At 34.1% G+C, this 143,818-nt stretch overlaps 9 protein-coding genes, 1 long non-coding RNA gene, 1 other non-coding gene and 1 pseudogene across 12 annotated transcripts; 6 read left to right on the forward strand and 6 right to left on the reverse strand.

Annotated features, from left to right (window-relative positions):
- Positions 1-15,072: 15,072 nt before the first annotated feature.
- LOC145556975 (small nucleolar RNA R71) lies at positions 15,073-15,179 on the forward strand. The gene has a single exon (XR_014092062.1). It is a non-coding gene; the product is annotated as a small nucleolar RNA R71 (small nucleolar RNA).
- Positions 15,180-16,810: 1,631 nt separating this feature from the next.
- On the reverse strand, positions 16,811-19,243 carry LOC145556453 (uncharacterized). Its single transcript, XM_081618105.1, has 3 exons — positions 18,927-19,243; positions 18,643-18,782; positions 16,811-18,559 (listed from the first exon to the last, which is right to left on the reverse strand). The coding sequence occupies exons 1-3, from the start codon at positions 19,048-19,050 to the stop codon at positions 18,407-18,409; spliced, it is 417 nt and encodes a 138-aa protein (XP_081474231.1). The 5' UTR covers positions 19,051-19,243; the 3' UTR covers positions 16,811-18,406.
- A 3,063-nt stretch (positions 19,244-22,306) lies between these two features.
- Positions 22,307-27,054, forward strand: LOC145642154 (uncharacterized). Its single transcript, XM_081693249.1, has 2 exons — positions 22,307-22,504; positions 26,590-27,054. Exons 1-2 carry the CDS (start codon positions 22,396-22,398, stop codon positions 26,847-26,849), a joined length of 369 nt encoding a protein of 122 aa, XP_081549375.1. The 5' UTR covers positions 22,307-22,395; the 3' UTR covers positions 26,850-27,054.
- On the reverse strand, positions 24,828-31,064 carry LOC145642155 (uncharacterized). The gene is made up of 2 exons (XR_014115649.1): positions 30,936-31,064; positions 24,828-25,868 (listed from the first exon to the last, which is right to left on the reverse strand). It is a non-coding gene; the product is annotated as an uncharacterized LOC145642155 (long non-coding RNA).
- Positions 31,065-31,745: 681 nt separating this feature from the next.
- On the reverse strand, positions 31,746-36,125 carry LOC145642156 (uncharacterized; annotated as a pseudogene). The gene is made up of 3 exons (XR_014115650.1): positions 33,226-36,125; positions 32,637-33,034; positions 31,746-32,052 (listed from the first exon to the last, which is right to left on the reverse strand). The product of XR_014115650.1 is annotated as an uncharacterized LOC145642156 (transcript).
- A 16,060-nt stretch (positions 36,126-52,185) lies between these two features.
- On the reverse strand, positions 52,186-59,099 carry LOC145642158 (uncharacterized). The gene is made up of 7 exons (XM_081693252.1): positions 58,838-59,099; positions 57,618-58,091; positions 57,426-57,509; positions 55,179-55,299; positions 54,561-54,863; positions 53,539-53,604; positions 52,186-52,502 (listed from the first exon to the last, which is right to left on the reverse strand). Exons 2-7 carry the CDS (start codon positions 57,803-57,805, stop codon positions 52,413-52,415), a joined length of 852 nt encoding a protein of 283 aa, XP_081549378.1. The 5' UTR covers positions 57,806-58,091; positions 58,838-59,099; the 3' UTR covers positions 52,186-52,412.
- A 1,857-nt stretch (positions 59,100-60,956) lies between these two features.
- LOC145556454 (GTP-binding protein At2g22870-like) lies at positions 60,957-65,185 on the forward strand. The gene is made up of 4 exons (XM_081618106.1): positions 60,957-61,645; positions 62,789-62,858; positions 63,704-63,866; positions 64,311-65,185. The coding sequence occupies exons 1-4, from the start codon at positions 61,105-61,107 to the stop codon at positions 64,527-64,529; spliced, it is 993 nt and encodes a 330-aa protein (XP_081474232.1). The 5' UTR covers positions 60,957-61,104; the 3' UTR covers positions 64,530-65,185.
- On the forward strand, positions 65,043-69,441 carry LOC145555439 (large ribosomal subunit protein eL37x-like). Its single transcript, XM_081617182.1, has 4 exons — positions 65,043-65,060; positions 67,258-67,393; positions 68,507-68,608; positions 68,701-69,441. The coding sequence occupies exons 1-4, from the start codon at positions 65,043-65,045 to the stop codon at positions 68,742-68,744; spliced, it is 300 nt and encodes a 99-aa protein (XP_081473308.1). The 3' UTR covers positions 68,745-69,441.
- An 8-nt stretch (positions 69,442-69,449) lies between these two features.
- LOC145642157 (high affinity sulfate transporter 2-like) lies at positions 69,450-72,803 on the reverse strand. Its single transcript, XM_081693251.1, has 13 exons — positions 72,510-72,803; positions 72,373-72,421; positions 72,067-72,274; positions 71,805-71,979; positions 71,632-71,697; positions 71,423-71,540; positions 71,214-71,326; positions 70,950-71,076; positions 70,482-70,768; positions 70,208-70,398; positions 70,028-70,113; positions 69,846-69,922; positions 69,450-69,728 (listed from the first exon to the last, which is right to left on the reverse strand). Exons 1-13 carry the CDS (start codon positions 72,774-72,776, stop codon positions 69,588-69,590), a joined length of 1,905 nt encoding a protein of 634 aa, XP_081549377.1. The 5' UTR covers positions 72,777-72,803; the 3' UTR covers positions 69,450-69,587.
- A 4,907-nt stretch (positions 72,804-77,710) lies between these two features.
- LOC145555440 (sulfite exporter TauE/SafE family protein 3-like) lies at positions 77,711-82,576 on the forward strand. The gene is made up of 12 exons (XM_081617183.1): positions 77,711-77,737; positions 77,847-78,006; positions 78,358-78,558; positions 78,796-78,860; positions 78,984-79,095; positions 79,179-79,249; positions 79,538-79,624; positions 79,867-79,917; positions 80,165-80,386; positions 80,904-80,997; positions 81,186-81,326; positions 82,485-82,576. The coding sequence occupies exons 1-12, from the start codon at positions 77,711-77,713 to the stop codon at positions 82,574-82,576; spliced, it is 1,323 nt and encodes a 440-aa protein (XP_081473309.1).
- Positions 82,577-98,628: 16,052 nt separating this feature from the next.
- On the reverse strand, positions 98,629-103,382 carry LOC145556455 (indole-3-pyruvate monooxygenase YUCCA6-like). The gene is made up of 4 exons (XM_081618107.1): positions 102,157-103,382; positions 100,443-100,691; positions 99,571-99,693; positions 98,629-99,365 (listed from the first exon to the last, which is right to left on the reverse strand). The coding sequence occupies exons 1-4, from the start codon at positions 102,913-102,915 to the stop codon at positions 99,159-99,161; spliced, it is 1,338 nt and encodes a 445-aa protein (XP_081474233.1). The 5' UTR covers positions 102,916-103,382; the 3' UTR covers positions 98,629-99,158.
- Positions 103,383-128,132: 24,750 nt separating this feature from the next.
- On the forward strand, positions 128,133-129,918 carry LOC145556456 (BURP domain-containing protein 3-like). The gene is made up of 2 exons (XM_081618108.1): positions 128,133-128,235; positions 128,527-129,918. The coding sequence occupies exons 1-2, from the start codon at positions 128,184-128,186 to the stop codon at positions 129,387-129,389; spliced, it is 915 nt and encodes a 304-aa protein (XP_081474234.1). The 5' UTR covers positions 128,133-128,183; the 3' UTR covers positions 129,390-129,918.
- Positions 129,919-143,818: the final 13,900 nt, after the last annotated feature.

The following is a 143,818-nucleotide window of genomic DNA, read 5'->3' on the forward strand; positions in this document are numbered from 1 at the left end:
ATTTGGACGGGTCTCTTTGGCCCATTTTGTTGTGCTAAAATTCTCTCTCGAAAAGAGTAGACAAACCTTGTCTTTCGAAGGAGATCGAAAAACCCTTATCTTTTGAAAGAGAAGGAGAAATTTTTTTTTTTTCAAAAGGAGGAAGCGTTATAATAAACCTGTAAAAAAAAAAAAACAAGGATTGAGGTTTTCAACCGGTTAAAGTCGATAGAAGTCTGTTTAGGGTAATTTCACCCTGCCACGTGGCCCAATCAGAGGGTGACACGTGTCAGCCCCAGATTGGTCAAAAAGGGACCAATCCCTGCTCGACACGTGTCCTCCCAGAAATCAAGGGAAAAGGCGGCCTTCAGGCCCAAATCTCGAGAATGCCGCAAAACGGCGCAGCCCACCAATGATTAGGGTTCAGTGACCTAATCAGGGGCACAATTCTCAATGTCCCTATAAATAGGGAGATGTCCCTCATTTTGAGGGCACGTTTTATCATTTATTACACCTGTACTCTCTTACATCAGAGAAACACCTGAGCTTGGAATCCAAGCAGATCCCCACCTAAATTTCCGTACTCTTTATTCCGTTTCAAGTTACTAACTAAACCGTCGGAGGCGGAGCTCCAACCACCCGGAGTCTCCGTTATTTTGCAGGTACAGACCGGCCAGACCAGAATTCGTGACGTAACTCTCCCGAAGGACAAAAACACCCAAAACATTTGGCGCCGTCTGTGGGGAGAGTACCTCGAAGATGGTTCAAGAGTCTGTACCACCTCCTAACCGTCTGGGTGAAGACCCAGAAGTTTTTACAGACCATGAGGAGGATGAGGATCCTCAGGTCCAAACCTCCACAGTCAAAGACGACTCTCTCAGAGTCAAGCACATCCGGTCCAGGGAAACTCTGGAGCGGGGTGCCTCCCAGGCGGGTCCGAGCAGGCCCACTGGGCAGCCGGATGGGGCAACCCAGACGGCAGCAGGATCAGCCCCTGTCACCCGAGACGAACTCATGAGGTTCATGACGAGTTTCAAGGGTGAAATCACAGAGCTGATCACCAAGAGCCGGGCTGGACCAAGTAAAGGCCAGTCGACAAAGAAGACTCCTCCAGGGAAGGGGAAGTCAGTCAGAAACCGGCAGCCCACTCCCCATCCAAAGGAGAAGGCTGCCAGGACCATTGATTGGTCAAAGATTCTCCTTCCTGGGAACAATACCAACACTCAACGGCCTCAGCAGCCGGTGAGAGGCAAAAAATCAATTACTGATGCCCGGGAGATCATCAATCGGAAGAGAAATCAATCGCTGTCTGAGTCGGTTTTAACGTCGAACTTTCCAGACAGCTTCAACAACATTTCTGCAGGGAGTGCATCCTCCTTGCATGAGAGTCAGACAGGCGGTAATACCGTCCATTCTGGCCCCCATATGATTGGAACTGTCCCGTATGTGCCTACTCAGGCTTACGGGCAGTATCCTCCTCGCTTCATGCAGCCGGCTTTCTTTGGGGGTCAGACGGCATATTCAAACGTCCAGCCTTTGGACTGGCAGCTTCGTTTGCTGCGCCTGGGTGAACAACCATCTGCGTTCACTCGGGAGATAACTGAGGCGGCTCAGCCGGCCAAGGTTAAGAATGTGTTGGTTGGTACCTATGACAGTACCTCCAACCCGGAAGATCACCTCATGGCTTACACCAACCTCATGTATCTGCAGGGGTTGGATGATGTCACTTGGTGTCGATGCTTCCCGGCTACATTGAAGGGCATTGCCCAACAATGGTTTGGTAATCTGCCAGCCGGGTCCATAGACAGCTTCAGGAAGCTTGCCTTCCTGTTTGCCTCTAACTTCTCAATGAACATCCCTGCTAAGAAAACAAGCCTTGATCTGAGCACTGTTAAGCAGGGAGAGAGAGAAGGGCTGCGCTCATATGTCAGGCGGTTCAACCTGATCAGAATTCAGATTCAGGGGCTGTCTGATGAGGTAGCTTTTACAGACTTTTTTAAGGGTCTGAGAGACGGGTCGACTTTTAAGTTTGACCTTGTCAGAAAAGGGGCTTTCACCCTACAGGCGGCCCTGAGGGAGGCGGAGAGCTACATCCAAGCTACCGACCTCTGCTCGCCCGGTAGCCAGTCGGACTCCAAAAAGTCCGACAAGCAAATTGACAACCGTCCTGCTCAGCCGGCAAAAAAGAAAGAAGAGAGCAAGAAGAGAAAAGAAGTATGGGCGGTTAGTGACTCTGACCAGCCGTCCTAGAAGAAAAAGAAAGAGTTTAAACCGTACGTCCCCAAGTACGAGTTTAACAAAGACTGCAACTCCATCCTCATGGAGGTAAAGGACCGACTGTCCATTGAGAAGCCGAATCCTATGAAAAGTTTCGTCCAGTCACGGAACAAAAATAAATACTGTCAGTTCCATGAGGAAGTTGGCCATGACACCAACGACTGCTTTAGTCTTCAGCGGGCGTTGGACCGACTGGCTGACAAAGGGCTGCTGAAGTCCTACATTTCTAAGTCCCCAGTCGGGGCAAAAAAGAAAAGCAAGGGTTAGTCCTCCAAGACTACCCCCAGCCTGCTAGTAGTTCGGATACCGACAAGGAGCCGGTCTACACTATAGCAGGCGGGCTCTCATGTGGTGGCCCTACCATCCGGGGCACCAAGAGCCATCTTCGAAAGATGGACAAAGATGATGATGAGCAGGCGGAAGCCAGCTCCTCCTTCCCAGACGTCCTGATCACTGAGAAGGATAGGGGCAGCGTCCGCCGCCCGCATGATGACCCGGTGGTCATTGAATGTAAGGTTGCCAACCAGCTGGTTGGACGGATCCTTATAGACACCGGCAGCTCATCAGACATCATCAACCTCCGGTGCCTGCAAAAGCTGAAATACAATGTCAGCAGCATGCATCAGGTCACCCACCCCTTGGTTGGTTTTGGGGGTGGGATGGTCTACCCAGCCGGGAGAATTGAATTACCCATCCGGCTGGGGGAGAAAGGCCAGGGACGACACATTGTCGTCAGATTCTTGGTCGTTGAGGAGTTGACCGCCTACAACATCATCCTTGGCAGGCCAACCCTCAACGTAGCCAAAGCGGTAATCATCTCATCTCTCATGCTCATCAAGTATGAGAAGGATGATGGCATTGTTGGTTCCCTGAATGGGGATCAGAAGACGGCTCGGGAGTGCTACCTCTCAGCCGTCAGAGACACTGTAACCCCAGGTGTCCAGGAACCAATAGACCTTGACAATGTCAAGGATGCCGATCCAGCACCCGCCCCACCAGCAGCCGGTAAGAAAAGAAAGGCACCTCTGCTGGTGGAGGTGAAGAAAGAGAAAAAATAGCAATCACTGACCGGTGAGCGGTCAGATGAGCTCCGTCCTCAACCGGCTGGCGAAAGCATTGATCTCGTTCTGGATGACAGCCGTCCAGAACGTACTATTAAGGTTGGGACGGTTGCTCATGCTACTTTGGGTGCAAGCCTGCACCTCCTGCTGAAGGAATTCAAAGACATCTTTGCCTTTGAAGTGGAAGAGATGCCAGGCGTCAGCCCGGATCTCGCTGTCCACAAACTCGCCGTGGATCCCAAAAAGAAGCCCATCCGGCAAAAGAAAAGAAACCACGGCGAGGAAAGAAGTCAGGCGGCAGCTGCCGAAGTCAAAAAGCTGCTAGACGCCAGGTTCATTCGGCCTTGGAATTTTCCCGACTGGGTGGCCAATGTGGTCCTTGTTAAGAAACCGAATGGGACCTGGCGCATGTGTGTTGATTACACAGACCTCAACAAGGCGTGTCAAAAGGACAGTTATCCGCTTCCAAAAATCGACAGTCTTGTCGACTCTACAGCCGGCCACGCCTTGATGAGCTTTATGGATGTCTATTCCGGCTTCCATCAGATACCCCTGTGGAAGAAAGATCAAGAGAAGACGGCCTTTGTCACTGATCAGGGGTTATTCTGTTATACTGTGATGCCGTTTGGCTTGAAAAATGCGCCTGCCACTTTCCAACGGATGATTAATACGGTCTTTGTTAATCAGATTGGGAGGAATGTGGAGGCGTACATTGATGACATGATAGTCAAATTCAAGCAGCAGGCGGATCACCTTCACCACACTCAGGCGACATAAGGTTATGTTAAATCCTAAGAAATGCGTCTTTGGTGTTGAGTCTGGGAAGTTTCTCGGATTCCTGATTGATCAAAGGGGGATAGAGGCTAACCCTGAGAAGATATAGGCGGTGATTGACATGAAGTCACCTCGTTCTTTCAAGGAAGTCCAGAGACTCACCGGTTGCCTGGCCGCCATGGGAAGATTCCTCAACCGGTCAGGTGACAAATGCCTCTACTTCTTCCAAGCAATCAGGAAAAAGACCAGATTTGAATGGGGGGATGATGCTGAGGCGGCGTTCCAGAGGTTGAAAGAGCATTTACACTCTCTGCCTAGGTTGGTCAGTCCTCTGCCTAGGGAGACGTTGTACATGTACCTAGCCGTCTCAGACCATGCACATCCGGTGGTGATCTACACGGACCAGCCACTCAAGCGGCCAATGTCTACCTTGGACTCATCCGGGAGAATGTTGAAATGGGCTATTGAAATGCAAAGTCTTGAAATCACTTACGAACCAAGAAAGACAGTGAAGGGTCAGGCGTTTGCCGACTTCATTGTGGAAATGACTCGTCCGGTGGCTCCGGATAATCTTGATCAGGTTTGGAAAGTGTATGTAGACGGGAGCTCTACAAAGAACGGCTGTGGTGCAGGCGTAATTTATGAGTCTCCTGAAGGAGACAGATTTGAGTATGCACTACGCTTCAAGTTTCAGGCCTCTAACAATGAGGCGGAATATGAAGCCCTGCTAGCCGGCATGCGCATGTGTAAGGCGGCAGGGGCCATGAAAATTGACGCCTACTCTGATTCTCAATTGGTTGTTAGCCAGTATGAGGGAAGTTATGAGGCTACCCATCCGGCTATGATCAAATATCTTCAGGCGGTCAAAGAGGAGGCCGGGGCACTTGAGAAATTCCGGCTGAACCAAGTGCCTAGGTCTGAAAATAACCAGGCGGATGCGTTGTCAAAACTAGCATCTTCCGCCTGCCATAATACGCCTCGGTCCGTTTTTTGGGAAGTTCTGGAAAAGAGAAGAATCAATGAAGATCCCATTGGAGTTTTGGACCGAAGCTCTACCTGGATGGATGGCATCCGGGCTTATCTCTCAGACGGCACACTTCCTGATTCGCCACAGGAAGCAGCCGTCCTGAAGAAGCGAGCTGCAAGCTTTGAGTTGAGAAATGGAGAGCTCTTCAAGGCGGGGTTTCTTAAGCCTCTGTTGAAGTGTGTCACCCCAGAAAAGGGGAAGGAAGTTCTCGAAGACTTGCACTCGGGATTCTGCGCCTCTCATATAGGCGGCAGGTCCCTAGCCGTCAGAGCCAGACGACATTATTTTTGGCCCACTCTTGAGGCAGACGCCAAGGAGTTGGTTAAGAAATGTGACAAGTGCCAAAAGTTTGGCAAACTTATTCATCGCCCGGCTACTGATCTGACGGCCATCCACAGCCCAATCCCATTTGCAAAATGGGGCATGGATATTCTAGGTCCCTACACGCCTGCTCCAGGCGGAAAGCGTTACATCTTAGTGGCTGTGGATGATTTCACCAAGTGGGTTGAGGCTGAGGCGGTAAAAAACATCAAGACCTCAGACGTAATTTCTTTCATCTAGAAGAATGTTATCACCCGGTATGGGGTACCTATGTCTATGGTGTTTGATAATGGTCCTCAGTTTGAGACGCCTCAGCTAAAAACCTGGTTGGGAGATCAGGGTATCTCAAGCTTCTTTGCATCTGTTGGCCGGCCCCAAGCAAACGGCCAAGTTGAAGCCTTCAACAAACTCATCTCAGACGGAATTAAGAAGAAAATAGAAAGAACTGGTGGCTTGTGGGCAGAAGAGTTAATCCATGTCCTATGGGCCATCCGGACAACAGAAAAAGGGGCAACCGGTGAAACCCCATTTCTCATGGTTTACGGTGCTGAAGCCGTCTTGCCCATCGAACGTTACGAGCCGACTCTTAGAGTCATGTTATATGATGAAGAGACAAACTGGGAAGCAATGCGCCTGACATTGGATTCACTCCCAGAGCGCAGGGGCAATGCCGCCTTGCGACATGAGATTTACCGTCTGAGAATGACTAGAGCCTACAACAAAAAAGTACACAAGCGTCCTTTGAAAGTTGACGACTTAGTGTTACGAAAAATGGAGGCAACCGGTAGGGCCAATGAGCTGGGAAAGCTAACACCAAATTGGGAAGGCCCCTACCGGATCTATGAAGAAGTAAGGGAGGACACCTACCGCCTGGAAACCCCAGACGGCAGGCGCCTGCCTAGAACTTGGAATGTAGATAATCTGAAAAAATACTACTTCTGAGAATGTAATTTTTTTGTAAACAAATCAATGAAATTAGACGTTTGCAAGATTAAGTTATTTTTGGATTGATTATTCATCCGGGTAATACCCAGGCGGGTCCCTTTCTACTCAACTAAGTTTGATACTTAGTAAAGGTTACATTGGACCGCCTGGGTAATACTCGGATACCTTGTTTATTTAAGTTTGATACTTTGTTTATTCAACCGCCTAAATATCCGCCTGGGTAATATTCAGACGGATCTATTTGTTTAAAAAACTAAGTTCGATACTTAGTGTAAATTCAATACTAACTAGAAACTAAGCACAAAAACGTTTAGTGGCTACACAACCGGTCTCAAACAAGACCAGAGGCTAAATTGGCCGGATGGTTGCTCATTTTATAAAATCGCCTGTCCCAACATGGACAAAGGCGTCCGTCGACACCCCTCCGGGTGCAATCGTCGCAGAGAACGGACTATTGTCGGTTCTACGTATCCACGCAGACGACAAAAATTGAATGACCAAATTGGTCAACTCATAGCCGCCTGACCAAAATAACCTTCGACGAACGGACAAGTTCCCAGATACCGGATGCCCAAAGGCATCAGTCGGTCACCGGCTGAAGTTCTCACTTAGGTTATTTATCCCAACATTGCACCTCTCCCCAATTGGGGCAAAGGAGTTGTTCAATGGCTATGAAATCTCTACTAAGACGGACATACACCGTATGTGTAGTGACCGAAATGCCTGCTGGTGAACGGCTGTGCACTTGGTTTGGGGAAATCACTACTGTGATTGATTGACTTACAAACGTATCATGCTCTTTACAGCATCAGACGTTTTCAAGTCAATCAACCAACTCCACTTGAAACCAATCACACAGCTGTCCAGGGGCAAGGACAGCCAGACTATTGACTAGATAGGCAAGTGACAGGGTAAAGTCGTATCCCCTAATCAAAAATAATTACCTAATTCTCTAACTAAAGTAGATAGGGAAGTAGGGTCGATCTCCACAGGGAAACAAATCTTTTTACTCCTAATTAAATATTATACTCTAAATTATTTAAGTAACCAATATTAAAAGTTGAATATGAAACTAAACTAAAAAGAGTAAGAAAAGGGAGAAAATAATATATAAAAGGATCTAGGGCATAGGTTCACCAATAAATAATACTCCGGGGTAAAATAGGGTAATCAATCATTGACATTGCATAAATAACATGATTAACAGGCTCTCGCAATTTATTAACCAACATAGATCTAACAGGCTCTCGCAATTTACTAGATCTAAGTCCTTATCGAAAATAGCCTTTAATATCAAATTAACATCTGCTCGATTCATCAATTTAATATTACTATACTTTTACAAGCCGCAATTGTAAAACATTAAAACAATCCAATAAGAAATCATCATGCAATACCAACAGTCAATAATAGTCAATCATCAATGCATCAATTAATCAGATTGTAAAGGGCTCTCGCTACTTATTACAATCACACAATTAAATTACCGGTATTAAATCTCATCTCTCGAATCTTGACTTAACCATTTATAAATTAACTTGCCTATTGAAACTAGACCTAAACATTAATTCTCATCTCTCGATTCCTGAATCAATATTGTCAAACTCATGCATAAAAGATAGGCCTAATCTAGTCACAGAGCATTAAATCAATCAATAGGAAATTAATCTAGCATTGATAATCAACAACAATAATTCACCCCTTCATATTATTTATTAGATCCCCATAAACCCTAGAAATTAAACTACTCACACATAATTAAATATAAACTAAGCAAAGCAATAAAATAAATCATGATCAAAGGAATAAAATAAATAACTAAGATTAAGGGAAGAGAAATCGTCACCAAAGTAAATCTGGAATTAATCAAAAAATTAAGAACAAAGGTTTTGGGAGAGAGTTTAGAGAGAGAAAACTAAGTAAAGAGAGAAAGTCTAAGAGAAAAGATTAAGAGAAGAAGAAGAAGATATCCTAAAATCGTATTACGGAGGAGTATTTATACTCCGTACAAAAATCCTAAACTAAAACAAATTAAAACGACTCTAATTGTCTCCTAAATAAACACGCGCCCGATCGGGCGAGGCACCGCCCGATCGGGCGCGCCTTTTTTCACCTCTAATAACAATCTCGCGCCCGGCCGGGCGCGTCACCGGGCGCTCCTCCCGCCCGGCCGGGCGCGCCTCCGGGCGCCAGCCTTTTTGGCCGGGCGGATCATTTGGGCCAATATTTGGACTTCGATTGGGCTCCAATTCTTCGGGCCAATCTGGGTTTCCTCTTTGGGTCTTGAATACTCGGTCCAAACGCCCCGGTATCACCTCTACCGAGCCCTTAATCACCGGTTCGATGTCTCTAACCGGCCCTGGGCTATAAAATCTGGTCATGCTTCTCCAGTGCTCGTGATTGCTCCAAAATATCTCGGGAAAATACTCCAAAAGCATAAATCCCTGCAAAAGTCAACCAAATCTACGAAAACACTAGAAAACACCAATTAGTAATAAAAGTGGCTCTAAAGAGCCAAAAACACTACTAATTATGACCAAGGGACGGGGGTAAAATACTATATAAAATGGATACATCAAACTCCCCCAAGCCAAACCTTTGCTTGTCCCTAAGCAAAGATCTCATCAATGAATCAATAAATATGCTTCACCCCAATAAGTAAAAATCAAGCACAAGCGATCCAGGGTAAATCAAATAAACACGCTTCAGAGTCAACCAATCAAATCCATCCAATTATCTTTCTTCCCTAACAATTGTCAAACAAAGCAAACCACAAGAGCATATAGAATTCAAGACTAGTGCTCACACACTCGACTCTCATTTATGTGGCGAGTAAAAGATGTACTCGATCGCTCTCCAACCACCCCTTTAATGTGAACAATGCCCACCCAACTCACACTCTCGTATGTATAAAAACAATGAACGCTCAATCCTACTAATCGACTCGAAATATGCCAAATCATAACTTGCATTGATAAGCAACACTTTCACATTCATACAATTCTATGCACAAAGGTCGGAAGGTCTTTAAAGCTTGTAATGTAAGGCTAGGGTAAAGGGTAGGATAAATTTGGAAATACGTGAGAGAAAAGCTATGCTTAAGGGAGCCATATCCTAATAAAACCCATGATCAAAATAAATAATGATCATACATCTCCTACATAACCAACTCTAACATCAACCAAATATACTCCAATCATAATAAATAAACCCAACTCTTACAATTTCACCCATAAGATATAATAATGGAGTAATAGAGTGAATAAACAAACTTTATTTTCCAAACTCGAAATTTTTCCATTGAGGGCTCAAAATTATTCTTTACAAACCTCCAACTAGAACATTTGAACATTTTTTTTCTTTTTTTTTTCCTTTTGAAGTTCGCTTATTTTTTTCACATTTTTTTTTCTTTGAACTTCTCTTTTTTTTTCTTCATAATATCATGCTTTATTTTTTCCAAGAAAATATAACTCTCAAACTCATCAAAAATAAACATGAACAATCAACAAAACTACTTCTCAAAATCCCACCCAAATTGTGCAAATAAATAGCACACTACAAACTCCCTCACCTCACTCACTAATAGCTCCCCCAAGCCAAGCTTGGGACTAGTAACCAATGGGGCAAAATAGGCTTGTAATGTGGCTAATAAACAATAAAAATTTAAGGCAACAACATGGGTAGCAAGAAGGGAACAAATGTATCTACAATATCTGGAGGCTACCTAAAAGAACAAATGCCTTCGTCCTCCACAATGTGCATAATAATGAATCATATAAATATTACTAATAGTAGCAAACCAATACTCAAATTCATTGACATACCAGGAAAAATGGAACTATCACACATTTCCTAACCAAATCAACTAGTCAAGCACTATATTCACAAGTAGTTGGACAAAATTGACGCATGTTAAGGTTTCAAGACAATCAAACATCAAATCATGATCAACTAATCCACAATGCTTATCATCAAATACCAGGAATCAAAACAATTTGTAAAGTAAGGGGCACAGGGAAACATAATTTATAATTCATTGGAACGTATTTTTTTTGTATTCTTTTTTTTTTAAATAAAGCAATAAAGCTCACCTAAAAAGCGAAAAATCTAACCTAAGAAAACACACCAAAAATAAAGGAAAAGAGAAAAAGAAAAATACCAAACCAAAATCTCCCCCAAGCCAGAATCAGACAATGTCCTCATTGGCCCGGAAACTAGCCCAACATAGCTAGTCCTCATCATCCTCGTCCATCGAGCCGAAGCCCGCACCTCCACTGCCACCTGCACCACCTGCACCAGAAGAGCTACCACCAAAATAGTCAGCGTGAAAACTCCCCCCCGCCGGTCCCCCGAAAGGAATGTCCTGCCCGTACCCGAAAAAGGAAGAATAGTCAGAGTAAATACCACGGGCAGTGGGATCCCTACCGTACCCCTGGGGTGGAGGCTGAAACCAGTCAGGGTGGATAGCGTCGTCGGGAATGTTGCCCCGACGAGCATAATCATCGTACATAGGGTAGAGAGCTCTACCCTGGTTCCTCTCTAAGTACCCTAACCTGTGGTCAATAGAGCCCACCATCCTCCTAAGGTCAGTCTGTGCATGCTCAATACGTCCTATGGCCTGACCTATACTCTGAAAATCCCAAACTGGGTCAGAGTCAACATGAGGGACGGAATGAGACATACAAGGTGGAGAGAAAGCCACCTCGGGCTGGGGCTGAGGTGGTGGTACTGGTGGTGGTGGTGCCTGTCCCCTAGCGTTGGCAACTAAAGCATCATAGGTATAAGAAAGTTGCCCTGGGGAAAAGGCGGTCAAGTCTGGACTGGGAAGAGGAAAAATGGGCAAAGGTTGCTCGTTCCCAGTCCGAATACACCAAAAGGGTGTCTGCTCACTATCCGGCCTAACCCACCCCACATCCTCAAAATACCTAGCAGTCATGTAGGTATCTGGTCCACAGTTAGTCAGCTGGTGGGGTCCGTCTACTATAAAACCGGCCTTTTTCACCGCCAATCGAGTGATAAGGCCACCTAAACGGATAGGGGACTTGGAAGTGGTGCTGGCTGTGGCATGCCGACTCAGGTGATGAACTATGAACCTGCCTATGTTCAATTTCCCGAACCCGTATACATAATGTCCTATTATAGCTAGTTCGTTGGTTTGAGCGTTATGAGGCTCGGCCCTACCCAGGAAACACAATCCCGCAAACCTTTGCCAGATTTTCGGGACAGGGTGGTGAATGGGTTTGGTACTAGCATGTTGGGGGTCGGGGGCAGGTAAACCAGTCAAAGCAAAATATAAATCACCCATTTTATAATCTTCATGCCACTGGTGAGATAGTTCAGAATTTAATTCAAAAACTTTACAAAATTCAACAAAAGTTAAACTAATATTTCTATTATTTAACCTGAAAAATAAATTTGGTCCATTTCTACTACTAACAACATGAAAAGTGGACAAAAATTCACATGTAAGTTCTCGGTATGTAGGATAATGCATGTCAACGAATTTTCTCATGCCAATATCATTCAAAAATCGTTTAACATAATCAAACAAACCATATGATTCTAAGGTAGAGCGGTGTAACCACCGAGAAGAGATTACCTCACGACCGACCAAATGCTCTAATCGTTCCTTCTGTTCCCGGCTTACGATCCGGATCGTCGGCCAATACGGGAGCTGTAAGTCTGGGTCGTACTCCTCCCTCGAGCTGGAGTTCCTACCAAAAATTGATCTTGCCCTCTTTGTAGCCATGTAGAGAAATGGGTCGAAATTTTTGGAATTAAAACTGAAAAATTTTTGTATGACAGTGAAGAGGATGAAGAGAGGATTACAAATATATAAAAAGTTTTGAATTTGGATTGGTAATGGAGGAGAAATCTTAGAGAGAAGTCAGAGAAAATTTGAGGTTTAGAGAGAGAAAGTAATGGAGGAAAGAAGAAATGAAGAAAGAAAGAAGAAAGAAAGAAGAAGAGACGCGTATATAGCTCGCGCCCGGTCGGGCGGTATCTCGCCCGATCGGGCGATCTGAGGAGTTCTGGGATGATTCTCGCGCCCGGTCGGGCGGACTTCTCGCCCGGTCGGGCGATCTGACCAAAATTTTCATCATGTTTTCGCGCCCGGTCGGGCGTCATTCGCCCGATCGGGCGATCTAACTACCTGATTTTCACCTTGCTCTCGCGCCCGATCGGGCGGACAAATTAGTCCGTAAACGTCAAAATTCGCGCCCGGTCGGGCGGCTCTCGCCCGGTCGGGCGAAAATTCTTGGTTTTAGAACTCTACTCTCGCGTCCGTTCGGGCGAGCTTCGCCCGGTCGGGCCCGAGACTAAATCAGGGGCAAATTTCCTTCTGTTCTCAAAAATTTGTCTAACTCTTTTCCTTCAAACCTGTACAAATACTAAAAAAAAACTCATTAAATTCCCTCATCTCTCCTCACATAAGAAAACGAAAAGAAAAACTGGTCTAAAAAAAAATAAAATAAAAATTAAAAATACGGGTTGCCTCCCGCAAAGCGCTGGTTTATCTAGGTCCCGCACGACCTTCTTACCAAGTACAATTCCTAAGACCCTTGGCCTAACGCTTGATCGGGTGGTTTCTCACCCGGTCTAGCGATGTTTAGGCCGCGATGCGGCTTCCTGACATGTCCTGTGGGACGCCAAGTCGCCTTATCTGGTGGATCATCCATGACTTGGATTGGGGGATCTTCAATTCTACGCACTAAAAACCCTTCTTCGATCGAATGTTGCTTCAAATTGTCATTGTGTTCAACACTTGCAACTCGATCTGGCGGAACACTTACCGTAGGCTCGATTCGCACAACTTGCTCTATCGGTTCCACTTGTTCATCCTCGAAACCAAGACCAACATTGTAGAATGCTCTTTCTATTGCATCGACTTCCTTCTGCCATTTGTCTATCTCATCTGAAAGGGATGCAACATAAGATACCGCCTCCAAAGGATCTTTTTCAAGAGCTTGGGGCTTATTAGAATAATTTACAACCACATTAACACTGAAACATTTCTCCTCAGTCATGGAGCTTTTGAGGGTATTATTCAGATTAAAAACCACTTTATCATCCCCTACAGATAGTGTTAGCTTACCACTTCTAACATCTATGACTGCTCCTGCAGTGTTAAGGAATGGTCTACCCAAAATAATTGGGGTTTGCATATCCTCAGCCATATCAAGAACAACAAAGTCTACAGGTATATAAAATTTACCTACTCTAACGGGGACGTCCTCTAAAACACCTAGGGGGTATTTGAAAGAACGGTCGGCCATTTGCAGAGTTATATTGGTAGCTTTTAATTTACCCATATTTAACTTAGAACATACAGATAATGGCATAACGCTAACACTAGCACCCAAATCACATAATGCATTATCAATCAGAAGATTACCAATATGACAAGGGATAGAAAAACTACCCGGATCTTTCAGTTTAGGTGGAGACTTATTTTGAAGTACGGCACTACACTCTGCAGTGAAAGCTACTGTCTCTACCTCACTAATAGACCTTTTTCTCGTCAAAATTTCTTTCATAAATTTTGCATATGAGGGGATTTGTGTGATCAATTCAGTAAAGGGAACTGTTACTTTCAAATCCTTAACCACCTCCAGGAACTTACCAAACTGCTTATCCAAGTTTGTCTTCAATTGACGATTGGGGAAAGGAAGTTTGATAATTGGCTTTTGAGCATTCTTCGCTTTGTCTGGAGTAGCCACCTTCTCCGGAGTTTTATCCTGCAATGTAGGATTAGATATGTTAGTATTATCCTCTAACCCTGCAGGGCTAGCAACTACATTGTTTGGTTTAATGGAATCAAGATTAGAATTATTTAATAAAATAGGTTCATCGACTCTGGGCATAGAGGGCCCTTCATAGTTTGAACCACTCCTTAGAGTAATTGCAAATGCTTGATCCGTAGGCCTAGTCGGCTGTGCCGGCAAGGCTCCCTGTTGGCGTGCTTGTAGAGTAGCGGAGAGTTGCGCAATTTGATTATCTATAATTTTGTTATGTGCTAGAATTTGATCAATTGTCGCATCTCTACTCTCCATGTGCTTTTGCATATTAACCAACATTGCTCTAATTTCCCCTAAAGAAGGATCTGTAGATGAGGGGGGTTGTTGTGGTTGATTCTTTTGGCCAGCATTGGGATGATAGTATTTCTGCTGCTGTTGCTGTGGCACCTGTGGTTCTTGTGGTGGTGGATTTTGAACATTAGTGCTCCGGTAGGAAAGGTATGGATGATTCCGATACCCAGGATTGTAAGTGTTGGAGTATGGGTTATTCTGCCTATAAGCTTGGAAGGCATTAACGTGCTCCACAGAACTCCTGCAATCCTGCTCCCAATGACCTACAATACCACAATTTTCACAGAAAGCCTCATTAGAATTATTATTAATCGCAGAAACATTAGCTACGTTAGCAGTGCTCAGATTATCTAATTTTTGACAAATAGAGGTCAATTGAGCTTGCAAAAAAGATACAGAGTCGACGCTATGTTTCCCCTTGTTAGCAAATCCTCTGGGATTCCCATATTGGGAATTGTGTATCGCCATATCTTCAATAACCTGACCTGCGTCATCAACATTAAGATTCATAAATCTACCACTAGCTGCAGAGTCTAAAATTATTCTAGAAGAATTTCCAATGCCGTTATAAAAGGCTTGGATTAACTGCCATTGTGCTAAATTGTGGTGAGGGCATTCTCTTTGTAAGTCCTTGAACCTCTCCCAAGCCTCATATAAAGACTCATCGGCTTCTTGGGCGAAATTCTGAATCGCACTCCGTAGTACTGCTGTTCTCTCTGCAGGATAATATTTGTTATAAAAATTCAAAACAAGAGTTTCCCAGTCAGTTATACCAAGCGTAGTTCTCTTTAGACCATTAAACCACAATTTAGCTTTTCCAGTTAAAGAAAAGGGAAAGAGAATCTCCCTGATTTGGTCTTGAGTGACCCCGGCTTGCCTTATGGTGTTGCAATATTGACAATAGTCGGCAATGTGAAGATTCGGGTCTTCACCCTTGGCTCCACTGAATTGCTTCCTCTCTATCATCGTTATAAATTGGGGTTTGATTTCGAATTGAACCCCATCAAGAGTCGGAGTAGGGGTGAGATGTGGAAAATCCGTAAGCTTTGGTTGTGAATAATCACTAAGTTTCTTTGGAACCGCCATCTCTGATTCTGTGTCTGATGATGCCTCTGAATTGCTAGAACCAGTTGGAGAATCTCGGTGATTATTGTTATTATCACCAGAATCCGCCAGGATTTGCTTGTAGAAGTTTTTCTGTCTATGGAAGGAATGTTCGATCTCAGGATCGAATGGGATGTAACCTGATCTGGAACACCTGGGCATAAACAAAAACTAGAAGCAAATATGAGATTTGTCTCAGAGAACTAACGCTCTCTGAGACAAAAGGGAAATAATCTAGACTACAAAAATAATCAGAAATAAAAATAAAACCGTCTCCCCGGCAACAGCGCCAAATTTTGACAGGGTAAAGTCGTATCCCCTAATCAAAAATAATTACCTAATTCTCTAACTAAAGTAGATAGGGAAGTAGGGTCGATCTCCACAGGGAAACAAATCTTTTTACTCCTAATTAAATATTATACTCTAAATTATTTAAGTAACCAATATTAAAAGTTGAATATGAAACTAAACTAAAAAGAGTAAGAAAAGGGAGAAAATAATATATAAAAGGATCTAGGGCATAGGTTCACCAATAAATAATACTCCGGGGTAAAATAGGGTAATCAATCATTGACATTGCATAAATAACATGATTAACAGGCTCTCGCAATTTATTAACCAACATAGATCTAACAGGCTCTCGCAATTTACTAGATCTAAGTCCTTATCGAAAATAGCCTTTAATATCAAATTAACATCTGCTCGATTCATCAATTTAATATTACTATACTTTTACAAGCCGCAATTGTAAAACATTAAAACAATCCAATAAGAAATCATCATGCAATACCAACAGTCAATAATAGTCAATCATCAATGCATCAATTAATCAGATTGTAAAGGGCTCTCGCTACTTATTACAATCACACAATTAAATTACCGGTATTAAATCTCATCTCTCGAATCTTGACTTAACCATTTATAAATTAACTTGCCTATTGAAACTAGACCTAAACATTAATTCTCATCTCTCGATTCCTGAATCAATATTGTCAAACTCATGCATAAAAGATAGGCCTAATCTAGTCACAGAGCATTAAATCAATCAATAGGAAATTAATCTAGCATTGATAATCAACAACAATAATTCACCCCTTCATATTATTTATTAGATCCCCATAAACCCTAGAAATTAAACTACTCACACATAATTAAATATAAACTAAGCAAAGCAATAAAATAAATCATGATCAAAGGAATAAAATAAATAACTAAGATTAAGGGAAGAGAAATCGTCACCAAAGTAAATCTGGAATTAATCAAAAAATTAAGAACAAAGGTTTTGGGAGAGAGTTTAGAGAGAGAAAACTAAGTAAAGAGAGAAAGTCTAAGAGAAAAGATTAAGAGAAGAAGAAGAAGATATCCTAAAATCGTATTACGGAGGAGTATTTATACTCCGTACAAAAATCCTAAACTAAAACAAATTAAAACGACTCTAATTGTCTCCTAAATAAACACGCGCCCGATCGGGCGAGGCACCGCCCGATCGGGCGCGCCTTTTTTCACCTCTAATAACAATCTCGCGCCCGGCCGGGCGCGTCACCGGGCGCTCCTCCCGCCCGGCCGGGCGCGCCTCCGGGCGCCAGCCTTTTTGGCCGGGCGGATCATTTGGGCCAATATTTGGACTTCGATTGGGCTCCAATTCTTCGGGCCAATCTGGGTTTCCTCTTTGGGTCTTGAATACTCGGTCCAAACGCCCCGGTATCACCTCTACCGAGCCCTTAATCACCGGTTCGATGTCTCTAACCGGCCCTGGGCTATAAAATCTGGTCATGCTTCTCCAGTGCTCGTGATTGCTCCAAAATATCTCGGGAAAATACTCCAAAAGCATAAATCCCTGCAAAAGTCAACCAAATCTACGAAAACACTAGAAAACACCAATTAGTAATAAAAGTGGCTCTAAAGAGCCAAAAACACTACTAATTATGACCAAGGGACGGGGGTAAAATACTATATAAAATGGATACATCAGCAAGAAATCGCCGCATGCTTTAAATAAGTTGGGCAAAAATTAAAATTTGCAAAAATTAAAATTCAGATGCAAAATGATCAAAATCGACTTAGTCGGTGCAATTCATAAAAGTCCACTCAACCAAACGGTTGTAGTGGATTAAATGTTATTCGGACCCTGTCCGGGAAAAAGAGAAATTGTTAATTAACCCGGCTCCTCAGCCGGTAAGTACACAGATACTCGGCACGCAGGCCGGAAAAAGCAAGTTTTGGCATACAGCCACTGAATAAAAGGAAAATAAAAAGAAAGCAAAGATTGGCATACTGCCGCTGAATGATCATTTCTGGCCTGCAGACGGAGCCTCCTGGTCCTCTCCTTTCTCCTCATTGTCTGAGGGAATTTCCTGTGCTTTGCCAGGACCAGGAAGCACAGGCGCGTATGGCTCAGTGGAGTTGACCCAGGCTTCGAAGGAGGCAGGCTCTGGCTCGCCTTGCTCCCGCAAGTACACCACGTACTCGACGTAGCTGTGCGCCAGTGCCCAGACGCTGTAATCCGTGTCTGGGTACAAGGCAGCCCAGACAATCTTCATACGGGCGTCGTTGTCAGCGTCACTCTCAGCAACCAGGCGGTTTTGTTCCGCCTCCAGGGTTGTTGCAAAGTTTTTCTGAGCCTGCGCAACATCCTTCTCTAGCCTCTCAACCTTGGACTTAAGTTTGCCAAGGTCCGCCTGGGCCTTCTTGAGCGCCTCATCAGCCTTCTTGGCGCTCTCGTCTGCCTTTTTCTGGGCCTCCTCCGCCCCCTTCTTGGCCGTCTCAGCATCTGCAGCCCGCTGGTTGGCCGCCTTCAGATCTAGCTCCAGCTTCTGGATTTTGGACGCCTATGTCATAATTATTGCTTTAGTTTCAAGTTCATTTACGATAGTTGAGTGCAAAGCAATATTATCAGCGTCTATGGCAGACTTCTTGGCCCTTTTTACCTCTTCCCGTTTGCGGGAATAAGGACGTTTGAGCCCGTCCACCCGCAGCATGGCCTGCAAATAAGTCAGGCGGAATAAGTATTACAGGCGGGATTAAACACTTGGAAAAAATAAAATTGAATTGACAAGTTTCTTACCTCATCCAGAAGGGATAGAATGCGTTCAAGATTGAACGTCTCTATCCCAGGGATTTCGTCCTTATCCCTCTTCCGGACGGCCTCCAGCATGGCCTTGGCATGCTTCTGGACGTCTGGCCAGCGGGGAGATTGAGTTTGATCTGCACCACAATCAATAGGTGATGAGTGCGAAACTAAGGCGGCACCTATTTGTATCCGACCGTCTGAGGATGACGTCTGTTGGGAGTGGGATTTCACCCGCAAAGGCCACCCCAGCTCAAGCGGGGATTCAAAAGGGTTCTTACCTTCAGAGCCGGCCAAGCGAGTAACGCTTGCAGGCGTGGAGAACCCCCCGGTTGCTGTAACGGGGTTAACGAGGTCAAGGCACAAGCTGCCGCCTATCTTCTCGTTTCGCCCCGCTATCCGCATCTGTTGATGCCCGGCTGAGGCGCCAGGAGTCTACGCGGAGGCGGCCTTCTTAATTTTGCTTAGAACGGCTGGGGTCTCCTCCCTAGCCCGTTTGAGTTGTTTCTCAAACGTCTTTCCACCAACCTCTCCCCCCTGTGAAAAATAATCGAAGTCAAAGTTAGCATCCGGGCAAAATAGTCCTTAAGATCAATTTAAGAAAAAGTCAGGCGCTTATTACCTTGGCCTTGAGTTCGGCCGCAGCTTTTTCCGCAAGATCATTGCGGATGGCTGCAGAAGACCGCCTGGGAGTTTTCTCCGATTGCAGCATTCTCAACGCTTCTTCTGCAAAAAGAAAGAAACTGGTTAACATCATAAAACAATACCGATAGAAAAATACTACAGGCAGTATAAACTCAGGTGCATACGTTTATTAAACATGTGCCCTAGCCCGCAGGCGGCTAGAAAGCACTCATCCCTGAACCAGGCGCTCTTGGGAATCCAGTTCTTAGGGACTTTTATTGTTTCCCCGGTTGACAGAGTTGCGTCTGTGAGGCCGAAAAAGTCTGCCTCAATTATTTTATCAAAGTCTTCCTCTGGGATCCGGGGAAAAGCGCACTTCCTGCCCAACAAGTCAGGCTTCTTGTTGTACAGGCGGAATTCATAATTTTCCCGTTTGGTGGGGGCTGACATCAGGTAAAACATGTGCTTCCAGCCGTCGAACTTTGAGACCTTGTCCAAGGTCATCATTTATTGCGGATGGGTGGTTAGAGTATACCACGCCCTCCAGCCGCCTGGGCTTCTGCTGAGGTAATGCATGCTGGCAAAAGCCTCCCAGCCGGGGTTGAGCCCTTGAAACTCGCAGGCAGCAACATACCCCAGAATATTGGTCCAAGAATTGGGGGTAAGTTGCCAGACTCCAAGGGCGTAGCCTCTCAAAATTGCCTTCACCGCCTGGTGAAGGGGGAAGCGAAGGCCGACTTTGAACGCCGCCTCATAACAGCCAAAATAGCTGTTGGCGTTCTGTTGATCGTCCCCCCAGGCGATGGTGCCAAGTTCAGGCGGCACCCTGATCTTATACCCGTCTCCAAGCGGGTGCATTTGCTTAAATTTCTCTAAGTTCTCCCCCATTTGGATCCGGTCCTTGGAGAAGACGTGGATGCTGAAGGGATCGTCCTTCTCACTCCACTTTTTCCTTTCTTCCTCCTCGCTATCCAGAAGAGGGGGCAAGTCGTCGCTACTGCTCCCAGAGGTAGAGGCGAAGCTGTCACTCTCCGTCTCACCCTCACTTTGGTCCAAGGGGACAGAGGCGGCCTCGTCGCCGCCTTGGTCACATTCCTCTAAGAAAGAGTCAGCGGGGGTTGAAGGGGCGCGCGGAGGGGATCTCTCCAGAGCCGTCTGATCTCTCTGACCAGACGTTTCTCCCTCAGGCGTTTGGCCGCCTGAGCCTTCGCTTTTGTAATTTGGATCGGTAGCCGTCTGCATAGTCCGAGCCATGGTGTCCTGCACAGACACATAACTGGTCGGAATCCATGGCAAAGGGTGGTCCCAACACCCCGAGCCGGCACTCCCAGTCCTAGACTCAGCCGTCCCTGGTGACCGGCTGGACTTTAACCTAGGTTGTGTCGTGTGTGTTGGTGATGCATCCATTTATTGCAAGAAATATATACAAGCGGCGAAAAAAGAAAAGAGCTGAGAGAGACAGAGACGGTACCTTTGGATTTGATATCTGAAGGAAGGCGGGTCCGGCTGGGTTGCGGAAGAACAAAGTTTCTTGCTTGCGCCTGACTCAAACGGATGACTTCTGCTCTCTCAAAGTTTTTCTCTCTAGAAAATTTTTGTAAACGTACAAAATTATGAGGGTAAACGGCTATATATAGAGGGTAAATATGTGGGCATTTCCGTAATTTACCCGGAAGGTGAATGGTTACTATGTAACGGTAAAATTATCGCCAACCGGAGAGTGACATGTGTCACAGATGCCACGTGGCGTGCCACGTCACATCTGTGAGGGGCAAATGTTTAGGGTAATTTCACCCTGCCACGTGGCCCAATCAGAGGGTGACACGTGTCAGCCCCAGATTGGTCCAAAAGGGACCAATCCCTGCTCGACACGTGTCCTCCCAGAAATCAAGGGAAAAGGCGGCCTTCAGGCCCAAATCTCGAGAATGCCGCAAAACGGCGCAGCCCACCAATGAATAGGGTTTAGTGACCTAATCAGGGGCACAATTCCCAATGTACCTATAAATAGGGAGATGTCTCTCATTTTGAGGGCACGTTTTATCATTTATTACACCTGTACTCTCTTACATCAGAGAAACACCTGAGCTTGGAATCCAAGCAGATCCCCACCTAAATTTCCGTACTCTTTATTCCGTTTCAAGTTACTAACTTGACCGTCGGAGGCGGAGCTCCAACCACCCGGAGTCTCCGTTATTTTGCAGGCACAGACCGGCCAGACCAGACTTCGTGACGTAACTCTCCCGAGGGACAAAAACACCCAAAACAAAGTCCATTCAAAAATCAACAATAGAAACTAGGGTTTTGGAGAGAGGAAGGAGAAGATAAGAAAGATTATTATCATAAGGAAATTTTGCAAAAAAACCACCTTTTAAATCTTATTTTTTTGCAAATAACCACCTTTTAAAAAAATTGTTGCAAAAAAATCATCAATTTTAAAAATTTTGTTGCAAATTACCACTTTTTTAGCCAAATTTATCAATTGTGTTACATTGAATTGGTGGTAAGTTGCAACAAAAATTTTAAAATTGATGATTTTTTGCAACATTTTTTTAAAAGGTGGTTAAATGCAAAAAACAATATTTAAAAGGTTGTTTTTTTGCAAAATTTCCTTATCACAATAGTCCACTGTAGAGTGGTTTATATTCAACAAATACAAGCTTAAGTATATTTATGGTACCAATCAATAATCATCTAAGTACGTACTTATCAAATAGCTGAGTTCATTACTTAGCTACCATACCTGGCCTATCCACAAATTAGGTGAGATCGTTTTCACTAATAACTCTTCACAAGTATTAGCGTTTACTTGTCAAACAGTAAAATTGAAATCAATGGTGGCAATATAACGTAAACATAATATCCCCGTTCTAAGTTCATGTTATAACACCTAGTTTTACATTAGCCACATATTAAACTGATAGCCACATATTATTCAATTAGCCACCACTAATTATAATACTGCTAACCTACTTTGGGACCCTCATTCTTTCATATATTGCCTATAAATACATGTGTAACATTTTGCCTTTCTATTCCAAACCTAGAGTTAGTTAAGCCTTCACAAATAATTCTACAATTAAGTTTATTACGTAGTAGATTAATTATTTCCTAGGGAAGTACTTGAAAATGGCCTATTCAAAGGCTGTGTTGCTTGCCCTTATTGCTATGACTCTAGTCATATGCTCTGAGGTCTCAGCTCATCAATTGGATAAATCTTCAACCACTGAGAAATTACGTGAGTTTCTATTGTCTTCTAATTTCTATTTTACGTGTATTAATCTAATGTATGGTTGGTGCACCCGGGTGCACTATGCGCATGGTGCACCCGGAAAAAACATTAGTTATATTTAAAAGAACATGTGCGAAAAAAAGAACATTATAGATATTTATAAAGAACGTGAGCATAATATGTTCTTTAAATTTGATTATTATGTTATTTGAGTTTGAATTATATGTTCTTTATATTATACAATATGTTATTTAATGTATGTACATTTATAATAAAAAAAAAAAAAAAAAAAATCAATCACCCGAGTAACTAGAAAAAAGAACATGTTCTTTACTGTACTATCATGTTCTTTTTGTAAAGACTTTATGTTCTTTGGCTAGAGGTGATCAAAGTTAGACCGACACGGCTTGATTTTGGACGGGTTTTGGGCAGAATTTTTTCGCCCCCAAATCGGGTCGAACCCGACCCGTAAATTTAAATTTTTGGGCGGGTTTGGATCGCATTTTATGCATTTTAGTTGATTTTTTTTACTCAACCCGAAAAGCCCGCACGGCCGGACCATTTTGGGCAGGTTTGGGCACAAAAACTTCAGCCCAAAACTTGGCCCGACTCGAGAAGTGAGCTGATTTTTTAACCTTGGCCCGGTCTACCCAATGATCACCTATATCTTTGTCAAACACGAACATGTTTTTTTTTTTGTCAAATATAATGTTCTTTTTCAAACATGTTCAACCACCCAAGTAACCATAAAAATAACATGTTCTTTTTGTAAAGACTTTATGTTCTTTGTAATGTCATGTTCTTGTCAAATACAAACATGTTCTTTTGTCAAACGCAGGTATGTTCTTTTTCAAACACTAACATGTTTTTTTTTTGCCCATGTTCTTTAAAATATGTCTAATGTTCTTTCCGGGTGCACCATGCGCATGGTGCACCCGGATGCACTATACTATTTTCAGTATTAATCAGCTTGTGACGAATTTAGTATCCAGTTAGAACAACAAAATTATCATTACTTATTTTTTATAATCTTTTAATAGTTTTGAACTAATTTTGAAATTAAAAGCACACATTGCATGCACTTAGATCTCATTATTGCATGCACTTAGATCTCATTATTGCATGCATATGCAAGCATAATCAAAGATAAAAATTAGAAATTACAACTCAATAAAATGTTGAAAAAATGAGGAAGATTATTAAAGTTAGGGTAATTAGGGTATTTCTTGACCCATGAACAACCCACATATGAGCGTTTCTTGTCTCACACTAAAAAGACTAAAGAGGAAGTACAGTGGTAATGGAATCCCACAGTGAAAGAATTAAAGAGTTACTACCACTATATAATACTAATGAGCTACTCCACTCATTGTCATATGGTTTTGAGGTGGAACCTCCCTGGTCTAATAAAGTGGTGGACTTGTATTTTCCCGTATAGGGTGCGGCCCAAATCTGTATTTGACATGGCTAAAATGTATAATAATAATAATAATAATAATAATAATAATAATAATAATAATAATAATAATAATATAAACCTCAATTAAAGTTTGTATTTTTTTTATTGGTGTTATGATTCTTATGAATCTCTAAGGATTTTTTTTATTTTATTATTAATTCAGATTGGATCGGACTGAATTAGGACGATGAGATTTTAATTTGGATTGGCCTTGATTGGATTTTGAAAACTTTGAATTTGGACTATAAAATGGGAGTCCAAATATGTTTTGGATTGGATCGGACTAAGCTTAAGTCCAATCCAAAGTTCGAAAGGACACCCCTACAAAGTATCGTTCACCTCCGGCCCTCCCCAATGCAACCCCCTTAAATGGACCTCCTCCCTTCCCATACCACTGAAACCGGCCCCCCTCCTTTCCTTCAACCAATCCTTCCCACCTTCGAAAACGATCCCAAGCTTCCGACAAATAAGGACTTGTTTGACATTGTTTTTGGTTTTAGTTTTTCTGTTTTTTTGTTTTTTTTTTAAATAAAAACCAAAAACAAGAAACAAGAAAATTGTGTTTTCACTTTTCTGTTGTCAGTTTTCGAAATTATCATGTTTTTAATAAGTTTGAATAATTTTTGATTCATTTTATGACATGTATCATATGATTTTGAAAAACGAAAAACCAAAAAACAGAAAACCACAACAATACCAAACGAGCCCTAAGGTTTTGGGGCTAGGTTGGGGTAGGGGAAGCAAGGGAGGTGTCGGAAATTGGTAATTGGAGCCGGAAATTGGGAATCGGTGTATGAAATTGGGTTGGGCATGGGAGGCCGTGGCCACCAGCAGTGGTTTATGGCTAGCTGGACATTGATTTTATTTAAATTTTTAAAACTTTCTTTTATTTAAAAAAACTTATTTATTCCATTTAATAAAAAAAACTTATTAATTTTTTTAACCAATAAACAAGTGACACATGGCAATATATATTTTAACAAAAACTTTAACCCTTTCTCTAGGTTATTGGTAAACAGGACTGAAAAAAAAAAAAAAAAAAAAAAAAAAAAAAGAAAAAAAAGTAAAAGTTGGGATTATTATAGTTTAATCGAAAGTTGGGATTATTTAAAGTAAATTGAGGAAAGTTGGGATTATTAAAGTGTATTTTTGCCTGATATAATAGATCATTGACTCTGGCTGACCGGTTTGGGATTGAAGAAAAAGAAGACCCCCAAAATTTGGATTATTCTACCAAAATTGATGAAAGTTGGAAATTTTTTTTTTTTTTTTTATTTTATTTTGCCTATAAAAATATAGCAAAAATATTTCGTGTATTCACAATTAATTAATTTTAAATTGTGCGTTACTATGCGTGCGAGATTAGACTTCTCTTATGCCCAATCAAATGAATTACTTCCTCCGTTCTTTTATTATTGCTCCACTTGTCTTCTTAGGAAGTTTCACAAATATTGCACCATTTCCTCTTTAGGAAAAAAATTATTTGTGTTCACACTATAAATACCCAACATACCCTTGCTTTTTCACACTTACTTTTTAATTTATCAATATGTCACATGGGCAATTTTGTATTTTTACCTTTCTCTCTCTTACTTTTTTCCACTACCAAAATATTTGTCACCAACCCCTATGGTGCAATAATAAAAAAGCGGTGTAAGTATAAGAGTGTGATGCATTGATTTGAAATAGATGACGAATCATGTATTAATGTAATAAAAAATTAAAAATAACTTATTAATACTAAGTAAAAATATAATATAGAGAGTTTTCCAATGCTCTTATCATTTTGTTTGTTAAAGTTAAAAGGAGTATTCACTTACCATGATTTGTGTTATATGCTTGTATAGATAAGGGAAAACCAAAAAATAAGCATGCCATATCCACATCATGTTAAATATCTTTCAATGTATCCTGTCAAAAAAAAAAAAAAAAAATCTTTCAATGTAAAATTTTAAAATATCAACTTTTTTCTTACTATTAATTTTATTAACACATTAGATAGATAATAATTTGTACGTAGGATCAATGGCGTTTTCAGTATGGATTCAATTTGCACCTTTTTTCTTTCTTTTTTACTATTATATAATCCATCAGCCCTTAGAGTTGAGGTTGTAAAATTGTCAATATTTTTTTTATTGAAGTTTTGAAATTATTGATTAAATTAAAGTTGTTAATTTATTGTTTTTAGTAGAAAAAGTTTGTAGATTTAAGCTGTGAAATTGTGATTTAAGTTATAAAGTTGTTATATTGTAATTATTAAATAAGAATTGGGTACATTATGTCCTGAATAATGTGAAATAGTACATGATAATATGAATATATTTTTACTTTTTATTGTTTAGATCGAGATGACAGGTTTAGATTATTTTTAGAAAGATTGTGTATCAAAATCATAAAATCATACGCTTAGCTGCCCAAAATGATAATCCAAAACCTCAAATCAATGTTTATTGTCACATTGTATTAGTTTGGAGATTCCGAACCCATAAAAACAAATTCCTGAAATGAAAAATCTAATGTGTTATACTTCATAGTTGATATTTTGGATTTTTAGTAACAAAAAGGTGTTCAATGGACATATGGAGTACATCTGTATAATGTATAATGTACTGTATATGATTATGGTTTGCAGATTCTGTTGAGGAGTCTAAGTATGGTCGTAGTAGAGGATATGGCGGACATGGCGGTGTTGGCTATGGAGGCGGAGGATATGGTCATGGTGGACACGGAGGTCGTTATCCACCAAAAGTAGAGGAGAACAAAGATCAAAAGAACGAAGCCGTAGATATTCTAGACGACTGTTATGGTGACTACTGCCACAGTGGTGGATATGGTGGATACTATCCCCCATCAACGACTACTAAGACTGTCGAGAAACAAATCAAAGTGTAAGTGATCGAGTTGTACCTCAAAAATAAAGTGTGTGTACATTATATATGAATGTTGGTAAAAATGCATTGTATTGTATAAGTTGATGTTAATCCAGCACGTAATGATTCTCTCAACCTTTGTAATGTGCTTAAAATTATGCAATGTAACGACTCTCTTTTAAGTTCTTACAGTTTACATGTATGAAAGAAAGTTGTGTTAGTACTTACACTACTAGCAAATAAGGAAAAATTTCGTCCGAAACATCTACACGTTTCTGACGAAATTCTACCGTAGTCGTCGACTACAGACGACTACGGCAAGAAATTAAATTTGAATTGTTGATTTATTATTAAATTAAATTTTATTATTTTTTATTTTCTTATTTTTTACACACATTATCAATTTTTAAATATTTTATCTTTAACCTATATCATCTTAAACCTTATTAACATTCGTATGAATTAAATTAAACTTCATTTTCAATCTAAAACCTTCATCTTCAACCAGACTAATTTATTAAGAATCTAAAAGTAATATTGATTAAATTATACTATTACTTAAACATTATTAGAAGTATTACAAATTGAAAAAAAAAAAAAAAAAAAAAAAAAAACATCTTAAGCCTTCATCATGATTCATCTCTATTATTAACCTCTATTGTCAACATTAACATTGAACCTCCATTTTTTACTTCATTATTTACCTTCACCCTTTACCAAAATGTCCCCTAAATTACCAAACTCTATGAAAAACGTTAACATGTAAAAGCAATGTCAAATTATCACAATTATTATGTCTGCATTTTTATTTCATAGAAAATCAAATTAGTCGATTCATTTGAATCACATCTCAAGGGAATTTCTAAAAAAAACTAATTCAAAACTCATGTATCATGTTCATGTACAATAATTGTATGGTCTAAAATTATGGAGTACTTGATAGTATTAGTTATTTTTTCTAATCATAATCACCATTAATGAAAACTTTGAAGCTCTAAATATAATAGTCTGTACAAAAAATTTAAAATAAAATAGAGTAAAAAATAAAAAGAAAAACAAAAAAGAAAAAAGAAAAAAAAAAAAAAAACTTGCAGTCAATTAGGCGTGAATAGAGGATTTTTTTTGTTATTTTTTTGGATAAAATTTGTCTTCATTTATCTTTACCTAAAATAATTGTATGGTGTAAAATTATGTTAATTAGATTTTCCTTTTCACCAAATTGGTGTATCTATTATATAAATTAATATATATATATTACTTGTACATAATAATATGTCACATATTTTTTTTTGAATATTCATATACATACAGCTTTTTTGGTTTGACTAATTTCACATACATAGAAATACTAAATACACGTATAAGGTTGGAAAAGAAAAAAAAAATCTTGTTGAGATAATTATTAGACTTAAATATAATAGGATATCAATGATTTTTTTTTTTTTTTTTTTAACACGTTATTTAGATTTTTTAGCACCACACTTAGCTTTCTTATAAAAAAAAAAGCACTACTTCAATAGTTGTTATTTTTTACTAGTTTTGTGCCCAATGCGATGCCCGGATTGTTTATGGAATTTTAAGATAAAATTATATTATAATTCAATTTAACTGATTGAAAATAGAATTCTAAATTAATTTTTTTTTTCTATGAAGTCTATCTATATTTATCCAACGCGGTACGACACTTGGCGAAAAGTTAAAATGCTATACAATGTTGTCTTGTGGCCTAATTATAAGTTTATTATTTGGTATTTTATCGAAAATAAAACTCTAAACTAACCATTTTATTCTAAAATTCTATCCTAATTTGATTGAAAAAAGAATTTTTAACTAACTTTTTTTATCTTATGAATCTATTTAAATCTATCCAAGGTGGCTCGACATTTGGCGAAAAGTTAGAATGTCAAGTGTCACTATTTCGTGACTTGGCTAAAAGTTTACCTTTATATATTAGTTATATGATTTTTGATATGAATATATGATCTTTAGTTTCAAAGCTAGTTCATCTACATCCATAGTAGAATCATAACAAAACTAATAATAGTAACAATATAATACTTCCTCCGTTCTATTAATATTGCAACAATGGACTTTTTGCAATATTCATCACTCTTGTTTGACCATATAATATGAGTTATACGTTAAACAAAATATAGTCAAGTGGGATCTTGTTGGATTCGTCTCATATAATACTTTCTCAATATCAACTTTTTATAATTTTTACACTTACACAATTATAGATATTTAGCATATAAAATATGTTTTGGGATGCGTAATTTCCTCCTTGTTGCAATATTAACAGAACGGAGGAAGTAACAAATGAAGATATATTGTATATCTTAAAATTTTCTAACGAAATACATACTTTGATTTAAAACACTTCTTTTATTCCAAATATAACTCATAAAACCTAATTATCAATCCTAATCATATTAGGATTCAAAAGAACCTTCTAGAAGATTCTAGAAGACTATAATCAATATTAATTGCATTAGAAATGATAATTCATAATAGGACATCCTTTAGATCATTGGGCCGCATATAAGAACCAAACTGGGCCCAGTTTAGTAATTTGGCCATAACTTCCTCATTATTCATCAGAATTGAGCTTATAATATACCGTAGGAAAGCTCTTTTCGAGCTCAATCTAACTACACTATTATTGGACCCTTGTTATGGACCAAACTAAACTGGATTGACTATTTTTATAAAATAGAGTAGATTTTCGAAAACAACAAGAAAGATTTTTTAGTAGAAACTAACCGCAACACTAGACTTTCTACACTTTCACTTCATTCGATTATGATTCGATGCAAAAGGTATTCATCACTGGGTTTGGTTTTGGGGAGACATAAATGGGTGTCTACACCTTTGCAAAAAATGCTCTTTCTTTCCTTAAAAAAAACTCCCTCAAGTCTCACCATTGGAGATGGTCTTATTATTTTGGAATAACTTGTATTTTTATCCCTATCCCCCTGTCCTATGTTATCCCTATCCCCCTAAACAAACAAGAGAAACCTTTTATCCATGTCTTCCTCATCCTATCCCTCCAAACAAACACCTTCTTAACTTTTTAATCAACAATTTGGTACTCCTGCAAAAGAGCCCTGGGTCGTGGCAGTGTTAAGAATTTAAACTAGAGGATAAGGCCCCGTTCATGTCATCTTATTTTTGCTGAACTGAAATTAATTTTACTGAACCTAAATTATTTTTACTAAATTGAAATTATTACTACTGAACTTAAATCAATTTTGGTGAATTGAAATTATTTTTTACTGATTCTCTATTATATTTCATCTTTAGTGTTACTCATTTTCGTTGAACTGAAATTATTTTTATTAAACATAAATGAATTTTACTGAACTGAACTGAACATAGTTTTACTGAATTAAAATTATTATTATTATTATTAAATATTTTTTATAAGGTAAACTAAACAAGGCCTAAGTAGTCAACACATAATTTGGAAAATATTGGATTTGTTTCAAAAAAAAAAAAAAATTGGAAAAAATTGGAAAAAAATAATTGCTTAACACGTACATAATTCAATTTTCATTGCATTTGAAAGTTAGATGCATTGTTTAAACTTCACCTGTCACTTTGTCAGGAAATTAATTCCAAATAAACTGATCACAATTAGAATACAAGTTTTAAAGTCAGTAAACAAATTTTTTAACAGAAACGAAGTATAAAAAAACCAAAGGTAAACCATAACCATTCTACTTGTAGTAAAGCTAGTTAAAGTATGCATATTCATAGACAATAGGAATTGCTATCTACTAACACATTCATCAGTTTAAGAAACACACTGAATTTTCTTAGATTACAAAAGGGAAAAATTTAAGCTCAACTTATATAGAATGGCAATGATCGAAACACATCAGACTAGCTTAGTCATTATTACCGGACTTTATAGCACTGTTTCAGTATTAGGGTCTGTTCTGACCATTTATTGAACATAACTAAGCTGATTTGAACCGAACTGATTAGAGTTGAATTGAACTGAACTGAACTAAACTAATAGAACCGAAATGAATTGTTTATGAGAGAAGGAAATTACGACTGAATTGAACTAAACTGAACTAAAATTAAGATGAAGAGAACATACCCTTAGTTTATATGTATTCTTGGGTTCAAGGTGTAGTTTGTCAATTTCCAGTCTATGACTTGTTTTTTGAGTAGTGGACCAAGATGGAAAACACTAGGAATTTGATCTCATCTAATACTCGTATTGAATATTCTTTGGCAAATTTGAGAGATGAGAAGCCTACTACTGATATAAAGATTGAGAGAGATGTTCTTTTAACGGATTCCTCTTGACTTGACTTAACAAAACTACAAATGACTCATCAAGTCTATGCCTTTACCTTCAGGTCACTTGTGTCAAGGTCGTTGTCTCTACTTGTTTCAAGTTCACTTGTGTGCATTTATTTTAATGGATTATTATTTATTAATGTGTGGTGATGATGCGGAATTATCATCAAGTATATGGATTGAATTTAAGGTCATTATCAATTTTGTCTTCCTTAAATGAAGTTAAACTATGTGTTTGATAGTGTGGAAAATAAAGAAGTATTATCAAGTCACAATGTTTCATCATTTTTTACATTTGTAACTATATTTTATCTTCATAAACAAAAAAATGAAAAAAAAAAAAAAAAAAAAAAAAAAACTGTATTTAATTAATCGATCTTTTTACACAATTTCATCTAAATTAATAATGGAAATAAGGAGTAGTCGTCTAGTGCATATGTTTTATTTCTTTCTCTGGATTGAATCCCTTTAAAAGTTCAATGCTTATGATCAATATTAGTTAGTTGCTGAAAAAGTGACTTGTGATTCCTAGTACTTATTTTTGCTGTTAATTAAACGTAAATACAGCAATTCCAAATTTATCACTCAACCTTCTAGATAAACATAATCATGGAACATGAATAGATTATACTATTAGGAAAAGTACAATTATAGGTTTTTTAATTTTCCTCTTTTGGACAGGTTAAAAAGTACAATAGTTACATGGATGCACGTACAGGAAATTGAAATCAACTACCTTTATTTGTGTTGATAACTTGATACACAGAAAAAACTTGATACACAGAAATCATTTCTAGTATAATCATGAGCAGGCCACCTCTAGAGCGCCAAGATGCTACCATAATCTTTGGATTGCTATGGATTTAGGAAGGCGAGGCCAATTATCTCGTGCAATGCTCAATTACTTGCGCCTGCAATCAGGTACTAACATTACCATCAATAATACTAGTTAAGTAGACAATATTTAATTAATTTTTCTCACATAGTGGACCCAACATACATTCTCTCTCCCCCAATTCTCTCCACTACTTTTGCTTTCTACAATTTTTTTATTTTCAACAAATCCTACTACCTCTATATATATTTTATTACTTTCTCCAATCTCTCATAAAACTTCGCGCATGAACGCATGGAGAAATGAAGCAAGTATTTTAAAACGAAGGGAGTACATGACATGTAAATAGCAGCTACTCCGTATAAGACAAAAGAGTGATGATTTTTTTCTTTCTTTCTAGTGGTATAAATATTGTACCAGTGTTACCTATAATGGCTATGAATAGTACTATTGAAACAACTTATACTCTAATAGTATAAATTACATGTACGGTATAATAGTATATTAAAAATACCACTGTAAGGATAATGGTACATTAAAAGTACCACTAAAACGACAAAAACTCAAAAAAAAAAAATGTGAATATACCGGTTAACCCTCCTATATACTAGTTCATTGACAAGATAAATAGATGATTTGACAAGTTTTAAATTAGTATACCTCTTTCAAATTGCGCCTACATTTGGGCTTGCATAGAATGTTTCTAGCATGTTGTAGCTCGCTTATGACTTCCCTTATCTTCATTCGATCGTTTGGCAATTGACTTGAGCAAGCAACTCCAATCTTAATGACAAACACCATGCACTCCTCTCTTTTTTGAAGCATTACTTGAGTTCGTGGTCTTGTTTCATCTAATTCGTCACTTTTATCCTCCAAAAGTGTTGAGTCAACAATTTGCAACACTTGGTCAGGTAATGCTGCCTTTGCATACATATGGAGGTTGAAGTCTTCATTAAACATATGGTCGATGGGTCTCTTTCGTGTCATTAGCTCAAGAAGTAGAATTCCATAGCTGTAGAGATCAGCCTCAAAAGATGCTTCATTTCCCAAGCCATACTCTTAAAGATGGAAATTATTAAAGTTATATATTATGATAGTACTTATTGAGACGAATCCAAAAAGATCATACATGAATATATTTTTTCATACATATTATTCACAAAAGACGACGGTCAAAGGAGGGGTGGTGAATAATGTAAAAATCAAAGCGGGTCAAATAATAAGGAACGGAGGAGGAAGTATTAATTACCTGGAGCAGCATAACCAACAGTTCCCTTAATGCCAATTGAACTGCTTTGATTTGGGTGCACGGGTGGATGAAGAACCTTTGCTAACCCAAAATCTGCTACACGTGCAACCATGTCATTGTCAAGCAATATGTTGCTCGGTTTTAGGTCGCAATGCACAATCTGGCTGCCACACTCACAATGGAGATAATTTATAGCATGGGCCACATCAATGGCTATATCCAACCTTTGGAGAAGGCTTAGATTTCCATTTTCGTGTAGCCATCTCTCAACACTTCCATTGGGCATTAACTCATAAACAAGAGCTTTGAAATCATTTCTCTGGAAATCCATACTTGAGCAAGCTGTCAGTATCCCAACCAAATTACGATGACGGATATTCCTCAATGCCTCACACTCTGTCATGAAACTCTTAGACCCACCTCTTTGTTGCAAGTTGAGTACTTTAATGGCAACCGCCTTTCCATCAAGCATCCCTTTAAACACAGAGCCAAAAGTACCCGAGCCAAGTAGATTTGTTGAAGAAAATCCATCGGTCGCTTTGAGTAGCATGTCGTAGGACACTTTCAAGAATGACTCCTTCTGTAGTGCGCCCAATGAGCTAGATTTCCTTTTCTTGCTACGACGTTTCAAGTAGAGCCATATGCATGTGGCCATGACCAATACCCCGACGCATGCACATGTTATCATAAATGTCAGCTTGAGAGCATGAGACATTCTTCTTTTCTTCCCATTTTTCTCCACACATCTTGTTAGATGTAGCTCCCAAATTCCACCACAGAGCCTACTATTGCCATCGAGAGATATTGCACTTGCATTCGCAAAAACTCCTTTAGTTGGAACACTTCCCTCAAAATCGTTGTAAGATAAGTTAAGGTACATGATGGGAAAGGTAGAAAAACATTGAGGAATGGTGCCAGAAAGATTGTTCTTGGAAAGATCCACTACTGAGAGACTTTTCAAAAAGGTGAATGTAGGAGGAATTGAACCACTAAACACATTGTCACTCATATCCAATCTTACAAGTTCAGGTAAGTAGTTAAAGACATCTGGAATTAATCCTATCAGTTTATTTCCAGACAAACCAAGTTCTACTATACTAACTTGCTTGCTGATCTCAACAGGCATGGGCCCTTCTAATTTATTATAAGATAAATGTAATTTAACAAACTTGGCAGATCCTGCAAAGAGATTCTTAGGCAAGGGTCCATTGAAATTATTATTGGATAGATACAAAGACAATAGGTTTTTGCAATTACCAAGGCTTGGAGGTATGCTGCCTTCCAAATTGTTATATGATAAGCTTAGTATGCTCAAATATGGTAAATTTGCTATTGAAATAGGAATTTCACCGGTCAATTTGTTGTTATTAAGATATAATTGCTCTAGCTTTTGAAGCTTTCCAAGATCTTGAGGGATGGTTCTAGTGAGGCCAATTGAATCCATGTATATGATCCTAAGGTTGATGAGATTACTAATATCAATAGGAAATTCTCCACTTATTAAATTTTGACTAATATCAAGCCATGTTAAAGTAGTGGTAAGATTGACTACTACTCTTGGTAGTAATCCTGTGAAGTAATTGTGTCCCAATGATAGATGATACAATTTTCTACAACTAACCAATGTAGTTATAAAAGAGATGTCACCTTCAAAACTATTGGCATGGAGGATTAGCTTTTTCAGGCTATGAAGGTGTCCAAAATCAAAATTGGACATGTTACCTTTTAAGTTGTTTCTACCAAACTCAATATTTTCAAGACGTGTGAGGTTTGACAAGTACATTGGTTATGGGCCTGAAAGATGGTTGTTGAAAAGTAGAAGAGATTTTAAGTGAGGAAGTGAAGCTGTAAGTGGTAATCTTCCATGTAGTTGGTTGAAAGCCAAATATATTACTTCAAGGGAGGAGAGGTTGAAGATGGATGGGGGAATCAAACCAGTTAAACTATTGCAGAAAAGATTAAGAAATATGAGGCGAGGCAATGCTCCTAATTCCATCGGAAGTTTCCCATGTAGTTGGTTCTTAGACAAGTCTAAATATTCAAGAGAGGAAAGGTTAGAAATGGATGAAGGAATCATACTAGAGATTTTATTAGAGGAAACCAACAACCGTATGAGGTTGGACAACGCTCCTAATTCCACCGGAAACTCCCCATGTAGTTGATTTTTAGACAAGTCCAATAACTCAAGCGAGGACAGGTTAGAAATGGATGGTGGAATTATACCTGACACTTGATTTGATGAGATGTTCAAACAAATTAGGCTACTCACCCTTGAAATGCTCGTAGGAATAGTTCCCGTAAACCCATTGTCTTGACCTTGAATCACAACCAACCTAGTAAGATTTTGTATCACTTGGAAGAGAGATCCAGAGAGTTTGTTAGAGTAAACCCAGAGGTATTTGAGGTTGGACAACGCGCCTAATCCCATCGGAAGCTCCCCCTGTAGTTGATTATTAGACAAATCTAGTGATTGCAGCTTCAACAAACGACCAACTTCAGGGGGAATATGACCATGCAAACCCGTATTGCCAAACGCTATAATTTTCAGGTTGCTCAAGTTTCCAATGAAGGGAGATATGGTTCCTCCTAAAAAATTTCCGGTTAGCGATAACGAAATCACTGTATTATGTCTGTGCTCACAAGTCACACCATCCCAAAAACAATGGTGATGAGAGTGATTCCAAGAGCTTAAAACACCATCAACACTATGATCGATAAGTTTGCTCTTGATTGCTAACAATGCTGTATAATCAGTTTCGTTACCTCCATAATTAGTGCTATCGAGGGTATAAACTGTTGTGAGTTGTTGCATTGTTAACACAACAAGAAACAAAGAAAGGGCTGGTTGTATGAAAAACAGAGGATGAAGTGGTTTCATTTTGTTTGTTTTAATTTCTTTCTTTTCAGTTTTTGTTTTTGAGGTGGTTTCTGGCTTTAATTCACCTCATTATATAGATTTTTAAATTCCCCTTCTACACGCATAACAATTGTTTTATTATTATTATTATTATTATTATTATTATTATTATTATTATGACAATAACACAGGAAATGTCCTTGTCAAAAATAATACTAGTATAAGTAAATGGCTAGATTTTTTTTTTTGAAAAGTTAAAAGTCTTACTTCATATTTATGAAATTTTTATTCAAGCAGCTATTATTTATATGGCATGATTATTTGTACCTAATAAAATGATCAAATACTCCTTTTGTTACTTAGGTGTCATTTGATTGCTATGGAAAATTACTTCCCATAGGAATTTGTATTTTATGGGAATTAAATTCCTCCATTAAAATCATGGGAATTGTATAAAGTTGTTTGGTTGGCATGAGCAAAGTTGCAAATCATGGGAAGTTTGACTTATCTAAGGGGGTTAGGTAATTAACTTCCCATGTTTTGTGGGAAGTCACAATTCCCATGAATTTGCAATTCCCTCATTAACAGTGTGTTTGGATAACATTAGAGGAAGGAAAAGAAGGGGAGGGAAAGGGGGGGGGGGGGAGAGAAGAATGATGAGTTTTCCTTCCAAATCTCTCCATTGTTGGAGGGATAATTTTCCTACAATTTAATCCCTCCATTCTCTCCCTTCCAATTTTCTTGCTTCCTCATTTGTTATCCAAATGAAAGATATCACATCGCTTCATTTCCCTCTCCTTCTTTTCCTTCCATTTCCTTCTATCCAAACACACTGTTACACTTTTTTATTGTCAACCAAACAACTCACGTATTTTCAAATTCTCATGATTTTTCACTTCCCCCATTTTTTTGTGTAACCAAACAAGCCCTAAAATTTTTCATACAACTAATAGCAATACTTGCCAAGTTACAAATAAAATGAGTAGACAGTGTGAAAATGACTATTTTTTTTCTTAAATGGTATTTATGAAATAATTTTGAAATATTGTAATGGTGAGTGAGTATTATATTAAGCGGGTATCACAAATGGGACAATACATAAGGTAAAAAGATAAGAAACATTTACAAATCTTGAAATGAAACAAAAAAAAGTACTAGTAAGAAGAGATTATTAAATGATGTTTAGTTTAAAATTCTTATCAATGTTTAGTTTATGTTGAAGCAGAAAATTAAATTAGTTACTGACTAATCTGGATATTGTTAGTAACTGGGTCAATTATATTATTGATCCCGAGTATATTTTCACACTTTACCTGTAATTACATCCCATTCAAAATTTAAGAATACCAATATATGACTCAATTGTCATATGATGATATTGTTCACTAATCGTAACACAAAAAATCTAATTAGAGGTAGCACATAGATTAATTGATGAGTAAGCAATAAAAAAAAAATAAAAGTTAGATGCAAAAACTCTATCTTTGCCATAGTTGAAGTTTCACTTTCACCAAAAGGGTTAATATGAATTATATTATGTCAATAAAATTACTCGAGTAGTGATGATTGATCAATACTCTCAGAAGTCAGAATATGTGCTGATAGACATACTCACATGTATAGCAAATACCAGTATGGATAACATCTCAACAAGGAAGGCCGGACAGCAGACGCAAAACTAAACATTCAACAAAGTGACCAGATATGTCCGGTATATAGAAGTTGTATCTACTTCATGAAATTCATAACCGAAACATAGTAGGATCCTACATTCTGTAATTCCTTGAGTCGTCCAAGGCATAGTTTGTAAATTTCCATTTTATGACGTGTTTTTTGAGTAGTGAACGAAGATGGAAAACACTAGGAATTTTGATCTCATCTAACACTCGTATTGATTATTCTTTGGCAAATTTGACAGATGAGAGGCCTACTACTGGTATAAAGATTGAGGGAGACATCCTTTTAACAGTTTCAGCTTGATTCGACTTAATAAAACTACAAATGACTCATTAAGTCTATGCCTTCTCCTTCAGGTCACTTGTGTCAAGGTCTTTGTCTCAACTTGCATGTGTCAAGATCACTTGAGTGCATTTATTTTAATGGATTATTATACAAGGCGGGCATTTGAAATTTTCTAATTTTTTAGTGTCATTAATTATACATGTAACTAACTCACTTTTATTTAGTATATAAGAGTAGAGACAATATATATCCCATCTGAATAAACATTTATTTTTAAGGGAAATTTTGCAAAAAAAAAAAATCTTTTATAAGGTTTTTTTTTTTTTTTTTTTTTTTGGAAGAAACCACCTTATAATTTTTTTACAATGACATACCTTAATCTTTTTTTTTTTTTTTTTTTTTTTTTTTTTTTTTTTTTTTTGCAATGACACACCTTTGGACGGAAAAGAGGATTTGACCTTGTTTTTCGGTGTCGACCTAACCACGTGCGAGACACGTGATCTCTTAAAGCCACTCTCCAACTACACCAACCACAAGAACGCCACCAAAACCTCCTAACCCACCCCAGCGAAACCGCCTTACCTACCCCACCACCAGCGAAACCGCTCTCTCTGGTGGCATTCTTGTGGTTGGCATAGTTGGAAAGTGGTTTTATGAAGTCACATGTCTCGCATGTGGTCGGGTCAACGCCGGGAAATAGGGTCGAATGACCCTCTTTTCCGGCCAAAGATATGGCACTGTAAAAAAATGATTAAGGTGTATTATTGAAAAAAATATATATATATATATATAAATAACTTAATGGAAATTTTGCAAAAAACCATCTTTTAAATCTTGTTTTTTTTTGCATATAACCACCTTTTAAAAAAATGTTACAAAAGACCACCAATTTTTTAATTTTTGTTGCAAAGTACCACTTTTAAAGCCAAATGTATCAATTGTTTTACATTGAAATGGTGGTAATTTGCAACAAAAATTTTACAATTGGTGGTCTTTTGCAACATTTTTTTAAAAACGTGGTTTTATACAAAAAATAAGATTTAAAAGGTGGGTTTTTTTTTTTTTTTGCAAAACTTCCTAAATTAATTAATAAATTATACTCATAAAAGATGGGTTTTTTTGCAAAATTTCCTAAAAAAAAAATGAAAGACAACCAAAGATAAGATAATTACCCATATTTTCATACTTAAATTAGTATGAAAATATTAGAGGAATTATTTGACAAATAACCAATAAGGAACCAATTACAATGAAAGTTAAAGCATTAGAGGAATTATTTGACAAATAACCATTCTACTCATCGTAAGTTAGTTTAAACATATATATTCTTAGACAATAGGAATTGTTATCTGCTAATACAGTCATCAGTTTTAGAAAGGCTTTGTATTTCACTATATTACAGATACCAAGGAAAATAATCAAGCTCAAGTTAGGAGCTACGATGGAGATGTATGACCAAAGGAATTAGATGTGTCTTCCATTCATTGAATCCGTTAGTTTTCATACCAAAAGCACTGGTGTTGCATTGTGTCACTGTGATGTAGGATTTCGATTATTGGAAGTTACAATCAATCCAATTTGAGGACCATTACTCGATACACAAATGTAATTGCCAACAAACTCAACTTCACTGGGTAAGGACTAAGGAACCCTTGAAAACAGATAACAATGTTTTAAATATCTTGTATTCTCACCATAGTTGATTTCTTTTTTGTCTTTTTTATCCTTAGAATCACTATCACTATCATCATAATAATCACAATAAGAATCGGAACCATGAATATCATAAACAATTGTTAAATTTTGAAGGTAAAAAACAATTTTATGATTTTTTTGTTGGTAAAAGTCAAAATATCCTTTCCGAAATTATTTTGAAAAATTGTAATGGTGAGAGAGTATGATATTAAGCGGGTATCACAAATGGGGCAATATATAAGGTATAAAGATAGGAAACAGAATCTTGAAATGTAACAAAAAAAGTAAGAAGAGATTTTTAAATAATGTTAAATTTAAAATTCCTATCAGTGTTTAGTTTATGTTGAAGCAGAAAATTAAATTAATTAATGACTTATCTGGAACATTGTTAGTAACTGGGTCAATCATATTATTGATCCCGAGTATATTTTCACACTTTACCTAAGTACATCCCATTCACAGTTTAAGATACCAATATATGACTCAGTTGTCATATGCATCATATGACATAATGACAATATTATTGTTCACTAATAGTAAATTCGTAACACAAAAATAAAAATAAAAAAAATAAAAATAAAAACTAATTGGAGGTAGGCAGGTAGCACATAGATTAATTGATGAGTACGTAATTTATTTTTATTTTTAAAAAAAAAAGTTAGATGCAAAAACCCTGTTAAGATATTTGGCATAGTTAGTTGAAGTTTCACTTTCACCTAAAGGGTTAATATACATGATATTATGTCATGGAGTATTAAAATTACTCGAGTAGTAATGATTGATCAGTACTCTCAGAATAGTATGGGTAACATCTCAACAAGGAAGGCCGGACGGAAGACGCAAAGCTAAACATTAAACAAAATGATCAGGTATGTCAAACCTCTTGAGCTTACTTAACAAACGCCGTGGAATTGGGTTACGGACATTTAAAAGTATCATCACTAGGCCAAGTCAATTTAAGATGGGTTACATTATAGAAGATTGATCCAACATCAACACTCAAGCAATCAAGGGCTTCGAAGAAACTTAGATCAAAACCCAGGCTAATAAACTCAACACCAGAAATCCTTGGAAGAAACGGTACTATTAGGCCAAATTTATCAGTAGATAATTCCATCAAATCCCAAATACAAAGTTCTGCCTTAATTAACTCACTTGGATACTCGACAAAGCTGTAATACCCAAGTAAACCATCTAGCGCATGGTGTTCCAGCAAAGGTGCATCAATCACAAAGTTGACGCCTCGAGGTTGTATTCGATTAATAATCAATCAATGCCCATAATTTTTGTAGATCATCCAAACGAATGTCACCCAATTCAAGCTTCTTCAAATTAGGAAGTTTAACTATTCCCTTTCTAAGTTCAGGCAATATACAGTAAGAGCATCCACCCAATTGAAGCTCAACTAATGATGGAATTTCAAAGATACAAGTGGGCAAATAAACATTAGGACTGAAACCAGATCTAGGGTCAAGAATTACCTTGATTGTAGCCACATTTCGAGCATAAAGTAAACGAATAAATGACTTCAATGTCGCCGGGCATAGCTTAGCTTTCTTGCCTGGGTCAGGGATACGGAGGTTGAAGGTTTGGATATGTGGGGAGGTGATTTTGATTTATGTGGGGGTTAGGTTTATGGTTTATTCAAGGGTTTTAACTTTTAATCAATAAGGGGGTGTTTGGTTCAAGTATATTAGGTGTAAGGTATGGGTGACCAAAACTCATACTTTATGTTTGTTTTCATAAATTTTATTTTTCAAACTCATACCTCAAAACCCCACGGTATGGGTTTTTGAAACCCAATGCAGAAGTAGGGAAGAAGATAAAAGTAAGAGTTAAGAATAAGAGTCGGTACTAAACTTTGGCAAAAGTTACATATAGGGGACTCAACTTTCAGAAGTAGCAAATTGGGTACTAAACTATGAGATAGTACTTGCCGAGAGAATATTCCGGCCACTTAACCTGTACTAACAGGTTGTAACAAGTTTATCCAAAACCTCACTTAAATCACCTCGCAAATACTAAAGATACCCAGCAAAATTACTCCTAATAGTCCTAATTACAATATGAGCATTTTGCCCGAGGCAAAAACTGTGTGGTTTCGACGAAAATCTAGACTCAAATACAAGTTCAAGAATCAACAACAAAGCCTCCATATACAACAACATGGTCTTGAAACGGTAGGTAATTATCTCGAACTCAGCAGCTTCATCAACATTGGTTTAGAGGTAATTTTAATAATGGGTTTTTTAATTGGACCATACTATTATAGTACAATTTAGTTTTCATATTTCAATGAAATTAACCTTTAACACGGCATTACGAATCGATAGAAGATGATGCAATGTCTACGAGTGAGTAGCGCTGGAGTTAGGAAATGAATAGTAAGTGCTTAACAAAACACTGATATGCTAAAACCCAGATATCAAATTTGTAAAGAAAGCATGTATGTAAGATTAGATAAAGGTTGGAGTTGGGAAGGATTTTACCCAGATTTTTGAGCAAATTTGGTAAATTTGGCAAAAAAAAAAATAACCCACAATTAATTTGAACTAATCCTTGAATACAACATAGCTTGTGGTAATATTTTTTTTTTTTTAATTGAATAAATGTGGTAAATTTTGCATTCAAGAATTAGTTATTTTGTAACGCTAAAAATAAAAAAATTAATATGAATTAATCCTTGTCATTATAATATGAACTAATTCTTGACAATGTAATTTCTCATAGTTTGTTTTGATAATAAACCGATTATTTTGGATCATATAAGTCAACTTTCCATTAAAATACTTTGTATAAAATAAATCCGATCTACCAAACTACCACAACTTCGGGCGTGTTCGGCGCTAGCTTTTAAGTAGCTTTTAGGTAGCTTTCAGTGATTTGACCAAGTCAAACCACTACTTAACAAAAAAGTGAGTGTTTGAAAAAGTAGTGGTTAGGGTAGCTTTTAGTGGTGGAGGTAATTTTTATGAAAAGTTAGAAAGATTAGCTTTTGAAATTATAAGTAGTTTTTCAGGTAGCTCTTGAAAATTTAATCTATAGTTTTAAAAATAAAATATTAATTTTTATATGTAACAGCTAGTCAACCGCTACTTTACCAAACACTCATATCTAAATTATTTATGTTCATAGCTAACAGCTACCTACATAGCTACAACTACCTTCGCAACTATATTTTGCCGAACACACCCTTCATCTTAGACTTTAAGGTATTTGAAAAAAAAAAAAAGATTTTTTTTTTACAGCTAATAAAAAGTTAGTTATTAAATTGCTTGTATAACCTGCTAAAAAAGGTAAAACAAGTGGAGTACAAAGTTTAGTACTCAATCTCAACAAGTGAAAGATGAGCACTCAATCTGCAATAAATAGCAAAGTTTAGTACCTAGTCCTATACTTCACTCATAAAAGCAATGCTCACTAACTGTGAACTTTGACCAACGGCAAGACTACTAACGTTACTTGAGTTTTCGGACAAAAATATAAATTGACAAAATTATCCTTACTATTTATGATTAAATAGTCCAATATACCCTTTGATTAACAAATCTTCTTTATCAAATTGATAAACTTGAATTTGCTAAACAATTAAAGGACTAATTTTTAGACTAAATCTATAATAGTATAATTGTATAGTCACTTCCCCACAATCCCCCAAATCCTCAAATTCTATTGATTACACTCCTTTTTTATAAATAATTCTTTGTTCTTCAATTTCACTCTTGTATTTCTTTCCTCTTTATTTCTCACCCAAATTTCTCTCACTTCTGCTCACAATTTCTCTCACTTCTCCCAAATTTTATAAGAACTACATACCCTAATGACTTTATGGTCAATTACATTCCACGGCTAATTAGCAAGATAAAAACAAGGATCCGCGATCATTTTTAACACCTATGATGTGTTAAATCACGATGTTCTTGAAGCTCTATCCTCCGATTTCCCTTCCTTTTACACTGCAAATACGTTTTTGAATTGCTTTATGGAATATCAGTATAATTTATTTAATTTTGTTATTGTTGAACTTTGATTTCAATTTTAAATTGCGTTTCTTTCGTCGTTTTTTAGTACATTTAATTTTTACTTGTAAATTGTGGAATGAAGAAGACTACTCCCTTTGTCCCCAATTGTTTGCCCCAAACTATAAATCTACTTTATTAAGGCTTTGGGCAAAAAATGGTGCACATCAGCACATGGGACACAAATATCAATGAGGAGAGAGATAGAGAGAGTGCAAGTGGGAAAACATGCCAAAAGTAGTATGGGACAATCTTTTGGGGACACCTTAAAAAGGAAAGTGGAGCAAACAATTAAGGACAGAGGGAGTAGTAATCTAGCTTCAACTAAATGATGGAGATCTATTGTGTATAGTGAAAATAAAAAGGGGTCACTTTTGTGGAAAAAAAAAAGGTAACTTTTGTAAAAAAAAAAATTAAAAAAGGGCCACTTTTGTTAAAACAAAAAAAGCAAGGTTACTTTTGTGAAAATATGGATCACTTGAAAAAAATCTGTAATATTACTGTTCACACGCGCAAAATGTTCGATGTACAATAAAATTATGCAAGTACTTAATGCAGTACAAAATAATCTAAATGCAGAAATTAATTAATGATACGAAAATAATACTCCCTCCGTGTTTTTTAAAGTGTTACACTTACCAAATCCTGCCGTGTTTTAATAAGTGTTATACTTACTTTTTTGGCAAAAAGCTACATTAAAATATTATATCTCTCTCCTCTAATGGTCCCCACTAGGGGTGTTCAAATCCGGGTACCCGGAGTTTCGGGTACTTGTCAATTTGTCCCATGTCCCGACCCGAATATCTCGGATACCCGGGTTCCGGGTACCCGAATTATTCGGGTCGGGACATAGGGTACCCGGTTTTTTTTTTTTTTTGATAAAAAAAGTCATGAAATGAAAATAATCCAGTAGAAAAACATATCAAAGACAATAATAATCTTCATCCATAATTTCTTATCAGTATAATTGAATAAAAATAAGTTATACAACCCCAACAATATCAAATCTATTGATGAATAATTGAGTATACTAATCCAAACACAATGAAAATTAATTTACTACTAATTGAATTGTAAAACACTAAAACTCATATTAAATTGGGTAAACATATTCATCCCTAATTAACAAGTATACTCCATTAATATATTGGAAACTTGTAATCTTGTAGATCTGACCATGAGAAGTCACCGCACCTTACCGAAGCAAGCACATCACCGAGTCTCTGTAGATAAGAATACTCCAATTGTTGCTAAGAATTTTTGTTATTGTTGCTTCGATTTGCTGGACGGAGAGAGAGAAATGGGAACGGAGAAAGAGAGACAGAGATGAAGGGAGACGAAGGAGAGGGACGAAGAGAGAGAATTGTCTTTGATTTGCTTCGATTTGTTGGGGTTGTTGTTGCTTCGATTTGCAGGAAGAGAGAGAGAGTGAGGTAGGAAGAGAGGGAGCGGCGGAGAGAGAGAGAGGGGAAAGAACCCTAATTTCGTGAAATTAGGTTGGGCTTTGGGGGTCTGACGAAGTGAGGAGTTTGAGGGGGTAAATTTTATTTTTTTTTTATTCGGGTACCCGTTTCTGAAAAAATCCGCCCCATGTCCCGACCCGGATTGAAGGCAGTTTTCCCGAGTCGGGAACCCGACCCGAAAAAACAGGCTTTTTTAAAAAAAAATTCCCATCGGGTAGTTGCCGGGACAGCGGGTCGGGACATTCGGGTCGGGTTTCTTTGAACACCCCTAGTCCCCACCTAAACCCACTACTACTTTTTTTTTTTAAAGTATGGGGATGTTCGGCAAAATATAGCTGTGAAGGTAGCTGTAGCTGTGGAGATAGATGTGAACTGTGGAGATAGCTGTTAGCTGTCAACAAGCTGTTAGCTGTGAAAAAAGATAATTTAGGTATGATTGTTCGGTAAAGTAGTGGTTGACTAGCTGTTACATTTAAGAATCAATATTTTACTTTTAAAACTATACATTAAATTTTCAAAAGCTACTTCAAAAGCTACCTCTAACTTCAAAAGCTAATAATCCTAGCTTTTAATAAAAGCTACCTCCACCACTAAAAGCTACTTGAACCATTATTTTGCCAAACACTCACATTTTTTGTTGAGTAGTGGTTTGACTTGGTCAAACCACTAAAAGCTACTCAAAAGCTAGCGCCGAACACGCCCTATATCTCTCCTCTCACATTCATTATTTTTCAATAAACTATTAACCCCACTATCTTTCTTTTTCAATTTTTTAATACTCTAAGTACCCCACTTGTCTCTTATTTTATTTAAGTCAATTAAATTGCCTAAAACTATGTGCCGGTCAAAGTGTAACACTTAAAAAAACACGCAGTAGTAAAAAGATGGGCTATTTGCCTAAATTTTTGAACACATTACAGTAGTCGTCAAAAAAAAAAAAAAAAAACACAACAGGACAAAACAAAAAAAAAATTAAAAAAATCAAACCTGAGGGAGTATTATTTTTACTACTCCCACGCACAAATAAAAGGATTGAAACCACAAAAAGTGAATGATGTAAAGATTCAAACGATAAAAAACAGGGGGAGAAATAGTCAGGGACTCGAGGATAAATCGTACCAACACTTTAAACTTCTATAGCCCAAAGTCCCAAACGGTCTAAGAAAATTGCTTTATGTACAAATAAGATAATTTTGTCTCACTAAGCTCTTTGTCAAACACTTCCATTAGACTTCATTATTTTACCCCTAGCAAAAACAGGACAATTATCAGTTTTTTATTCTTTGATTTATGAATCAGTGAAGCTGACTTCATGAATTGCATAGATGATCAAGGTTTATTGAGGAAAGGAGGCACAATAGCCAATAAACACTAAGTAAATTAATATACTCTACCTTTTTAAAGGCATATAATCTTTGGGTTGGCAGATCACTTGATTCAATGATCAATTGGTTGTTCAGGGATGAGGCATCAATCTATCTAGTATAAATTTAGGTAAAAAAAAAACCCAGAAAAAGATAGAATAACCTCTCGTAGTTAACAAAAAAAAGTCATTAGCAATGCACATATTAAAATTTTATAACAAAAGACGCATATTCTAAATAAATAAACTTAAATCACCGCTAGAGTATTCACAATTGATAGGAGACTAATCAAGAAGAAGATTTATGATATTAACACAAGGGATTTTTGACACCATTTGAATCAAAGCTCCATGAATGCAGACCAGATTTAAGCACAAACGCACCAGAACAATCCTAATAACAGCATGTAGCATCACTGTGTAAGCTTTTCCCACCTTCTAGGACAGGCCAATCCAATTCAACTACTGAAGTTATTGATGTACAAACAAGAGCCTTGATTTACCCTTCACACACTATAGTTGTAAACTCAAGAATGTTAAATGACTGACAGTACAACGAACATTCCTACATTGCATCTCTGAAGCAAATCTCCTTCCTTGCAAAGTCTGGTAAAAGCTTGCTCCCTCGGCTTTGATTATGTTTTCCCCCGCAATAACTTGCAGCTTAAAATCTTCATTATTAATAGCACCTGAAAGCACCAAACAATAACAGAATATAGCAGAAGTGGTAAAATTTGCAAATCACTTATTAAAGAGCTCGGAAGCTGTACTCATGCTTCAAAAATTCATTTAGCTTGATTGTTGGTGTATCACCTGTTGCATCCACGATGCATCTCTAAAGAGCATTGAAATAGTCACCATTTACACTTGAATGCAACATTCCTACACTAAAACCTCGAAAATTTAATTGATAGATTTCAGCTTATAAAGGTTAGTAGGTGATTCAAGTCTGAAATTGTTGATCCTTAACCAAGAACAAACAGTATAAAATGCATCACCTACAAATTAAAGAAAGCCTAACAATTGTTTCCTTTGGCAATTTTTCAACTTACATACAAATTAAGTTTCATGTTGTAGCATGAAACAGTAGTATAAGAGAGAGACATCTTAATAATAAGGTATGACAAAAGTGGAACTAAAGCACAAGTGCAACTCATGCCAATATTACAGTTTTCTGTTCTCTGTGTATATACACTTATACCAACTGATTCAATGGTATAAAAGTCCATACAACAAAGAGTGTTGGATTAATAATGACACTGAAATTTGAATCACTAGCTAGATTAGGGGCAATATAATTTTTTTTTTTTTTTTTTTTTTTTTTTTTTTTTTTTGTAGATAAGCTAGACAGTCACAATTAGCAGCATCACATTATCAGACTATCAAAATGAACCCTGAAAGTCTGAAACTCCTCTTATCCTCTAGTTCCTTAACCCCAACTCTCCTAAATCCCAAAATCACTCCTACAAAGCTACAAGTCTACAACAATCAATTATAGGCTATAAGCCGATAATGATGAGGATGAGAAACTCAGATTGCGATTTCGGTATATAAGCTCACATATCAGGTAAATATTTCACAAACTTAAAACATTAGAGGAATTATTTGACAAATAAGTAAATAACCATTCTACTCATCATAATAAGATAGTTTAAACATACATATTCATAGACAATAGAAATTGCTATAAGCTAATACTGCGATGCAGGATTCCGATCATCGGAGGTTACAATCAATCCATTTTGAGGACCATTACTCGATACACAAATGTAATTGCCAACAAACTCAACCTCGCTAGGTAGGGAACTCTTGGGAACAAATAGGTCATTTTTATCCTTAGAATCACTATCATTATCATCAAAAAAATTACGATAATTATCGAAACCATGAAAATCATAAACCGTTGTTAAATAAAGCCGCTCCAAAACATTTGCGTCATGTAGAATGTACTTTAGCAACTTGATACTATTGGCATTCCCCTGCATTTGCATTATTTCAAGTCTCTTGAGCTTACTTAACAAACACAACGGAATTGGATTATGTACATCAAAGTCCTCAAACCCAAAAGCACTCAATTTAAGATGGGTTAAATTACGGAAGATTGACCCAAGATCCACATCCATGTTACTAAGGACTTTGAAGAAACTCGGATAATTATCAAGGCTAGCAGACTCGACACCAGAAATCCTTTGAAAAACCTGTAGTATTTTGGCAGATAAATCAGTATATATTTTGCCTACATAAAAGTCGTTAATACAAAGTTCAGCCTTAATTAATTTACTTGGATACTCGACAAAGCTGTAATACCCAAGATAACCACGTAGCACAAGGTGTTCTAGCAAAGGTGTATCAATCACAAACTTAACATCTCAGAGTTCGTATTCGATTAATCATCAATAATGATTTCAACTTGGGTGATGATATATTCACAACTCCTACATTGGCTGCATCGTAAAAGGGTATTAAGTACGGAGGTTGCGGCGGCGGATTTTAATGGGAGCAAAGAGAGTATTTCGATCAAAAGGGTGTCTGGGAGTAAGCTTAATCTGTCTTCTACACTATTGTCACAAGAATTGCCACTGTTTGATTGACTTTCAGCCATATTTGGTGGGTGATTAAGTTGATGCTTAGAATTTAGAGAGATTTTCATAATTAAATAGTTATTGGTGTCGATTGGTTTTAACCTTATAAATTTATTAAGTACACCATACAAAATATTATCTTTTTATTGGAGTAGTATTAGGAATTGTATCTCGATATCTCAAGAAAGATAAAATAATAACTTAATAAGCCACGAACAAAAGCATAAGAAGTAAATTTTACATGTAAAAATATACTGAGTACAGGTTTGATTTAGAAAGAAAAATCAAAGGGATTGTGCGTGTATACAACGCATCAAGAATATTTGGTGAATCACGTGAGCAACATCATTATTTCTACAAATAAAAAAATTTAGATTTATATTTTATTTTATGATTAAAAATTCAATTGTTACTTTAGAAATAGTATCAAATGAGATATTACTATATTGGAATATAAATTTAACCACATGTTTTCTATGTGGTTAGCCCAACTACGGATTTACCTAACCAAAATCATTTAAGATATAATTTTATATGATGTTGTTTTTTAAAAAAAATAGCTTGATGTGGCCAACCACATGTAAAAATTTGGGATACTCAATATAATATCGCTGATATGTATGAGTATCCTTTTTTTTTTCTTTTTTTTTTTTTTTTTTTTTTTGTTTTTGGTGTTCCACCGGTTCATCGTCTATGTATAGAGTATCATTAATATTTTTTTTTTATATGAAGAAGAATATTATCATATATATATAAAGCTAAACTTTTAGCCATGTCATGATATTGCGACACTTGATTTAGAATTCTATTTGGATAAACTTAAATAGATTTCATAAAATAAAATTTTAGTTTAGAGTTCTATTTGGATAGAATTTTAGGATAAAATTGTTAGTTTAGAGTTTTATTATCGATAAATTATCAATATTTCAGATGTATAAATTAAATTATAATTTTATCCAATAAAATTATTAGATTATAATTCTAAAAAATTATGGAAATAGTTCAAAGCGTAAAACATCCGTATATAACATATACTTATTGGTTAAAATTATATACTTCACAATCTAATAGAATGGATACATGTCAATTAGGATTGGGTTATGAAGCATCTCGGATTGGATCACTTCAAGTGATGAGTCAAGAAATGTTCATCCCTTGAACAAAGTTTTAGGTTCGGGTCAATCCAACGTGCTTTGAACATTTATTTATGTATGATAGGAAGGAAAAAAAATTGTGCCCATCACAATAAGTCAATAATATGCCGCCAAACTCAACTGAACCCTGAAACTCTTCTTCCCAGTAATCTAGACCACCCCTCAATATCTCTCCATTTCCCTCATCCTCTTCATTACACAATCATCTTCTAAGGGTATGTTCTCTTACGTTGAAATTCAGTTCAGTTCAGCTCCTAATTTCCCTCTCTTATAAAATATTCAGTTCAGTTCAGTTCAGCTGAGTTCAGTCAATGAGAACATACCCTAAATCTGGAAGAAAATCCAATTAAAAACATAGAATGATATTATCTAATCTCCCCAAACTTCAAACCCAATTTCTCTCCCTCTAAAACCCAAAACACCAAAACCCATAATTTTACATTCTTACATCATACACTTTAATTCAATTTTAAGTTTGAGTGCTCAAATTTAGAAGGGGTCCAACATTACATTTGCACTTAACAAGTATACTAATAATGCACAAGTGGTAAATGCAGAATTTGTGAAAATTAGTGTGAAAACTGAGGATTGCCCTTCTAATGGGTTGCCTGAATTTGCCGTTAACTTAGTTATAGAAACCTTAACCATTCTACTCGTACTTAACTTAGTTACGGAGACCTTACAGTACACAAAAGCAAGTTAGACATACAGGTTCAAAGACAACAAAAATTGCCATCTGCTGATACTTTCATCAGTTTAAGAAACACAGAGAATTTCCACCATAGTACGTCTCTTTTGTAGTCTTTACCATCAGAATCAGAATCATCATTAGGGAAAGGTTAACACTTAACAGAGGGTTTAAATCTAATAAATAGTGGGATTTATCTTTTTTTTTTTTTTTTTAATTAGAAACTCATAAAGCTTAAGCTATCCAAATAGACTTCCTTAAAAAATAAAAAAAAAAAATAAAAAAAAAAATAAAAAAAAAAAAAAAAAAAAAAAAAAACTATCCAAATCGATAACCAACTAGTTATGTGTGAGTGTGTGACAAATAACTTATACTACCAAGTAAATTTTAAAACGAGCAATGTTGGTTATATATTACTTCATCCGTTTTATAATGTTAGTCTCATATGAAATAATCATATGAAATAATCACATAAAATAAAAAATAAAAAACTAAAAAAGAATATTTGGAATCTAACATATTACTTCGTACAAAATAACTCATAATTAGTTTACCTCAATTAAGTTTTTGATTTTTTTTTTTTGAGAAGTATAAGTCATAATTGCAAAATTCAAGGTTTAGCTATAGGAGCAAAAATATTCTAGAAAGCTTCTTCATTAAAGCTTATTAAATAATGTTTTTTTATATACTTATTATTAAATGTAATTAAGGTTTTTTTTTAGAATTCCCTATGATTGCAAGTTAGGCTCTGTTTGATTCACCTTAAAAAAATAATATTAAGTAAAAATAATTTCAGTTCAGTAAAAATAAGTTCAGTTCAGTAAAATTAATTTCAGTTCAGTAAAAATAATTTCAGTTCATTAAAATTCAGTTTTATTAAAGAAGAATTATAATAGAAAATCAGTAAAAATATTTCAGTTCAGTAAAAATAATTTAAGTTCAGTAAAATTAAGTTCAGTTCAGTAAAAATAATTTCAATTCAGCAAAATTAAGGTAAATCAAACAGGGCCTTACAAGTTGGAAAATACCTACAATATAATAGGCCAAATATAATTATTATTTTGTAATCTTAGTCATCAATTTTTCCAAAGTTGCCTACCTAGATTGTATATATAATTCAAGAGGTCAGTTATCACTTTACTTTGCGAGCATATAAGTATATACATGGCTTCCTAACTAAGGAGAAAAAATGCCGCAAGTTGAATAAATTTACTAAAGAATGACATGCTTCAGGCGTAAGTTGAATAATCCACAAACAAAATCAACTAGGCATGACAATCATACTATAAATGACAAAGTTAAGAGCCATCTACCACTCCCTAAGTCCCTATATAAAATTAACTCATACATCAAAATCTCTAACCCCAGGACCGACCTAAAAGAAACTCTTACAACGAACAAAAATTATACGGTATCTGAGGATGTGTTGGCCCTGCGAGATCTCTTCCTATTTCGAGGCCTGCTTCTCTTCGTATCACTATCAGTCTTGTCAGCCTGCAATACATTCATGTATCAGTGTGAGATAATAGCTTCAATAACCATGCAAGCAGATTAGTTTCGTCCATGGGTAGCACAAAAGCCAATGGAGGAATTTGAACCTATGACCTTAGTTTTTATCATTAAGCCAAAACCTCATTGGCAGGCATGCTATACAAACCTATGACCTTAGTCTTTATCATTAAGCCAAAACCTCATTGGCAGGCATGCTATACAAATTATTGTGCAATGGCGTTTAATGCTCTAATAAGAAGCTAACCCATAATAAACGAAGCCTGCTTCCACATGCCAGCTGATGCAAAGAACATAGAACAATATTGTGGAAAAAAAAAACCATGAAATTTCTTCATTAGATTAAGCATCTAATGCACATTTCATGGCTTGGTATAAACAACTGAATAATGAAAGAAAGTTGGGGAAGGAGAACCGCAGGTCAACACCAGTAATCCTAGAAGACTGCGGTAATCAGACTGTCACTATTTTTTACCTTAAAATCTAGCCAATACCCAGAAAGGTCATACTTTACAGACACATATTTGCCTTGTACCTAATATGACTGAAACATGACACCCATTGGCAAGATACGTAATGTTAGATCTTGAGAAATAGGACTATGAAACATAAATATAAACAAGATCCTTAAAGCACTTCCTAACTGTTTCATTTTTGTTCTAATAACAGAGCAAGCAAAACAGTCAACAGCTTTTGTTCAAGACTTAACTCAGCTTAAACCAATAGCTATATAAATGTTTGACAAAATGTGAAACATTAATTAAAACTTCAAAAGAACTCAACAACCCCCAATCCATCCAAAGTCTTCTCTAGACACTTCTTCCCTCCACAATCCACACCCCTAAAAACAGGAAAAAAGAGAAAGTAACATAGCCATCTCCATAACTATACCATTACCAGAATTTCATAGCATTCATTAGTAATTTATCGATAGCAAATGCAAAACCTGAACTGCATTGCTGCACTAAGATGTTTGCAAATTCATCAACGTAATAGATAAAAGATAGCTTGAAAGGCTTACCTTCCCAGCACTAGGACCCGAACTGCTAATAGTTTTCTTCTTTTTACACGACAGCGGGTTTGGACCCTGCAAGGTTGGGCGGAACAATGAAAGCCTATGAGTTAGATGACCACATAAAACAAAATGATGAAACAGGAAGAAATACATCATTATCAAGGGTATTAGCACCTTTAAAATAGCCTTAATCATGAGGGGAAAAAATAACAGATATTGGGTATATTCCATTACTCATAAGTCCAACATCAGTGAGGATACAGGTACATTCAGATTATGTCCTCGATTGACCAGAGCTAGAGCTCTTGTAATTCAAACCCTAGATCTGAAATAATTTCACTACAGCACCTTCATGACCACTAAATACGGGTAGAAGGCCAGGCTGGAGGTATGTGTTAATAAGTTTCCCCTTCTCCTTCCTTTCTCTACTCTATCAATCTCTATCCTGATAATAAAGTCATATTTATCTAAGATGTGTATCCTAGGAATGTCCTGCATCATGCCATATTGCAGCAACAGCCAATATCTAGGAACAAAGTACGACTCAGAGCAATTAAACTCTCAACCTTCGGAAAGGCTACAAAAAAACATGATTCCATATGCCACTGTCCTTAACGGTTGATGTAACTGTCAAAGTAATATAGCTGCCATTAGGTTCCTAGGTTCCATAGTTCCAGTATATAATCAGGAAGAATAACTCTTTGGTAACCTATACCATAGGACTAATAGTATAATCTTCTATTTGATTTTGGAAACAGGTTCAAGTTGTGCAGATATACTGCTCAAAGCATCGGAACTACATTAAAAACAGGTTCAAGTTGTGCAGATATACTTAAATGTCAATGTTCCAAAAGTAGATCAAAGCCAATGAAAAATGGCTCCTTTCTCCCAACATGTTAGACCACTAAAGAGGCTAGGAGGAGGCAGGGAGAATGGCACACACACACATGCAGTGAGATTATACAAAATATAAATAAATAAAGAAAAAGAACACGTATGTGATTTCATCAGGTGTAACGGATTATAACCTTTGCTCTTTTCTTTTTAAATTGAGCCTTGTCTTTTGCATGAATTGCATCTGTCTTACTAGGCACTCGACTTACTACAGGCTGACCCGGCAAATCCTCATCATCAGTTCCTTCCTCTGCTGGGTCCTTTAATTCCTTGGTATTCAATATGCCCTTTACTCTCTTTTGTAACAACTTATATTCTGAATCAGTCATATGTAGCCTTTCTTCTTCAGCAGCCTTCACAAAGTCACGCTGATATGATGAAAGTTGCTCTAGAAATACAGCATTTCGCAAACCAAACATCACTGGGACTCCAGGTACCTGTGAAGAATTCAGAACAATGAATTAGTGATATGAATCCAGTCAGGAACATCTTCATAAACTTAAGATTGTGTTTGGATAACAGTCACAGAAGCAAAAGGGAAGAGGGGAAAAGGTAAGCTTATCCTCTGCTCCTATCCAGCATTATAAAGCTTTGAATAATTATTGTACTGGTTAAGGACTTAAGGCTATAATGCTATATTTTATCATTGAGCAGTTCGTAACAATAAATTTCTTTTGAATAAATATTGAATTCTTAAGTACCATCATAGAAGATTAAAAATAATAGAGAACAAAGGCAATAACTAAAGTTACCTTTCGGGACTTCTTTCGTAACTCAATGTCTTGTGTAGCAACAAAGAAGTGTTCAGGATTATTTTCTCCAATAACTTCTATTATACAATTTAAGGCACTTTCTTGTTCTCCATGCTCACATCTGCCACAATGTCAAGTGTTAAACTATATCAAGGAAACTCATTGTTTTGATCAAAGCAAATCTGCAAACAAAATTCTTTATGGTAGTATCATATAAAAAAATATAAAAAAAAAATAAAAAAAACCCATGCAACCATTCAATATTTAAACAGCCAAAAGACTCCAGGAAAATCTTTAAATTTACCAAGCATAAGCCTCTTCAAGCACACAGTGACACAGACTGATGACACTAAACATATTTAGATGCCATACTCAATCCATCAAAGTGCCTTTTCAAAATATATCAATGTTTCTCTGACTGCCAAGTCAGAGAGAAACTGCAATAATGTATCATGAAACATCTTACAAGAAGTCAGTATACAAAGAATATGGATGCTCTCAGTCTACAATCTATCTCTAATTGCCTAAGTCAGACAGAAACTGAGGGCAATAATAAATCATGAAACAACTTACAAGAAAAATCAGTCTAAAATGGGAGTATTTGGTTCAAGTAATTTAGGTATAAGGTATGGGTTTAATATAGGTAAAACAAAATATCAATTTCCAAACACATACTTCCTCCATTCTTTTTTACTTGACCCACTTTGACTTTTACACTATTCACCACCCCTCCTTTGACTGTCATTTGTGGATTATATGTAAGGAAAAACATATTCATGTGGGATCTTGTTAGATCCATCTCAATATAAACCATAATAATATATAATTTATATAGTTTTTACGTATGGAGGATTAAAGTTATTGAAGTTAAATTCTGCATTGGGCAAACGTGATAAATTAAATAGGTCAAGGAAAAAAGATCGGAGGAAGTACCTTAAACCCACAAGGTATAGAGTTTAGAAACACAAGGAGGGAAAAGGTGCGTGTGACTCAATCCATATCTTCAGGTATCAAATAAAAAAAATTGTTCATTGCTGAACAAAGACAAGCACATAGTATTGTGTATCAAATCCGACTCATACCATTCTGTGAACAGAATATGGATGCTCTAACTGCCTAGTCAGACACACACTGCTACTAAGAGCAACCTTATATCATAAAACACCTTACAAGAAAAATCAGTCTAAAATGAACATAGGAGGCCTGATGAGCTTATGGGGGTGTTTGGTTTAGAGCTTTTTGGAGAAAAAAGTGTTGTAGGACCATTTCAAAAAGCTATTTGGGGTTTTTGGTAAAAAGTTGTTTGAAATAGCTTTTTAAATCCAAAAAAACTCTCTTTCAAAAAGCTCATATGAGGAGCTATTTGAAAGAGCTTTTAGCTTTTTGGTCGTTGATACATTTAAACAACAAATAACTAGCAGCTATTTACCAAACACTAATACACAAACAATTGATTACAATCAGCTAGTTGAAACACCTAATGTAAACAACTATACCTCTTTGCCTCACCCCTTTCTTATTTCGATAATTGTTTAGATAAGTTCAAAACAAGTTCAGATTTCCAATTTACCATCAGAGTTGGGACAAAACGAGGTGCGAGAAAGAACTAAAAAAAGGGTTTCTAAATTAAAGTGAATTCACCTAAGCAACGAAGCCAAGGATGAAGCCTTGATATATTTTAATAAATTAGATCAAAAGGCATAGGACAGTATTTCAAAGGGGAAAAAATACAATACTGAGCAATTTAAATAGCTGATGCCTGACATCAAAGAAGGAAATCATAGAATAAGATGACCATGAAAATAAAATCACTTGGAATTTGGAAATAGAAGATTTCAATGGAATTTCAGGTGCAGCTCCACTCTCGCCTTCCTTCAAATCCCCCCAACCTCCTTTTGTTTTGGTTTGCATATTGTTTTTGTACAAAAGGGATGTCAAGCACCAAAGAAAGGAAGCACCTCGGTAGAAACCCACTGAACATTACCGGAAACTAACAAGAGGCATTCCAGTTAAATTACATATCCTAGTAGTATAACTACACTACAAATTACACACTCCATATTTGATTTCAACATTACAGGAAATCATACATTACAAAGTAAACCAACACATTTCACACAATGGAACATTAATTCAAAATTGTTATACAAAACCCATAAAAATAGCATAGTTATGCAAACATTAAAACAAATTCCAATCCAAATTAAATTAAAAACTGCTAAAAAGAAGGAAAGATGAAAAGCAAACCTAGCAAGCTTGTAATCTCTCCGAGCAACACGATATGATTCAGCATGTGATTTTCCAAGAGACTTCAACTCTTCAATAACACATCTAATAAAAAAAAAACACATACTCATTAAAAATTAATATAAGAAATTAACCAAAAACGCAGAAATAAAAAATTGAATAGTACTAAATACAATCAAAAGTAGAAATTACTTGGTAGTGAAGAGCTGAACAGAAGCACCAAGAGTGTTGGAGACAGTAGTTTCAGGAGAAAGATGATTAGAAACAAGGTGATGAACAAAGGTACCGTCGCATAGAACTTTGAATGGTTCTCGAAAACCAAAGCAAGCAGTGTAGAATCTGACGGTTTTTCTGTGACGCTTTTGCTTTTTGAATCTCATTGTTCAGGAGTTACAATTGAAGGAAGAAGAGTTTAGTAGGAGGAAGAATATTCAGAAGAGGAGTCTGGCTGATATCATTGATAATTGGGGAGTTACTCACTGTACATCGATCACCTCTTCTATTAGGAATTGAATTTGTGTGAGCTTGTAATGAGGGTTGTGCCTGCTAGGTGTTTGTTGATATGTCTAAATGAAAAAATGATGGTGATGACTACTACACTACTACTTGTTGGCCACTAGCGGATCCAGGATTTCGGAGCAAGTGAGTCACGCTGAATTTGATGACCTGTAAAAGTACAAAAAAAAAAAATTTGAATCCATCATTTCGGAGCTTCGTGGCATCTTATCAAAAACCCAACGAGCTTTCTCTAAAAACCTAAAACTCACATACATGTAAAGCAAATTGTTATGAGAAAACCCATCATTTAAAAACCCAAATTTGACAACATGGGCATGAATTTGCTTGCCTTCTAAAATCCAATTATCAATGCGACAAGCTCTAACAAGAGCAGGAAACGTGAAATTGTTAGGCAAAACAGAGTCCTGCAATATTCGTAAGTACAAAATCAAGCATTCCCTATCTAAATATCATTGCAAACAAGTAAATAACCCCTGATTAAGGTGTTGTATATAGAAGCATCTGGTTGGGGCATTTTATCAAACAGTTGGTGGGCATAAACCAAATCACCAGATTCCAACAAAGCACAAAACTTGATAGCTCTACCCATTACATCAAAGTATGAAACAATAAGTTCAATAACCAACTAATCAAGACTACAAAGTACCAATTTTACCAAATAAAATTGAATTCAATTCAACATTTCAACACCACAATGAACATATTGAACAACCTTGTCAAAGTACTGTCTAGACTAGATTATGAAATTATAAAAGACTAAAATTATAATTAATTAAGTAATAACACAATAATGAACAATTTAATCAATCAAATGACTGAAATTATACATAATTAAAATTAAAAGTAAATAACAAATTAAATAGTACATAATTTAAATTTTAATACAATAATACCTTGGTCAGTTGCTCTGCTTCAATCGGTGGTCACTCACTCCCTCGGTCACTCCGGTCGGTGGCGGCGCGGCAGGTGCGCTGGTGCCTGGTTATCGTCGTAGATGGTGGCTGATGCTTACTGCAGTAGTGCTACGATATGAGAGAGACAGAGTTAGGGTTGTGTCGCTTCAGACTTTGAGTTTCGTTTGCTTTTGTTCGGTTGTCGCTTGAGACTTTTCATGGTTTTGCCTGGTTTATTTTCCTTTTTTTTTATTTTTTCAATTTGGCAATTTTGGGTGTGGCCCAAATGATTTAGGCCCGTTGTTTTATTTCTACGTATTCTAAAACCAAGCTACTACGTATTACGAATTAAAACCTCAGGTCACGAAATAACGACACTTGGCATTTTAACTTTTCGCCAAGTGTCACGCCACCTTGGATATATTTAAATAGCCACGTGTTGCCATAGCATTTGAACTCATGACCTCATCTTTATTAAAGTTAAAATTTAACCATCACTCCAACAACAAATCTCATGATAATAATGTTGTATTTAAAAGAGTTATGCATGTTCATAGATTCAAAAATTTTAATTGCCAACTTATATGTGTATTTTGACAACAATATGATTATAAAATTAATTTCATTTCTTTCAATTACTCAACCTTAAGTATATTTTGTATACTTATATTTAAGTGCGTGGTATTAAAATGTGTAACCCAAATTTAAATTAAGGTTTTTTCTTTTAACCACGAAATTTGTTACTAGAAGGAATTCTAATGATATATAGCTGAAAAAAGAAATCCCTTTAACAGGTAAAACAAATTGATACGATATAACATTTACCTTAACCACGAAATATGTTACTTGAAGAAACATTTTTTGTGATATATAGCTAGAAAAAATATCCCTTTAACAAGTAAAACAAATTGATATTATATAACATTTAGGTTACTTCATATTAAATAACAAATTAACAAATGCTCGATATTGTTTTTATAAAACCACCAATATATTTTACTTTTTTTAATATAGTATTTTTATATACAAACAATGACCCGGGGCAGCGCCCGGGCCAAAAAACTAGTTAAATTAAAGACTGCTAAAAAGAAGGAAAGATGAAAAGCAAACCTAGCAAGCTTGTAATCTCTCCGAGCAACACGATATCATTCAGCATGTAATTTTCCGAGAGACTTCAACTCTTCAATAACATATATAATAAAAAAATACTCATTAGTTAAACTTTTGTTAAACTTTCCGTTAGTAGGGCCTAGCCATAGTCTTTGCCACCTCCCAGCCACCCCTTAGCCCCCCTCCCTATGTCGGCTACTGGGAACTAGGAATGACAACGGATCGGATGGAGCTCCGCCCACATCCACCCAAATTATTCATCCACTCAATCGATCCACCCGTCACCTGCAAAACCCATCACCCGCATCCGATCCATCCATCATCCGCGGATGAAACGGGTGGATCGGATGCTTAGCGGGTGATAATTATAATCCTACTCTAACTATAAAATCTAATACGTTATTATTTGAATAAATAAAACTTTTAGCCAATTAAATTCTTATTCCAAACTCTAGCAATAATAATAATAATAAAATAATAATCATGAACTTACTTTTTTTTTTAACGAAATCATGAACTTATTTCGGTACTACATAATTGGAAATTGAGGGAGGTTTTATATTTTTAAAATAAGATTAAAGACTTTTTAGAAATATTTATTTTTTTAGAAATATACGGTACATACATAGTGTAGTATACTAGTATATAAGAAAATTGATTTTTTTTTTTATATATATATACGGATGGACTACGGATCAGGTGATGGATGAAACAGAGCCCCACCCGAATCCGATCCCGATCCGTCACCCGCCCTTCATCCATTTAATGCGGATTTTCGTCCATTTATTTATTTCGGGTGGATCGGATTTGCGAATATCCATTTAGAATTGTCATCCCTACTGGAAACCTCGAAAACTACCTTTTAACTACCAAAACACCGATTACCAGGCGCGCAACCTATTTGTGTGTTGAAGCATTGATTTTTAATCCAACATTTTTGTTCACACAATTTTACCATTACATTATGTGTTAAAAAAAAGATGAAAAAAATTGTTCCCATCACATTAACATGCCGCCAAACTCAACTGAACCCTGAAATTCTTGTTCCCAGTAATCTAGACCACCCCTCAATCTCTCTCCATTTCCCTCATCCTCTTCATTGTACAATCATCTTCTAAACCTGGAATACAAAGAGAAATTCCAATTAAAAACATAGGATGATATTATCTCATCTCCCCAAACTTCAAACCCAATTTCTCCTCCCTCTAAAACCCAAAACCCCTAAACCCCATTTCAATCAATACCTCCTCCAATTTCGCCAATCCCCAATTTACTCTCTTTTCTCTTCATTATCCCCTGTTCTCCCAACCCAAAACCCTAAATCCCAAAATTTACTCCCACAACAATCAATTATTGATGATATTGATGATGATGAACAACCCCAGATTGAGATTTCTGTAGATAAGCTGTTTGTTCCCCCAGAAACTGACATTTCTTCATTGATATCCAAGGTTTCGGGTTCGGTTTCGGCTTCGAGTGCTCGAATTTTAAAGGGGTCTAACATTGTGCTTAGCAAGTATGCTAGTAATGCTCAAGTGATAAACGCTGAGTTTGTGAAGAGTAGTTCGAAAAATGAGGAGTGCCCTTCTGATGGGTTGCCTGAATTTGCCCTTGTTGGAAGGTCTAATGTGGGTAAATCTTCGCTTCTTAATTCCCTTGTTCGGAGAAAGAAGCTTGCCCTTACTTCTAAGAAGCCTGGTTAGTTTAATTTCTTAGCTTTTCTAAATTCATAGTTTCCTTAATTTCTGTAATTTATTGCACATTGATAAAGTATTTCGCGTGGATGTTAGCTAGCTTAGTTGGTTAAAGTCTCAGGGTGGTACCCAAGGCCTCGAATTGAATCCCTGCTTTGAAAGTTAAAAATTTGTTTAAATTTGTATTGCATTGTTACTCTTATATGGTGAGAAGTAATATTATTGGAAGGGACTCAAAGAAGTACATAGTTGATGTTGTTGTTGCTTTTTATAAATTCAACTACGGAGTAATTCGATTGTTTGCTTCGTCTATGATTTATTGCAGAAATGATGAATAAATTGTTTTTGCATTGAGAACTTAGCAGGGATGTGTTGATTTTGGGTTTACTTTACTTGAATAATAGAATCTAATTTAGTCATTGAGTTCTTACCTTATCAGTTCACTTGATGGGTGAAAAAATCTTGCTTTAACATTGTTAAGACCCAGTATTGGTGTGCCTAGTACCCTATTATATGTAATTTTCAATTTTCTTGGGTATATTTTGTGGGCAGCTTAATAAAAGTCTATGGTCGGACTGTCTGAATATCAGGCGATGGTGGTGATTCAATGGAAAATCGTTGCCCAGAGATAGCAGTGTATGTAGCTTTGTTGGTGGCAACTTAAATTCCATCAAGTGCACATCTTTATTGACTATAATACTATATAGCCACTTTTTCAATGCAGTTTAAAAATTAGTACTCTGTACTCTAAGTGTTTTATTGCTTCCTTATGTGTTTTTTTGTGGATGAAACATTCATGTGATTAATGAGCTCAGAGCCTCAAATGTCTAGTACTCGGGCCAGCAGCATGACCCAGGGCTTGTTATTTTTATTTCGAGTCTCCATCTGTAAGAATTCTTGTCTGGAGTAACTTTTCCCGTTTTCCGTACAATGGCTATCCTATTAACTCTCTTTTCTTCTAAACGAGCAAATTTTTTTACCCTAGCTAAAACAACAAGATTGATATGTGCAGATTTACTTGTATTATGCTTGCTCTCTAGTTTGTTCTACTTAAGTAAAAGTTAGATTTTGAATGTTTTCACCATTTGTTTTCTTAGACTTTAAAAGTTCATGTAATTCTAATGTTTTCGATCATCATTGTCTACAGGTAAGACTCAATTGATTAACCATTTTCGGATCAATGATAGCTGGTATCTGGTGGATTTGCCTGGATATGGGTATGTATTGTGTAAATGACTTTCTGGTGATAGTATCACATCGATCTTTATAGTTCATGGTGGGATATGTGGTTATCACAATATCACATGTATGGCTGTTTGTCTGTCAATCAAGTTAGAAAATACAATTTGGGAGAATATATTTAAACTTATGGGGCTAGAACAGAGCAGGGGGGGGGGGGGGGGAGAGGGAGGAACTTAGCTTTGTTTGGTCAATAAAAAAAAAATGTTCTACTCATGTCTACTTTATTATTGGACAAATTTAACTGCCTGCGTGATAAACCAATTCATATGTATAATCAATTTTGATGTTTCTAGTTTATTAGAAGTTTCTTGAGTTCAATTAAACTTTTGGGAATATCTTCCCAGCTCCACCTCAGTACTCTTGACATTTTCTACTGTGGATATGCTATCATTTATCTTTTCACTTTCATTCCTGGCATAAGCTATCAGTTTGTGCCCTTTCTTCAAGACAGCTTTCTCTTTCTAGGATTCCAATTTAATACTCAGACATGTCTTCAAATTGGTGTTCTGTGCTCTGCTGCCACCAATTATGCTGGTCAGTAAATCGCCATGCGGTGCTTTCTACGTTTTTAGGATTTTTATGCTTCTTCATATGCCGATGATCATATACTTGTGTTTCTCTAGCTAGTCTGATGATCTCACAAAGTTTTACTAAGATAAAGATTCCAAAACCAATGAAAACTTACGAACATAATCACAGATTCCAAATTGTTGGACATTTATTTTGTCCTGCCATTACCTGTCACCCTGTTTATAATGAAATCGTGGCAGTTAATTGTGCAAATTGGTTATCTAGTTTATGATTTGTGTATTTTGAACAGGTTTGCAGCTGCACCCGGGGAAGTCCGAATAGAGTGGGACAAGTTCACTAAGAACTACTTTCTTCAGAGATCAACCTTGGTTTCAGTATTCCTTCTCATTGATGCAAGCATTCCTGCCAAAAAGATTGATCTTGAATATGCGAGTTGGTTGGGTCAAAATAAGGTTGGTCTTCCTATCTCATACTTTAAATTAGAAAAGTAAAGATATTGTTTTTATTCTCTTGTAGCAGAAGATACTCCCACTTTTGGTGCTCTTATCTTTTCCTGAAATTCTCAAGGATATATTGTCATTGTTAGGTTTTCAAGAAAGATCTTCTCTCGCTCAATGTTAAGCTTGAGGCGCTGTAATCAATTCCCTCTGTTTCTATGGTTCTGTACTGTGTTTATTTTCTTCAAATGTCATTTTAGTTCCTTTAATATAAAAAGTAAGGAACATTGCATGTTATTGTTATCAACTTATCATATTTAGACAACTAGGTGATGTGTACAGGGCTGAGGCACCTGGATAGTATTGCTTCGACAAGCATTTAATTTCCCTGCCATGGTGATTTTAATAATTGTATAGATTAAATCTCAAGATAACTTACAGTGTCTTCATCCATTCCAGATTCCAATGACAATAGTGTTCACCAAATGTGACAAGAGGAAAAAGAAGAAAAATGGGGGTAAAAGGCCAGAAGAAAATGTACAAGATTTTCAGGAATTGATACGTGAGTTCTTTGAAGCAGCACCTCCTTGGATAATGACCAGCAGTGTCACCAATCAAGGCCGAGATGAAATATTGTTGCACATGGCACAATTACGGAACTATTGGCTGAAGCACTAAAAATTGAAGATGCATTGTCATTTCATCAATAGATTGTCATGGGTATAGTGTTGAAGTGTTGAGCCAGGATCTATGATGGTTGAAATTTGAAAGATTGTTTAAGCAGCATGGCTTGGATACATACAAAACTAAGTTCTTCCCCAAAATTGTTTCCTTCCAAATTATCACTCTGCGGTCACTTAATTTCTACCCAATGCATGGTCCATTTAGTTGATATGTTGTAACACACCTGCCTTTCCGTCCTATAACAGCATAAGCAACCATCTTTAACCAATTATAAAGTTACATAGAAGTAGCTCTGATACCATAATACTCTGTAATTGCTAATCCTTTACACTTGTAATCTCTTGCTACACTCTTTTTTCTAGTAATGTTGTCTCTTCGTGATATACGGAATATTCTTTATGAAGTTTTTATAGGTTACTAATTTTGCACTTTTGCCTTCATTGGGTAACTTTTAGAAGATACTCACATATTGTCATCTAGTTTGCTATCATTTTGTTGTGAATTGCAATGTGCTTGAGCATGCAGGTATTGCTATGAACATTGTGAAGTACCAACTACCAAGTACATTGTGTATGTTTTTTTTTTTTTTGGAGGGAAAGTACATTGTGTATGTAATAATTTCCATTATATTTCACACATGTTTTTTTATACTTTCTTCGTTTGTATTAAAATTTGTGAAATATTTCCTCTGTTTCTTTTTAGTTGTTACACTTTCCTATGTTAATTTAGAATAATAATTGGCAAAAAAATAGAAAATAGAAAAATAAGAAGAAATATATATATAGGATGAACAGGAAGAAAGTTGTTTGATTTTGAATACAAAAAGTGTTTGTTTACAAAATGATCTGAATAAGAAACTAGCGTAATATCGAATATTTATATTACAAGGTTGTAACTCAATGTTTAACAAAATCCTAACAACTTTGCTAAATAACTAATTCCGTTGACGTGACGTTTGCTTGTAACTAACTTCTAACAACCAAGATTCCTCTATTTTTTGTATCAATAATCTTATTACACTATGAAAATAACTAATGTAAATACTTTTATTTAACACCACTTTGAACAAAAAAAAAATGTATATTTGAATTAAATAATAATTTTGTAACATAAAAAAACAATATAATATTTTTATTATCTTCAATTTTCCTTTGAATGTACGATTTGCTTTTGATATATGGAAAATCGAATATATATTATTAAAAAAAAGTAATATTTATCAACAATTATATTTTTGGCAAATATATATTATACCAATTGATAAGTTTTCAAAAATTAAAGTAATAATTATTTAACCCTTGTTTTATGTAAATCAAAATTACGAGTTTAAACTGTGATTACAGTTAAAAACTATTTATTTAGGGTTCGTTTGACATCGCTTTGGTTTTCTGTTTTTTGGTTTTTTGTTTTTTAAAAGTGTATTATATATGTCACATAATGAATCAAAAAATATATAGACTTATTAAAATCATGATAATTTTGAAAACTGACAACAGAAAAGTGGAAACACCTTTTTCTTGTTTTCTGTTTTTGGTTTTTGGTTTTCAAAAAACCAGAAAATTGAAAACAAAAAATGATGCCAAACAAGTCCTTAAAAATTATATTTACTTTTATCCAATGAATATACATATTTTTTTCACACGTAAAGAGTTTTTTTTCATTGTTTTTTTATATTCATAATATACTTGAAGTGTACCTAGTATTTATTTGTAAAATTAGAGTTATTACAATTGTAGAGAGTTAATATATATATATATATATATATATATATATATATATATATATATATATATATATATATATATATATATATATATATATATATATATATATATATATATATATATATATATATATATATATATATATATGTCAACTTATGAATTACACCATGTCTCTCCAACTTAAAATCAAGTAAACTAATTTCAATTTTTAGATTGAGCCACAACGGCGGGGGTGAGAATCGACCCCAAAAACTCTTGAAATCGGTAGTAAACTCTTAACTCTAACTAGTTGAGCACTTGAGCTATCCCTCACTCTTACGAAAAGTTGATTAAATAAGTTTAGATATAGTAAAAATTTGTACATGGGTATAAGTACACATTGTATTAGCATGTTTTTTTTTTTTTTTTGAAAAAAAAAAAAAGTTTTAGTTTTTTTTTAAACAAGCTTTAATTTAAATAAGTTGAATTGAGCCGAAAAAAAAAATAATAATTATCAACAAAGTCCAAGTTTAAGTTTTCCTGTATAAAACCAAAAGAAGAAGCCCAATTATTGTTAAACCCTTACTCTAATACTCTATGTTCATATTTAACTGTAACTATAATCGCATTGAAATTTTTAACAATAGGTCTACACAAAGTCTTATATGTGGCTGGCCACACGGTGTGACCAGTCACTATAGGGGTTCTATAGGGGTTACTTTGCTAGTGTAATGGGGGTTACTTCATCATTATTATAGAGTTACTCGGTCAGTGTTATAGGGGTTACTTGATTGGTATTACAGGGATTACCTGATCAATGTTATAAGGGTTACTTTAAGTGGTCAAACGGTGTGGCCGGTCGCCCACAAGACGAGCCGATAGGTTTAGGGTTTAAGCTGAAGACAAAAAATGGTAACCGATTTTCTCTCTCTTACCTCATCAATGGCGGATTGAACTCAACATTTTCTGAGAAAATTGACAATTGTTCTCTGAATATAGTTTTGGTTTTGGTTTTGTAGGGAAAGGGAACGGGCAGTTTTGGTAAGAGGAGGAACAAGACTCACACTTTATGTGTGAGGTGTGGCCGTCGCAGTTTCCATCTTCAGAAGAGTCGTTGCTCTGGTTGTGGATTTCCTGCTGCTCGCAAGAGAAAGTGTTAGTTTCTCTTTCATCATGATTTTCATTTTGTTTGATTTTTTTTGGGAGTGATTTTGAGCTATGATTTGGTGTCGAATTATGCTTACTTGTGCATGATTTTGTGGATTATTTGATGCTTTTGTAATTGATTGTATGATTGATTAAGATTTGAGCTAATTTGGTTTGATTGATGAGTATCACATTTAAGTGTTTTCCAAATTTTGGGACAATTTGATGAGTATCACATTTGAGAGTTACTCAATTCTCAAATTTTGGGACAAAATCACATTTGAGAGTTATCTGAATTTTGGGACAAATTGATGAGTATTCAAGTGATTCTCCTATCCTGTATCCACTACTTAATTGTTAGGAGGTGGGACTGTGAAAAAGAATGACATTTATGTATCACATTTGGGAATTATTTCTTTTTTGTTCTCCGGAGCTGTTAGTTGAACCAGTAGTGTTGTCACCGGAATGCGGAAGGATTGTCCGAGTTGGTTTGAGATGGTTTGTATATGGTAATTCTACTTTCTCAATCGAGTGCTGCATTTTATTGAACTTGCACATTATGGGGAATTGAAGACATTATGCTCTTGTGCACCACTCAATTGTCGTGAGCTGTTGATTCTTATTGTATCTGGAGCTGTCGAATAAACTGTAGCGTGTGTTGCCGGCTTCTTTGGATCGAATCTGTTCGTGTAATTCTATTTCTCAGTTCTAAACCCTGGCATGTTGAACTTATGAACCACTTGGATAATGTTGGACCAAGTGAAAGAATTGTTCTATTGATCATGTTGAATTTATGGTCTTTACTATGCTTATTGGACCAAGAGAAATGTAGGTTTCATCAGCTTCGTGCTTTCATGTAGATGTAAATTTATGATTTGGAATATGAGGATGGCTTTGGATGAGGGTGGGACGGTGGGTTGACTAATATATTTGTTCGGTTGCTTGTAGGTTCTTAGCTGGGAAGATTTTAGTCCCCTGAAATTTGTTTGCTCGTTCCTTTTGTTGAAATTAGTGATCAGTTTTCATCCACATCTAGACATCTATTTTGATATTTGGTGTCTCAACTTCAACCTCTGTTTTGCTATGTGTTCTCAACTTTGCCCCTTTTGTGTTGCATTGCAGATAACTGGAGTATGAAGGCAATCAGGAGAAAAACAACAGGAACTGGTAGGATGAGGTACCTTCGTAATGTCCCCAGGAGGTTCAAGACTGGTTTCAGAGAAGGTATTGTTTTCATCTTAGCGCCGAAAATTTCCCTATGATTATTTTGTTACATATTTCCTCCCAATGGCTTACTAATCTGCTTGTCAAACCAGGTACACAAGCAGCCCCAAGGAAGCAAGTCGCTGCTGCCTTATAACTTTGGTGTGTGAGATTTTGTTGGGTCTACATTTCTCTATAGTGGGGAATTTAGATTAGTACGAGCGTGGGATGCCCATGTTTGCATTTTTGTCGGAGATTTGCAGAATTTGTATTGGTAATGACTAATGAGATGTTAGCAGTTCTGGGAAGTTTTCAGTTGCATTTAGCTAAATGACATCATTTTCCAATCCAAAGTTTCGATCTCAGTTTAGTGATAGTTTTTAGAATTAGAGTATATCTTTAACTGGAGAGATTTGTGATTGTAAGATCCATTTGTCTTCTATATATATAAGTTCAATTTTATTAATGTGTTCGGAGGTGCCTGATTAAGGGTTAGCATTCGAAGCCAAGTTCTTACATGAGCTTTCAGGTTCTTACATGAGCTTTAGCTTCTTTTCTTCTTCTCCCCTCTCTCTCTCTTTTTTTTTTTTTTTTTCTTTTTTTTTTTTTTTTATAATTCCTGGAAATTTTTGTAATTATGCTGAATAATTTCTGCATTACATATATGAGAGTAAAAATGAGGGTTTAATTTGCCTGTGTATGAGCAATTAAGCGATATTGCTAAGATAATTTCTTGCTAGGGTCTATTGTTAACCTTCATTTTTATTTTGTTAGATTTTACATTTTCTTATCCAGAAAAGCACCTGGAGAATGTTCAACCCAAATTGAGAAGTTACAACTAATTAACAGTTAAGGTGCAGAAATGTCTGCTGGACAGATGATCATCGTCAATTTAGTTATATGACACTAATTACAGTGACGATCAAACCTGGACTCCCAGAGAGAGGGAATAGTAATATTTCTAGAAGGAAAAACAGATGACTTGAGCACATTGGTGAGCTCATGGTTCTTGTATTGCAGAGGAGCATGTAAGTACAGCATCTGCGACTGATGTGAAGATATTCTCCTCTCCAATTAACTTGATTAACCCAGACGAATGGAGTTTGTCAACTACGAATTGCACTGGACTGCCTATTACAAGCTGTTGCAAACACGAAAACACAGCGATCATTAAGATTAGTTCAAACTAGAGCTTTGTGCATGGATCATTAATCTGAAGACATCAAATCAGAACTTTGTGTCGTGTTTGTGTGTATACCTTCACATTTTTCTTTTCAAGGGTCTTGTATAACTTTTCAAGGGCATGTGTACCACTGGTATCAATATCTGCAACAGCTGCAACCAGTAAAAATACAAAAATTCTTCAGAAACTCCTTAATTGAAAACCAGTATAACTGAAGTTATGGAACAAGATATTCTGAAGTTTTGCCAGATGTTTACATGACATATCAATTATAAGATGTTTGATTTCAGGGAGGTTCTTGTCTGCAAGCTGTTCCTCCTCCTCATTCAGCCACTTCATTATCCTGCATCAGTGGACTAGCTAGTTAATTGACCATAAAAAAGTGTTTAAAATGACTAAACCATGTTTATATGATGGCGGAATCTGTAGTTGTGTACCTGTCTCTGATATAGTTAGAGTTGGCGAAGTAGATTGCTGAGTCAACTTTGACAATTAGAATGCCTGGAACCATTCTTGCCTCAGAAAACTGATGAGTGTTCTTATACTCAGAAGAGCCAGGAAGCTTTCCGAGTACTGTAGTTTGTGGGCGCGTCATCCTGAACATGATCTTGAAGATTGATAAGCAGACCTGATTACAGAATTTCTCTTACAGCTGAATAAATTTTTATTTGAGTGTAAAAATAAAAATTATTCTTGATGTATCAGTCTTACTGCTATTAGCAGGCCGATCTCCACTGAGTGAAAAATCACGCCGAAGAAGGCACCCATACAAGCAACAAAGTCAAACTTGTCAACTTTGCATATTCGTATGATCTCTTTGATGTCAATCAGACCAAGCACAGCAGAAATGATGATAGAAGAGAGTATGGCATTTGGGATATACTTGAACAACGGCGTAATCACCATGAGAGTCAATAGTACTATGAAGCACATCACAATGTTGGAGGCTGCTGTCTTACAACCAGCCATATAATTTACTGCAGAGCGGGCAAACCCTCCTGCACGCGAGCAGAATTAGTTAAGTGCTCATTAAAACAAGGGATAAAGCTATAAGAGACAATGATCATAAGATACTGTAGGTAATAATGCAATACAGAATTTGTACCTGTTTATTTTATTACTGAACTGAGCTGATCAAAACTAAAAATTACGGTTTTTTTAGTTGGAAGAAATTCTAACCTGTGACAACATAGCTAGATGTTAAGGAGCCGACTACATTTGTGGCTCCTAGTGCCACCATTTCTTGGTTTCCATCCAGCTCATAGCCTCTTATATCTGCAAATGTTCTCCCAATTGCTAGTGCTTCCTACAGGAACAAAAACCGAAAGACATACTAATTTAATTGTGCAGTAAACTGATTTTGTGATTTGTATATGTAACGTTTTCTACATTCATAGGACTTAAGATAGTATATATATGTATAGGCTGATTGGAGATGCTTACAGCTAGCGCGATTACACCAACAATAGCACCAATTTTGAAACCTTTAGCAAGATTGGTTCCAGAAAAATATATCTTGTCAACTGATGACGGGTTAACACCCTTGGGTATATGTCCTACCTGAAAAACAATGAATCAAAAGGCGGTTGTGTTTTCAGATAACTTTACGTAGATGGAGTTCGGGTGCTTAATAAGATTAACTGGTTGATCACTTACAATCTTAACACCATGTTTGTCAGCGCGACTGATGTATACAATGAATGTGGAGAGGATCAGAGAGACTAGTGGAGCAACTGCTGAAACCCAAAACAATTTCTTGTTCCTCTTTCCCTAAGTAAATACCAATTACTTGTAAAATTGATCAAAAAGTATAATATGTGAATTATACAATAAACAACCTTAAGAGCCAAAGAAATCTTACAATGTATTTGGCAGCAAGAAGGAATGCCACAAATGATACTCCTAGAACGATTGTTCGCCAATCCCACTGTCAAAATGACCAAGAATCAGAGAAAATTAGCTCTATGAATGCACTGATAAATCATAAATGATAGCAAGAATTATAAAGAAGTTAATCCTATCAATTAGACTTACTCCATGTTCAACTACACTCCAAACTGAGTGCATAACAGAGACAATATCTGTCTTTTTAGTAAATTTCTTTATTCCTAGTAAGCCTTTAAGCTGCTGAAGGGCTATAACTATGGCGGCTCCAGCCATGAAACCAACAGTCGCAGCATGAGATAGATAATCCACTAAGAATCCCAACCTGAAACCGTAAGAAGAACAGGTCAATATAGTACTCCTTCCGGCCCTTAAAGATCATGTATGCATGATCAAGAGAACAAATGCATACCTTAAGACTCCTAGAGCAGCTTGAATGATGCCTGCAAAGAATGTAGCTGTGAATGCAAGACGTCGATAGTCATCAGCTTCTTTGACAGGATCAAACTCCTTCTGCAGCATAGTCCCCATAATCAGAGACACCACTGCCACAGGTCCAATAGCCAGCTCCCTTGAGCTTCCCATCACAGCATATATCAGAGGAGGAACAAAGCTGCTGTCTGCAGTACAGTATGCAAGATACCGCGATTATAACTTTTCTTTCTGATTAAGTTTTTCTACAGTATGATTAGCTACAGAAGGCAAGTAGAGAACTTACATAAACCATACTGAGGAGCTAAATTCGCGAGCTTTGCATATGCAATGTCCTGTTTATTAGTCATCAAACAAGAAAAACTGTCAAAATTCAGAGTACAAAATTTTACAAGTCCTTTTCTAGTGGAAAATTGATTCTACCTGAGGAACTTGCATGCTAGCAATAGTGACTCCTGAAAGGAGGTCACCTCGAAATTTCGAAAAGTTGTATGACTTTGCCCATCCAAGGATAGGGAAAACAGCTTGTAAGACTAGAATGAACTTCTTAAAATGAGACTGATCATCACCCTTTGAAGACTGAATTCGAGTACTCGAAAAAAAGGTTTCTTCAAAGCCATCCTTAAGTTCCTTGAAAAAGTTTTGTTTAGATTGTAATCCCTCTTTTTTCATGTTAGAATGTTTCTCCATTTGAGGATTTTCATTTGATGTAGACACACTTTTAGAGTCTTTTATGTCAAACTCACACATTATTTGAATTTAGAATACACAAAAAAGACTGTTAGATTAATTACATCAACACTTGAAGAAATCTAGGATTTTTATAAGAGAGGATGGAATTTGTAATACTAGTACTTAACTAGCCAATACAAAGTACACTTGTATATAAATAATCCTATTAGAGTCATCTCATGATTGGAGGCCCTCTATTAGAGGTAGAGACTAATTTTGTAGAAAAAAAAAGATAAGAGTGTATAATTTTTTTAAAATTTAAAAATATAGACGTCATGAATCTCAAAAGTTACGTAATTAATAAGAAAATTCACATTCGTTCATGAACATTTATTTTTATTATGTCATTAAAAATCCAGAAATGAGAAAATCTCTTGGATTCCAATCATCCCCACCCTCCACCCATGAATTAATGTTTCTTGTCATCATGTCATGGAATAAGCCAAACAATATATGCATGCAAAATATATATATATATAAAAAAAAACGTCTTTGGTCATTTATGAGGTTTTTTTTTTTTTTTTTTTTTTTTTTTTTTTTTTTTTTTAATTTTTTTCTTCTATATAATAGTTTCCTGTTTTAAGTTACACTAAGACCTTGTTCTTTTGAGTAGATTATTAATACTAAGTAGAGCAGTAGAGCATAATAAATTATAGCATATAAGACAACAACAACTCAAAAGAACATGACCGGATGATCTAAAAATGCGTAAAAGCTTTTTGAAGGAAGTGTTATGAAATTTCACCGGAATTACTTTCTTACTCTTCTATCATATCTTTTCAAGTTAGTACGAATTTTGACACCAAACTTCACTTTTGGTTATTTATTTAACGAGTGCTATGTAATTCATCTGAAAGTAAGGATGATTGGGTTGATGTTCTTTATTAAGGTCCTGCTAATTTATTCCCTATTAATAGAAAAAAAAATCCTTATTAGTGAAATTAAAGTTCATGATTAAGAGAGAGGTGTTAAAGTTGAAAAGCTTAGTAAGCTTGTAAACCACTTGTGCTTATATCTTACGCTTCTACCGAATATGACAAGCTCAACAATTAATGCGTTATTCCCTTGGATTAAATAACAAATGTACACCGCTTACTATCTTATTATTGTGATTAGATTTATCCCAGTATATTACTCTCTCGGTATCTAAATATATTTATCACTTTGGATGGCCCAACTTTGGTCATAAGTATTGAGATTATGAAAATATACATTGTAATTAATAATCTAACAAAAATTTACATAACAATATTTGATTTTTATATACTAATAAGTTAAAGTTAATATTTGAATAGTAAGTTTGATTGACGAACTTATTTAGATACAATAAGAGTATTTATATATATAATTCAAAGATGGTAAGTCTTATGGCACGCAACAAAAAATGGGCATGGAAATATTCTTTTGAACACCAAGGCCACAAGGCCCACAACAATTGTGATACCGCAACTCTTTCAACAACCCTTACAATACTCATTTCAAGTATTAATTGTACATGTGCGTTCAGACCTATCAACTAGTTATTAGATATCTAACCGTTATCAACCTTTTAATATTTGTAATCCGACATGCAAGCAACTTAGCACGCATCTTCTTCCCCTCTTGCCCACAAAAAATTTATTACCTTTTTTTTTTCCTCGCATTACAATACGAAGACTTTACACAAAACTAATGTTAGTTGCCCTCCTACTCTATACTCACAGTCACTTTCATGATGTAATATGGAACATACATGTTACAAACCTTCAATTATCAGTAGAGTACAATATTAGACACTTGCATTTTAAACAAACAATGCGGCCGAAAAAGAACTTTATGGTTATAGAGAAATTTAGATACTTGCATAGTTGCATTATAAATATATTGTAGTGTGTAAAAGTTCTACTTGTACTTTTTATAATGCAGTCAATTGTCAACCAACCATTTAAAGTCTCCTAGTAGACTATTAAGATTTATGAATGTTTTATTTCCACTTGAAATTAATGACTTCATATAATGATGAGTTGATAATCAATCCTCTAAGTCTACAACATGAGTATAAATGCTAACTAGCTTTGTTGATAAAGATTCGAAAACTATACCTATAGTGCCTCGGAATTTTTTTTTATGCTTATGATCGCGTTATTATTGTCCATGGGTTTTAAACTTCCTAAAAAAATAAATTCATGTTGAAAATAAAGCCAATGATAGATGTTAGCACCGTGTAGTCCAGCAGCAACGTTGGTACCCCCTAACGTATAAGACCAATGATTAGAATATGTCATATGAATTTCGAAGTCTATGACGCGTAATTATTATTATTATTACTATTATTATTATAAAATATCAAAAAACTTACAAATTCAATCAATTTACAAGAAATAGGTGGGGAGCCGAGATACAATATGGCCCCCCACCCCTCTAGTTATAGCGAACCCGATCCTGCTGAAGATGTAAGCAGCTGCACGAGCACTAATATTCTGAGTCATAGCGAACTCCTGAACCCGCTTCAACAACGACATCCTTGTCTAATTCACCCAACGAAGAAAAGGAGAACGGAAGAAAACCATAGCCAATAGCCCTGCAACGCGTCCTATACTTGTCCCGCTTTCGCTGAGCCGCCCCAGACACAACACGACCAGGAACGAAGTCAGACAACCCCGATTGTGTCAAAGGTGAAGACCCCGTCAAGTCAACACATACATCAAGGCCTCTACCCAGGAATAAAGCAACACCTGCTGGTCAAAGAGCCCCGTCGTTCCCTCCAATCAACCCAACGTTAACCTCCTTTCAAGCAGAAATCCCAGACCGAAAACAAATATCAACAAGGGTGTCACGAACCACGTTGTGCCGATGTTTAATACCCACCATCCCAGCGCAAGACACTGCATGATCCCCATAAATATCCCCATAAGTATTATTATAATTATTATTAATTTGAGATGGCAATAATTGTAAGGAATATTTGCTTTGGAAGCTTGTCTTGGCAATAATTTGTGAAGATGTTGTACGGAGTACCATTCTGTTATTTGACTCAAAATAATAATAATACTTCGGAATATATAGCGATAGCAACAAGATTTGATTTAGGTTTTGTTTGTTTCAGTAATAATATATACTTGTCAATATCAACTTGAACTTAAATTTTCTTAATTAAACTTTTGAAAACTTATTGATTCTTGAAGAAATTGATTGGCCAATTGTAAATTGAATTGGGGTGATTGTCCTAATTATAATTATTAGTTGACTTTTATTTGATTTTCTTGGCAATTATCTAAAGATTCAAAACATGTTCACATTAAAACTAAGTATATGAAAAAGTCCTACTATCTTAAGCTTCAAGTTCAACCTTCAAATACTTTCTCATTAAAATGGCTTATAAGAATGGGCCATTAAATAAATAAAAAAATAAAATAAAAATAAATATAATAAATATAATAAATAAATAAATAAATAAACCTTCATACATCATTATGCCTTGGAGGATTCTAACCTAAAACCAATTGTAAATGGTCGAGGTAGATAAATGTTGGATCTTAGATGTTAGTCATCGTTTATATGTTATGAATGAGCTCAAACACATGGTGTTTTGTTATTTATGAAATGGACCTACTATCCACCATTATTTTGCTAAACCTTACTCATAATTTTAAGATTGTATAGTGATCTATAAAGTCAATACACTTGAATACTTCAAGGATATTGCGGAACATGTCCTAAGTAGTGTTTTGATTTGAACAAAATACAAGCTTATATCAAATAAGAATCTGATGACATACAAGTTCACCAACTCAAAACTTATGTAGTTGTTGGGTATATGTTAGTCTAACCCTTTGTTAATTCACGTGTGACTTTTCATAAACTAAGTCCCTTCTTAGTACATACTTGAAACATGCATGTCCACAACGTCTTAAGAACTGAAAAACAATCTATAGAGTGTTTCTCGAATTAAATGCCACTAGGCCACTATATAACGCAATTTGATCAATTGTTAACTAATTAATTTACATAATTTATTCACTGTCCCATTCAATTTAACTTGGAACTCATTTAATTCATTACTTTAAAAGAAAGAAATAGAAAGAAGTAATGGAGCTCTTCAACTATGAAAATGCCTGCATGTACGAATTTTATTATGGCAGATGGATGAGCAGCTAATTAGTTAGTGATTGTTCGACGGTTTATAGAAGTCGTCTATACATGGCGGTAATAAAAATGAATTTACAATATAATTTTATTTCCATTCTCATGTTTGCGTCATCTTCATATAAATTCATTAAATACAAATTAAGGTGGATTATTAATATATTATTATAAGACGGGTTAAACTTATCCTAAAAATATTTAAATTGAACTAGCATTGTGGAAGTAAACATTGGCGAAATCAATTAATCAACCAGATCAGCAAAAAATTACTCATATAGAACCAATTAATATTACTGATAGCTAGTGAAATCCAAGTCAAAACTACTACGAGTAAATAGGTTAAGGATTTTCAATCAAAATTGAATACTGAACTGTGTAACATTATTGGGTTATAATATAAGTTTATACTTAACATTACACATTTTGAGGTAAAATAAAACTAAATAAATAATAGCCACTAAATCCTCTAATTGGCTGCAAATTTAACTTCATTTAAGTATATTTTATGCGAAAATTAGTTTTGACTTTTATTATTAACAATTGATTAGTCAATGCTAATTTTTGTGCTGTCCACTTTTAGTATAACATGCAATCACCGATGTAGTAATACGCAAATCTCAATGACTAAGCTCACTTAGTTATATCTTTGTAAGTAGAAAAAAAATATTCTTAATAACGAATTAATGATTTTATAATTACATAGAAAAAACCTTTAAGATTTCATTTTTAATTTTCTCCATACATTCAGTCTTCTAGCATTAAGGATAATGGCTTCATACCACCATGTTTGGCCTGTGAGTGTTACATTCTTACACATACCTTTCTTGTAATCATGTTAAAATAATTTTATTGTATGTTGTTCATTATTTTCTAACATTATGTTTTTGGACATGGGTTAAGCAGGAGTTTGAACTAGGATGGAGGGTAGTTGTAGGTTCCGTAATCGGATTCGTTGGAGCCGCAATGGGGAGCGCTGGTGGTGTTGGTGGTGGCGGTATCTATGTCCCAATGCTCACTCTAGTTCTTGGTTTTGATTCCAAGTCTGCAGCTGCTGTGTCTAAATGTAAGTTTCTTTTTCAACCTTTTTTAATGTTAGTATGTTACATTGTTACATCATGTTATTGTGTAGCATAACGCGTGGTGCACATTGTTTGTTGGTACATATATTCATAATTTGAAAGGAAATTGTGTCAAACATTAGACTTCAACAAAAATGAGCAATATATATAAGTGGCATACATGCTAAAAAGTATAAAAAGAGGGATCATTTTGGATTTTTGGTTATATATTGAAAACTCTTCGTTTTACCTATTAATGTGAGATTCTGAGACGCATAATACTTACAGTTGCACCTAACATAACCCACTTTAAAAGTCGTATCCTGTTGGGTTACACTTAACATCTAAGGTTGCAGGTATGATAATGGGTGCAGCGGGATCAACAGTATATTACAACATAAAGCAGAGGCATCCAACATTGGATATGCCCCTGATTGATTATGACCTTGCTCTGCTCTTTCAGCCCATGCTTTTGTTAGGAATCAGCATTGGAGTTGCCTTCAATATCGTCTTTGCTGATTGGATGATCACTTTCCTGTTTATCATTTTGTTTTTAGGTAATTTACCACATCTTTCTACAAGCATTTTAACAATAATTTATTAGTACGCATATAAAATATTTTGAATTAGTAATGTGACAACTATATGTACCTGAAATGTACAACTTCGTTCTGCCCCAAATTGCTCGGATATAGTAGTGTTGGCAAATGAATACTAGTTCAAATTATAGGAAAAACAACGATGTTTCTACTTTATGCTATTCCTAAGCAAAAGTTATTGGATTTTGATGGCAGTTACATCAACCAAAGCTATATTAAGAGGCATAGCTACATGGAAGAAAGAGACATTGATTAAGAAGGTACGAGTAATAATTATTGATTTTCAAGCATTATATGTAATTCGTGTTAGAGCTAGAAACACATATGATGAGGGTTGGCAATCATTGCATACAGATTAACCAAACATATTTAACGACTTTCAGGAAGCTAACAAGCTGCTGGAAAATAAACTCGAACAGTCGATACAGTTATCCTTGCAGATCTCATTGACAGATAGAGATGCAGCAGCAGTTGAAACCACTCAGTTGCTCCAAAGTATGCTTCATTTTTGTAGGCCGTTAAACATATTCATCTTATTCAAATAATGATTTATACTTGCATAATGTGGAACTCTGTAGATGGTTCTGCAGCTTCTGCAAGTGATTCTAAAGGACTCTCTGATGGTAATGCAGTTTCACAACAGTATGAGGTACGTTTATGATTAAAATATACTCCCTCTGTCCCCCTTTTGTTGCAACCTGGGTCCACTTCATGTGAGAGTTTTATGAGTCACATGGTGCAAACAAAAGGGGACGGAGGGAGTGTATATATTCGCTGTTGGGACTAAGACGGTTAATGGCCTGAAGTAGATAGTTATTCCGAACCCAACTGGTTAGGAATGGGCTACCTAGCTTGGGGATAGGTTATAGGCCGAAGAGAATAAGACTCTTGATTATACTTCGTTAGTAGATTCATAGGGACATTGATTTTCTTCCAGGTTTCATTGTCAACAAATATACAGTGGGCAGAATTATGTTTGCTTGCTGTTGTTTGGATTGCTTTCTTTGTCCTTCAAATAACAAAGGTGAGTTCTTTTTCTATACAGATATACAGAGTAATCTAAGCTCTATGAAGTTGTTATTTGCACAGACTGTATAAAGAACATTAAGAAACGAAGGTAGTACTCATGTATAAAGTATTGAATGTGTCCAACTAAAGAGTATTAGAACTAATCAGACTACAAAAATTTAATCTGTTTATTTAACTATTTTCTAAGTTCAATATGGTAAGTTGCTAACTGCTGAAATCTTAACAATTTTTATGAAGACATATGTCAGGAAATGCTCTATGGAGTACTGGATACTCAACTTCTTGCAGGTATATAAAACCTCTCAAACTTCGTATCAACGGTTTTAAATTCTAGTCTTAGTGTAAACTCATCATTATGTAAAGTACGTACTCCCTCAATCCCTTTTTGTCTGCTCCATGACCCAATTGTTTGTGAGAGCCATATGGGGCAAAAAATAAGGAACAGACGGAGTATATGGTAGCTACATTTTACTATAGTCATTGAAAAGTCTTTCATACTTCTATACTATGTGACTTGATCTTTCAATATATTCAGGTACCAATCGCGTTGTCAGCTACTCTGTATCAAGCAATAGGCTTATACAGAGGAAAGAAAACGATTGCATCCAAGGGAAAAGATATCACAAATTGGAGGGTGTCTCAGTTATCCCTATATTGTTGTTGTGGGATAGCAGCTGGTACGATAGTTGGCACGCTTGGATTAGGAGGAGGATTCATATTAACACCCTTGTTTCTTGAAATCGGAATCCCTCCTCAGGTATTCAGTCAACAAATATGTAAACTATATGCAATTTTATGTGTAAAAAAAGTGTGTAATTTCACTAATAATTTGGTTATTTGTAAGAGAAAATTGTGAAAATTAAAAACCTTTTAATTGGTCGACTTTTTGAAAAATAACCTTTTGAATGAAAACTTGTGAAAAATGACTTTTTAAGTTGCATTTTGTTTGTATAGGATACTTGGGTGACCTGCTGTGGTGGTCAATGCTTAAATACAGGATTTAAGTGGTCAAACGGCGTTGACTATCACGTGTTAGTCACGTGACTTATTTTAAAAAAAAAAACACAAAAATCCCAAAATTCCGCTCCTTTCCCGGCCTAACTCTTTCATTTGTTAGGTCGGGGAAAGAGGGAAATTTGGGGTTTTTTTTTTAAAAAAAAATAAGTACAACTTAAAAGGTCTTTTTTCACAAGTTTTCACTTAAAAGATCCTTTTTCAAAAGGTCGACCACTTAAAAGGTCCATTTTCACAATTTTCTCTATTTGTAATTGCAGGTGGCTAGTGCAACTTCAACTTTTTCAATGGCTTTTTCATCATCTATGTCAGTTGTACAATACTACCTTCTTAAGCGTTTCCCTGTTCCATATGGTAAGTTGATCTTAAAGTATACTTCGTAACATACACTATGTATTCGCCTGAATTCATCCAAACGTTCAAGTAAAAATTATTTGCTAAGTCTAGGAATATAGGACTATAAGGTATGTACTCTCTTTATGTGCTTTAGTACATGAGTGTTTGAAGCATTATGTACCGCCTTTTCTTTTACACTTTCGCAGCTGCTTATCTAGCTTTGGTCGCCATTGCTGCTGCGCTAACAGGACAGCATGTGGTCAGCAAGCTAATAACGTTAATGGGGAGAGCATCAATCATCATCTTTATTTTGGCTGCAACTATTTTACTTAGTGCATTCTGCTTAGGTATAACTTTGATTTCTTCTTCTTTGATCATGAGTAGTACTAGTGTATGTGTTAACTTAAAAATGATTTTTTTATTTTTTACTTTAATTAATAAAGTATAAGCACTAGAATTTATTAATTCACTAAACTACAAATAGTTATATGATACTTCAAAAAAAAAAAAAAGGTAATTATATGATACTCGGATCGAACACATAACTTTGGTAAGGATTAAAAATTACTACGGGTTTCCATCCATACACTTAAATTATTGGATGATTTGGTCTAATTAATCATAGAAAACTCATTCAATTTTATTTTTGTTGCAAAAATTTAATATATTGTACTATAAATATAAACGACTAATAATCCTGCATACAAATTTTGAAGATTTTAAGCTTATCAACAAAATATTTTGGATCCACCCTTCTACATGTTGGTGGGTAGGAAAATTTAAACAATATTATTATTATTATTATTATTATTATTATTATTATTATTATTATTATTATTATTATTATTATTATTATTATTATTATTATTATTATTATTATTATTATTATTATTATTATTATTATTATTATTATTATTATTATTATTATTATTATTATTATTATTATTATTATTATTATTATTATTATTATTATTATTATTATTATTATTATTATTATTATTATTATTATTATTATTATTATTATTATTATTATTATTATTATTATTATTATTATTATTATTATTATTATTATTATTATTATTATTATTATTATTATTATTATTATTATTATTATTATTATTATTATTATTATTATTATTATTATTATTATTATTATTATTATTATTATTATTATTATTATTATTATTATTATTATTATTATTATTATTATTATTATTATTATTATTATTATTATTATTATTATTATTATTATTATTATTATTATTATTATTATTATTATTATTATTATTATTATTATTATTATTATTATTATTATTATTATTATTATTATTATTATTATTATTATTATTATTATTATTATTATTATTATTATGTACAAATGTACAATATGTTTTTTTTCCACAAGTAACAGAAAAACATGACAAAAAAAAGTTTATGTATTATTATGAAGCTTTTTTGTATTTTGTTTTAATGAAGGGCTAATTTTCTCCCATCCAATATTGTAGGAGGAATTGGAATTACTCATATGATTGAAAAGTTGGAGAATCATGAATATATGGGTTTTGAGAGCTTTTGTCTCTTAACAAATGGAGTATAGTTTGAAAGTTAGAACTCCCTTTTGGTATCTTACTATCTCAAATGCTTTAGTAAATTTTTTTATGGATGAAAATTTGCTACGCTTATAAATTTAGACCAAATGTTTGTAGCTGTCTTAATATATACTTGGTTGTTCCTATCCCCCCTCCTCCCCGGCACAAGGTTTTTTAGGTAACCATCAGAAAGTAAGTAACATTTCGATAATTTTTTCTCATTAGAGAGAGTTAGAGTTGGCACGAGTCTTGTAAGCAAGCCTCATGCTCATCAAGGGGGTCATGCCTAGAGCCAGATAAAGTCATGTCCTATCAATAGTTATTATGTGCATCATGATGCACCTAGAAATAGGTGTTTGGCGTCTATATTTTTGATAATTTAGTAAAAAAATTTAAACACTTTACAGAAAATAAACATACAATAAAATATATGAACACGTCACAAAAAACTTAACATGAACATGCAATTTTGTATGTTCATATTTTATAGAGTGATAATCATTTTTATGGGGTAAATGTTCAGTTTATATTACAAAACTATTGAATTATTACGAGTCAAATAAACTTCTTTCATAAATTGATGTTTATGTTATAGTGTTTTATTTGATATACTACAATTCAAATTTTGGATTGTACAGATTTTTTTACTAAATGTTCAAAAGTATAGGCATGTTACATTGCGATAATTCAGATTTTCTTACTAAATGTTCAAAATTTGCGATACTCATATTTTTTTACTAAATGTTCAAGTTTTACAATTGTTTAGATTTTTTTTTTTTTTTTTTTTTTTTTTTGCTAAATGTTCAAGATATAGGCGTGGTGCACATTAAAATTTGCGATATCCTATCACACTCAAGCCAATATTTCAAAAGCGAAGCCTAGTTAAGTCATGCCCCGTATGCCATGATGTGTTGGTTTGTGCCCACAAGCCCTTTGATTAAGCTAGTCAATATGCAGATTGACTTGTCGTCCTCATTTCAAGCCCGTGCTACTAAAAATATTGTCCATGCATGACCTATGACCACCGGCGTGCCTCTCATGTGCCATTCGGGACTAGTGGTAGGCTTTTACCAAATCAGGCCCATGCCCAGCTCTAGATAGAGTACGAAAACGGGCTAACAAGTGAGACATTCCTATATGGTGTTAGAATTGTGACTAATGAGAACGATTGATGTAGTGTAAACTTTTGTAAGATGTTGGATGTAGTAGTACAAGACAGTAAAAGCTTGACTTGGCAACTGATCCAGTTCGCCATTGGGCTACATAAAATCCAACATATCAACCACATCAACGATATTAGGCCTGCATTGTTTTTAATCTCAACATTGTTCTGAAGTAACACTTCCAAATTCTTCATGCTTCCTTTTTTTATTTTCACAAGAAAGACGACAAGTAATCATACTTTAATGATATTGATATAAGATAAATTGACAAACTCCAAAATTGCAAAATTTGTAAAATCATCTATATCGACTTTGTGATATTTAGAGATAGTATTGTTCTTCTTCGGTTGTTTAGGTAACATCCTAACTTCGTTCCTGAAATGTTGAAAAATATCTAATTATAACAAAATAAAAAGTCTGTTATTGTTAAATATTACTATGTATTAGATAATATACATGACTATTAATTTTATACCGCAAAATATCACAAAATTTGACGAGTCATAATGGGCAAAGAGCATCTTATTTTGACAAGTGGTAATATATTTAATTTTAGAGAATTGAAGGGTCTATGTGGTTAGTCCATGTGGACAACTTTAAGCCCGCACTTTTTACATGTTCTTTTACTACAATTTGTTTTTGTAAAAACCATAAATATGGAGAATTATTTTGCCCTACAACTGTACCAAAGCAACAATAGCAAGAAAAGAAAAAGGCCTAACCTCCTTTGGATCATTTGTCACCCTCAATAACAGCCCACATAACAACAAGCCAAGATAATCTTGTAGACAATGACTCATATGATCAAAATTCATTTGGAAAGAAGCATCAAAAAGAGGCTTTACCAATTTTATTTTATCTTTTTTTCATATTAATCAATCAATCTTAAAATTCATTATCTTGCTTATATAAATTATTGAAGTCATCAATTGTATCCAGTGATAATATCTATGTTAGTGGTTGACGCACATGTGTAATCATTGGTCTTTTATGCTTACTTTTTCGTAGCAGAATTACTTCCGTCTGAAATTAATAGTCGTGAAAACACTAAGAAAATGTTTTAGAATTTCGCTTTAAAAATTCAAAACGTGTTTGTGTGATGGGTTATATTATTAAGGAGTACGCATGTACCACTTTTGGATGTATATAAAAAGACATCTATTATCATGGTTTGTAATTTAATTTCTTAATGTGTTTAACTTCTAGGTATGTAATACCCTAGGGAAGATGTATATATATATGTAATTGATCATCATTACAATAAATAAAAAAAGTTTTTATATTACAAATATGTAATTATTGAAGGTTAAGACAATATGACAGGTATGTAGTTCAAACGATCAAAATATTATTTGATTGAAAGGATATATATCATGGCAATAAGAGAAAAGGAACCAATAAGAGAGGGAAGAAGTAGTGAAAGGGTATCTTTGACCGTGTAATTACATGCATATTGCATAAGCTTTATTTTGTGGTAGGTTATTTATGATTGAAGAAAAGGGACTAACAATGGCGGTCCCAAAAGAGTAGATTGAGTTGATTAAGTAAATATGAACAATGATGATTATTGAATTGTCATTTTCATGCATAAACATGCGTAAACAATAAAGCATTTTGCCCCAATTCGAGGAGTCTAGACCCTTGAGCTCTGGAAAAAGTTTAAACCAGGTGTGGAATTAAACTTCTTCCTACCCTTGTACCGTGAGGTTAAAAGATTTTGCAAGGATTGGTTGACTTTGCAAGAGTACAACTTTTGATACGTATTGCGTTTATATTGTCATGTGCAATTTGATTATAAGATGTTGAGACAATATGACTATTATTTTTTGACAATGAAAGTAGGGAGGAATATAGTGTATATTGGGGAATTTAAGGTGGGAAGAGGATCAACAAGACAAGAAGCGTTAGTAAATGCAACAAATTTTCTATGTTTGCATGAAAGATATTTTGGAATGATTTAAGTTTGGTGTATGTCCTTACAAGTGCAATTGAGAGTTATCCCCCATGTGTTTGAGGACATAAAGCAAAGTAGAGAGGGGATCTAGTCTATCAAGAAGTTTAGAAAAAAGTTATTTGTACTTTTGTGCGATGTTGCATGTTTGTTATATTAGTGGTGAGCTTAGAGACAACAAAACGTTTTAAATTCGTGGTTTGATTTGGTGTATAAGAAAGCAAAATCCAAAACACATGAATAGTAATTTGATCATTATTTCACATGTAATTGAAACTTAAGCAAATAGTAGAACTAACAAATTCCATATGTATTGAGTTAATTTTTTTATAAAAAATTTTGTGTCAAAAGGAGTATTATATAGAAATTTCCTCAACCACGCCCTACTCAAGCCTCTTCGGCATATCCCTAAGAGAGACGTTAGAATTAGGCCTAGAAATATCTTAATAACCCTAATTGTGGACTTAGTGAATTCCCCCCCCCCCCCCCACCCCACCCCCCTCTTTTAATTTCTTTTTATTTATATTTTCTTGAAACTTTGGTAATTGAAAAGGATAATTATTGTTTTCCAACAAAATTTGGAATGAAAAAGGGTGAATTTTATTTATTTGTTGGGATCAAAGATAGATAGAATTAATAAAAAAAATTAAAAAAAAATCACAACACAAAGAGCCCCTAATTTTCTAATTTCAGAATGTAATGAAATTACAAATAAACTCAAAAATTTAGCTAATAGTAGAAATAAATAATGATAGGTATGTAATTATGTATAGCTTGCTCGTGTATTCATGTTTGTTTGGTCATTGTATAGGTTGCTTGCTTATCCTAGTTAAAGATAATGGCCAAGTTCTGGCACTTTCTTGTCCTCTCTAGATCATAGGTCAACATTTTAGAATATACATTCCCTTTTCTTTTAAGTGCAATACATCTTTTTGGCATGTATTTTAAGGAAAATATTAAGCAATATAAATAAACTACAAATTAATCAAAATTATTTGTACACGCAATACCTAAACCTTAAATCTCTATTATTATTGTTCAAATTATTTTGAATAGTCGCTCATTTATTTACTCTAATCAACTTTTATATAAAAAATCTGTGAAAAAGATGTGTTACATTTAAAAGAAAACCAAGGAACAAAGTACAAGTACAAAATAATAATAATAATAATAATAACAAGGCTCAATCATTAATTTGGACATTGTTGATTAGGTAATTATTTCTTTGGACATAATAATCATCTCAATTTGATGTTGACTTCTACCAGTCAACTTTTGAGTTTCAAGCGAAGGTAGTATTTTATTCCATTTCCAATCAAAATTACTAGTCATTTAATTAAATTGTTATTATAGTAAAATAAATGATTAATTTTTTATTTCTAAAATATGTTGCAACTAACATAAAGTATATATATAATGATATTATTGATTGAAAATGATTATTCAATAATAATCTATACTTAATCAAAAATAATTACCAAATTTCATTATTAGAATTGGACTTCATAACATGAAAAATAAATTAAAATATTTTATTTATATATGGTTTGTTTTTATTCTATGGAATTATCAATATCTTCATTGAACAGAATTAAGTGAGAAAAACAAAGATGTTGAACAAAATGCTGGGATCTTAATTTCCAAGTCATTGGGGGTTGTTATTAAAGTATACTTCGTATTATTTAATTCTAGAATAAAAGTTACAGAGTATTATTTGTTGCTGTTATTTCCACTTTTCAAAAAAAAAAATTATGTTTGAACAATGATTGTCTTACAAACAAAATTTATAATAGAAGAATTATTTGAAGAGAGAGTATGTAATTGTCATATGTTTTTCTAAATATTCTTTGGTAAAATAGATTGAATTAATTTTTTTTTATTATTATTATTATTACAAGAAAATTGATGTTATACCATAAATAATTTTTATTTTTTTAAGAGATGTTAACATAAATGAGTTTTAAATTATTTTTAAAATTGTTTTCAAAAAAATTATTTTTAAAATTTTATTAGGGAAATTCGGATTACTTTTCAATGGAATGAGTTTTGGATAACCCATTTCTATATATGCAAAGAAAATTATCATAATCTGTTTTTCTAATTTTTTTTTTTTTATCATTTTTTTTTTATTTTTTTTTTATTTTTTTTTTGAGGGTAGGAAGATGAATGGTCCCATAATATATGGACCAATTAAACCGTTAAGGATAATCAATAACCAAAGGGACCACGATTATTTTTTTTTATTATTATTATTATTTTTTATTTATAATAGAATTTCCAAAAATAAAAATAATATATGGCAAATCAAATTGAAATGGTCCTAAATTAAATTGTATTGTATGTGGACATATGCACCATGTGTACCTACATTAGAGGGAGAAGGGTGGATTTGGGAATGCCTATCATTAGCTTGTGGATCATATACCCTTTCTTTCTTAGGACCACTCTTCGCCTACTTGGTATTTCTTGCTTCAATTTCCATATAAATTAATTAAGACACTCCAACTTATATAAAATTTTTCCTTTTAAAAAATAAATAATAGATTAAATTGAATGTATCAATTATTAGCATATACTTGTAATTATTATGTAAAGTTTTATTGCATTGGCTTCAAACATCCTTCCAATTACGGCATTTTAATTGTTGATGCGACGTTGTAGGGGATCATTCATTTTATTTTGAGCTATATTCTACAATTTAAAACTTTATGAGAAAGGAAATTTTGAAGCTTTTTACAACTTCAAAATAAATTATGTGAAGATGGTTAAATTTTTTTTACATAGTCATTTTCTTTATTTATTCATGCCTCTAATTTAGTGAAGAGGACATGTACTCGAGCAATTTATATGTCCATGAGTTCATTTGAAAAAAGAGGTTAATATAAAAACACGGTATCAGAATGGCTTTTTAATTGCTGATGCGACGTGATAACTAAGAGAATTAAATGGCATTGAGAGAACTAATGTGTCCAATGAACTTGGCAAAATGACCTCGTAACTTCGCGATGATCAGGGGTGTTACGACTCCACGAGAGTCTTCTACGTGTTAAATATGTGGTAGGTTGATCGTTTCTTATCAATCTCACCCTCATTCTTGGTTAGGAGTTATCGAAGTTGTCGTTTTCTACAAGTTATCTCCCCTTTCCTCCTTATATCATAAAAACAAAAGTTAGTTCTTCACTACTTGTTAAAGAACCAACTCAACCAAAAGTTTGAGACCTGAGAATATGTTTAATACTCTATCACGGCTCATAAATATACTGTAAATAAGTGTATATTAGGTCATGTTCATGTTGAGTTGAAAATTATAATAACTTCAAACTAATTTAAAGATTAATTAAGACTGTTTCGGGGTTTTTTGTGATTCCCTCGGATACTGGTCACGCTCTGCTGGCAATGAGACTCGGACACCTGCAAAATAACGAATATTCCGGTGTACGGAATATTCGCCTCCGACGCTCAAGTTAGTGAACGGAAACGGAAAAGGCTAGAGAGAGAAAGTAGAGAGAAGTTGGAGCTTTTTGATGCTCTGTATTTATGTTATGTCACCAAAATCCCCCTCCCATCATAAATGATTGGGGTATTTATAGGGGTGAGAACTTGTACCCCTCTAGGGTTTATACCCTAGAATTTCGTGACATGATTGGCTGCGCAATCAGAAGTCGCCACGTGTAGTAAGGGGCGCCGTTTTACGGCTTTCAAGGTTTTCTCGGGATTTGGGCCTGATGTCATCAGGGCCCTTTTCTCTTTCTGATTTTAGCATTGGGGCATTTAGAGATGGCTGACATGTGTCACTATGACCAGTGGACACGTGTCACATTCTCATAGGGCCACGTGTCACCTGTTTATTGGGCCACGTGTCACTATGAGATTGGGCCACGTACCTGGGGTATTTTTACCCTAAACATTTGCCCCTCAGAGGGGGTGGCTCGTACACTTACTGGCCGCCTCCTCTGATCTTGCACTCTGGACGTCCTGGTACTCTGGAAGGAGTTGATCTCCTAACTGACCAGAACGGCCACTTTAGTGGGACCGGACGTTCTGGTACTCTGGGAGGAGTTGATCTCCTAACTGACCAGAACGGCCACTTTAATGGGACTGGACGTCCTGGTACTCTGGGAGGAGTTGATCTCCTAACTGACCAGAACGGCCACTTTAATGGGACTGGACGTCCTGGTACTCTGGGAGGAGTTGATCTCCTAACTGACCAGAACGGCCACTTTAATGGGACTGGACGTTCTGGTACTCTGGGAGGAGCTTATCTCCTGACCACCCAGAACGGCCACTTTAATGGGACTGGACGTCCTGGTACTCTGGGAGGAGTTGATCTCCTAACTGACCAGAACGGCCATATATCTTCTTTGGGGTAATCTGGGCTTCCATGATTTCAGATGTACTTCCTGGCTTTCTAATCATGCTTTGTACGTCTGAGAACTGGGCGGACGCTTTTCCTCTTAGATTTTCTCAATTTTTGGAGACTAAGTGCTGAAGGTGTTAATTGTTCATCTGGTCTCTTTCACAAGTTAACAGAACCCTAACGTCGTCCTGGCCCTTTCTTCGAGTGATTTCTCAAGAAATTACCGTTTGAGTGTTTAGGCGGGAAAGATGGTTTTACCATTTTGCCCTCCTGAATTCACTCTATAAATATGGGAGGTGAATTCTCATTTTCACACTTTACCCAATTGTGAATTCTAGAGAGAAGTCAGAGCGTTCTAGTGAGAGAAAGTTATTTTTCCCTTAATCTTCAAGAGCGCCGCCGTGAGTTTGAGTTTTCCGGTCAATCTTCAAGAACTTCACCACCACCTTCAGAACTTTCAGAACGTACAGAGGTAGGCCGTCTACATCTTCTCTTTTACTCGTTTTCTTTTTCTTTTACTTCAATTCTGGATCCATACTCGGCTTCGTCCGACTCTTCTCATGAGGCCGGCCGTTCGCCTGGGACTGAGGAATCTAGAGTGGACGGAGAAGAGTTGTCTCCTCCCTGGAGTGAGTCTATGTCTGATGCGTACATACTCACCCCCACTTATTCTTCTCTGTCCCAACAGGCAATGGCGAGAACCATGCGTACGCGTGAGCTTAACGCGGCCAGGAACCCAGACGGAAGTCTGGTTCATCCTAGGGTCCCTTATGACCCTAGTGATCCAAGTACAATGGTGGAGACTGACTCCACCGCCCAAACAACGACCGCCTCCACTGGCTCTCATCACTTGGCCGTGGAGGTCACTTCTTCCTTCGAGGAACGCCTTAGAGCTGAAGGCGCCTCGTCCGCACCCGCTCCGGAACTTAGGTTCCCTCAATTTGCCAATTCAGTCATGGATGGGGCTGAACTAGTAGCCTGTATGGACAACCCTTCCAACCCGGGGGCGGACGCTTCTGGTTCGTCCGTCCCTTCTTCTCAACCTCGGCCTCAACGGGGTGGGGCGGACAGACCCTTAACAGGAATCTCAATCCGTGAACCGTCCGCTCTGCCTATTCGCAACGCCCCTCCTTCGGGAAATGGGGCGGACGCTGCCAAGGATAAAGGCAAGCGTCCAATGGTCGAGGAGGACGTTCCTTCTTCGATGGGCGTCCCAAGCTCAAGGGGCCGAAGCTCGGCCGAGGCAGCAGATTTGGACAGAGTGCTGTCTTCAGAGTTTGGGAGTGCCCCTTCTCACCAAGTGGAAGAGGAGGAAGTTGAAAAAGAGGCCGTGGGTGAGACAGCCGAGGGCGAGGAGGCGGCCGAAGAGACCGTCGCCAACATTGATAACTTTAGGGACCCGTACGCCTGTACAATTGGGGAGACAGCCCTAAAGTTTTTAAAGAAAGATTTTGAGAAGTATAAGGAGTCCCTCCATTTGGGGGAGGGATTCGAGATTCAAGTCCCCAGGAAGGCCGTTGCTGTGGCTATCTGGGATGAGGAGAAGCCGCGCAAACGAGCGTTTTGCGTTTACCGGGCCGCCTTTGATGTAGGGCTCCGCTTCCCTCTTCACCCATTCGTCCGGACTGTCCTGGACGAGTATGACATCGGCCTCTTCCAACTGACGCCAAACAGTTGGTTGAACATCTTTGGGTACTTAGTGACGTGCATCGCTAAGAAATTTACACCAGACTTTGCGGTCTTTTGTGAGATGCACTCACTCACTCGGCTGGAAAAGGAGGTGGATGGTTGGCTTATCTTGAGTGCAACCAGGGATTACATGGTCGTGGTCGACCGTGTCAGTAAGTGGAGGGACTGGAAGCACCGTTTCTACCGTATCAAAACTCGGGACGCGGAGTTCAACCTCCGCATGAACAGGTGCCGTCCAGAGCCTATTCAACTCGGACGCGGAGACCTCAAGCCTGACAAGCCGCCCATCCACCCAAGCCACGAACACCAGCTCGAGTACTTCAAAGTTAATCGAGTCAGGCGGGGCAACAAAACTGAACGGGTCCCTAGCCATTGGGTTCCACTTGCCAATTGGCTTAGGGACCCTATCTTCATGTCTGCGTACGGCCTGTACCAGAACATGCCCCAAGGTGGGCACCTAGATATATAAACTTTTCTGCACGCACATAGAATTCTTCAGAAAAATATTCTAACACTTTTGCCTTCTGTTTTTGCAGCGGAGGCGTACGCTATGCTTGACTCGGCCCAAAAAGCGGAGGTTGAGATGTCCGAGGTGGACTTGGCCAGATACAAGGCTCGCTTCAAGATGTACGAGCAACTCAAAGAGGTAAACACTTAGCTTATTTTTTGAATTTCTCATTTCTTAATGCGTCCGCTCTGCTATATTGGAAGGAGCCTACTTCCTGAGTTTGCACGGACGCTCTATGTCCGTTCATGCATGCTGACAGGGAGCTCCTTTCCCAAATCGCACGGACGTCATCAAATTGTTTTGACTTGGTGTTTTTGCAGACCTCCTCTTCCACCCCGAAGGCCAGGCGGAAGCAGCCGGCCACGTCCACTCCTGATGCGAACGCATCCAAGAGGAGAAAGACGGTTGCTTCCAAGACGTCTTCTCAAGCAGCGGCCATGGCAAAGTCGCAGACTGCTACAACGCAGTCTAAAGGAGAACAACCCCGGCTGACACAAAGCGGGGCCTCCAAGCCCACGGAACCTGTTGCTGGTCAGGTCCGTGAGGAGTCCGTCCCTTCGGACGGTGGGGATAGGTTAACCCCAGAACAAATGACCGGTCGCTGGATCGGGACGGTGCTGGTCAACCCACCGTCCAGTGACGCTGAAGGGAGCCGTCCGGAAGAGGAGGAAGCTCCTTTACCGCCTCCTCCCACCAACCGTTCTCCTCCAACCTTCTCCACTGGTTAGCCATCTTTTTCCTCACTTTTTATAAGTCTGTTGTAAAATTCAGCTAACTTCTCTTACACGGTCGTCCGCAGATATATCAGAGGAGATGCAGTTGAGGGTACCCGGCCAGTCACTGACTGGCGCGGACAGGAAGGCCATGCGCGAGGCCATGGTTCGCGCGGTCCCACAAGCGCAGCGTGATAAGCTGCGGGGGATCAACGAAGGCTTCCTCGGCCCCATGCTGAACTGCAGTGCCGAGGTAGACTTCTATCTCCTTATGTTTTTGCTCTCCAACACTTAGCCAACTTTTTATATTTTTGACTGAGTTTCTTCCTTCTGTCCGCAGCTCTTCCTCCGTTTGAACAGCGTCCTCAGCTTTCCTGATTTCAATCCAAGCGTCATTTTAAAATAAGAGATTATGGGCCTAAGGGAGCCTAGTCCTATTTACCATACTATTCCATGTGACTTAAAAAGTTCAGGTACATGATACAATGATACAAAGAATATAAGAGATTCATGATTTTACAAATTATTCGTCATATCATTATTAAGTATTAGATTAGTAAATCGTTATTATTGCTACTCATGTGCTTAATCTAATCTAATTACCTAATTAAGGGGAAGCCTTTACTAGACAAAATCAATTATTAGGGTGATTAGATTGTGGTGGTGCCAACTTCCACTCATATGACATCAAGTATTGATTTTGACATCTTTTGCTCACAATCAAATTTGTCTTGAAACATAATACATCATTTCGTGTTTAAGGACAATGTTCATTTAATTTGTAATATAATGGTGTGGAGTATAAGCTCCAATATCTCTATCATGCATTTTGAAACATGCATAGGACAAGAAGTACAAATATTCAAGATCACATATTACAAACTTTATATATCGTGTACCTGGTACATACATTCCAAAGTATGAGATACGTTAAAATTTTATTGCAATAATTGGGTATGAGTAATATAACTATCTATCTATCAAAGATACAAATATATATTTCATGTCAAAAAGATTTATTTGTAAAGTGATTCAATAACCTACAAATTGTATGTACTATTTATCATGTTTATATATTTATTATTGAAATTATTTTTATATAAACACACTTTTTTATATATATATATTTTGAACACTTGATCACGAAAACACATATGGTTACGCCAACTAAACTCTTTACAGAATTATTATGTAAAAGTTAAATTAGTTTTATGTTGGTCAAAAGGGACCCTACCTTTAGATTACAAGAAGTCCCCTTTAATTCATCCCCATCATTGTATTACAAGTAGTAATATGGCACTATTAACACAAATTTTGGCACAACTCTAATTAAAAGATTTACTATCAAATAAATTCATTTGTCATGTCTCATGTGATATTCTTTACCTCAAAATCTATGATGAAAAATACAAGTGGGAAAAAAATAAGAAAGTTAATTGGTCCAACTAAAATAAAAATGGCCAACCACGATATGATGGACCCACCTAATAATATATTGTACTACTCTTGCAGCCTTGCCTTAAATGGGATCTCTCAGAACTCAGAAGGCCAAGAAGGAGCCTTTAATGTTAACCCCTCTCACATTGATTTTCTCTCTCCCTTGACTTTTTATTGAGTTTAGTCAAGGCTTTATTTTAAGTTTAGATTCTAAGGGAATATATGTTCTTTGTGTTGTTCTATTCACACATACTTATGGTCGGAATTATCCCCACCTTTTCACTCACATATCTTAAATATCCCAAACCAAACCTTACTTTCATACTCTTCCTAGCTAGCTAACGTTTTGTGTCATACTCTTTCTTGGTTGTCATTGAAGAAGCTACAATTGTCAATATTTTGTTAGTTATTAGGACTTGTCAATCTCGAACTAAAGGTATTACGTACATAAATTATATTTAACTGTTCTATAGGAGAAAACATCTTGCACTTGGATCGTAGTGGTGATTAGTTAGTGGAAGGGGTTAATCCACGGTTAAGGTTTGGACCATGATTAGCTTAGGCTAGGCGACGCAATCTAATTAATTTGTTATTGGCTATGCCTTTGGAGTTAGGCCCTACATGTATTAATGAAAATTTAAGACCTGACATGATCAATTTGATCGTGATTTTTAATATATATAACTATTACAGACAAAGTAGAGAGTCCAATTTGTAATGTATGAAATTTGACCAAGTAAATTATTTAATCAATCTACGTTTGACTGTATAAGTTTTATCTTAAAAGTTGGTCCACCTATAAAATGAATTGGTCCCACTTGGGCTAGGACGACGGTCACCTTAGGTCACTAGCTCTTCCAATTTTATTGCTTGTCATGATAGTACACAACTGGCATAGGATCGAGTTACTTGCATTGAAATAAATTTGATAGTTGAATTCCTTAAGATTCTCCTTACAATTCGTTTGGTAGCCTATCATAAATAACAATTATAGTAATAAATTAAATGTAGTTTAACAAGCAAGTAACATCCTAATGTACATAGTAATGCAATCTCATCCCTCCAAACTTTTGTTTTTTGTATAAATGTTCATTGCCATACAATACCACCGTACCTCAAATGGTAGGTAATGGATGGTATTAAAATTTGGGAAGAAAAAGTGAGAATTTAGTGTGAACTAACATTACAATGAAAGTAATTAAGCATCGTTATTTCTTACAGATTCGATCATATACTACGTATAAAATTGTTCCCACTTTCAGCATTTATTATCATCAATTAAATAAGTCGTTAGATTATTTTAAAGGTTGTCATTTATGCCACGTAAGCTAGCGAAAAGCATATATAGTATTCCACTTGTACTGTCAGCAAGTTGCAAATCAAACTATAGTGCTGATTCATATCACTATATCAGCTCAAATAAATAAAATAAATAAATAAATAAACATAGGTAGTAACTACTAAAGATATTTGAGCTTCTGGAATTTAAACATTTTGAATGTATATCTATATCTATATCTATATCTATACTTATATATTAAAAAACGTTATTAAAACAGAATATGTTCCACGTGTCACCTTTTTCAAGTTCGACATGTCAACAATTTGCGCCACATGTCATTATACACTTTCACATGCATGTATTAGGTTTGCATCTAAAAAATGCTTATAACAAAACTGGAACTCAAAACCAACTTAGATAAGTTAATTTCTGTCTTATTATACTATTTGTTTCCATTATGTAATTATTGAGTTTGAAAACTAAAAAATGTTTATAACAAGACTTAAACTCGAAACCAATAAGTCTTACTATCTAAACAGTCGAATTCGATTAGCAAATTAAACAAGTACAAACTAGTAACCCGATGCATCGCCCAAGCCACACACTAGTTATAAATTAATACATGTTTGATTCTCCAATCTACTTGTTTCGCATTCGCTTAAGCTAATTGGTTTTCTTTTGAGACATTTATCTGGAAAAATTATTTTCAACATATTATAATAAGAAAGGTAAATACTTACATCAATACATCTAGAAGATTTGTGATCGTCATGTAATACTCAATTGGTCACTATCGTAATCTAACCTATAACCATTTTTTTAATGACCAAATTCGTCAATTTTCATTAATAGCTAAACTTAAATCATTGGAAATTACATCTTCAATAATACTACTTATATATTTCGTAGGCAATTCCGCCCACTGATATCTATTTGAATAACCTATAACCATTTGTAATCTACTTTCACAGTTTCACCTAATTAATTATGAATATACATAGCAATATGCCAATATTGAAATATATACTTCCTTTGTTCTTTTTTACTTGACCTGTTTATTTTATCATGTTTGGCAATGCAAAACTTTAACGATCAATAACTTTAATTTTCCATAAGTAAAACTTATAAAAGTTTTATATTATGATAGTATTTATTAAGACAAATTCAAAAAGATTTCACATAAATATAAGGAGAGGTGATAAATAGTGTAAAAGTCAAAACGAATCAGTAAAAAAAAGGGACAAAGTATAACATACGATTATTATGATGGAACTATTTCCCTCCTTCTCCATGTATGTATGAACCGCATTCAATTTCTTGGAAACATTAGACACCGTGCGTGGTGGACCATGAAATTTGATGTAGGAGATTATCATTATTTTTATAGATTTTGCGAACAAACTATGTGGACTGAAATTGCCATGACTTATTCCTATCAAAAGACATATAGTACGTACTAATGTACTATAGTTATTATTTGTCACATTAGAAATGTTATATGTATAATATTTTGAGGTAGATGTATAAAAAATTTTGGTGTAAATAATTTTGAGATAGTTGTAAAAAAAAGGAAAAAAAAAAAAACAAAAAACTCACTTTCTACTTAAGTTGTACTGGTAGTTGCCTCAAAAAATAATATTATTTGTCACATTAGAAGTTCCATTTTTTTTTTTTTTTAAATAGATTCAATTTTTTTGTGAAACATTACACACATCACTAAAGGAAAGTGTATGTTGCGATCATTTATACAATAGTTATTGCTCTTCATTTATACACTAAGGAATATTTGTATGTTTTCTACACCTGAAATTATCTAACCTTAACTCAAATAAATTGACCTATTTAACGTTGGTTTTTGCCTTAGGTTGACACACGATTGAATAATCATGTGCACCTTAAGGTATTTTTTTCAAGATAAGCGCATCCTAAGATTTTTTTTATTTTTATTTATTTATTTTTTTTAAAGAATTTTTGGATTCTATATTTATGGGCCATCTGCAGTCACCTGGAAAATCATATCTCAGATTTGACCCTACACCTTAGTGTAAGTAAAATTTTGTAAATATTCCCACTTCATGTCCATTAAATCTCATCAACAAATCACATTAATTTATAGTGGATTAACCTTTAATTCGAAATGCTCTCGTTGGATGTCCCCTAGTATTGTGACATAACCCTAAAATTTCATGTGAGAACGTTAAGGGGGACATACGTACACTACTACACTAGATATGGTCATATAATGCATGTATGGAGTATATAAGAAGAATATAAAGATTAGATATGATGACAAACTAGTGTAATTCTGTCTGTTACGATGATAACGGCGATTTTATTTTTGCAGTGGCACACAACTGGCTATTATCCGACTTTGATTGATGCTATCTATGACTCTAGCTGTACACCAAGTCTAGGCCTCTAGAAAGGGAACTCAACCAATAGCCCACATAGAGGTCCAACTTCTAACTGAATTTTGTTCCACCGACTTCTCTATTGAGATACGGAGTATATTCGTCTTTTGTCCCGATATAATAGGTCACATCTGATTCAATCTTAATCCCAGTAAAATAGAGTTATCGTTATGAAATGATACCCCATATACAAGAATGTTCACATTAAATGTTATACTTAATCAAATACAATGTTTAGTTAATTTGATTCTAAGCCCCCTTTGGTAATTTTGGTGTTGATAGAAATTTAAAAGGAGCAAAGTCAACTAAAATGTTCGAGATGATCCTTTTACTTTTGTTGACTTATTATAAATTACTTTGTTTGAAAAAGTCAAAATAGAACAGCATATGCGTTAAAAAAAAAAGGTTTCTAATAAACATATTAAAAGGTAGTATAGCCTTATCGAACTTTACAAGAGATAATATAGTCATAGATCATAAAAAAATAAAATTGCAATCTTAAGTAAGTTTTTTCCTTGTATCACCACCAACTTAAAAGGAACAATCAACTTTAGTACAATCATAATGTCAAAATTTCTCATCCAAGCCTTTTGGAATCATTATATCATCATAAATCTCAAAGAAATAAGTGAAGAAGAAAAAAAATCATAACAATTAGCCAAAAAAAAAAAGAAAACAATTCGAAACACGCTATAAACCTGTCCTCCTAACAAGTCTTGCCTAAAATCTAAGTACTGAAAAATTGCAAATGTACAAGATGTACAGGTCCCCCACAAAATTGAACATTCTTGTTAACTCACTTTCTTTTTTCTTTTTCTTTTTTCTTTTTTTTACTTGGCCACTCCAAGTAAATTATGCTTTTTTTTTTTTTTGTTTGTGTTTTTTTTTTTTTTTTTTGAAAAAGATGGGCATGAACTTTCCTTCATGTATCTTTTTCTTCCTTTGGAGGTAGAAACTTTACTAGTACCAAAACTTGGTACTACCAAAAATCCTCTACTTATCATCATCATCATCATCACTATCATATCGACTAATAAATACCTAAAAAAAAAACCAATAAAAAGTTGTAAAGAAGACGATTAATGTGATCGATCAAATGTTGTAAGATGTCTTGATTCAGAATTCCAAAATTGTCCAATATCAGCTGCAATTTTCTTAGCATCCATTGATGCACCTAACAATCCTCGTTTGGTAAACCCTACCGCGTATAATCCCGATTCGCCTTTCCATCCGTTAGGGAATGGCCTTCGCGGAAGTCCATCTTGCTCTGAGAACATCTCCCTTTCCTAATGAGAAAGAAAATGGAACACCATACTTTACTTTTTCATTCATTTTGAACTTTTATTTTTGGTAATATATAATACGTACAATTAATTTAATATTCTTAAGAGCCAAGCAACTAAAACATAAAATGGCCTGGTAGGGAAAATGTAACAAAGATAAGGAAATTTATTTATGAAAGAAATATAAATATAAAGAAAAAGATGATACCTTTAGCCAATGTGGCACATTGCTTTTGTATCCAGTTGCTAAGATGATTGCATCAAAATTCTCTACACTTCCATCAACAAATTCAACTGCATGGTGCATTAATCGCCTTATGCCCGGACATACCTATATGTACGATAACAAATATGCAACCTTTTAGTCACTTTATTTTACCATTCTTATGTCATAGCTATGAATATAAAAGATGTGACAAAATCAATTGAACAACTCGTCTTTCAAAAAATATACTCGCATCATGATTTTCAATCGCTATGTGGGGTACTAATTTTCCTACCTTTACAAAAATATTACGAAATAAGATAGCTAGCAGCCTATTATTTGTAGATTGCACTAGAATTATAGTTTAAATCATAACATGTCACGGTCCATTGTGTATGTAATCAAGTTAGTTTAGGTATAAAGAGTCTAATATGATTGTTTTTAATATCATATAATAGACATTTATAGGCAGATAAATATCCTTCCAATCCCTCCTACCACTAAAATAAAATGCTAATAATTAGTGTCAAGTTGATATAGAAATTATTAATAATGTTTAATCTAATTCTCAAAAAGGAGCAAAAAATAACAAAAGGTGAAATGAGATTGAAAGAGGCCTAAATCACACCAAAGGATTTGCTAATGATTTATTAGCTAGTAATGGAAGTGAGTATCATGTCCCACTAAAATTCTATCAAGTAATAGGAGAAGTTATGCCTTTTATGGGCAAAAATCTTACTAGGATCTCTCAACTTTGGAGCTCATGAGAATCAAGAACGAAAGCAAGAGGGAGAAAAAAAAAACACATGAGGAAAAAAAAGTAAGATGTGAAATGATAGTAATAATTATAGAGACATGAAGTACTACAACTATACCTTGATGTCTCCTCTTTTGATCTTGTCAAACGTCCCAACATCTAACACCGGCGTCTTCCCTGTCAAATTTTTAAGCTCGAGGGGACCCGTTTTGGGACGAGCTAAACCTAGTTTTGAAGTGTCGCCAAATATTAACCACGCGATTATTAATAGGAGCCGGTCCACTAGGGTTATTGGCAACCACTTGAGCAACCACATGGATAACCCGAAAGTTGATCTTCCAAACATTTCTCTTGGTAAGAGATGAACCTTAAAAAAAAAAAAAAAAGTAACGCAACTCAATTATTAATCAGGACTTGTAAATTAATTAAATGAACGGATTGAATTAAGAGATATTCAAAAGGTCTGTCATGACTGTCAGGTTCGATTCTTATCTGACTTTTGTGTCTGCCTCTAAACTAATAATAAATCATTAAGAAAAACTCGATTGGAACAACCATATGTAAAGGTAGAGTTGACTGTTAAAGGAAGGTGGGAAGTAAGGCCAAATTCGTGAGTGTAGTACATCCTAGTGCAAGGTGTTTTACAGGCAACAAATGCTTCTTTACAGATGAAAAACCTTTTTTTTAGGAAGGGTTAAAAAAGATTGGGCCATATATATATGATTATATTATAAATAAAATTACTTAGTAGTTAATAATCTTTTTATTTAGCTAATATGTTTTGAGCCAATGTTGCGCATGCTTGAGCATCCCAAGAAAGTGAAAAAAATAGGAGAATACTACTAATACATCCTTCCAATTTACAAAATTATGAACAGTGCTTGGAACTTGAACTCACTAACTAATTAGACCAAAACTAATTATAACAGCCCCATAAAAAAGATTTTATAACAATTTTTTAAAACTTAGCTTAAAGCTTTATTGCATGCCCATGACTACTATATATAAGTGCTTTTTTATTTTATTATAAAGTTTTCATAAAGCTTCACTTTTCACTATACTATGAACAAAAGAGCACACACACGCTCACACAAAATTCCACAATTATATCATAATATATTGGGGAGGAGGTGAAGTGCTCAAGTTATGATTAAAAATCCATTACCGAAAGATAATCAAATTAAAAGAAAAATTAAAAAGAAAGTAGGCATCAAAACAAATGATTTCGTAATGTTATTTTGTCATTATTTTAAGAAATTAATTTATAACTAAATCACTTAAATTTCAATTAGTCCTTTCTTTGTAATGGTGGAGAACTACTAAAAGTTGGGTCTAGCTTTGTTAAAAGGCTAAACCAATATTAGGCTTTTTGATCATTCAATAGGTGATCCTAAATATAGGAGGACACTATAACTAAACTTAAAAATACCACTGCCCCCTTTACTTCTTATCTTTTAAGTTTACTCCCTTTTCATAGATATCATGCCAAACACATAGAAAGAAACAAAACATGTGGCAATATCTTACATAATTAAGATATCCTAATGAATCTCCATTCAGCTGTGAAATTAACTATCTTTAAATCGATAAATTAAACCTGGATTTGAACGTGTGGCGATGATTCTTTTTCAAGGCTATATTGACGCAGTCAATACTCAATAGTCTAATTAATTAACCTAAACGCGGTCAAATTTTACTTATGTGTAACTTAAATCCAAAAGGGTTTTTTTTATAAAAAAAAAAAAGATAAAAAAGATGTTGAACAAAAGATAAAAAATTAAATTAATTAATAAGAATAATTAAGGATAGTACAATAGTAAGGTGGTACTTACTGTATCTCGGACCACAATTGAAGGCATAGCATTATGATGACAAAGGTCCAAACACACTTCCATCCCTGAATTTCCACTTCCAACAACTAACACCCTTTTACCTCTAAACGTTTCACCACTTTTGTACGAACTTGTATGTACTACTTGCTTACCAAACTCCTTTAACCCTTCTAACTCCGGCATAACAACCTCCGCATTCTCCCCCGTCGCCACCACCAACCACCGGCACACGTATTCCGTAGTGAACACAACCTCCTCCTCACCACCAATACCGCCTTTTTCGTTTGTCCCTCTACCACTAGTAGAGCACGTAGTGGACGTCCTTACCCTCCAAAACCCTAGCGTTTGATCAAATTCGGCTTTCTCGACCGTCTGATTAAACAAAGGCTTGATATCGAATTTCCTAGCGTAGTCCTCCAAGTACTCGATAAATTGCCTCTTTGTAGGGTACATAGGGAAGTCTTGTGGGAAGGGCATTAAGGGTAATTCACAAAATTTCTTAGGAAGGTGTAGCCTTAAACGATCATACGTCTTAAGTTGCCATAAAGACGCAATACAATTAGATCTCTCTAGAATCATACTTGGTACGCCTTTCTCCTTCAAACATGCCGCCACGGCTAACCCTGATGGCCCTGCCCCTACAATCACCGGACCCGAAACTAGTATGCAACGCGTATTTGTAGTCGCTTTCGTGTTACGTTGTGGATCATTCGCTAGTTTCCCTTCCATCTCTCTCAAATTGTTGTAAAAGTACTCCATATTGTTGTTATACTACTACTAATTTAACAAAAAAAATATATAATTTATAATTTTTTTAATATAAGGATTTTGTAGTTGTGTGTGTTTATATGGCTTGTTAACTACTACTAATAATAGTAACAAACTAATAGAACAAGATTAGAGGAGAAATGGTTAATAACAAACATTAAGTAGAAGCACATGTTTGTAACTAACAAAAATGAAGGGGGGGGAATATTAATTAATGATGATAACAATAATCCTAGATAAATTCTTGAATAAAAGATGGGAATTGAATTTTCTTGTTAGAAAAAGATAATTAATTAATTTTTTTTTTAAAAAAAAAGATAAAATAAAGGGTAGAATATATCTTAGAATGGTGTTGTAGTTGAATGGAGAAGAGAAGAAGAGAGGAGAGGAGAGCGGCGAAGGGTACGGGGGTGATAAATCAGCATTGAACACCAAGAAAGAGAGAGAAAGAGAGTATGAAAGAGAGAGTGAGAGGGAGAGATTGTGATTTGTGAATATATATATATATTTTTTGCTTCTTTTTTTTTTATTATTAAAATTAAATTTATAATTTTTGTTATTCAAAACATATGGTGTGTGAGGAAGTGTGGTAAAAAGGTATTGAGCTCTATTCGACTTTGAGTGGGACTTTTTCCCCATAACAAAGTAATTAAGTTCCCAAAAATAAAAAATAAAAAATAAAAAATAAAAAATAAAACTTTTTTTTTTTTTGGAAACTTTTCTACATGTCTAGCTTATGAAACGTCACTTAATTATCATTGAATGTCAATTTAATATGGAAGCAAAATTCTTATTGAAAAGGGTTTTTAAGAGTTTTGTTAAGATACATATGACAAACTTTTAAATAAATCGGATTTTAATAAAATATTATACATCCGTTATAAAATCACCCTGAAATGAGTAAAATTTATCCTAATAGGAATAAAAGTTACCTTGACATAAATAAAAGTTACGAAGTATTTTTATGCTTTATTGATAAAAGTTAACCAAAAAGTATAAAAGTGACCCTAAATAATATGACTCCGATGTACAAGTGATAAATATGACTCCGATGTACAAGTGATAAATATGACTCCGATGTACAGTAAATTACTGTACATCAGATGTATATAAAAGTTACTCAAGATATATATAGATACTTATTTGATTTAGGATAAGTGATGGAATAAAAATAATGGTAAAACAAAGGGATAGAAAAGGACTGTTAGTCGGTTACTCAAGGTTAAAGATCAATCTTTGAGATATATATTCAAAAAAAAAAAAAAAAAAAAATGTATGATCCATGTTGGTTTAATTTAGAGGGATATATATACACTTTAACTTGTTGGATAGGGTTGGATTCTTGGGCTAATGACTAAGACTTATTGGCTACAACAAAATTTTGAGATCTATAAAATCACTACATTCATTGTACTTACATTATTGATTTTCCCTTGATTCCTTCAATAATTTTTTTTTTTTTAAAAATGAAGTATGTTTATAGATAATAGTTGGTTGCTCTTGCATATCTGTGGTAATTTGTTATTCGTTAATTAGTATAACTAATGCGATTTTGTAGCATATATGGTATGTCAAGTTTTTGTTTACAATGAGTAGAATTTGATCAAAATCAACATCAAACTACAAAAGAATGCCCTCTCCTAGAGTCATGGAAAGCCAAGATGCAATATACAATAAAACAGCAATATACAAGTACATGAAAAAGGGTATGTCGATATGTTGTGTCGCATATCATCTATAACGACCATTCCAATTTTGTAGGAAACTATTTTAATTTGATCTAACGTTGAGGTGGTAGAGTAGTGATAATGCTCTCCAGTCATTCTTCACCTTAGATCCCTTTGATTAGGGATCTGAGGCGCAGCATTTGAGGGATTTTCCCTAGCTTTTCCTTAAGTCAATACCTTTTACTTTATTTTAACATTATTCAAGTTTGAATTAATACGGAGTAAATTTTATTTATTTTTAAAAGAAACAATGCATATATAGTTCATAATTAAGGATCATATTAAATTATACTTGGTAGAAATTAGAAAACAATGGTAAAGAGAATAGTTAATTAAGTAAATATCGGAGGAAAAAAAAGGGGGGAGAAAATGATTTGCGCAATATGTGGGGTATTAACGCCGATATATGGAGAAGAAAAAATTATACTCACCGAATGGCCCTCTTTGCCATAAAAATGTGTTTAATTGGGTAATGCATTCAAACTTTCTATATATGATAGTTTCTTAAAAACATATTATTAAGGTTGAGACTCTGAAAATTATTAATTTTAACAATGTTTGGTTATGAAATGGACAAATATGTTTTCGTCAAAAAAAAAAAAAAAAAAAGAAATGGACAAATATAGATAAGTACTTAAATTAGTCTTGAGTTTTCCTTGATCCTCAATTTAAAATTGAAGAGAATAATTTTGCTGATTTAATACGAGTAGTTATCAATATATAAGTTGAAATATACACTACATCATCTTATTTAACATTTTTATTTATTAGAGAGTAAAGGATATTCAAGTGGTTAGAGCTCCCCTTCCGATTCTAAGCAAGAGATCTTGGGATCGATTCTCATCATCTGCCCTTGTGGCTCTATGTTGTATAACAAGTCAAATCAAACAAGTGAAATTATATTCTGTGCTCTAACCACTTGAGTTATCCCTCACTTTCTACATTGATACTACATAGTAGTAAATTAAGTCAAATAATTATTTGAGTAAACTTTTGTAAATTGAACTCAAAACTTTTGTTTAAAAAAAAAAAAAAACTCATAACTACTAATTCAAATTACCATCATAAAAAATTACAAGTAAACAATTGTACCAACAATCCAAGAATTATATTCTTTTTTTATTTATTATTATAAAAATTTTACGTATTTTCAAAATCGTGTAATTATATCTATTTCACAAGCCAATTGGTTATATTTAGTTGGGTCGGATTTAAACAATTTATTGTTGTATTACTAAATTTTGGTTATATTTGTGGTTTGGTTCTACTATTAAGTTCAAAACCCTATTGATTCAAGTCAATTTTGTGTTAATTTTTTCTTGGGTTTAAGATTGAGACAAATTTTACCGGTCAAATTATATCAGCCGTGAGTTCCTCCTGACTCAATTCCTCGAACTTTATTTCACAGTTACATAAATTGTATTTTCCTTGATCATCCAATAGGTATGTCAATTTATAATTAAGTTGCAATATATATATGTAGTATTATGGAGTAGTAATTTGTGTTTTCTTGTTGTTGTAACTGTAGAATTTTGTGTATCATTGATTCATTGGCCTCTTATAGAATCGTTAATTTGATGCTCAGTTACTAGTCATTACAAGATGTACAACCACTTCCAATCCCCCTTTGTAACTAAATCTGGTTTGTAGTCACAATGCCCACAAAATCACAAGAACACGGGTGAGAATCTATTACCCTTGTTGGGGTGTTATGATGGTGCCACCTTATGAATTATAATATAATAGACCCCATCCAAGACAATATTCTTATTGTGTCAAAATGTACTTCTTCTATTAGCGGTTTTGTGATGTCTACAACACTCACAAAGATAAACTAATGAAGAAGAGATTTGATATTAAGTTTTGAGTATCCCGAACTAAAAACATTAATCAATTACTGCAATCTAGATTGCATATAAAATAGACAATTAATCGACAAACTAGTAATTCAAGTTATCTGACGTTTGATAATTTTTTTTTTTTTTTTTTTGGCAAGTACGAGTACGAGTGATAAGTTGGCTCAATTATCTTACAAGGTAACTAACCCGACCCGTTACGTTAACCCTCCCTAAATCAAATGTCTATAGTAAGGTTTGGACGACCCCTGGCATTGGGGTGGAAAGTAGAGTTGGTTCTAACAACACAGCTTTTAGTGGTACGTACTACACATTTTGGTAAGATAAGATATTAAGATGTGAGGATGTGGATGCATACAGCATTAAGCAATCATTAGTAGCTAATTAAAAGGTTGTTTAGTCTTAATTGCATGCCTATTACCTTTAGATTTTTGGCAGCAATTATGACAGTTAAGAATTCGGTTACATACCAGTCCCCCAACCTTCTTTAAAGATGTGTGAATCAATTTTAAAACTCTTATAAGGGAGACATCCAAAATTAGCCGCAAAAATGAGCCGCGTAATTATGTTTGATGTTTTGCCTCTTGATTAAGTTTCTTATGTGCAAATTAAATTTAGTCCATATTCTTCTTAAAGTAACATCATCGCTCCAATCTTTTGCTTTATATTGATTCAATAATTCAATGGCTAGCATTTTATACTACTACATATTGGGGATGTGTATAAGTGTATTGGGTCGGGACGTTAGTTTAACTATGACCTATGAACTAGGCTGACCCGATTAATTGATGTTAAGTTTTAAGGTGGGTAAGATGCTATTCGAACAACTTTTATGGTGTGTTTGGATTGAAGGAAATGGAGGGAAAGGAATGGAAGAGAAATAGAGAGATATGATATCTTTCAATTGGATGACATATGAGGAAGGAAGAAAATTAAATAGATTAAATTGGAGGTAAATAATCTCTCCAACAATGAAGAGATTTGGAAGGAAAACTCACCATTCTTCCCTTCTTCCATCTTCTCCTCCCTCCCCTTTCTTTATCCAAACACACCGTTGAGGCTGATTATTAACTCGTTTCACAAAGTTGATTTTTCTAATTTGTGATCAATACACCATGCACACAATCCGACGACACACAAAACAAGATAAGTTAGTGTCAACCCATAACCAACCTTTGAACATCGCAGGCCAATCTCATGCCCAACTCGGCTTAGTCAGGTGTTAGCCTAAGCTACACCAATCGAATGTAGCTTATATACTAATATACGTACTCCTTTTGATTAGTTATTAAGGCACATAGTTTCAGGCAGAATTAGTTAAAGATGTGCATCGTGCCGTGTCAGGCCGTCACGGGCCGTGCCTGGGTGGGCTCGTGTTGGGCCGTACCGGATTCCCAGCGGGCCGTGCCAAGTTTTGGCACACCCCGGCCCACATGCCTGGCGGGCCGTGCCGAACCGGGCTACGGGCCAACCCGGTTTTTTTAAATATATATATATGTATATTTAAAAAAATCGATATATATAAAATATATTTTTTTAACAACATAAGTTTATATAAATAATTTTATTAATCTTAATTTAATTAAGTTTATATAAATAATTTACGTTTAAGTTCAATAAATAATTTTATTAATTTAGCAAAAAAACAATAATGGTTTGCTAATAATAATAAATACGTGTCTGGTGGGCCGTGCCACGTGCTACATGCCACGTGCCACGTGTCGGGCTGGCGGACCGTGCCAGCATGCCGACCCATGGGCCGACGAGTCGACGACCGTGCCGCCCGCGATGTCCGTGCCAAATTTCTAGAATTTTGCTCACGGCACGGCCCACTTGTGGACCATGGGCCGTGTCGTGCCGAAATCGTGTCGGGTCCCTGCCGGCACAGCCCATGGCCATCTTTAGGAAGAGTCTAATAGTGTAGTTTATAATTGTTATTTAATGAAAAAAAATTATATTTGAAATATAGTGAGGTTTTTTTTTTTTTTTTTTCAATAGAATGATAAAGAGTGTGGCTGTGTGGGGCCATAATTATTAAAACTGGGAAGAAATAAATTTAATGAATAAAAATAAATAGTGGGTAACTGAATTTGTGTCAAAAAACAAAACAAAAAAAAAGGACAAACAAATTTGTTAAACTATTAAGGACCAACTCAGCTAAAACCTAAGCATATGGTTGAAATCCAGGATTCGCTCACTCTTACATGAGAGCACATTGAGTTAGAAATGTGTATGCAATATGAGTCTCACCACTCCTAGCGTATAATGTATTACACTTTAACACGAGGTTGGCACTGGTACCATGTTAGAAGATCAACTCAATTAAAAGGTTAAACTGATGGTTGAATACAACATTGATTTATTTATTCTATCGCGGATGAAAAATTAAGCAGGCAAACTAGATTAAAACAGAGAGTACATAGTTTTCCAAATTTGTTTATGACATTTTTTTTTTAAAGAAATGTTTATGACCTTATAAACATTGCTGTTTGCTTTATGAAGTTTAAAAAACATTTTATAATGATGAAAAGAGCATGGCCTTAACGTAACATAGAAAAAGATGTAAGGGTATTGGCTTGGTACTAGTGTACCTTTTGGATACCAATTACCAATTCACCATGGAAATGCCCGAATTTGATAGCCTACCATTTTCGATTACGAGTTTTTCAATTTTCAAAATGAGGAAAAACTCAATATAAATAATTTTATAACCAAAAAGATAGATATTAAAATAGAAAAAAGGAAATCAATGATGGGTTTAAAGAAAAGTTCCAAAGTGTTGGTTAAAACAAAAGCTAGCATGAGGCATGACAAAGCCAAAAACTTCCATCGGACAAGTTTCAATGTAGAAAGTTAAGGCTTTACTGCCTTTTATTTTACATGGTTAATAATTTATGATCATACGCACCAAAAAAAAAAAAAAAAAAAAAAAGATGAAAGTTACATTGGACATTATAATTAATGTATAAGAAATTGTGAGCTATATCTATCTTTTTTTAGACTTTAAGATGATTTGACGAGCTTATATGATTGATATGTTTTCTATACATTCTTTATACCGATGTACATTATACCTACAACGATCTTTTGTTATATGGAAAACAGCATGTATTGATCATATGGGAATAAGTTAAATTGTTTTAGATTTTATTTTTCGTCCCTTTGTATTGATATGAGATGTTATATTTGAAGTTTTGTTGATAATAAAGATTAAACTTTCGATTGTAATGTTATTGATAGAACATGTTCTGATATTTTTTGGAAAGGATCAGAAGGAATGTTATTTCATCGGCTAAATTGCTTAATTAGGTTTGGAAGCAAGAGAAAAAAAGCCAAATATGCCACCATCGATAAGAATTGACATATTCGTCATGTCTGATAGATTCGATCCAACCAAATATTTCCCTACAACTTACTAGCAAAACATTTACTATCTAAACTTTTCATGCACGAAGTAATATTGAATCGAATCTTAACCTTTCAGTCGTAGGATAATTATTACACTCCGAACATTATTTCCAAAGTATCTTTTAATCCTTTATGACACTATTTCTTTTTCATATCTATAATGGAGACTTTTGGGGAAAAAAAATAGTTTAGTTTTGCTTTTCAAATTAAGGCCTTATGAATGTAGCTAGTGTAAAAGGAGAAGAAGCATCATTTGACATTTAAAAGATGACTAACTCCCAATTAAACGACGATACTCGCACATTAGCGGTGCGCCGGTACCAAACGTGACATTAGATGATAGCTCCTTTGATTTAGTCATTATTGCTTAATAGTATCTATGCTTTCTTTGAAAAAAGTTATAACATTCCCCTTTTTATAGTGTTAATTAACTTTAGAGAACTATGAAAAAGAAGTTATTTGTTTAATTATCTTGGCGCCGGCTACCTATTCTAGTTATCATAATATAATCTATCCCCTAGAATCTTAAAATTAGTTCCTAGTACAACTCTAACCACTTTCAATTTTACAATATTCTCTCTAAATGATCGATTGTAATTCCCTAAAATATACTCATTATTAACCCTAATAAGAAAGTTTGACGTATGATTAACTATGGAGATTAAAATATTGAGGTGATCAAAGATTCATCAGTCGGTTCAATTAATTCCTAGCTAGATTAGTTTCGTAATCTACTTTGGATGACTAATGTTTCATTTTTATTTTTATTTTTGAAGAAATATCAATTTGTTTTATTGATCAAAACAAATATGGACAAAATATCATAGGCCAAAATAGAGAGTACATATATAGACAAATATGGAAATGGAGGGAACAATACGTTAACTTTGGAGTACATATATTCTCTCATCATGTGTACTTAATAAATATAGGTGGATATATAGATTTAAGAGGATTTAGTTCTTGTCAGTGTCAATGTGTCGTAGAGTTTGTTAACTTATGAACGTCCTAGCTAATAACCTAATTTGGCATTTATAGAGAGAAAGGTGCCTTTGAAATTTCTTAGGCCACTAGAATTTTGAAAGAGGATTTTTTTTTTTTCCCCTTTATTATTTATCATTATTAAATTGTTTTGTAAAAGTGGATTATTAAGGTTACATTTAATTTATCATTCTTCCAATTCGTTTTGTTCTTTTTATTTGAAATTTTAGCAGTTTTCAAAAGTTGAGAAAATTTTTATAATATTATCAATCTACAAAACATAACATAGTTATTTTGAGTCTTCTTTTTTTCATCTCAATGAGTAGTTTATTAACTCAGCTATTATACGAACTAATTTATTTTATCTACATGCAACTATAAGTCGGTATTTATAATTAAAACTTTACTGAACTGAACTTATTGGATCTTAACTGAACTTAACTAAATAGAGTTGAAATGAATTGTTTATGATAGAAGAAAATAATAAACTGAACTGAAGTGGTTAAAGTTGATTGAACTGAAATTAAACCGAACAAAACTGCCCTTAGCATAAGATGATAAGAGGGTAGTATACAATTTTAATAAAGGGACATCCTTATAATTCAGCCTAATTATTGGTAAGAAATGCCAGGTGTTGACCTCTAAAATGCTTTAATTTATGATATATCTTTGCCTACATCAGTACTTACATAGTTACATGTTGGAAGCAGTCCGTACGTACAATTGCATCGCCAATTCATTGGCTATGCGTACAAATGATCCACATTGTTTGCTACAGTTAGTGCCCTTATTAGTGGTTACATACATCATTACATCATTTCTTTTGCTCCAATAGATTTCTAGAACATCAACATCATTTTTCTTTCCTCAAATTATTTGATATTAATGAAAATAAGCTAAAACAAAATGTTTTAAATATTTGAAACCGGATAGACTACTATAAACATACGTCCTTCATTGATAACAACAAACCCTTATTATGTTCAAGGAAAAGTTATAGTGTTGGTATAGATAGTCAGATGTGAGAATATCTTTACTTGTTCACAATTGTTGGTGAGTTTGTTTAGTTTCATTGTGAGTCCATCCACACAAAAACGGATATACATATATGTATGTCTTATAGTTTGTATGAAAATTTCAAAAACTTATGTAAATGTATAAAGCTTATATCTAAAAACTTGTGATACTAAAATAACAACAAACCCTTATTTAGTTATTTCTAGCTTTCTTGAGAATATCTACTCCCACTCAGAATCTCCACAGACCTCCCAATCTCCCATGTCCTAATAATTCTTTTTACAGTTTCTTCAACCCTCTTGCACTATTGTTTTTTGTGAATTTTCTTTTTAGTAACTTTTTTGTAACAACTTATATCTGTCTCACCATGAGTTCGTTAAGAGTTATACAATAATGTTTCTTATTTGTTCATTGAGAAGAAATACGGAGTAACATAACTCATTGTATTGCAAATGAAGTAGAAATAAACAAAGAAAAAAACAAACAAGTGGTACAATTAATCGAAGACAGCGATATAACATGTAGGAGTAAACACTTAAAGTAAGTAGACTACTGTAAATCTGAATGAAAAGGCAAATACGAAATCTAGTAATGTTATTATGGAAATTAAAAATGTGTTCCTTTAATTTGGGAACTACCTATCTTTTGTCACCCTATAAGCCTATGTGGCTAAACTCTTATGTAGCCTTTGAAAAGCCTACATCGGCTTTAGTAGGTCATTACAATTTCAAGTTTATTTATTTTACAGCTGCTTCTTTGTTTAGCCAACTAAATCCACCGCCAATTTCTTACGCGTCTACTACACTTTCCACTCTTTTAATTTCCTTCTATGAGTGAATATGTGAATTTTTTGTGTTATGGTTTGGATGTTTTTTTTTAATTGATAAAAATTCCTTTTTTTGAAAAAGAATTATCATAATTCATAAAGTCCATATTTTGTTTTGGTTGAAGTATGTAATATTACGTATTTAATGTAATTTTAAACTGATAATACATATAATTGAGGTTTTTGTTGTAAATTTTGTAGTCAACTACGTATATATGTGATGTTAAATATACAAATTTATGACACATTTTTTAATGAATCATTACTAAATAAATTTGGGTGTTTTTTCAAATACTTAATTCTAATCTAACAATAAAAAATAATCACTTTTATAACAAAAACATAAATTAAATATTTTTTTTTACACTTATCGACATACTAGTAGATAATTATAAATAGGTGATCATGTAAATAAAAGTCACTTTAATAAGCACTAATCAATTTTAATCAATTAAATTGGTGATTGAATGTATCCTAAACTTGGGTGATCCCTCTCATTTGTTATTGTAGGTTATACTCTCAGGAACACCCTGCTCTTATAGCCTATAGAATCCAATTAAAAAAAAAATAAATAAATAAAAATTAAAGAAGCACAAAGATAAACAATGAATTGAATTACATGATAATGATAGATGAGAAAAATGAGTAGCATATTCATTTATTAATAATAATTTTTTTACAAAGTATAATTTACAAAAATACTTATTATTCAAATTAATATTTCAGTTTCATCATTTATGGTCTTTGTTATTTTTTCTAAATAGAGTAAGACCTTGTTCTTTTGAGTTGATGTGATCTGATGATTCTGATTTGTTCTGTTGTTACCTATTTTGTCTTTACTAACACCTAGGTCTTGTTCTCTTTAGCTTAATATCAGTTAAGTTCAGTTCAATTCAGCTCAATTCCTAATTTCTTTATCTCATAAACAATTCAGTTCAGTAAATGAGAACAGACTCCTACTTTGCTATGCTGAAATCTTTTCGCTCTGCTCGAAGGATTGAATATAGAATACTTTCAAGTTAACATATGTTGTTTTTTTTTTTATTTAAAGTTATTATGTTATCTTGAAAACTTTTTTTTTAAGGAAATGTTATCTTGAAACCTATTACAATATTATTATTATACCGACATTCATTAGTTATGTGTTTTCTAACCATTGATAAATAAAAAAAATCAGTCCAATGGAGAGCGTCTTGCCACGCTCTTTGGGTTGTGTTGGTGCTTCCTTTTGTACATTGAGCAAAAAAGAGCACGCATGATATTCTTTTTTTCTTCCTAACCCATAGAATCTTAATTTATTCTTAATTAATGTACTAAGTTACATTTTAATAATCCACAGGAATAAATTACACCTTTTATAGTAATACTAGTACTATATATAACTAACTACAAAATTTATCTTAATACTATAAAGTTTGGGGCACACCACTAGGATGGTGCATTGCACTTAATTAATTAATTAATTAATTAACTTACACTTATATTTTTCTCATCCCTTATCTTCATTGGGTTATGATAAAATTAGCCCACATGACCTTAATAATGATCTTGGGTGGAATAATCAGCTGTCTTTTTTTGCTAGTTAAATTGATTAAGGCTTCTATCACCACCTTAATGAATGTTATTATCAAGCATTTATAGTGCAGCACTTACCATTTTTTCTTTCTCTCCATCCTATAAATGAAAAAAAAGCAATAAGAATTGGATTCTAGAACTATATCTTTATAATATTATTAAGCAAGTGATAACTATTTATTGATAATACATACTAAATTAAGAATAAATAAGGGTATATAGTAGGCCATTGTCATGTATTATGGGTATCTTGATCCCATGATTAAGATCCTCATTTTTATTAATTATAGAAATAGAAAACATTTCAATTCCCCACTTCACACTAAATAAACAATTGCCCATACTATTCAAAGGTGTAGAATAATTACTTCAATTGATCAAAAGTGACAAACAATCTAGGCAGGTCAAGTTTGTGTTGAGTTGAGTTGCTTTCAATTAATTCTGATTTATTTGAGGCCGAGATAAATAGTTTTTTAGTTTGAATTATTTATATGCCATGTAGAATTATCCCAAGCATGCTTGACGGTTGACACTTCTTGACCTAGCAGGGAATTTATGAGAAATGGTTTTGAGTTAAAAAATTGTTGTTTGTGATCCAATAGTCGAAAATTCATATTAATTACTAGCAATTGCTTTGTTGTATGTTATAAGTGTATATAATAGATTATATAATTAAATTTAATTATTATAATTAAAGTAATTTACCGGGATTCAAACGTTGACTAGTGTACCCTAATAGAAGGTTCCCTTTCTTTTACTTATGTATCAGCAACTCAATTAGAATTTTGCCCCTTGTTATCTACAACTATATATATCCCTAACTTAATTAGCTTAGGTAAAATCATGTTAAATAAAGAAAGCCTTATAGAACGAATCTGCCTAAGACTACGTATTTCCTCAAAATCAATAAAATAAGTTTCTCACATGTACTATGTAAACACAACTAACATGTATTAAAAGCATCATGAAATTAATATGTAGGTTTTTAATTGTTGTTCCTGTTTATTGCTTTCTTAAGTTTGTCACAATAAATCTTAAAGTCATTTAATTCTATTTTTGAGGAGATTAATGTAATAATTAATTCCACATACACTCATTTTTTTTTTTATCACTATTGCATACACTCATTTAATTCTATTTTTGAGGGGATTAATTAATAATCAATTCCACATATACACTCATTTTCGATCACTATTACATTCTTCAATTCATATCATCTAAGGCATCACTCATTAGTCATGGAGCATCCATTGAGCCACTAAAAACACCATATGATTGACAAATTTGTAAGTGGATATTATTAATAAATTTATTTCTACCTTCAATTGAAAAAATCACCAATTAACATGCATTTTAAGTGTACATGTGTCAAATATCGGCAAATAGCAATTCCTCATCATATTTCTTTATCCAAATATATGGGGCTGGCCGTCCAACGGTCAAATTTTTATGTTGCGTCATTATAACTATTCTTGCTTCCTATTGATTAATATGATTATAATATTATTATTGTAGATATATATGTACTTTTAAATGACAGCATTGTTGATCAATTAACACTTTGTATGAATATATTTGGTCCAATCAACTTGAAAGGGAGGTGTAATTTTTTACTAGTTAAAGCAATTGAGTATTGACCGACCTATGCTAGGAGTTACCGACAGTTATAGTACACTGTTTGTAAAAAAAAAAAAATCTGAATTGTATATTACGAGTATATTTTATGTAACATAAGTTTATTTGTGGATTTGTATTTTTTGGTGTTTAGAGAGCCTTTATGTAATAAGAATCGATTTTAAAATCTTATGGAATTGGAAAAGAAGTTCTAACCATTTGAGTTATCCCCTCACTCTCACATTAAGTACAAGTTAAGTTCATTCAACTTTGTAAGTCAACACTTAAGAGTGGAGAAGGAAAAGGTAAGAAAATTCACCTATTACAAAATAAAATTTAGTTAGTGGGGCTTGAATTTGCTTTGTTACCTCGAAGTTACAAGGTGAGTTATCTCTCAAACATGCTAGGTTTATTTGCGGGCTTTGTTAATCGATGACTTTTGTATTGGATTTGGAGCACCTAAGCATGGTATCTAGGAAGCACAAAGAGCCTTTATTACTAATAGCCAACCACCATAAGCATGGTATCTAGGAAGCACAACGAGCCTTTATTACTACTCCCTCCGTCTTCGAAAGAACGATCCATTTGGGTTGATTACGCGGGTATTAAGAAAGTTAAATAAAAAGAAGTAAAAGCATATTGAAAATATAAATTTACATGGGGTTTGTAAAAAAATAGAGAGAGAAAGTAATAAAATTACATGGAAAATCAATTTTTTATATGGAGAAGCTAATTTTGCACAAATATTGTTGCAAATTGGTGGGTGTTTTAATGCAAATGGGTCATTCTTTTTTGGACTTAAATTAGGCCAAATGGGTCGTTCTTTCGGGGACGGAGGGAGTAATAGCAAACTACTAGAGAATCAGGGAGTGAGCGTAACTAGATTGTGGGTTAGCGGTTTTGTAAAAGAGGGGTAATTTGGGATATTTGGAAAAAAAAAATACTTACTAAAAAAGGAAAGGAGTATTGTAATTTTGGAATACCCAAAAAAGGAAAGCAGAAATGTAAACGAGGGACAGAGGGGTAATTGTTTTTTTTGTTGAAAATGAGGGGCAAGCTCCAAAAGAATAATTAATAACCTAAAACTTGGTACGCTATAATTAATATTATTATTTTATTATTGTATTTTTTTGGGGAATTTTAATTAAAGTTGTTGATACAAATGCAGTAATAATAGTAGTTTTAATTTGCAGATATTGACAAGATATGTCCATTTTTTTATAACAAAAATGATAGTTTAATTCAAAATTTTACCACAATATATATATATATATATACTCTAAGTTAATTCGTTTCACACAATCCATGATAAATTTCCCCAAAAAAATCAAATAAAGGTCATGTTTAGTTCACCTTACAAAAATAATGTTCAGTAAATATAATTTCAGTTTTTTTTTAAAAAAAAAATTTTTTTGAGGAAAAATAAATCCAGCTCGGTAAAATTAATTTCTATTCATTAAAAATAAATTCATTTTAGTTCAGTAAAAATTATTTCAGTTAATAAAAATAATTTAAATTTAGCGAAAATAATTTCAGTTTAGTATAAATAAATTCATTTCAGCAAAACTAAGGTGAAGAGTACATGGCCAAAATCTATGATATTTTATTACAAGTGACTTACACAAAAGTAAAAATAATAATAGTAATAATAATTATTATAATTATAATTCATCAATCAATTTGATGTGTAGCACTTAAAAACAACTCAAGTAATGCTTAAATCTTCATAGATCTTCATGGCTTCTCTATATGTAATGCTTGATTCACGTCCCATCATGTCCAATTAGTAAGTCAAAGACATTACCATCTTGCTACAACGTGCAACAACAAACTATTTACAGGCTCCTTTTATATATCTATATGCTTTTTACATCAAAACTTGGACCTACATTACACTTGCTTTATCATGGTTCTACTACTTACATATAAACTTAAAATAACGCTTCTATATACTCTGTATAATCCACTAGCCGGAAGCCCGGAAACCGGAAAACTTACATGTGTTGCCTCATTTAAATACTCTCGTTTTAAAAAAATAAAATCCAATTCCAATCATTTGAAGTTTGTACCAAATTTTTATAAATTGCAGCCATTTAATGAAAATTGCAAATTGTAGCCCAAAATTCTAATAAATTGCAAATTACAACCCAATTCAACTTTTTTATCGGTTTGCGTGTTGAAAAATATTCGGTTAAAGCTTTAGGGGTCCTTTTAACCCTTAAAGATTCGAATTGAGCTCGGAATTAGCAAAAAAATAACGTAAGTGTCTCGTTTTGCATAACAATTATGTATCGATTTGTGGGCAATTATTTTTTTGCTTTAAAAATGAGGCACCTATGTTAAATTTTTGTCAATGCTGAGCTCAATTTGGATCCTTAGGAACTAAAATGGCCGTTAAAACCTTAATCGAACATTTTTTGACATGCAAATCAATGAAAAGATTGACTTCGATTGCAATTTACAATTTATACCAACGTTTGGGCTGTAATTTGCAATTTTTTAAAAATAATGGTTGCAATTTGCAAATTACTAACTTTAAATGTCTGCAATTTGCAAATTTTCACAAATTCAAATAAGATAAGTTCCAAAAATAATAATTAAAAAAAAAAGTTCTGATACGGGTAGATAATAGCAGTTACTTAATTTTGAATTATAATTTACAAAAGTTTTAATAAGGTCAAATAATGGTGTGAAAAAGTCACTTGATTTTTCATTTATCTGAACTTATATGAATTTATTAATTCTTATAAAAAAATTATTAAAACTAATTTAGTTGTAATTTTAACTTGGGTAATCCCTTATTAGAACTTATTTTCCATCATAAACTTATCTTATATGAATATGAATTTAACTGAATTTATTTAAACTTTTTAAATATGTTGTTGAAAATAAGGTGAACAGAAGACCTTCAATGAATGTAACTGTTATCTTAGAAACATCAATCAACTTTAACATGGACAAATATGTACGTGCATTGTATGTTGTTCCTTTGTGTATGTTTTAATTACTGTTACAATTACTAAATGGGCCATATTTAAATAAGTGTTACACTTTTTTTTTAACAAATATTTTATTTATATACTTGATAAAGTATAAAACATATTCTTGGGCCTTAACCAAACCCACAACTACTTTTTTATTTTATTTTATTTTATTTTATTATTATTATTTTAATTCTTCTCTTTCACATACATGCATTACATTTTAATAAACTATTAATCCCATTATCTTTCTTGTATAATTTTTCAATACTCCAACTACCATACTTAGGGACTATTCTATTCAGCTTAATTTCAATTCAATTCAATTCAGTTTATTATTTTAATTCTTCTCTTTCACATGCATTACATTTCAATAAAATATTAATCACATTATCTTTCTTTTACAATTTTTTTAATACTCCATCTACCACACTTAGGTACTATTTTGTTCAGCTTAATTTCAGTTCAGTTCATTTACTAATTTCCTTCTCTCATAAACAATTCATTTCTGTATAGCCCTACCAGTTCAGTTTAGCCTCAATCAGTTCTGTTCAGTTCAGTTGTTAGTTTTCTGTAAATCGGAACAGACCCTTACTCCCTCCCTTTTGCATTAATCACAATACTTTCCTTTTACATCCGTTTCATATAAAATGCAACACATTTATATTTGGAAGGACCCACCATCATTTTATAATTACTCTCTCCCACTAACCCCACTTTCACATATAACTTATAATTTATCTTTCTACCAACCCCACACTATTCTTTTATTATTTTCTCTCCTACCAACAATACTTTATATTATAAAAAATCTTCTCTTTTGGGATTTTTACTTAGCATAACTTATTAGAGCTTAGGTAGCCCTGATTAACCTTTATCCTAACTTAGATGAACTTATTTTTCCTAAATTTATCTTATCTAAACTTATTAACCCTTATTTAAACTTAAGAAGTACATGAGAATCAATCCCAAGATATCCTAGAACCAGTAGTGAAGTTCTAATTAACCACTTGAGCTATCATTCACTCTCCACTACATTTGTATGTGTATGTATGTGAAGAGTTCTTATACTTCCTCCATTCGACTAAAATCAGTTCATTCTTCTCTTAGCTTGGATGCCCGACGACCCCAAGCCTAATACGGTTATACATAAATAATTTATTTTCAACAACATCAATTTAAAATTGTAATATAAATTTCAATTCTAAATCTCCCGGAAGCTAAGCTCTCAATTATATTTCTTGAGCATTTCCATGCTTTCATCAGTTCAAGTAAAAGGCCTTTTGACTATGCTTTAACATTTAAAAAAACAAAATTTACAAAACTCTTATAAAAAAGCCAAAGTTTTTACAAAAATTGAACTTTATACTCCACCAAAGAATCGTTTTGCAACAAATGAAGTATCTTACTTGATAAAGACACATTGGATTGGATGCCTAAGCGGAACATCAACTAACACAAAATAATTCTTTACATACCGTACAAATTATATCAATTAATTATTACTCGTACTAATATTAATATTAATATTAATTACGCATTAAAAGTTGTAATTTCCACTAGTTCTTGATCTCTTCTCATGTAAAACAAAAAATAATTCATCAACTAAAAAAAAAATAACATGGGAATCATGCATTGTACTCTTCTTGAAGAAACCTAATTTTGATAATATAATTACATTAAAGATACAACTTCTTGTTGATTAGATCATTTAGTCAATTGAGTTCAAAGGTTGATTAGACATTGGTGGAATTATAACTTTTTATCTTTATTAAGCTATTATCTTAATTTAAACATTAAGATTAATTAACTTTATAGTTTGATTTATTATATATTTTTAAAATAATTAATATTTATAAGTATATATCATCCAAGAATGGAGCTTTTTTCCAAGTGAAGAAACACTACTAAAATTGGAAACCATATTAAGTAATAGTGCGTTCAAATAAATCCCAAATTTACTAGTGGAAAGAGGTGGAGGATAATTGCTAGTAGCCGTCATTTTCTATAAATCTAAATAGCATAAAAGAAACTCATTTAGTAGCTAGGTAATTGAGCTACAACCAATAGAAAACAAGCAAACTGAATTAACTAACAAATGGTGTGCTAAGTTGCGTTTTATACTAGCTTGCTCTTTGATTAAGTAATTCATTCTATTTTAACCTTTATAAATCAAGCTCTATTTTAAATTGTAAACAACTCATAATCATTTCAAGGTTCTTTTTAGGCTTTACATACTCTCAAAGGCTAGTAGAAAAATAAGTTTAAATAAGAGTTCATTTAAGAAAAGTTAAATTATAAAAAATGCTTAATAAGGGCTATATATGTAACTAAGCTCAACAATCAACATACATCAAATAATAAAAGTTCGTATAATTTCTGACAATTAAGTGAAAACCAACTTAATAAAATACAACCTTAATCGTCACACCAACCTTGGAATAAGCTAGGTGACAGCCTGACAGGTGACCAGGGTTCCAAGTAGATTTTCCTAGGTTTTATGTTTTTACTTCAATTCAAATTTTCGCTTTGGTAGTTTATTAAAGAGTTTACATCCATTTTACTAACTTTAGCCTTGTTTGCTTTTGTGATTTTATTGATTAGAAATTATTTTTATTCGTTTAACTTGAATTTCGCATATTAAATATGAAATTTATTGATTGAAACTTTTGTCTAAGTAATACTATACAATAATTAATACATTACTTTATTTATTGTTGGAGAGAGCATACATTGCTATAGTACTTTTAAAATACAAAAATATGGGTTTACTTTGTGAAATTTAGGAAAAATATTTTATTGTTTCAGTGGGCCACCTAACAATTGATCAGGGAATAAAAATTGTTAGAGGGTAGTAAAATGGTCTATTTTATAGTGTAAAAAGAGTCATAAATGACAACTGATATAGATGAAATTTGATTGTAGATTATAAATTTATACTTTTCATCATCAAGACACTAATTAACTATTTTAATTAGTAGCTAGTCATTTATTAAATTTAATTATAGAATTTCACCCTTTCACCATGTACTACATAATATTAATGTCTTTAGTATTTAGAATAAGTTCATACAAAATTTTAAGCATAGATTGCTCTTTTCAGAAATGTGGATTGTTAGGATCCAAATCAACTTGCCACCAACAAAAAAAGGGATTTTGCAAGCATACATGCACCCGATAAATTAATGGTTAATGAGTTCTATATTATTTGTTACAATTGACTTTAATTTTTATAATTTATGTTTTTTTTTTCTACATTTGTTATGTTGCGCATTACTTTTTTGTTAAAATTTTAAAATCTTGTCCTCTTGCATGTATTTAGGGAAATGTGAGAATAAACATCGCATAGTAGCCAACAAGTATTGTAGCAACTCGGAAAAATAATTTCTAAAATTCACACCATCTATATAATATGGTTATTCTTAATCACATGGAGCCAATGCACTAAAATCCCAACAATACAATTATGTAAATTACTACAAATGCAATCAATTTATTTGCTAATTAACATTATTTAATAATTAGTGGATGACACAATCCCCATCAAAATTGTGAGAAAAGGTCAATAAATAATTTTTCAATTAGTAAAAGAGGGGGCGTTTTAGTGGAAGAAGAGGACAAATCTAAAAACAAAATATTAACTTAATGGTTCAAAAATGCATAAATGAAGTAAGAGGTACATAATAAGAATATTAAAAGTGGGGTTAGCCAACCAATCAAGTGCAAAGATAAGCTAAGTGCTACTAAAACAAAAATAAATTTAATGAAATTAATGATTTGTTAACTTAATGAGGTCTTTAATTTGTAACCACCGTCACTTAGAGGAAATCTCATTAGAGCAATAAAGCTCATTTTGATGAAATCAACGTATTGACATTTTTAGCTATATGATGATGTAATACAAAGTATTGCTAAATTAAGTTTGAGACCAATTACATGTAGCTCAATTGATACATGAGTTAGCATAAAGTATATATGTACTATCTACTTCATGTAATGTAATGTTACAAATTACGACAAAAGATTATAGCAATAAGTTTGTGAATTGTGATGCATTTATGATTCATGAACCTAGTCTAGATTGATTAGCAACATGGAAAGGAAATATATATAGGTATCTATTACAAAATAAATGCTTCATGAGCCTAGTTTAGATTAATTAGTAACATGGAAAGGAAATATAAGTATCTAGTACAAAATCTGTTTTTAGACTACTATTGAAGATGTAATGTCGCACGCAAGATCACTGCAAAACACAATTAATATTTTGTTTACCAGAATATTAGCTCCATCCAGTGATCAAGTTAATGATCGCAAATGAAAAATCTAAAGAGAGAAAATAGAGAGAAGTTTGATTGTTTTTGAGATTTTGCCTAGAAATTGCAATGATATAACCTATCTCATTAATAAATGACTGAGGTATTTTTAATGTTTTGGAATACATGCTATAAGGTTTCGTTTCTGTAAAAGGCGTGCCCTAATTGGCTGCTTAATGAGAGAACACATATTTTCAAGGGCCTTGCTCATACAATGTTATATTGTTCTATGGGCATTTAAGTCTTTCATCATCAAATGTTTTTCTAATGGCACGTTTCACACTCTTGTTGGCTACTTGGGGCCGAGTCAGGGGTTAACTTGAGATTGGTTTAGGTGTTGGCCTTGGATATTTTTGCCCTAAACATTTTCGATTCTAAACACACCTAAATTGCTAAGAATTGCATGGTATTGTGGCTAGAATTTGGTCTCGGCCCTCTGACTCATTGGACTTTAATTGAGCCTATCTCATAAAAATCGGAATGAAAGTTATATAAAGATTTATATTAAATCTAACTGGATAATACAAATTACTTTAAAAAAAAAAGAAATTTATACGTGAATTTTGTCTACACCTTTCAACTTAAGGTTTTTTGGAAATATTTTTTCATTCAACAAATAGGGGATGTCGTATTTTAATCTTTAACTAGGTAGTATGGGCCTGTTCACTTCAGCTTAATTTCAATTTATTTTAGTTCAGTTTAGTTAAGTTCAGCTCCAATCACTTCAGTTCAGCTTCTAATTTCCTTCTCTAATAAAATATTCATTCAGCTCATTTCAATTCAACTCCAATTAGTTCAGCTCAGTTCAGTAAATTTGAAGATACCTTAAATCTGTATCACTTTGGTACATAAATCACATATTTTGATACGAAAGAATTCGGTAGAAAACTAACATTTTTTGCTTCTAACATACACGTGGTACACCTAGTAATAGAGTGGCTATGTATAATAACATAATTGAATACTCATGAATTTTATAAGGGAATATTGCACTTCTTTTTTGGAGTAACATATAGGAATACGTACACCTAACTAGGGGCTCACTAGTCACTACAACTTTTGATTTTTCAATATCAACCGACTTTAGCACACGCATGCATATACACGTATGCTTAACCAAGCCTATGTTCTATTGAAAGTTTGAAATAGACCAATTTTAAAGCATTTTGTTGTTACATATGCATATATCACAAAATTAAAGTATTTCAAAATATAAACCAAGGAAAATATTAAAATTTAGGGCACCTTTGTTACAAAAACAACCAATTTCTTCGTCTGATTTTGTTGGTTGAAAATTCAATTATTTATTTTCGAACATGCTTTATGAAATATTCATACCATATATCTTTGTATTCCAACTTTCATTGAACTTGACCCGAAGAAGGAATGTGAAGATGAGGAACATATAATAAACTTCTAGCATACATTTGAACGAACTCAAGAACATTAATTCCATGTTAAGCTAAGCATCATTTATAATAATAATTGATGTTGTCCGGTAGAGCTAATTAAACATTAAGTTGGTAAATTTAAAATGTATATACCAATTTGAAGGAACATCTTTATTTTGATAATACGGACTAGCTCTACATTACACAAATCTTAACATTTTCATTTAATTTGCTTTATCTAAATATTCCTTATTATTTTCAATGCAAGATCAATTTCAGTAAAATTCCTTATAAACTTGTAGCCTTTTGACTTCATATGATATGTCTTCAACCATTAATCCAAATAATGAAGCGTGAATCTTTAGAATACTCGTATACTACGTATAATTTACTTAATCAGTAAGCTAAAATTAAATTATAAATAAATGGTAAAAGTACTTAAAGTTAAATACTTCTAGAGTTGATTGAACTTTCAATGCTCATATCATAATCTATATATGGTACATAAGTATATATATAAACCTAACAAAACTGACCAATGCTCAATTATTCAAATTTAGCCCAAGTCAAATTGAAAATGACCCAACCCAAACCCCAACCTGAGTGAACCGATTACCTTTTCTTCACCTGGATTAGAGTCTTTGAGTTTAAATTTCTCTAGTTTGCTCCTATTTAAGCTTATCTTTAGGTTTAATTGAACTAAATCATGATTGTTAGTTAACATATACGAAGTATGCATTAAAAAATTATCAAGTTGTTTTTGTTAGACTCATCTTGATGTGTTCTTTCTAAATATTAGATTTTACAATTAGTGTTAACGTAAAATTTAGCAATAACCAAATGCAACTTAAATGTTTTGGTTTGAATAGTTATGTTTCCTCTGATATATACTTGTAGTAATCATAACAGTTCAACTTATATACTTGCTAATTCACAAAGTTGATAATTGATATAAGTAATTATATCAAATTATGTACTCAGTATTAGCAAGAACTGTTAATATTATTAGGGTTCCTGGGCTGGTCAACTTAGATAACGAACAAAACTGTTAAGCCCAATAATATTTTAAAACTTAAATAATATGGGCCTCCAAAGGCCCATTCGTTTGATTGAAATGGGCCTTTGCATCCGCACTAGCGCGTGAAAGAATGGCATCAACTCATCGACCGCAGCTCCTAAACTCGGTCCAAAAAGATATTGGGTTCCCAGTTTTTTTATTTTATTATTATTATTATTATTATTTTTTATTTTTATTTTATTTTTATTTTTTTTTGTGACATAACGTCATTTATTCATAATTAAATGCATTTGAAATCGTTTCACTCAAAACTTATTGTACATGTGTATGTAGTGATGAATTGATGATATAAAATACTACGTATATTAATTATAGAATAGTATATACTTACTCATGATATATTATGAAGATATTTCTTTCAATTTTATGTAATTTTTTCTTCCATTCTTTATAGGTATCCCATAAAAGTGCAATATAAATCAGAACACGAGTTTTACCTTATCACACTATAGTAAAAGTTTTGTTTATTTTTGTAATATTGATTTGTGAAAAGGTAGGCCATTCTGTTGATCAATAACTAATTAAATAGTGTTTGAAGGATACGATACAATTAAATCAATCATTCATGGAATACCCCGTCTAACCAAATCTAATAACAATAACTAGTCACAACTTAATAATAATAATACTAATTATACAAAGTAATAAAGGAACAAATTATCTTTGTGTATTGACTTATGGAGTCCATTAGGACTATTGCCAAGCTAAGCATTGATTGCACATTACAGCAAATATTTGATACTTTTACCAATAATATACATGTCCATATCATATTATAGGTTAATTAGAAGCTAATAATTTTCTATTTACGTAGCTAAGCTCTAAACAAGGCAAGTTAAGAGGCAACCAATGGTAATTAAATTAATTCTCGATTAACCCTATACAAAGTTTAACCATAGTACAAGTCTTTGACTTTTTCATCATCTCCCATTTCAATAAGAAACTTACAATAATTATGTTGAAATTGTGCTCGTTGTAATGGTATGCACGTAGACTACTAAAATTTTACAAGTCACCCAAAATTTGTTATTGAAAAGGATATAAATCAATAATGCATCTATTAGCTTCTGAAATTTAATGACGCGTTGTTTTGTGATTTCAAGTTGTTGGAATAGTATTCCCTTCACCTCTCAATCGATCTCTATGTACTCCCTTCTTTTCTTTATACGACCTACATAATAGTACTTTTAAATTAAAACGATTCAGACTAGTAGTGCAATATATATTTTTTTTTTAAAAAGCGTGTAATATGAGCTTGGTCAGGCACATAGCTACCTACTAAGTCATCATAGTAAGGGATAATTGGTTATCATATTCCCATAACCTTAACGTAGGTCAAAACACACAAAAAATTCTTTTGTTTGTTCATGAAGCTAGCTTAGTTTGATATAATCCAATTGAATGAAGAATAAACTAACATCATAACGTAAGAAAATCCAAAATGATGGGCACACACGACTCTTTATACCATGTTAATACGGGTTTGAGCTAAGCCACATATATCACCAAAAAAGAACTCAGTTCATAAGACTAAGGGAGGATCCACTCCAAAAGCATATGATAATAAGAGTAGTCTCTTAGCCTTTATTATAAAGTGTAACACTTTTAACACTTTCTTCTTTCAGCCGTACAACATCCTTAAATGTATGAGTCGTTTAAGAAGGTCATGCTATAACAAAATATATAAGCCACAAAGTATATAATTTAATTCAAAGGTCCATATACTCATGCATGGCAAATTGGCAACTAAATTAAATTATTTTGAAAGATAATCTACTAACTATATATAATTAAAACCCAATTTAATCATCCAACAAACTATTGAAAATAAAATCTTAATTAACTTCTATAATCTTGAGATAAATCGGCCATACCGCTATAATAACATCACATCCTTCATCTTTTTTTGTGTAGAGAGAGTCACAAACAACAATGTAACGATGCAGACGTTAATGCCACTTTCCCAACTTTAATCAGCTAAACAATTTGACATCCGCCCCACCATTTATTTTGATTGCTAGAGAGTTCTGCAAAAGGTCTTTTCTACAATTATATTGATTAAACATAATTGAATGTGACACTTAAATATTTATAAATCAATACAACCTATGTTAAACTACTCGATCCGTCCCAAATAATTGTTATAAATACACTCACTCCCTTAGCTAATAGCCATACCCTTCAAAAGATTGTTGTTATGTGTTTCTCAACCTTACCTTAGTTTTTTTTGGTTTTCCTTTTTGTTCTCTTCTAAACTTTTTAACCTTAACTACAATGGAGTCCTACTTCCGTCTCCTATCGATTTTTGTTGTTCTCTTTGTAATATTCTTAATCCTAGCCTTTTAAAACGTATACTTGTTATACGTACTATATATATATATATATATATATTAGAGAGAAACTAATTGAAATCCTTTAATTGTTTTTTTTAGGTTAGATATGGAGTTAGAAGTCATGCAACTTCATCCTCAGAAGAATATTGGAAAAAGATGTTGCCTAACACTCCTATGCCTAAGATCATTGAGGACTCTTTAAAGACCGGTTAGTATATTATTATATACAGGTTAATTGATTTCAATAATACCTTGTACATTATTATTACAACGTTAAAAAATATAGTTGTACTGTAATCTTTTGTTAACATTATGATATATCATCGTTATTTACACATATTATCAAACAAAAAATTGAATATATATGTTACCTGTGAATTTTAAAATTGCGAGCCTATCATGTACACATATCTTGATTGTATGTTCATGCCTATTATTATTTGACATTTTAATCTACAACCCTATATCATGGTTGTTACATATACACTACTGTTACTAGAGGGTGGCACGGGAGTTCATGTAGGAAGCAACGGAGTTGATGTGGATGTTGGGAAACCAGGCAAAGGACCAGCCGACGTTCACATTGGCAAAGGCGGAACATCCGTAGACGTCGGTCCAAAGGGAAAACACGCCTCAGTCGACGTCCACCACAAAGGCAAACCATCACCTTTTCTTTACCAATATGCCGCAACCAAGACTCAACTCCAAGATAACCAAAGTGTAGCCCTATTTTTCCAAGAAAAAGACCTTAAACCCGGAACTCACATGAACTTACACTTCACCAAAACCACCAACGTAGCTCCCTTGTTACCCCGTAAAGTTGCTAAATCAATTCCCTTCTCGTCGAAGAAACTGCCTGAGATATTGAGCCGGTTTCACGTGGAAACGAACTCACAACAAGCACAAGACATGGAGGAGACTATCAAGGAGTGTGAAGCCAAGGGCATCCAAGGAGAAGATAAATATTGCGCGACTTCCTTAGAGTCTATGGTTGATTATGCTACTACTAAGCTAGGTAAAAAATTGGACACCGTCTCTACTTATGTAGAGAAGGATAATAAGATGCAAAAGTACGATTTTATGGGTGTTAAAAAGGTACCATGTAAGGGAGTAATAATATGTCACAAGATGTTTTTCGCTTGTGGTGTATATTATTGTCACAAGACCGAGACAACAATACCTTACATGGTCTCATTGGTAGGCGCCGATGGTTCAAAGGTTAAGGCCGCGGCTATATGTCACGTTGATACGTCGAAATGGAACCCTAAGCACTTGGCCTTCCAAGTGCTTAAGGTTGAGCCAGGGACTGTGCCCGTTTGCCATTTCCTTCCGGAGGATCACATTGTTTGGGTGACCAAATAAGATATATATTATTTTTTATAGTATTTATTATATGTCATGTAATTTAATTTAATTAAATTACCTTTGTTATTTGGTGTGCATACAAAAAAAATAAATAGCACTTGTTTATTTGGTAATTTAATGTGCCTCTTTGGCATGATTGTTGTACTTAGGCTTGGCGATATGATGTAATTTCATGGATATATATGTATGGATTAAGATAATATAATTTTAATGTAAAATGTACTATTATAGTTCTTATATAGTTTTATTTTATTTTTTTATTTTTTTATTTTTTATTATAATATGCTTTTATTGAAAAACAATAGTTTAGATAATTAGAAAGGTAACTAAGGGGTGGGATTGTGATAATTAAATATACTCGTAGAAGATAAGTTGGGTGAAAAATGAACTAATGATAACATAAGTAAATGTATTGAATAAATTCTAGGCTATTTTGTTATCTAACCTTGGATACAACCATGAAAGATTAAATTAAAGAACACAAACTTTTTAAAAAATCGGGTGTACAATAATTATTGTACATCCATTATAAAGATAACCTAAAGTGATTAAAAGTTACCCCTGAAATGAATAAAAGTTACCCCAATATGCGTTAAAGTAACCCAATTCAAATAAAAGTTATCTACGCTTTATTAGTAAAGAATCACATTTTAAATTACTAAAAATCATTTATTAGTGATTGAATATAATTAAATTACCTTTATAAAACTTTTCTTGTTGTTGATTTATATAAAAATTGTATTATGTTTAAAGTTATCTAAAAAAGATAAAAAAATTACCCTAAAATTAGCTAAAAGTTACCCTTATACTGCTCGATGTACACTAATATTAGTGTAAACCGGATGTATACAAAAGTTTTTTATTAAAGAATGTGACAATGTGGCATGAGTGATTTCTATATTTAATTTACAGAATATATTCACAAAATATATATGTATATAAAAATAATTGAATTGCACTTGGTTACCTAAAATAGATAGATAAATAAATAATATTAGTATGAATTTGGTCATCCTTATTATTCTCTCCATAAGTCTTAGATTGTTTTCCCTAAATCACCTAATATTATTCTAATAATTACATTTGTAACGTTTTTGTGAGCTAGATCTCATCATAGTTACATACTACCACGTGTGTGATCAAATTGAGGAAATTTTAGTTACATTTGTGTGAACTAAATCACAACTCAGTCTTAGTCATGCATTATCGTAAAACTTTCCGCAAATAAACATATGGTTGAAAATCACTCAATACAACTTTTTCATGCCTTTAAATACCCCATTTTAATTCACTTCTTACCCAAAAAAATAAATTAAAAAGTTTCTAATTAGCTTATTATCACAATTATATATATATATATATAAAAAAAAAAAGAAAAAATTAGAAAACAAAAAAAGGAAGAGTTTCACCATTCTTTAAATCAATCTTCGTATATCAATTATTATTCAGTTTGAATAATTTCCGATGGAGTCATACATCCTACAAATTGTCACTATTCTTTATGTAAGTTACAATATCTTTATTCAAATTAAAAAAAAAAAAAAAAAAAAAAAAAAAAAAAAACTTTATATATTTTCTTTTCACTTGATTAATGCGTTTTTTTTTTTACATTATTTTGATTTTTGATTTATGCAGGTAGCAATAATAGCCACCGAAGCAACCTTTATATTTCCAGGAGGACACTTTGGAAAAAAAGGTATATACAAGTACTATTTAAGATTTTACTTGGTAGTTTACTTCAAACTAGCTAATTTAGTAATTTTACTCTCCACATTTTCGATCATAACCTTTCATATTTTGCCAACATTCAATAGAGAAACAAAAAAGGATTTAAGCTCTTTGAATATAAAGACACCTTCATAAAATTATTAATGATAGTAATATTTAATTTATTAGTACGTGATATACTTTACATTTAAGATATTTTATCTAACTCTTCATATAAATCTTTATATGCTATGTCAAATTTCAAGGTTATGCAAATTTCGGTGGTAACTTGAACTTTAATAAGGAAGTTAATAAAGAAGCTCACGGTTCTGGAGGGTTTAACTTTGGTGGACGCAAGGAAGTTTATGGAGCAGGTAAACTAAACGGACAAACAGAAGCAACAAGTAAAGGTGACGCACAATCGGGTGCTAATAATTTGGGTTTAGATAAACAAGTTAGAGGCTCAGGAGGATTAAACTTTGGCGGATCAGTTAAAGGTCAAACACAAATGGGAGCCAACTTTAATTTTGATAAAAAGAGTAAAAGTTCAGGAGGCTTCAATTTTGGAGGAAATAAGGATCTTTCAGGTGAAGGGAAAGCTCAAGGGTTACGTAAAGGCCAAACACCATCTGACAACAACTATAACTTTAAAAAGGATGTTCATGCATCTGGAGGGTTTGATTTTGGAGGAAGGAAAGAAAAAAATTATCCTGACAACCATGCCATGGGGGGACCACAAGGAGTAGAAAAAAGCCAAGCACATTTCGGTGGTAACTTTAAATTTAACAAGGAAGCTCACGGTTCTAAAGGGTTCAATTTCGGTGGACAAAAGGAAGATTTTGGAGCAGGTAACACAAAAGGACAAACTGAAGCAACAAGTAAAGGGGAAGCACAGTCGGATGCTAATTCGAGCTTAGATAAACAAGTTAAAGGCTCAGGAGGATTAAACTTTGGTGGATCTAGCTCGACAACTGGTCAAAATCAAGGAGCAGTTAAAGGTCAAACACAAATGGGAGCCAACTTTAACTTTGATAAAAAGAGTAAAAGTTCAGGAGGCTTCAATTTTGGAGGAAATAAGGATCTTTCAGGTGAAGGAAAAGCTCAAGGGTTAGGTAAAGGCCAAACACAATCGGGCAACAACTATAACTTTAAAAAGGATGTTCATGCATCTGGAGGGTTTGACTTTGGAGGAAGGAAAGAAAAAAATTATCCTGACAACCATGCAATGGGGGGACCACAAGGAGTAGAAAAAAGCCAAGCACATTTCGGTGGTAACTTTAAATTTAACAAGGAAGCTCACGGTTCTAAAGGGTTCAATTTCGGTGGACAAAAGGAAGATTTTGGAGCAGGTAACACAAAAGGACAAACTGAAGCAACAAGTAAAGGGGAAGCACAGTCGGATTCTAATTCGAGCTTAGATAAACAAGTTAAAGGCTCAGGAGGATTAAACTTTGGTGGATCTAGCTCAACAACCGGTCAAAATCAAGGAGCAGTTAAAGGTCAAACACAAATGGGAGCCAACTTTAACTTTGATAAAAAGAGTAAAAGTTCAGGAGGCTTCAATTTTGGAGGAAATAAGGATCTTTCAGGTGAAGGAAAAGCTCAAGGGTTAGGTAAAGGCCAAACACAATCGGGCAACAACTATAACTTTAAAAAGGATGTTCATGCATCTGGAGGGTTTGACTTTGGAGGAAGGAAAGAAAAAAATTATCCCGACAACCATGCAATGGGGGGACCACAAGGAGTAGAAAAAAGCCAAGCACATTTCGGTGGTAACTTTAAATTTAACAAGGAAGCTCACGGTTCTAAAGGGTTCAATTTCGGTGGACAGAAGGAAGGTAACACAAATGGACAAACTGAAGCAACAAGTAAAGGGGAAGCACAGTCAGATGCTAATTCGAGCTTAGATAAACAAGTTAAAGGCTCAGGAGGATTTAACTTTGGTGGATCTAGCTCGACAACCGGTCAAAATCAAGGAGCAGTTAAAGGTCAAACACAAATGGGAGCCAACTTTAACTTTGATAAAAAGAGTAAAAGTTCAGGAGGCTTCAATTTTGGAGGAAATAAGGATCTTTCAGGTGAAGGAAAAGCTCAAGGGTTAGGGAAAGGCCAAACACAATCGGGCAACAATTATAACTTTAAAAAGGATGTTCATGCATCTGGAGGGTTTGATTTTGGAGGAAGGAAAGAAAAAAATTATCCTGACAACCATGCAATGGGGGGACCACAAGGAGTAGAAAAAAGCGAAGCACATTTTGGTGGTAACTTTAAATTTAACAAGGAAGCTCACGGTTCTAAAGGGTTCAATTTCGGTGGACACAAGGACGATTTTGGGGCAGGTAAAACAGAAGGACAAAATTAAGCCAAGCGGCAGGGGCAACTTAAGGGACTTGGCATGGCCAACTAGATACAATGAACAATGAACTCGATCAAAGTTGAGAAATAAGTTTGGGGTTTTTGCATCCAATAATTTTAGTCAAAATGTTGAGGATTCAAGTTTAAGCCAAGGGTTGAGATAAGCATTAGATTAAATCCAAGAGGGACATGAATTCATAAAGTTATAACTATTGATAATGTCATTTTTTATGAGATTGTGAGCTACCTTAATTATTCAATGAGGGTAGCTAGTTAAATTGCATGTGACCACTTTTATGTAAGAGATCGAGAAATGAAATTATTATTGTTTTTTTTTCCTTCTCGTACACTATCTTTTTAATTGAATGTTTATTAAATGTCAATAGTGTATGTTAAATGACGTGCTTGTTGTATCGAATAATGCATGCATTTTGAACTAAATTAATGAACTTATTTATCATGATGTGTATTCCATGATTTTCACCCCATTTAACTCACTCTAACACTCTTTCCACATAACAAACCAAAATTGGCCAATTGCAAGGCCATTGCTGGCGATAAAATCGTGTTTATTTGGATTGGTTGAGAATTGTTTGGGATTTTTTAAGTGAAAACACCTATTCTAAACAAAAATAAACATAATAATAATAATAATAATAATAATAATAATAATAATAATAATAATATTATTATTATTATTATTATTATTATTATTATTATTATTATTATTATTATTATTATTATTACCAATAATATGAATAACAATAACAACAACAACAACAACAATAGTAACAACAATAACAACAACAACAATCACAATATTAATAATAACAACAACGACGACAATAATAGCAGCATCAACAGCAACAACAACAACAACAATAATAATAGTAATAGAATAATAATGATAATAATTATTATTTATAGTAATAGTAATAGTAATAGTAGTAGTAATAGAAGTAGTAATAATAATAATAATAATAATAATAATAATGAGGCAGATATATATTTCAAAAATGTTACTGCATCTAAAAAAAAAAGTAGTTTAAGTTTATATAACAAAAGTATGGAAAATTTGTCAGGAATATTATGACCTTTCAGCGGTCCGTTCAAAATATAACGACCTTTGAATTATCCCGGAATATTACGACCGTTGACCCTGATATGCCATAAATAGGATAAAAAATTATCTCCCTGTTAAACAGGTTGACCTAGACACGTGGCACGTTTGGATTGGTAAAGATTTAAAAATGAATTTAAAATTTAATTTTTTTTTAAAAAGGAAAAAATAGATAAAACCCAGCCCCCCTTCCCGTATCTGCAGACCTCACCCCGTCCCCGCCGGCCGACCGACGCCGATACAACACCCCACCTCCTCACCGCCGGTTGTCATTGATAATCCCCTCTCATTCATCACCATTTCCGCCGCCTGTCGGGTTCAAATCATATCAACCTCCTCCCTCCACTAACCCACCGCACCCTCCCATGACATCGAGCAACAACCCTCTTCCAGCGCTTCCTCCCCCTTCGTCGTACTTTTTCATGACCCCTCGTCAGAAACCATGCCCCACCTCAAAACCCCCAAGGTCATGTCCTTAATTTGATCGGTGTTGGGTTTTTTCAGGTGTAGAATGAAGGTTAGGAGGTTGCAGATTGCATTTAAAGGAAAGGAGGAGGCGGCGGTTCAAGGGTAGGGGTCGGGTGGCGCTTACGTGGGGTTTTATGGTGGTCGGGCTGACGTGGGTTTGGGTGGGAGGGTGGCTCCGACATAAGGTGGTGGTTGTGGGTTTAATTTTTATTATATAAGAAATTTGTAAATAAAAAAATAAAAAAAAATAGCAAAAAAACCTAACCTATTACAAAGTGACAAGTGTCACTCTTAACCCATTAAACAGGTCACCAACCGATTGCGTCCCATTTATGGCACATCAGGGTCAAAGGTCGTAATATTCCAAGATAATTTAAAGATCATTATATTTTAAGCGGACCGTTGAAAGGTCATAATATTCCTAACAATTTTTCCCAAAAGTATTACAAATAAGAGTATATTATTAATAAGGACCATAACAGAACTCTTTTGACCTTTTCCTTTATTTTAAACAAAATCGAGTATATACAAAGTAAATAACATAAATTGAAGTTTTTATCAAGCACCTGTAATATTGATTTTGTATTAAGTTTATATATGTGAAATATATGTGCAACTTTACTTTTATTTTCTTATGTTACTAAATGAATCTTGTCATGCGTTTATAAACTTAGTTTGATATTATTCTAGGTTAACATAAATACAAAAAAAATACGGAGCTGTAACTTTATTAACGTTCTAGTAGCTTGTGCTTTAATAAGCTTGAGTCTTAGAGCCTTAGGGCCTTTTCTCATTGAACTAAACTGAGCTGAACTGAATTGAACTGAATTGAAATGAATATTTTATAAGAGAAGGAAATTAGGAGCTGAACTGAGCTGAGCTGAACTGAATTTCAACGTATGAGAACAGACCCTTAGTGGATTTTAATAAGGGTAAATTCAAGTTTTTTTTTTGAGATAAATATGTGAATATATCTTCTCTTACAATTTAATTTTATTTATTTTTTAAATGAAAAAGGAAAATAACGAAGTGACACATAAATCAATGCATAAAGTTGTGAGAGGAGATAAACTGGAATGTTAATTTCTGAGATCAACTTGGACTCCATCGATCATTTAATAATGCCCATTGTTATTATTATGATACTAAATTACATCTTCATTAAATACCAACAAATGCATGCAAAATGATTTGTTGGTATCACCAGAACTCTATGTTGGTATTTAAACAGATACCATCTTGATGTCTTAGTAATACCAACAAGCTAAGCGTCATTAGAATCCTCTAGAACTCGAATTATTAGAGCCTAAGCATTTTTTTTATTGTTCCTATAGCTTGAATCAATTCTCAGACTCATACTCATTTTTAATATTCTCTTAACTATATCATATTTTGATTAATTTTCAGTTACTATTTTATTGATCATCTAGATTCATACAAGACTCTCTCTACTTTCACACAGTATATATTCTAAAACTTACTAAATACTCACTTATCCCAATTAAAAAATATATATATTATTCATTTATTTAAGCTAGTGAGATTTAAGCTGATGAGATGGGAACTCATTGATAATTGACACTGGGGTTATTTTAGTATCGTTTTCTCCTCAAAATTAGGCCCTGTTTGATTCACCTTAATTTTGCTGAACTGAAATTATTTTTACTGAACTGAACTTATTTTTACTGAACTGAACTTAATTTTACTGAACTGAAATTATTTTTACTGAACTTAAATTATTTTTACTGATTTTCTATTATAATTATTCTTTAAGAAAACTGAATTTTACTGAATTGAACTTATTTTTACTGAACTGAAATTATTTTTACTGAACTGGAATTAATTTTACTGAACTGAACTTATTTTTATTGAACTGAAATTATTTTACTTAATATTATTTTTTAAGGTGAATCAAACAGGGCCTTAGTCTCTTCACCATCAAGATTCCTAAAGATAATTTTCTCCAATCTTGCTATTTCTTTCCGAATTTTCTTCTCAATTATAAGATTAAAGCTTTGATTGATTGATACTTCCTTCCCAATTTCCTTGTTATTTGGTTCAATCTCATATGCGGATTTAAATTCTTCATATGCCTTTTCCAAAGTTATATATATCCTCTTCTAAACAAGGCCCTCACATTTCTTATATTAATTAGATTCCAAAACCAGACAACAAAAAGTAATTGCACTAGCCGCAATGTTCAAATGCAAACTAATAGCTACCTCCTTCACCCCAAGACTAACTAACCTCACATATATGAGGATCATCACTAGATATTAATATATTATAACAGAAAAGCATTTGTTACCCTTATTGTAGAACACAAAAAAGCAGCACTAAGCTATAATAATCTATCTTTCAATTTGAATAGGTCATTTGCTTTATCCTTCATATCAAATACATACGACAGCCCCTTCCAAACTACTAGTTTTCTCAAACATTTCCTCAACATCATTAATATCATTCTCCTCCTTTCACAAAAAAAAAATAAAAAATAAAAAATAAAAATAAATAAATAAATATCATTCCAAATTATCTAAGTGATGCAACATGATAGCGTGTAGCCGTTAAGTTCACACTAGGAAGGAGAGAAGGTGCAGATTTTACTATGCATGGGTAGTTTTTTTTTTTAATTTTGTGTTATAATTATAATTTACAAAAGGATCATAATTAGACTTTTTAGACTAATTGTCTGTTGGTGTGGTGGTGATTGGGACTGCACTTGGTAGGAAGGTTCGCATGTTCGATCCCCTACAATAACAATTGAGAGGGGACTGAAACCTAACCACCAAATTAAAACTGATCCCTGAATTTGGATTAGCCTAACTAAAGGGTCGTGAACCGGGTGGAACACACAAAAAAAAAAGTCCGCTACTCACAACATATGCTTAATAGGGGTGAGCATAACAGAGTACCTTGTTAAAATTCTTAAAACCGAAACCTATTGCAACAAGTAAGTTCTTCAAAATAATAACCGAAAATTGAGAACTGAAACCTACATAGGTTAGCATTGGTGTATAATTTGAACTTAAATGATACTTTTAGGTATTCTATAGGTTTCGACTCCAAAAACTAAGAACCTAAACTAGAACCTGTTGCAACAAATATCATCTCGTATTTAATTAAATACATACTTAGTTGGACTTTTACTTAGCATAATTTAATTGTTGGTATACAAGATGATTTTGTACATATACTGAGCTTACATGGAATCTTTTCCCTTTGTAATAACAAAATTATATGGAGTACGTATTTAATTGTCTAAAAAAATGTTATGTTGATTTCTGTTGCAATTATTTTCTTCAATTACTTATTCCCTAAAATAGTAAATTTTCTTATGCTCTCTACTAGCCTCTTAATTCCTTCCATGTATACCTACTATTAGTACTATATATGGTATGTTTAATTTAGAAAAGAGAACAAGTACAGTTACATTTTTGTGGAACATAATTTATCAAAACTATAGGCCATTGCATTAATGTCAATAATATACTAAGGGTGGAGATAATTTCTCCCTCCAATTAATAAACTTGGATAATGGTATAAATACTCTCATTGCCCTTTTTTTCTTTAATTTCTTCCTATTTACTACTAATACTGTAACAAATTTCTCCTAAAACAGGAAAAATAAAATAAAATAAAGAACAAAAAAACCGCCTTTCTTCTATCAAAATTGAAGTATCCACTTATTCTTACGTACTTTCAATGGGATCACACAGCTTAAATATATTCGCACTTCTCCATGTAAAACATAATTAATATGTTCTTCATTTTATACGAAAATAATACTTTCTATGTAAAATAATTATAGAGTACATAATATTTTCTTCTTATTCGAAATTGGATGATAAAGTTATACATATATACCTAATTTTAATGATTTTATTTTAATTTTTGCAGATAGCAATAATAATGAGTGAAGCACATTTTATAGGAGGTGTAATTGCAGGAGGGGGTGTTGGAGGAAACTCATTAGCCCCTAGAGCTGCTTTCGGAGGATTTGGCATGGGTCTAACAAATGCTCAGGATAAGAAAGGTTAAAGAATATATTTAAATACTCTTTCTGTTCTTAAAACAGGGTTACGTTTATTATTTTACGTATTCTCCATTAATGATTACGTTTTAATTATTTTTTTCGATAAAAATAATATGGAGTAATAATTTTTTTTTTTTTACTTGTTTCCCTCATACATACCTACATACTTTCCACACAACTACTATACCCTTATTACAACAATATTTACCTACTTTAATATAACTATTACTATTTGAAGAATGCGATATCTAGCATTGCTTTCTAAAATCACCAACCATGACTTTTTTCTGGGGAATGGAAGGAATAACATTTTAGTTATCCAAAAACTAGTACAATATATACCTCTTTTTGAAAAATAATAATAAAAAATTACCATTTTTTTAAGCCATTTTTATTTCTAGAAATGATAATGCATATGTATGATAAAACTAGGGAAGTAGTAAAGTTCACACACGTTCAATGCAAATCGAAATGTCTTAACATATCCTTGTGTAAGCATGCATGCATGCCAATTCGCTTATTTTAATACTGATTTCCGTATGATGCTTAAGATTTGAGATAAATTTTTGTCCATTGCTACCTCCGTTTCATATTTTTTTTGCAACTTTAGAATATTTTATATCTCACAAATAATCCCTCAAAGTTGTAAAAAAATATAAAACGGAGCCACACAGTATTATAATGTTTAATTACATTAATTGAGAAAATATATACAACATGGTTTAATCTTTTTTGGTCAAAATTTCAGGCCAGCAAAGTTCGGGGCAACCATTTGGAAACTCCATAATCAAAGATTCCAATCAATCTTTTCCAAAATCATTGGAGAAAAAGTCAGAAGGAAAAACATCTGAATTCAATCAAAATTTTAACATGTCTTCAGTTGATGATCATCCTTTAACACCTTTGAACAACACATTTGATAACCTACCGTTTGGAAACACTACAAGCAAAGGACTCAATAATCAACCTTTCAATATATCTTTAGGCAACACATTTGGACCTCCCTTGAACAAATCCTCTGATCTACGTTTTAGTAACTTAAGTCGCGAATTTAACCAATTACCCATCAGTATACCGTCGTTAGAAGCAGCCAACAATAACTCTAGTCGCGAACACTCTTCATTTGGTAACTATCCCGGGATGTACTTTAACCAAACATCATCTCAATTTTCTAAAAAGAATTCGACCAAGAGTTCATCAACTCGTGCATCTAAGGAATCGCCTAAAAAATCTTCAAGTGAAGCATCTAAACAATCTTTAGAAAAATCTTCTAAAAGTTCTAAGGGATACAAATCAAGGGCAACTTCAAAAACATCTACAAGAAGCACTTCAAGACAAGAATCAAAACAATCTTCAAAAAAATCGCGAAGTAAAGTATCTAGAAAATCTTCTAAAAAATCAGCAAGTCGTAAATCATCAAGCAAAGGTTCTACAATAAACTCGAACAAGAGTTCAAGGAAAGCAACATCATCTCATTCTACCTCGAAGTCATCAAGAAGCCACACATCTTCTAGTAAACAAACATTCAAAGGATCAAGGAAACTTTTGATCACTTCTCAATAGGAAATGTTTTACTATGAAGTTTTATAGCTAGAATAGCATTAGATAATATTTTACTTGAGTATTTTTTTTTTTAGAAATTTAGGGAAGTTATCTTTCAATACTAGTAAAACTTGACTTATCTCAGTGATAAAATAAGAATTTTTTGTTTTACTATTCACTTCATATTTATTTATTTATTTATTTTTATGTTAAAAGAGTCACAAGGCTGAGTGATGAGAATCGATCCCAAGATTATCTGGAACTTGGAGGAGAACTCGCCACGTACTTGCTATCCCTCACTCTCACTTTATATTATTTGTAATGTAGGGATATTATTTATAAGACATAAAATATTCCTTTATTACTAATAATATGAAACAGAATTACTGCAAAGAACATTGACATTAATGTAAGGGCGAATATCTATCTTGATTTTGGTTGATCTGAATGCAATGTATGTAATCTTTTAAAGATCATTGACCCTCCAAGACAATTATTTTTAGTTTGAAGTTTTAAAGTACACAAGATTTTAGAAGTCTTGAAAGTCTAGTCTTTTGAAGATGATCAAACTAAGCTACGTTTTTAAACTATTTTGTATCATATGTGTTGGTGAAGCTATGCCTATTTAATTAAGATTATTCAATAACAATCAATTTCGATAGCTTGATCATTAGTTTTGGGGGTAATACAAAAACTTTACAAGTTTTTATTTGCTATGGGTTAAATGTAATACTATGTAATTAATAGAACAATCAATCAATCAAACTCCATCTCCGCTGCCAGTCCCAAGGCTGGATAAAGGAGAAGAGTTTCAGTATGACAATAATAGCTAATGTAAAACTTTATCACATCCCATGACATGAGCCAAACTGATATTTACGTAATTAATAGAACGCCCAAAAAAAAAAAAAAAAAAAAAAAAACATATGTCCCCTTTCATTTTTCAGTGGATGCCAATTAACGGCTCCCTCTGTTTTTATTTAATTGTCATAGTTTGGCCGGTATATTTGCCAATGCCCTATTAAATACCAATTAAAAAAAATTGATATTTGAAAATCATTTTTTAAGACGATTCTAACAAGTATTCATTAATTATATTTTATCCTTATAAAGCACAAACATTGGTCAAAAGTCAAAACAGTATATGTGAATAGTTACAAAGTCAAGTTGGGGCACTTAGATAAAAACAAAGGGTGTATCTTTTTTGGTTAAAATCTTGGGAAGCGGGTGATACCCAAAACTTAGGATCAACTCATGTTTATATTAATATTGCCCTTTTTTGCGCCTTTACAGTTCTCACAATAAATTATAATAAAAAAAATAGGCAAAATTCTTATGATATACCTTATTTTTTAAGGTTATTATTTGTGACGTGGTACCATATACTTTAATTTTTTTTTTGGTCAAATATTACCTTGAATTAAATTTGTTAAAAAAATAGCACCTATTTTTTTTTTTTTGAAGAAGAATTATAAAAACAGCACCTTAATGACGGGTTCTATAGAAAAAATAAAGTTTTTGGCATTTGCCTTTCATCATTCCACCGGATCTATATTTAAAAAATAGGATATCAAAAAAATTAAAATAGTGAATTCATGGGTCGAATTCATGGGTTGAATTCAAATCGGTTCTGGATTTAGATCCAGTTTATTAAAAATTGAATCCGGATTCTTTTCCGCCGCATCCAAAAATTAGAGATCCATGTACTGTAAAATAGACCTGGGCGGTTCATTGGTATTTGATAGGATTCAGGATCCATTGCCACCTCTGACTATATAAATATATAAATTTTTCTTACGTTCTAGTAATTTTGTAACAAGAATGAAATTACGCATTCTAAAACATTTTATGTTAAAGATATATCTTTAATTATATAATTAATTTTTTGAAATAATAGTTATATAATACTTCGTAGTTAAAATTATTAAAAAAGAAAAAAAAAAAGTTGACATAATGAAATTATATTAAGAGACGAATCTAACAAGTCGCCATTATGAAGGTATATTATTTCGTCAAAAAAATAATGAAGGTATATAAAGAGACGAATCTAACAAAACGCTGAATGACTAAAATTCATATAACACATATTAAGGGCATGTTCATTCAACATAATTTCAGTTCAGCTCCAATCAGTTCAGTGCATTTCAGTTCAACTCCTAATTTTCTTCTCTCATAAAATATTAATTTAAGCTCTATTCAGTTCAGTCCAGTTTAGCTCCAATCAGATCAGTTCAGTTCATCTCAGTTCAGTAAATGTGAACATGCTTTAAAATATACGATAAATCAGAAGTGATTATGTTTAGTGCAAAAGTCTAATTATCATTAAAATAATACTATAAAGGAGGAAGTATTAATTACATTAAATTGCTATTTAAAAACACTAAGTATCATTATGTTTCGCACTTAATAAGTTAACTAGGTTAATTCCCGTACTATGCACGGATGTTGAATAATTATAATAAAAATATAATAATTATATATTTTTTTAAAAGTGAATCAATTCGATCAATTTTAAACCGCATGAAATATATTATTTTGTATTAATATTTAAATATATAACACAAAGTAGTATAAATGTGCAAGTTGATATTTCACGAAGTTTACTTTAAATTTTATATAAAATAAAAGTCATAATCTAAATGCAACCTTTTATATAATACTTATATTTTAAATAATGCATTGTCAAGCGTCCCTTAGATTCATTTTTAGTAATATGTAATTGATAAACCTCTACTACGACAATTTCTCTTATTTTTCATTACCCAATTCAGTGAGTCACACACTTCGTTACTATGATTAACTATAGGAAAATTTGTCAGGAAAAACCTTTTAAAGGGACTTTTTTGTCCAAAAAAACCTTTTAATTTTTTTTGGCCAAAGAAAACCTTTTAATTTTTTTTTTGTTCAAGACAGCCAAAACCCACTTTCCGACGTTGACTCACCATTCTCCGGCGTTAACCACGTGTTTTACAACATGTGCGACGCACATGACCCCCTATTTTCCTAAGTACACCCCACTTTGCCTAATTTCACCTCACTTTGCTTAATGTCACACCCGAAAAAAATTATCCGTTTCGAACTGTAACCGATCCGATTTGATCCGAGAAATTCAAGACCCAAACCCGATCTGTAACCAAACTGAACTCAACCTGAATCCGAACTTGACCCGATCTGAACTTAACCCGGCACTGATTTGAT

The sequence above is a fragment of the Chenopodium album genome, chromosome 8 (assembly GCF_948465745.1).
Source record: "Chenopodium album chromosome 8, dcCheAlbu1.1, whole genome shotgun sequence".
NCBI lineage: Eukaryota > Viridiplantae > Streptophyta > Magnoliopsida > Caryophyllales > Amaranthaceae > Chenopodium > Chenopodium album.

Excerpts from the sequence above, each read along its gene's own strand:
- LOC145555440 (XM_081617183.1), top strand. The coding sequence starts at position 77,711 with ATGGCTTCATACCACCATGTTTGGCCT. Across the intron at positions 79,625-79,866 it reads TTGTCCTTCAAATAACAAAG|ACATATGTCAGGAAATGCTC; the intron begins GTGAGTTCTTTT and ends ATTTTTATGAAG. Across the intron at positions 79,918-80,164 it reads GGATACTCAACTTCTTGCAG|GTACCAATCGCGTTGTCAGC; the intron begins GTATATAAAACC and ends CAATATATTCAG.
- LOC145556454 (XM_081618106.1), top strand. The coding sequence starts at position 61,105 with ATGATATTATCTCATCTCCCCAAACTTCAAACCCAATTTCTCCTCCCT. Across the intron at positions 61,646-62,788 it reads CCTTACTTCTAAGAAGCCTG|GTAAGACTCAATTGATTAAC; the intron begins GTTAGTTTAATT and ends CATTGTCTACAG. Across the intron at positions 63,867-64,310 it reads GTTGGTTGGGTCAAAATAAG|ATTCCAATGACAATAGTGTT; the intron begins GTTGGTCTTCCT and ends CATCCATTCCAG.
- LOC145642157 (XM_081693251.1), bottom strand. The coding sequence starts at position 72,776 with ATGGAGAAACATTCTAACATGAAAAAAGAGGGATTACAATCTAAACAA. Across the intron at positions 71,541-71,631 it reads TTCTTGCTGCCAAATACATT|GGAAAGAGGAACAAGAAATT; the intron begins GTAAGATTTCTT and ends GTATTTACTTAG. Across the intron at positions 71,327-71,422 it reads ACATGGTGTTAAGATTGTAA|GACATATACCCAAGGGTGTT; the intron begins GTGATCAACCAG and ends TTTTTCAGGTAG.
- LOC145556453 (XM_081618105.1), bottom strand. The coding sequence starts at position 19,050 with ATGCGGATAGCGGGGCGAAACGAGAAGATAGGCGGCAGCTTGTGCCTT. Across the intron at positions 18,783-18,926 it reads TCGCTTGGCCGGCTCTGAAG|ATCAAACTCAATCTCCCCGC; the intron begins GTAAGAACCCTT and ends ATTGTGGTGCAG. Across the intron at positions 18,560-18,642 it reads TTCTATCCCTTCTGGATGAG|GCCATGCTGCGGGTGGACGG; the intron begins GTAAGAAACTTG and ends ACTTATTTGCAG.
- LOC145555439 (XM_081617182.1), top strand. Across the intron at positions 67,394-68,506 it reads TGCTGCTCGCAAGAGAAAGT|ATAACTGGAGTATGAAGGCA; the intron begins GTTAGTTTCTCT and ends GTTGCATTGCAG. Across the intron at positions 68,609-68,700 it reads CAAGACTGGTTTCAGAGAAG|GTACACAAGCAGCCCCAAGG; the intron begins GTATTGTTTTCA and ends TTGTCAAACCAG.
- LOC145556455 (XM_081618107.1), bottom strand. The coding sequence starts at position 102,915 with ATGGAGTACTTTTACAACAATTTGAGAGAGATGGAAGGGAAACTAGCG. Across the intron at positions 99,694-100,442 it reads TCAAAAGAGGAGACATCAAG|GTATGTCCGGGCATAAGGCG; the intron begins GTATAGTTGTAG and ends TCGTACATATAG. Across the intron at positions 99,366-99,570 it reads ATGTGCCACATTGGCTAAAG|GAAAGGGAGATGTTCTCAGA; the intron begins GTATCATCTTTT and ends CTTTCTCATTAG.
- LOC145556456 (XM_081618108.1), top strand. The coding sequence starts at position 128,184 with ATGTTGCCTAACACTCCTATGCCTAAGATCATTGAGGACTCTTTAAAG. Across the intron at positions 128,236-128,526 it reads TGAGGACTCTTTAAAGACCG|AGGGTGGCACGGGAGTTCAT; the intron begins GTTAGTATATTA and ends TACTGTTACTAG.
- LOC145642154 (XM_081693249.1), top strand. The coding sequence starts at position 22,396 with ATGGCCTATTCAAAGGCTGTGTTGCTTGCCCTTATTGCTATGACTCTA. Across the intron at positions 22,505-26,589 it reads TTCAACCACTGAGAAATTAC|ATTCTGTTGAGGAGTCTAAG; the intron begins GTGAGTTTCTAT and ends TATGGTTTGCAG.
- LOC145642158 (XM_081693252.1), bottom strand. The coding sequence starts at position 57,805 with ATGAGATTCAAAAAGCAAAAGCGTCACAGAAAAACCGTCAGATTCTAC. Across the intron at positions 54,864-55,178 it reads TACGAAAGAAGTCCCGAAAG|GTACCTGGAGTCCCAGTGAT; the intron begins GTAACTTTAGTT and ends AATTCTTCACAG. Across the intron at positions 52,503-53,538 it reads CGGGTCCTAGTGCTGGGAAG|GCTGACAAGACTGATAGTGA; the intron begins GTAAGCCTTTCA and ends AATGTATTGCAG.